At 45.6% G+C, this 143,196-nt stretch overlaps 3 protein-coding genes and 1 non-coding gene across 6 annotated transcripts; 1 reads left to right on the top strand and 3 right to left on the bottom strand.

The window, feature by feature from the left end:
* Window positions 1–17,412: 17,412 nt before the first annotated feature.
* On the bottom strand, window positions 17,413–17,485 carry TRNAW-CCA (transfer RNA tryptophan (anticodon CCA)). Its single transcript has one exon. It is a non-coding gene; the product is annotated as a tRNA-Trp (tRNA).
* Window positions 17,486–40,754: 23,269 nt separating this feature from the next.
* On the bottom strand, window positions 40,755–45,497 carry LOC128059229 (cytochrome b-c1 complex subunit 7). The gene is made up of 4 exons (XM_052651601.1): window positions 45,421–45,497; window positions 42,587–42,658; window positions 41,590–41,756; window positions 40,755–40,941 (listed from the first exon to the last, which is right to left on the bottom strand). The coding sequence occupies exons 1-4, from the start codon at window positions 45,437–45,439 to the stop codon at window positions 40,864–40,866; spliced, it is 336 nt and encodes a 111-aa protein (XP_052507561.1). The 5' UTR covers window positions 45,440–45,497; the 3' UTR covers window positions 40,755–40,863.
* A 6,091-nt stretch (window positions 45,498–51,588) lies between these two features.
* MTERF3 (mitochondrial transcription termination factor 3) lies at window positions 51,589–72,315 on the bottom strand. Of its 2 annotated transcripts, XM_052651960.1 has the most exons (8): window positions 72,114–72,315; window positions 68,613–68,961; window positions 66,962–67,114; window positions 62,444–62,633; window positions 57,866–58,013; window positions 57,413–57,484; window positions 55,876–56,037; window positions 51,589–51,815 (listed from the first exon to the last, which is right to left on the bottom strand). In XM_052651960.1, exons 2-8 carry the CDS (start codon window positions 68,944–68,946, stop codon window positions 51,621–51,623), a joined length of 1,254 nt encoding a protein of 417 aa, XP_052507920.1. In that variant the 5' UTR covers window positions 68,947–68,961; window positions 72,114–72,315; the 3' UTR covers window positions 51,589–51,620. The 2 variants fall into 2 exon arrangements, with proteins under 2 accessions (XP_052507920.1, XP_052507921.1); XM_052651961.1 differs by lacking the exon at window positions 66,962–67,114.
* A 567-nt stretch (window positions 72,316–72,882) lies between these two features.
* PTDSS1 (phosphatidylserine synthase 1) lies at window positions 72,883–142,216 on the top strand. Of its 2 annotated transcripts, XM_052651956.1 has the most exons (13): window positions 72,884–73,147; window positions 87,451–87,542; window positions 101,090–101,134; window positions 101,575–101,699; window positions 109,243–109,401; window positions 113,119–113,270; window positions 115,307–115,448; window positions 118,155–118,267; window positions 120,965–121,030; window positions 129,727–129,826; window positions 138,027–138,095; window positions 139,101–139,170; window positions 141,127–142,216. In XM_052651956.1, the coding sequence occupies exons 1-13, from the start codon at window positions 72,969–72,971 to the stop codon at window positions 141,234–141,236; spliced, it is 1,422 nt and encodes a 473-aa protein (XP_052507916.1). In that variant the 5' UTR covers window positions 72,884–72,968; the 3' UTR covers window positions 141,237–142,216. The 2 variants fall into 2 exon arrangements, with proteins under 2 accessions (XP_052507917.1, XP_052507916.1); XM_052651957.1 differs by lacking the exon at window positions 101,090–101,134 and having other exon boundaries at window positions 72,883–73,147.
* Window positions 142,217–143,196: the final 980 nt, after the last annotated feature.

The following is a 143,196-nucleotide window of genomic DNA, read 5'->3' as shown; positions in this document are numbered from 1 at the left end:
TTTTGATTCCATCATTAATTAGCTGTGTAACCTTAACCAACACCGCAGTTACTACTGGTATGGATGCTGCTGATGATAACAGCTTACCTGGATTGAGTCCTTACTGTGTGCTAGAAACTGTGCTAAGAACTTTATATACTTTAGTTTACTTAACTCTCACCCAGGAAAGTAAGTATTAATTTATAGGAGAAAAAACTGAGGCTCAGAGAGGTAAAATCAATTGCCCAAGGTCATAGAATGCTGGAGACGTGGGTTTGATCCTTGGGTCGGGAGGATCCCTTGGAGAAGGAAATGGCAGCCCACTCCAGTATTCTTGCCTAGGAAACCCCATGGAGCGAGGGGCCTGTACAGCCAATGGGGTTGCAAGATTTGGACACGACTTAGTGACTAAACCACAACATAGAATAAGTAGCAGAACCAAGATTCAAATTCAAGTTGCCATACGCAGAAGCTTGCATTCTTAACTGCTTTTCAATGCCTCCCTCAGTAACTTGCCCTGATTACAGAACCGGTGAAGCTGAGAATACAAGCTTCGCTCGCACGTCTGCCCAACTTCAAAGCTCAGCCTTTTACTAGGACAGCGCACTACTCGTGTCATTGACACAAAAGTTAAGTCAGGTTGGTGTCTCTCCTCCTGACCTACTCTCTTTCCTGAAAGAAATATGGATGAAAAGAAAAAAACATGTTCATGGCTAGAGAGAGTTAAATGACCTAATCCAATGAAAAGGGTTTCTGCATTGAACTACAATTCAGGGGACAAGCAAGTGAATCTCCATCTAAAAGTTCAGGGATTTCCATATATAAGAAGAAAAACACACGTCATAGGTAAGATTTAAGACCAGAAATTGTAGGTTTGCAGGCTGGTAAATTTTACTCACACTATATTCCATATGGCAATAGCAAACCAAGTGTCTGATTTCTTTCATTTCTTTAGAGGCTGTAAAAAGGGTATATACATTTGCAAAAATTTCATGTGATAGACAAACACAGGCCCTGTCCCACAGTAGAAATTAGGTTGTGTTTTCAGATCTCCCCAGAAATAGGTACATAGGAATGTCTAAACTCATCAGGCAGTTTCATTTCAAGATGTTTTGGTATCCTGGGTCAGAATCTCACAGGAATGTACATTCAGATAGCTCCTGGGAAGCTTCGAGGACCTCTAAGGCAAGGTCTGAAATTGATTAGAGAAATATATTCCAGGGACATGTTTTGTATGGCCTTCCTGGAGGAGACTGTCATCACTCTTGGGTGAGACCCAGGAGGTCACAGTAATTCACACTTGACAACAGGACCTGGTAGGTAGGACTGGGCCAGAGGCCCACGGTCATCCCAGTGGTATGTGACCGAGGGATGGGTGTCTCTCCCCTTGCAACCAGGTGAAGAAAGCGCTTGCAAAACCCGCTCGCCCAGGACATTTCCTTACGGACTTATTCTAAGCAGGGCAGAGCGCGGAGGAGGAGGTAGGAGAGAGTCCACTGGTCTCAGACCACATCAGCCGCCTGTAATGTGAAAAGTGATGGAGGGAGATTTTTTTAAAAAAGGAGGGATGTACAAGAGAGAAAAAGATGTCTGTTTCATCCAGGAGTTTCGCTACCACAATCAGAAGGAGAGGTTGCCAAAACTAGGGGTCACCAACCCCAAGAGCGTGGGCCATGCAGCAGGAGGTAAGCAGCGGGCAAGAGAGCAAAGCTTCATCTGTGTTTATAGCCACTCCCCACTGCTCGCAATACTGCCTGGGCTCTGCTTCCAGCTCCGTGAACTCAATAAATGTAACATGCTTGAATCATCCTGAAACCCCCATCTTCCATGAAATCGGTCCCTGGTGCCAAAAAGGTGGGGGACCCGTGGCCTAAAGTAATGAAAAAGAAACGTTCAAGCTGTTCTCCATTTAAGCCAAAAATCAGATTGGTCTCTCTTGTTCATTCATGGGTTCATTGACACATTCAACCAATACCGAGCCCCCACGTTGGAGGTACAGTGGCAAACAAAAGCCCCATCGTAGGACTCATTTGAAAAGACCCTGATGCTGGGAAAGATTGAGGGCAGGAGGAGAAGAGGACGACAGAGGATGAGATGGTTGGATGGCATCACCGACTCAATGGACGTGAGTTTGAGTAGACTCCGGAAGTTGGTGATGGACAGGGAGGCCTAGCATGCTGCAGTTCATGGGGTGGCAAAGAGTCGGACACGACTGAGCGACTAAACTGACTGACTGATGATGATTACAGTCTAACAGGGGAGATGGACAATAAACAAAATAACCAAATGAACACATGCTATGATGTCAGGTGACGACAGGAATCATAAGTTCAGTTCAGCCTCTCAGTCGTGTCCGACTCTTTCGACCCCATGAACTGTAGCATGCCAGGCCTCCCTGTCCATCACCAACTCCAGGAGTTTACCCAAATTCATGTCCATTGAGTCAGTGATGCCATCCAACCATCTCATCCTCTGTCATCCCCTTCTTCTCCTGCCTTCAATCCTTCCCAGCATGAGGGTCTTTTCCAATGAGTCAATTTACACCAGGTATCATAAGTTTATCATAAGTTTATGATAGGTATCATAAGTTTAAGAAAACAGAACAAGAATAAAGCGTTGGGAGGGGGTGCCAGCAGGGCAATCTGAGGACATGAATTTTGATCAGAGCCATGAGCTGGTGAGTATCCCTGCTCTGCCAGAGACAGCTCTTCAGGCAGAAGGAACAATGAGGGCAAAGGCTGGGAGGCGTGAAAGCCTTGGCTCATTGGAAGCAAGTCATCACAGTCAGGACCTTCTGGACCAGCTCAGGGAAGCGGGCCACCTGTATCTGAAACTCAGGCTTCTCTGAGTTCTTCCTACACTGTCCCTATCTAGAGCCCATCCGTGCATATAATGATGACTTGATGTCCCGAAGACACGATTGACTGGCAGCTAGGTAGTGCTGACCGACCTGTGGACGGGCCCCATCATCACGTGATCGATTAACACCACAGATTAACATGTATTTATAAGCTGCGCATGTATTTGTACATGTGCCTTATTTTTGTGGTATATTTTCCAAGAAATATGCCATAGATTTTTAACATACTGGGAAATGGTCACTTTATTTTACTCCAGACATCTCAGTATAGTACAAATGATGACAGAAAGATTCATTTGTTCAGGCTTGTTTTTTGTCTTGATACTAGGGGTTAACCAAAAAAACATAGTTTTTAGCATTTGTATCTCTCCTTCATTTCACTGGAGGGGAACCCCCAGGGCCTTGTAATAATCTGGTGGACCTGCCTATCTCCTGCTGAGCTTAGCTCAGAATAATGCCTGGTAAACCCAACACAAAAGTGAAAGTGTTTGTTACTCAGTCATGTCCAATTCTTTGGGACCCCATGGACTGCAGCCCACCAGGCTCCTCTGTCCACGGGATTCTCCAGGCAAGAATACTGGAGTGGGTTGCTGCGTCCTCCTCTAGGGGATCTTCCTGACCCAGGAATGGAACCCTCATCTCTTGTGTCTCCTGCACTGGCAGGCGAGTTCTTTACCACTAGCGCCACCTGGGAAGCAACATGATTCCTGGGAAACAGCCCCACAATGCCATTCAGAGCTCCCTCATAACATCTTCATTCCTCTTGATAACATGTTGGCTTTTTCCTGAAAGGACAGCTCGTCTTCCTTTTCTTTTGCATAATTATGAACTGCCACAACCTTTTCCAAGAGCCCAAGGCAGGTCCTCTTCAGCATAAGGATCTCTATGCTCATCCATCGCCGCTGTTTCTTGTTGTAACATTCTGGGAGAGGAAGTGGAGGGGGCGTTTCAGATATGCTGTACGTACGTTTGTACACAGCAGATATTTGTACATGTTTGTGCTATGTGTGTGTGGCGGGGGGGGGGGGGGGGGCTTCCCAGTTGGTAGTAGTGGTAAAGAACTCACCTACCAATGCAGGAGACCTGGGTTCAATCCCTGGGTCAAGAAGACCCCCATGGAGGAGGGCATGGCAAGTCATTCCAGTATTCTTGCCTGGAGAATCCCATGGACAGCGGAGCCTGACGGGCTATAGTCCATGGGGTTGCAAAGAGTTGGACACAACTAAAGCGACTTACCATCCATGCAGGTGCTATGTAGAAAAATACATAAAGTATATAGAATGTCTAATGCTGTGTGTACATTTTAAAAGTATGAGGCTCACTTTTTATTCAATGCAATATTAAGATTAAATCAAATGTTGAATTTTTTAAATTAAAAATTTAAAGATATTAATATCTTTATAATTTATAATATCTGTAACTCCTCTTGCTGAGTGACTCTTAATGACTTTTACATAAATTGTAATATATTAAATTACCAATGAAAATCAACTGATATAAATATTGAATAATAATATCAACGTGATCAAATTTTTCAAAACATCATTCTCAGTCATTTTTCCAACAAAAATATAACAGTTGGAAAGTAAAGTAATTTCTTAAAATTATTTGTAGTGAATTTAACTTTTTATTTTAACTCAATATGAGAAAGTAGCTTTAGCTGCTAGATTTTCATTTGATATTGCATTAATAGACTTTTTTTCCAGCACTTGACCTAATTACTGGTGGAATAATTTTTGTAAAAGAGATTTATAAACAATAAACAGATTTTTATTCAGTTAACTCTTTGCATTTAATTCTCAAAGACAAAGGCTCTAAGGGGCAAACACAAACAATATTCACAAGGCAGCTAATCTCAGCCAACAAGCACATATAGGCCACCTCTCCAAGTGCAATTCCAAGATGGTGCAGTCAGTTGAGAGGAAGACCTCCAATCACAGCCATCTCATCACCATAGTTTTGTAGCACTAATCTTCCATACGTGTTGTGCATTTTCCATGAAGTCAATGTCAAAGGTGCTGGTATCCAAGAAAACCCATGGAGAGAAATTAAATAGGATTAAGAGTTTGTCAAATAGAGTTGACCTTTGGAGGGCCACAAAGGACTGCACTGTGTGTGTGTGTTTTTTTTTTTTCTTTTTGACACCCAAGAACCAGTGTTCACCCTCTGAGGTGCCCCACTGCCCTGCTAAGAAGCATGTGCCCTAAATTGTGAGCTCCTCAGTCGTAAGGTCTGGGTCCTTTTCATCCCTGTATTCCATCCTCAGCAGAGAGAATTTCATAGAGTTGATACTCTTTAAGTATTTGATGAGTGAGGGAAGGAGAGAGGAAGGTAATGACTGAGTTAGTGAAACAACCTGTGCTCAGACGCTCAGGCATATCCAGCTCTTTGCAACCCCACTAACTGTAGCCCATCAGGCTCCTCTGTTCATGGATTCTCCAGGTAAGATACTGGAGAGAGCTGCCATTTCCTTCTCCAGGGGATCTTCCCAACCCAAGGGTCAAACCCCCGTCTCCTGCATTGGCAAGTGGACTCTCCACCACTGGTGCCACCTGGGAAGCCTACTGAAACAATAAATATTGTTAATCTGAGACTGTTGTACACTGGAGTCCTCAGTGGAAGAATGATGAAGGAAAAGAAAGAAATAGAGGACATTCTTGGAAGGAGAAGCAGGGAAGGAGGGGCATGGAGTGGTTTTCAAGCAAGTAAGAAGAGATCTGGGCCTGAGAGTGATAAAGTTCTGTGTTGGAGAGGCAGCGTGGACTGGCAAGAAAAGCAAGCATCTCAAAATGAAAGCTCTTTGCTTCACTTCCAAATCTAACATTGATTGGCTAAGATTTTAAGCAATTTAGTAGCCTCTATCTCAGTTTTCCAACTCTCAAAATGGCGAAGATAAACGTGTTTCTTATAGAAATGATCAGAAGTAAATAAGATGTTAAAAGCTCTGCAAAGGGAAAGTAAGTATAAAATATTGAGCCTGAGGCATGGAGAGAGGTGGAGGGGCCAGGCTATGACAAGCCTCAAATGCCACATGGAGATGCAGAATGGACCAAGGGGAGCACCGCTGCTACAGGTTATTGGAAAGAGCAAGAAGACTGACGTTTACTGAGTGGCTGTTCTATGTTAAGCATGTATCCCTTACCTTACGTAATCTCCTGAGCCAATCTGTAAAGTAGATCCTGATATTGTCATTTTGCAGCTGAGAACACGAAGGCTCAGGAATAATAAAGCTGTTAGACTATTAAAGCTGATAGAATTGTTGACGGATTGGGTAACGGCTGCCAGGGGAAAAGAAGGTACGATGAATGATTCCTAGGTTTTTGCTTTATCACCAGAAGAATAATATTGCTACTTACTGAAACTGGGAACACTTGGCAGGAAGAGGTAGGGGCAAGTTTAAAACTTGGTGTGGACATGTTGAGTTAGACATGGCTCGGAGACATTTAGATGGAGGAAAGTGGGATGTTGGAATCTTCCATGTGAAGCTCGAAAGAGAGGTTAGAGTTGGAGCTGTAATGTGGGGACTCATCAGTATAAATGTGTTTCTTTCTTTAAAACCATGTCACTGAGACTACCGAAGGAGTTATGGGTAGAGAGAGAAAGAAGAATGATGTTAGGAGAATGCCGCATGTAGAGGCTGGGAAGAAAGAACAAGCGGAAGCACATGGTGCCCTGGTAACCACGTGAGTCGAGTGTTTTGAGAAGGAAGGGGTCACCAACTGGGACAGATGCTGTGGGGAGGGAGAAGATGAAGACTGAAGGTGGACCTCGGTGGCAACACGGAGGTGACTGGCAACTTTGTCGGGAGGGATCTCAGGGGAGTGATGGTAATACTGTGCTGTGCGCAGTCGCGCAGTCATGTCCGATTATTTTTGACCCCATGGACTGCAGCCCACCAGGCTCCTCTGTCCTTGGGGACTCTCCAGGAAAGAATACTGGAGTGAGTTGCCATGCCCTCCTCCAGGGGAACCTTCGCAGCCCAGGAATTGAACCGGAGTCTCCTGCTTTGCAGGTGGATTCTTTACCAGCTGAGCTACCAGGGAAGCCCAGTGATGGTAATAGACTCCCTAAAATTAGAGAGAATTGAGGAAAGTGTGAGATGAGCAAGAAGCAGTGAGTGTAAACATTCCTTTGCAAATTTTTGCCAGGGAAGGAAAAGGGGCTGTATGCAGAAGGGGAGGTTGGGTGAACAGAGAGTTTTTTAAAACATGGAAGATGTTACAGAATGTTGATATGCAGAAGGGAATGATGAACCGGAGAAAGGTTGATGAACCAGGAAACGGAGGGGAGACGTAGCATGAGTGGAGGGGCTCCGCATGAGATTAGAAACAAAAAACCAACAAAATTGATCTTTCATAACGAGAGGGAAGGTGGGACATGTGGGTCAATGTACAGACAGGTTGTTCCTGTGGCAGACAGAGGAAGCAGTTCTCTTCTGACTGCTTCTATTTTCACTTCTCGGTGTTGTGGGAGTAGAGACCCTCATGAAGAGTGAGGAAGGGGAAGGGGGACAATTGTTTAAGGAAAGAAGGGAAGTATGAAACAGTTGTCTTGGGGAAAAAAGAATGAATTGACGAGAGAAAGAAGGGAGGCTCACCAGCTGGTGCAGAGGGCCTACTTGAGATTTGTGTGTCATGAGTTTAAAGAAGGAAAGGTCAGCTTGTGCCTCTTCCCCCAGGTGAGTTAACTTCTGGGGTGCAGGCACGGCAGAGTTGTCAGAGAGTTGTACTCGATTAGAGCTGAGATGTTTCCAGTGTCATGGAGTAACTGCACGAACAAGAATTTGAGGGCACATGTAAGAGAGTGGGGCTTCCCTGGTGGTGCTAGAGGTAAAGAACCCGCCTGCCAAGGCAGTAGACAGAGGAGACTTGGGTTTGATCCCTGGGCCGGGAAGACTCCCCTGGAGGAGAGCATGGCAACCCACTCCAGTACTCTTGCCTAGCAAATCCCATGGACAGAGGAGCCTGGCGCACTATAGTCCATGGGGTCGCAAAGAGTCGGACACAGCTGAAGTGACTTAGCATGCAGATAAGAGAGTAACTACCATCACAGACTACAGAATCCATGCTGGGTAAAGAGGGAAACAAGCAGGTTGGGAGGGAAGACAGGCAGTGGTGAGGGACAGTGAAAATGCGGTAAAGTCAGTGGGTTTGAGATGCGGATAAGAATAAAGAAATGTTGGTGTGGGAGTACTAATGAAAGGGATGAATGTGGGATGCTGGAAATCACAATCTTGAAGGCGGTGCAGTTACTGAGAATGGCAAGGTTTAGGATAAGACCACGGGAGTAGGTGGTTAACAGGGGCTGCAAGAAAAAGGTATGGGAAGTGACGAGGTCACGGGACTGAGGCCAGAGTGTGGAGTGGATTATCTCTATGGATGCTGAGGCCACCAAATGTGATGACAGTGGGGAAGACTCAGAAATGCAGCTTCAGGGATCCTGGCACAGTGTTTCGTGATCCTCATGATGTTCAGTCTTTATGTAGGAATCCCCATCTCTGCAGCTGTGCTGAGTTTCCATTCCTCGCAACCATTAAGCCATAACGAGTTCACCAGGAGCTCCTCCTATTTTCCACTAAAAAAATAAAATAAAATTGACTTTCTAGTTTATCTCCCCTGAATTATGCTGACTAGAGCTAGCAGGAGAGATAAGATGAGGTTGGGTCCTAAGGTAGACAAGCAGAGAAGACCGAACACATTCCTATTTATTTATTTTTGATAGTAGACTGGACCAGGTTGCTCTAGAATTACCCTGAACTTTGAGAGTTACAAAATACCCTGAACTTTGAGAATTTTAAGATACTTGAAATCTCCTTTATTACATACTCTAGCCATGGTGGATATAGGCTGTGCTTGATACATGCAGGTCAATCAACCACATTTTGCTTTTTAAATTCTACTTTTAAACTTTAATCTTTGTCTTCAGTTCAGTTCAATTCAGTCGCTCAGTCGTGCCCGACTCTTTGTGACCCCATGAATCACAGCACACCAGGCCTCCCTGTCCATTACCAACTCCCGGAGTTCACTCAGACTCATGTCCATCGAGTCGGTGATGCCATCCAGCCATCTCATCCTTTGTCGTCCCCTTCTCCTCCTGCCCACAATCCCTCCCAGCATCAGAGTCTTTTCCAATGAGTCAGCTCTTCACATGAGGTGGCCGAAGTACTGGAGCTTCAGCTTTAGCCTCATTCCTTTCAAAGAAATCCCAGGGCTGATTTTTTAGATCCCTAAATATCATCCTTTTTTGCAAAGGAACCACAAAAAGTTTCCAGTCAGCTCATACTGGGTTCTATTGATTCTGGGACAAGATTTATGGTGAGTTATAACTCAACTGAATCACTTAGAAAAAAAATCATTTTCAAAAAAAAAAAAAGAAACGAAGGAATAAATGAGAAAATATACACAATGATGTCATTTGACAGATTTTGTTTCACCGAGACTCACTGGCACATCATTGAGTGGGCCTGAAATTTCCAACAGCCCCTGTGTTTGGGCTGCCTTTGATAGAGTAGAACCTGCAGGGAGACATAGCTGTAGCTGTCCTTCCAAGATGCAAAGAGATCATGCTCAGAAACGAATCCCTACAATGGTTGCTTAATGTGTGGCAGATGTGCCTCACGAGCTGGAATAACATCCAAATGCTGGTCTTTTCCCTGTTTCTCTGCAGAAAAACCATGTAACAGAAACGGATCTATCTGGTGAATTATCACTAATGTTCTCTAGATGCTTCGGTGTCCCTGTGGGTTGGCCCAGATAACTTGGAAACAGCTGCTGCCCGACAGAACACATGGAAGAGACAAACAAGTGCAGCACATCCCAAGACAGAAACAAAATCCTCAAGGACGTCCCCAAGCCTGTCATGTCATCCAGAGGCACTTGGCATATGGAATTCTTGCTTTCCTACCCAGTGATAGCACCAGCAGTTTGGGAGAGGTATTAGAACCCAAGGCTCCTGTGACTGTCTGCCTTTTCCTCACCAAGGAGTCATAAAGGGATTCTGGACATAAGCCAGAAAACTTGCCTACACATTCCCATGTCCTAGAACTAACCACACTAAAACCTACAGCTCTGTGAACCAAAGCACTAGCAGCCCCAGCCCAAAACAAATCCTGGCATGAAGAAGCTCTGTTTGGTGAGTTATTTTCAGAATGGGTGCTTACTGCCACACTGTGCATGTATGTGTGTGCATGTTTAAGCTCTTTTAGGTCCTGAGGCTTTCTATGAAAGAGGGGAGGGAGGCAGGAAGACTAACCTCAATTCCTGGGTGAGAAACTGAGATGTGAAAAATAGAAGTAAAAATCTGTATTAATTAGAAAAAAACTAACACCTGATGGAGAGTTCCTTAAAGGTGCAGACTGTATCTTACTTATCTTTGAGGTGTTTTGAGGATTAAGAACTAGTATATGACTTGAATGCAAATTGCATGTTGGAGGAGTTTTGGTTGAAATTAAATGTGTTATACCTACAATGCTGCAGGTACATATAGTGTCTCATATGATCCTGGAAGCTATCCTATCAGATAGATGTAGTCCCTCCCATTTTATAGATAGGAAAGCAAACTCAGAGAGGTTCAATAACTTTTTTGAGGTCACGCACAACTGGTAGAGTACAGTCTGTAAATATCAAGTCTTGACTTCTCCTCTCCTGATCATTCTTGTAAATCAGCAATTTTACTAGACCCTGCTCAAGGCAAGCCTTGACCACAGCACTTAAACTGTGTTTGTCTGTCTGTCTTTGCAGCCAGAACATGAATTTCATGAAGGCAGGAACCTTTCTTAGGTGGTACGTTTAAAGGAGAACAGTGTACCCTGGGGCTGGTGTCTTATTTGCCTTTGTATCCTTATTGTCTGGCTCAAGTCTTGGCCTGTTGTAGATAATTATATAAGTAAGTGGGAGGTGGGAAGGAAGATTCAAGAGGGAGGGGACATATGTATACCTATGGCTGATTCATGTTGGTGTTTGGCAGAAACCAACAGAATTCTGTAAAGTAATTATCCTTCAATTAAAAAACAAATTTAAAATTAAAAATAAATAGACACATAAAAATAAATGAAATTAAAACATAATGTAAGTAATAAAAACTTGAGTAAATCAATAAGCAAATTGACTGTGAGTCTAAACTAATCTGCTGCTGCTGCTTCTGCTAAGTCGCTTCAGTCGTGTCCGACTCTGTGCGACCCCAGAGACTGCAGCCCACCAGGTGCTCCTGCCCCTGGGATTCTCCAGGCAAGAACACTGGAGTGGATTGCCATTTCCTTCTCCAATGCATGAAAGTGAAAAGTGAAAGTGAAGTAGCTCAGTCGTGTCCGGCTCTTTGCAACCCCATGGACTGCAGCCCACCAGGCTCCTCCATCCATAGGATTTTCCAGGCAAGAGTACTGGAGTGGGGTGCCATTGCCTTCTCCACCAAACTAACCTACACAGTAACAAAACTCTGGACATGATCTGCATTCAGGAATTTCATGCATATTATTTAGTGACTGTGAGTCTCACCGTGAAAACGATTTCTCAGTGATTACTTCTTCCATCCCTTTGACCATGTATTGTGGAGACATGACTGGAAAGAAGCAGGCTCTTTTGGGAACAGAACTCTCAAAGCTTTAGCACAAAAGAGCTCTTGAAGGAGACCTCCAAGTATGACTAGGTCTGGTGATGGGGTCTTGTCATCCTCTCCAGTTTTCTCTCTCCAACCATCTGCCACCTACTTTGCCATTGCGGGTGTCCCAGAGGACCTGTGGCCCTCCACCCCTGATCCCACATCAGTATTATCCAATCTCTGGCCTTTTTGTCTTTGTTCACATGGACCCCTTTGCGCTGGATTCTTTTTTTCCTGCTCCATCCTCTGCCTACCTACCCCCAACTCCTATTTAACGCTCATGACTCAGTTTAGATGCTACCTGTTTTCAGAGGCTTTCCTGGATTTCTTTCCAGGCTGGCAAATACAGCTTTACTTGGCATTCTCATGTGTTCTCCTGATCACATTTCTGCCTTCTACTAGGCTATGAGTTTCTCAGGGGCACAAAACTGTGACTTACTCATCTTTGTCTCACCATATCAGTGGGAGCTTAGAAAAGAAAAAAAAAAAGAGAGGGAGAGAGAGGTTTTCCATAGATGATGAATTTGGGACAGTGAAACATAAGGAAAGAGGGTAGCAGTTTCCAAAAGTGGAAGACTACTTAAAGAAAGACTAAACTGGCTGGAACATTTCAAAATATCAGAGAAAAGAATGCAGTTACAATAGGACCAAGAGAGGGACAGAGACAGGAGGGAATAGAACGAACTTTCTTGGTGTTTGCTGCCTGTAGCAAGGGAACAGGCAATAGCAGAAGCAATCTGATTCTCCAGGTATAGACATTGCTGGGGTTTTTGTTTTCATTACTTAAGTGATTCTTACGGCGTGTGCTGGACTTTTTATAAGTTTAAATGGCTGAGCCAGCTTTGCATAGTGCACATATTCTGTAGAAATGAATATTTATGCTGAGTTAGTTGGACAAATACACAACTCATTGGAGTTTCTTTCCCCAAAGCTATCAAAGTGAAAGAAATGTCAAATCCATGTATAATGGGATTTGCTGAGCCTTCATCCCAGGCCTCTGCCAACGTGGGACTAGGAGAAAAGCGATTCCATGTCTGTTAGGTGGTTAAAAAGTAGTTGCATAAAATCATCACTGAGTATCATTTTCATAGGGCCCCAATTCGCTCACACCAAGTAATTCTAGAGTTAGGAACCTTTCCAGAGAATTCCTGAGGAGCTATACTGGGATAAAATCTGGCCCATTGTGAATATAAAATGGCAATTTTATTTAAACAGTTGTAGCTCCTTGGGTCTCTTCTGGCTGACTCTAATACTGCTCCTTGTCTATATACTTTGGACACATTTTCACTTTCCTCTAGAAAGAGTTTTACTGCTTAATCATCTTCCTCTTGCCGCCTCTCCCTTCTAGCTGAGTTCTGTATTGGAACAATGGAATAATATTGGCTTGGGGGCCTGTTGATGAATTTCATAGCAAAGCTATCACTAATAATCCCTAATGTATGTTCCTACCTTTGGCTCAATGACCAAGCCTCTTAACCTTCCTACGCCATCATATTTCCAGCTGTAAAGTTCAGTTGATAAGCCTTCATGCCTCAAGTTTCTCAAATGCTACATAGCCTCCCTACCATTTCCTTGTTCAGAGTGAGTAATGCCTTTCAACAGCCAAATCTAAAAGGCTGACTTCAGTTACTGTCCCACCTGTGACACTTCTCTGGCAAACATGGGCTAATAAAATGCACATGACCTGGAAAATCTGTGTACTTTTTTTGCAAAGTATTTCTAGTTTATGACCATGAATTGAACGGATTACTCATTGGCCAAATAATCTCATCATCAGATTTAGCCATCAGGATGAATGTGAACCTCATCCAATAATAGGTTATAATTTAGTTTTTTATTAGAGAGAAAAATAGATTGATTTATGCAGCCAGGAAACAGGTGTTGGGGATGTGTGATGTGCCAGGCATGGTGAAGGGTGGTAAAGGTATTGGTTGGTTATGTTTTCCCTAATTGGTGAGAATGAGCTAACCAAAAAGGAAAAGTCTTTTAGAGTTATGGGTAAAGCGGTTTCCATGACAGTGGGTGTTGACAAGGATGCTTACTGGAGCCCAGTGAGTAGTGTCTGAGCAAGGACTCCATCCTGGTTCCACTCATCTGGTACCAGCTCCAGATGGCCACGACCTTATCCTTTTTCTCTACTAATCCTTTGGCCAGAGTAAGGGACAAAACCCACCTCTTTGGACACAAGTGGTGTCCATGGTAGGGATGGCACAGCTGCTGAGCCTAGATGTGGAAACTTCCTTTACAGTCTGTCCTAAGAATTCCCCTCAAGTAATCATTTTGTCTTTGCAACCAAGTGTCTTGAAACAGAAGCCAGTGTTTACTGCCTTGGTAGTTATCCCATTCTGTCCCTTCTTCAGCTCATCTTCAATGCCACTCACCATGAGATCTGATCATATTACTTTATGGCTCAGAGAGCTTTTTTTTTTTTTTTTTGGCTCCTATGTATCCGCCATGTCAAGTGAAAACAATTCAAACTGTTTATGTGAACTGAGGTCATTTCTACCTCTTTAATGAAATATATTACAGTGAGAAACCATAGCTAACCTTTACTGACAGCCTCATATGCACCTGCTACTGCTGCTAAGTCACTTCAGTCGTGTCCGACTCTGTGCGACCCCATAGACGGCAGCCCACGAGGCTCCCCCGTCCCTGGGATTCTCCAGGCAAGAACACTGGAGTGGGTGTTCTTCCCACTTTCATTTCCTTCTCCACTGCATGAAAGTGAAAAGTGAAAGTGAAAGTGAAGTCGTGTCCGACTCTTTACTACCCCATGGACTGCAGCCTTCCAGGCTCCTCCGCCCATGGGATTTCCCAGGCAAGAGTACTGGAGTGGGCTGCCATTGCCAGTGTGCTAAATGCTTAACTCATTTTGTCTCCGTAACAAGAGTATGAAATTTGTATAGCTATTAGCCCAGTTTACAGATGAGCAAAATAAAGCCCAAAGAAGGGTAGTCACTGGCCCACAGTCAGCTGTCTCAGGGCAGAATTGGAAGTCAGACCTAGACCTGCCTGCTTGACTTCAAGCCTTCTCTGCCTGCCGCCTCTTGGCAGACCGACTAACAGTGACCCCCTTCCTCCTCACCCCCATCTTAACAGGGTGGGCCAGGGCAAGAGGACAGATGGGCATCCCCTGAAACCGTGTCCCTTTCCTCACAGTTCTTGATGTAGGCAGAGACCTGCAGACCAGCTTGCCAGCTGAAGGCCAGAGTCCTGAGGGACACGACTGCAGTGTGAAAGAGCAGGCCCCTTGGTTCTGAGAGACACCAACAGCTCCCTCGCCCACCACCCCGAGACAGGATAGGGCGTCATAGACGTGTGGAGTCATGCTGGCAGACACCTCCTTTGGACAAAGTAGAGGAGGCGTCCTGTGTGTCTTCGAGTTCATTTCCGCAGAGATCTCAATTTTCCTCCCCCACTGTGCCCACTTCTTCAGTGCCGCTCACTGTGGGATCTGGTCACATCACCCCTCAAAGGGCTTCTCTGGCCACTATAGGTGCCCATACGTGGCAACCCCACGCCACATGGCGTGACCTCTGCCTCTGTGGGGTCCACGGCACCCCACCCAGGTTCTGTCAGCTCGAGGATTTTGTTTCGTGATCCAGACGGCCGCTAAACCCCTTGAGGACCCATGCAGCGGCCTGTTTATTTTTGGCCCCGGGAGCCCGACCATGCGGTGAAGGGTTGAGCTCCATCCTCAGCTCTCTGAGCGGCCTTCCTTTGCACCAACCCACCGGCCACACCTCAGCCCAAAGCAGAGTGAACAAAGCCCCCCGTCTGTGTGGCCAAAGCCCCGGGTTTGCGCCACCAGCAGAGCATTCGGGTTACAGACGACGGAGTGCCTCTCTGGCCCCTGCTCTCTGACCCCTGGCCATCCTCCCAGCCACGCCTCCTGGTTTGATCCGCTCCAGCCTCACCAGCCTCCCGCCGCTTTTCCAAACCAAGCCCGTTCCCGCCTCAGCACTTGGTACACTCTGGATAGTCTCTTCCCCCGCTTTCTTCAGGCCGTCTCAAGGGTCCCCTCCTCAGACAGGCTGCCCCCAGGCACCCTACCATAATCGCAACCCCGACCCCCTTCTCCGGTCCCAGTTCCTCCACAGCACTGACCCCTGCCTACCAAATCATCACTCCCCTCTTCGTCTGTGTGACTGCTGTCACCTCCAGTAAAACATAAGTTCCTTGAGGACGGGAATTTTGTCTCTCGCCTCTCAGAACAGTGCCTGACACACAATAAGCGCCTAATGCATGTCTGTTGGATGAATGAATGACTTCCCTAAGGGACTGTGAGGGCCGCCAGAGCCAGCAGTGTGTCCCGCTCACTCTAACCTCCAGCGCCTAGACGGTGGGCCCAGGACAGACCACGAGCCCGTTACTGATTTATGATGCAGATTAGAGGTACGTGGTGCAGAAAAGCACCGGGCCTTTCCTGAGTGCCCCGTGACAGACCCCTGCCATGTGCCTTGGGTGCAGGGCTTTGTTTCCTGCTCACAACATCCTGAGGCAGTGGCTGCGCCTCCACTCGATGGGGCAGGAGACGCAGTGTCAGAGCAGAGGCCGTGTGTCCCCCAGTCACGGCTAGTGAGGAGCAGAGCTGGGATTCGAACCCAGCTCTCATACCAAGCCTCTATTTCTTCCCTCGTCTTGCCTCTCCTGAGACCCTGGCTACATTCAAACAAATGGATATTTGATTCATATATAGTCCTGTAATTAATGAAGTAAATCAAAGTGGAAAATTCAGAAAACTTTTTTCTAAGGAAGTTATTTTACCATCTCTGACTTTGAAATTTATTTTTCCCATAGGTCAGTGATATTTTCAGCTTTCAAGAGGAAACAGAATGTAAGTGATTATGATAACAAACACAACAGTCATTGAAACCGATTGTGAATATAAAGTGCTGGATAAAGCATAGCAATTGTGAGGCATAAGTCGTTGTTATTGCCTTCAAATTAGCCACATCTTTCTCAGAAAAATTAATTAACTTGCTCTTGTGGCTCTTCTGCCTCAAATTCAACATAAATTTATTGCTCAAAAAAAAAAAACCCAAGGGGTTTTCAAATACACTCCACTCCCCAGGTCTCAGTGGAAGACTTCCTTTTCTTATAGGTGAGCTTGGGGTGTTTGGGCTGTGCCTTCCTGGGGTGTGAGCAAGAATGCAATACCAGACAGAACTCTTGCTCGAACTGTGCAGAGAGGACCGTTTGGAGACTGGGGGCATATTTTGCAAGAGGAGTGAGGCTTGGAATGATTTTATAAAATTACTGATTTTTAAATGTTTTGCATTTTCCTAAGTCTGAAGTCAGTACCATTGCCAAATGACGCCGTTATCCCGGCAGTTGTCGTCCGTGTGCTCAGAGTCAGTTAAGGACATGTCAGGAGCCAACCAATCTGCCTGCAGACATCTAGAGGCACTCGCTTGCACTGCTTTGACTCAATAAAGGTTTTGCAGCGTGATCATCCTGTCAATTAAAATGAAACAGCACAAAATGTAACAAAGGTTGCCCCTTTTGCTTGAGAGCTAACTTGTTTTGGCGTTAAATACAACCTGTGTACTGTTGACTTGTCAGTTACATTGCCAGCCCCAAACCCTCATGTGGACTCCAGATCCATGGGTCAGTATCTCCATTTAGATGTCTAATAGGCATCTGAGAAATCACACATCTCTGCACTTAACTGACCCTTCATCTCACCCATCAAAACCAGCTTCTACCGCTGTCTGCCTCATCTCAGCGGGGGCAACTCTATGTTCCCAATGGCTCAAAACAAAAATCCTAGAGTCACCCTTGACCCCTCCCTTCTCTCACACAAGGCATCTGGTCTACCAGAGACCCTACTGACTTTGAAGTGAAGTGAAGTGAAGTCGCTCAGTCGTGTCCGACTCTTTGCGACCCCGTGGACTGTAGCCTACCAGGCTTCTCCGTCCATGGGATTCTCCAGGCAAGAATACTGGAGTGGGTTACCATTTCCTTCTCCAGGGGATATTCCCGACCCAGGGATTGAACCTGGGTCTCCTGCATTGGAGGCAGATGCTTTAACCTCTGAGCCAGCAGGAAAGCCCACCTTTGAAATATACCCCGTCTAGCCCCTTCTCCCCACTTTCACTCTACCACTGGTGCTACCCATCATCATGGTTCACGTAAACCTCAGCAGTTGTCTCCTAACTGATGCTCCTGTTTCTGCCCCTTGTACCCCACACCCCAGCATAGTCTCCAAAGTGATTTTTTTAAACAAATGTCAGATCATGTTGTTCTACTACTCAAAACTCTCCAGCGGTCCCCCCATCACTCAGAAGATAAGTCAAATTCCTAATACGACTCTGGCGCCTTTATTACTTTCCTAGGTCTTCTGTAACAAATTGCCACAAACTGATCACTTAAAAAACAACAGAAACTAGTCCTTACCGTTCTAGAGGCCGTATGCTGAAGTCAAGGTGTCGGCAGGGTCGTGCTGCCTCTGGAAGCTCTAGGAGATAATACACTCCTTGCCTCATCCAGCTTTCAGTGCCTGCCAGTGGTCCCTGGCTTGTGACTCGTCTGTCACTCCTATGTCTTTCCATCACCTTGTCCTTGGTATATCTGTCTTATAAGGATACGTGTGATTGCATACAAAGCCCACGTGGATAGTCCAAGATAACACTGCGGCTCCAAAATCACTGTGGATGGTGACTGCAGCCATGAAATTAAAAGATGCTCACTCCTTGGAAGAAAAGCTATGACAAACCTAGACAGCATATTAAAAAGCAGAGGTATTACTTTGCTGACAGAAGGTCCATATAGTCAAAGCTATGGTTTTTCCAGTAGTCATGTGTGGATATGAGGGTTGAACCATAAAGACGCTGAGCACCAAAACTGATGCATTCGAACTGTGATGCTGGAGAAGTCTCTTGAGATTCCCTTGGACAGCAAGGAGATCAAACCAGTCAATCCTAAAGGAAATCAACCCTGAATATTCATTAGAAGGACTGATGCTGAAGCTGACGCTCCAATACTTTGGCCACCTGATGCGAAGAGTCAACTCACTGGAAAAGACCCTGATGCTGGGAAAGGTTGAAGGTAAAAGGAGAAACGGATGGCAGAGGATGAGATGGTTAGATAGCATCACTGACTCAAAGGACATGAATCTGAGCAAACTCCGGGAGATAGTGGAGGACAGAGGAGGCGGACACGCTCCAGTCCCTGGGGCCACAGAGAGTCGGACACAACTGAGCGACTGAACAAGTCAAGATCCCTAATCATATTTTTGTCATAGAAAGCACTATTCACGCTTTTGACAATAAGAGAATATTCACAGGACCCAGGGGTGAGGACACAGACATATATTCTGGGGGCCATCATTCAATCACTGTGGGTCCTGCGTAACCTGCCCTTGACTCCTCCCTGGCCTCATCTCCCGCTTCTACATACTCACTGGGCTCCTTGCTGCGCCTTATGCGTTGCTGTTGTTGTTTAGTCACTAAGTTGTGTCTGATTCTTTTGCAGCCCCATGGGCTGTAGCCCGCCAGGCTCCTCTGTCCATGGGATTTCCCAGGCAAGAATACTGGAGTAGGTTGGCATTTCCTTCTCCAGGGGAATCTTCCTGACTCAGGGATAGACCCCACATCTCCTATACTGGCAGGCGAATTCTTTCCCACTGAGTCACCAGGGAAGCTCAAGTTCATTTCTGCCACGGCCCCTTTGCATTTGCCGTTCCCTCTGCGGGAATGCTGGCTCTCCCACCTCAGGTTTTAACTCAACATTCGTCTTCTCAGTAAGGTCTTCCCTGGACACCTATGTAAAATTCAAATACCTCCTAGCATTTCATTTACCTCGTCCCTGCTTTACTTTTTCTCCTTAGCACTTCTATTGCAGATTTTCCCATTTCATCTAACTTATTATCAGTTTCACAGAACTGTCTATTGTCTGTCTTCCCCCATCAGGATGGAAACGACCCAAGGGCAGGGGCTTCCGTCTGCCTCATTCACTGACACGTCCCGAGCACCTAGAACAGTGCCTCGCCTGGAGTCTTGCAGTGAATATTTGTTGAAGGAATAAACGACTGAGCACTTGCTACTTGCTACACACTGTGCAAAGGGTCATCACCTCATTCTAATCCTCACAACAATACAAGATACAAACTGTTATCCCCCCCTGCAGAGGGAGAAACGGAAGCTTCCAAATTTAGTAAGGCACCCAAGACCACACAGCCATTTGAAACCTAGCCTGGATTCAAACCTGCCTGTCTGACCCTAAGCCTGTGCACACAGTGGCTACAAATACCACTGAACTAGCTTGCTAGGGCTGCCATAACAAAGCACCACAGACCGTGTGGCTTAAAACACAGAAACATATTCTCACAGTTCTGGAGGCTACAAGTCTGAAAGCAAGATATCGGCGGTGTTGGCTTCTTCTGAGATCACTCTCCTTGGCATGTAGATGGCTCTCCCCTTGCTGTATCTCTGTATAATCTTCCTGGTATGCATGTCTGTCCTGATTTCCTTTTCTTATAGGGACACTCAGTCAAACGATAGATGACATCACTCTAGTGGCAGAAAGTGAAGAGGAACTAAAGATCCTCTTGATGAGGGTGAAGGAGGAGAGTGAAAAGGCTGGCTTAAAATTCGACTTTCAAAAAACTACGATCATGGCATCTGGTCCATCACTTCATGGGGAACAGATGGGGAAAAAGTGGAAACAGTGACAGATTTTATTGTCTTGGGCTCCAAAATAACTGCAGATTGTGACGGCAGCCATGAAATTAAAAAATACTTGCTCCTTGGAAGAAAAGCTATGACCAACCTAGACAGCATATTAAAAAGCAGAGATGTCATTTTGCCGACAGATGTCAAAGCTATGGTTTTTCCAGTATTTATGTACGCATGTAAGAACTGGACCATAAAGAAGGCTGAACGCTGAAGAATTGATGCTTTCAAATTGGGGTGCTGAAGAAAACTCTTGAGAGTCCCTTGGACAGCAAGGAGATCAAACCAGTTAATTTTAAAGAAAATCAACCCTGAATATTCATTAGAAAGACTGATGCTGAAGATGAAGCTCCAATACTTTGGCCACCTGATGCAAAGAGCCGACTCACTGGAAAAGACCCTGATGCTGGGAAAGATTGAAGGCCAAAGGAGAAAGGGGTGACAGAGGATGAGATGGTTAGATAGCATCACTGATGCAATGGACATGGATCTGAGCAAACTCTGGGAGATAGTGGAAGACAGAGGAGGCTGGCATGCTGCAGTCCATGGGGTTGCAAGGAGAGCTGGACACGATTCAGTGACTGAACAACAGTCAAATTGGACTAGGGCGCTTTCTTAGGACCTCATTTTGGAGACCCTGTCTTCAAATAAAGTTTCATGCTGAGGTGCTGGGGATGAAGACTGCAATGTGTGAATTTGGGGCACACAATTCAGCCCATAGCACCACTTCTCCATCAGACAGTCATAAAAGAAAGGGCTCCCCTATTCTTAAATCTTTGATCCATATTTCATTTCTCTCTGACATCTTTAATCTTCTGATCTTTAGTGGCTCCTTCTGTTTCACCCACAAAAACATATAAATCCATTTAATTTTTAAAAATCCTGAGGTTTTCCATCCCCTTCAAGTTCGTATCCGCTCTCCACTGCCAAACTTCAAAAAAATCCTCTTTTTTCATCACTTAAAATCATTCTCCTCTCAACACCATTGGTATTGCTTTTGCTGAAGTCACAAAGCCCAGGCCAGTGGCTTCTTTCAAGCTTCCTACCCCTTCACCCACCTTTCTGCAGGGCCCAGTGGCCACTGGCTCTCACCTCACGCCATGTGTTCATCTCTGACAAGAGGATGCTCCTTGGCTGCAAAAGGGAAAAGCAACTCGGGGGTAATTTCCAATTGTTGGAATAAGAGGTGATGTTTTCAGGGTTTGGTATTCAGGGTTACTACTCAGAACTAGGCCTTCCCTGATAGCTCAGATGGTAAAGAAACCGTCTGCAATGCAGGAGACCTGGGTTCTATTCCTGGGTCAGGAAGACCCCCTGGAGAAGAGAATGGCAACCCACTCCAGTATTCTTGCCTGGAGAATCCCATGGACAGAGGAGCCTGGTGGGCTACAGTCCACGGGGCCGAGTGGGACAGGACTGAGTGACTAACACTATCATTTAGGACTAACCCTAAATATAGGTTGCCATGGCATAGTGCGGACACATTGATACTACTTGCTCACTGTTTATCTGAAACTCAAATTTGTTTGTTATATGGCAGTTCCATAAATATTGGATTTAGGTGAATGGCCTCTCCTGACTTTGCACCTTCAGCAACATCTACTAGTCACAGTGGTGATCTGGGGAGTGAGGATAGCAAGGTGGTGCCCAAAATGGGCAAGGATTCGAGGAAGGGAGAACACACATAAGAGACTGTAAGCTCAGCTGACTAGGAGAGAGGTAAGCCCACCCAGCAAATTCCCAGAGATCTGGAAAAAAAGATGCACCAAGGTACCTACCTTATGAAAAAGAGGTTCAAGCCAGTTGATTTCAATATGAAAGGAAGCAACCATTCATATCATCTGTAACATAACTGAGAATACTTCAGCCAAGACAGAGTGATATATATGTACCCAACATGACTTCAGCGACTGGCTAACAAGAAAGCACTCTGGGAATATGCCACGAGGAATACAGTTAGCCTTTGGAAGATCCTGTGAAAGATCTGGCAGGTGTTCACACGCTGTAGAACTGTCTCTAAACAGTGCTACGTCCACATTAGTGGAGAGATACTGCAGAAGTTTCAACACTACCATCAGGTTTGCAAACTAGCATTACGAACGTGATAAAATATGGAGAGAGAAACATGGAAACTGACATTCCCATAGGTAAAATAGATAGCCAATGGGAATCTGCTGTATGGCTCAGGGAACTCAAACAGGGGCTCTGTGACCGTCTAGAGGGGTGGGGTGGGGAGGGAGATAGGAGGGAGGTTCAAGAGGGAGGGGACATACGTATACCTATGGCTGATTCATGATGATGTTTGACAGAAAACAAAAAATTCTGTAAAGCAATTGTCCTTCAATTAAAAAAGAAATTTTAAAAAATGTATGGGAAAAAAATATCTCACTACAGACGTGAGTGGTGCTAAAGATATGGGAATTGGCTTGAAAGGCTGTACAGGCACCTTGTATTGAGTGGGACGTCAGATCCGGGATCCAGGAGATCCTTGGAAGGGCCTGTTTCACTCACCCCCTACTGACCCCACTGGCTATAGAGATGGCCAAACAGGTGACACTTGGCACTGGCCAGGTAAGATGAACAGCAGTTTATTAATCATGTATACTCACAGCCTGGGAGGAGGACCCTGAATGCCACATGAAGTCATGAGGGCACTGTACTCAGGAACTGAGTGAATAACCAGGGACTGTGGGAGGCAAGCTTTGCAGTATCAAGGTGTGCGTGTGTGGGGTGGTCCCTGACTCCCTCTGGAGATGCAGCTGGCCTGTTTGAATAATTCTGTGGGCTTGCAGGGAACTGGAGCCTTCTGTTCAGGGATGAGCAAGGACTGTGCTGGCTCCTGTGATGAGGTTTGTTTGGCCGGTGGATCTTACCTCCAGGAGCCATGTGGGAAGGGGAACCTGCAGTTAGGCCATTCAAAGCCCTCCTGATTTTACAAGAGCTGTCAAAGCAGCACAAAATATGGGGCCTTGATTTTAGACAGCAGGGCTCCCCCGGGCCCCGGCTCCCCTTGGTCCCACATGTTCCTTCTTCAAGGAGGATTCATCCCTGTAGCCTAAAGCTGGTCCCACCACCATGTCATATCTCCCCGAGACGAACATGACATGCAAAGTATTGCTGGACATCTAGGATGCCACCAAACTTGAAAGAAAAGGTTGAATGTATGACTTTTGCTTCACTGGCTAATAAACGCATGTGGCATCTTCTGAGGATTGCTGTTTCCATTGTACCGTACTTCCTGAGGAAGACAGCTTGTGGGAGAAACTATAATACTTCTCATGTACCTCTCGTCTTCAGACTTCTATTCAAATCGTGAAAGGTCAACTGTGGCCCTAGTGGTCTAGAGGCTTGGAAATGCCCGGGGGCTGACCCTAGGGAAGCACAAGCAACCCCTTCACATCTATTCTCAGCACCCTTCTCCCCTCACTCACACTCACTCTCCCATGTGTCTGTCCCTAGGGCTCTCTGTGGATTTTCTCAGGAGCACTAGCGCCTGGTCTACTCTGGAGCATCAGATTTACTTTCCTACCTGTGTGGTGAACATTTCCACATGACATCATTAATTAATCAATCCAACCATTTATCAGACATTTACTGGGTAATAAGTGTTCTAGATACAAACATACCTCCATCTTGCTGTCTCCATGGAGTCTACGTTTGGGTGGGGGGTGTCATCCAGGCACATAAACTCAACAGTTCCAATATATTATTACCATCTTCTATCCTCAGATTGATTCTTCCTTTTCCAACTAAAGACATCACCATCCCACTGCCTGCTAAACCTTACAGCTCCAAAGTCATATCTGTTTCCTCTCTTCACCATCCTCACACGTCCCACTGAGCCAACAGCATAGCAATATAATCGCAATAAATAAACGACTTTGTTACAGCCCCTTAACCTCCATCTCCAAGCTTACTACTCTAATATTTTAAGTTATCGCTCTTAAGGTGCCTTTTAAGCATAGATTATTGTCTACAAAGGGTTGTACTTTCTGCTTTATGCATATTGGCTATCTGTCTTTAAAAGATCTTTTTAATCAAGGTTCTCCTGATGTTTAAGGTGAAATATCTAAAACTTCAAAGAGTCTGAAAACTCTTTTGTCTAAAAGACCAAAACAAGCCATCAAATACGGTCTGGTTTTTTAAGGCCAGATCTGAAGTGGGGAAAGAAACATCTCCGCTGCTGAGAAAGATGCTGATAGTGCTATTCAGAAAGGGACCCAGAGGACTCCAGTTTTAAACAAACTGTAATAACAAGACACTGTCAGCCAAAAGAGAAAGCTGATCCCCCGACGTGAAGGGTGCCAGCGATATACCACCTTCCTCCGCTCAGCGAGGCTGCTGACGCCCGATGACGCACCTCCCACCCGCTTTGTGGCAGAGCCGATCAGTTCCCTTTGAATGAAATCTTTATTCAGTTCAACCGCTTCAACACTCCTGGGGGAAGGGAGAGAGGACAAGAGAACGATTCCAGAAACAATGGAGCCCCAAACGCCAAGTTTCTGTTCTTGTTACTGTTCAGGTTTTGGCCCCGGGAAGACGGTCTCAATTCCATGTTTTTCGTTAAGCTGGTTTGTTTGGCAAAATCCACTGATAAATACAAAACTCTGAGGTCAGTCTCACCTTACTCGGAAAAGGGGGGAGCTGGGAAGAAGGTCAGCTTTCTGTGGTCGAGGAGACTCTGGAAGCCACTGAGCTGCTGTTGAGAATGGGAGGCAAAGATATGGGCCAGATAATTTTTTCTTTACAAATGTGTGAATCTAGGACTTTTTTTTACCCCCTCTTTACAAACCCAACATACAAACGATCCTTTGTTGAAGGCTTCATACCAGTGCCCGGGTCGGGGAGGGGAAGACAGGGCGGATGTGTGGGTAGAGTGAACAGGGTGGAATCCATAGATATAGGTCAAGATGTGGCTTTTTTAGGGAATAAACGCCCAAACTGATCCCTGCCTCTTCTCCCTTATTTTCTTATCCTCAGCTACTCATAGGCAGTCATGTCTTGCCCCGTATAAAGGCAAGACGGTGAGGGAAGTGGCAGAGGGCAAGGGCCTGCGTACCCGCAGAGCAGGTGGTCAGTCTGGGAGAGTCAATAGCGGCTTCCTGGGATCCAGACTTGTTTCCCTGGTGTTGTGCCCCCCTCCGCCCCTCCCCTGGGCCCCTGCAGCCACTTTGCTGCTGCTGCTAAGTCGCTTCAGTTGTGTCCGACTCTGTGCGACCCCATAGATGGCAGCCCACCAGGCTCCACTGTCCCTGGGATTCTCCAGGCAAGAACACTGGAGTGCAGCCACTTTACTCCAGGTCAATAACATTAGCCATTTTTCTCTTCCCGGTATTGTCAGCTGCTCTCGCATAAAAACAGAGTCTAAATGGGAAGAGGAGTCCGTTTCAATGCTGGAAATTGAAAGGCCAAGGTAAATAATTTTGTGTCAACACTTGTGAAATCATAATAAGTGCCATGCTGTAAGTGCTTCCTAAGTGCTAAGCACAACTCATTGGAAAAGACCCTGATGCTGGGAAAGATTGAAGGCAGGAGAAGGGGATGACAGAGGATGAGATGATTGGACGGCATCACTGACGTGATGGACATGAGTTTGAGTAAGCTCTGGGAGTTGGTGATGGACAGGGAAGCCTGGCGTGCTGTAGTCCATGGGGTCGCCAAGATTCGGACACGACTGAGCAACTGAACTGAAGTGCCAAGCACCATTCTGCATGCTTACCTACTTATCACACAGTCTTATGAGATGGGTAATATTATCATCATCTCATATTATATAGGTGGGGAGACAGGCTCAGAGAGGCTTAGCAGCTGGTCTGAGGTCACACAGCTGGAATCTGAACCCAGGCAGTCTGACTTCAGAGCCTGTGCTCTTTAACCGCCCCCCACACAGACCTGGCCTGTCTCCAGTATGTGACTAGTGGCAAGTGACCTAGACAACACTCCCCGCTGTCCCCTACCACACACACACACACCCACCCACTTATTTCCATGGATAAAGGACAGCAAAGTAGGGTTGTCCAGAAGGACAAAGATAATCACAGTAGGAGAGGGTAGCAGCCGCACAGATTCCTTGAATCGGCCGAGATTACAGGTCTCACTGTGCTGGGCCAGGCGCACGCCCCTCCATGCCAGGATGCCAGCCAAGCACTCAGAGAGGTCTGAGCAGGGCCTCACCACTGTGTTGCTAGTGATGGGTGCTTATCCTGGTGGGAGGGAAGGCAAAGCTAGTAAACTGCCCTCCACTGTGAAGGAGACTGATGTGCTAATACTGGCATTTATGTATATATGAAGTAGACATGTTGCATGCCATCCAGTGACCCACCAAAGACATGTAGCTTGGATTCAGTCTGTGGACTAGAAAATAAACATCATGATGGGCATAATACAGCCAAAGTTCTCCGGGTTGGTGTCTTCGTCAGTTCGGGCTGCTCTGTACAGACAGAGAGGCCTAGGCAACAAGCATTTAGCTCTCACAGACAGGATGTCCAAGATCAAGGTACCAGCAGGACAGCGTCTGGTGAGAAATCGCTTCCTGGTTTGTAGACAGCTGTTTTCTCATATCCTCACGTGGCAGAGAGCCGAAAAAAGAGGAAGCGCTCTTGTATGTTTTCTATGAAAGGCACTGATTGCATCTTGGTGGTTCCACCCTCATGACCTAATTACCTTCCAAAGGCTCCATCCAAATACCATCACATTGCGGATTAGTGTTTCAACATATGGATTTGGGGGGAGGGGGGACACGAACATATGGTCCCTAACAGATGCCATTCTATAAGTCTGCATCAGCATCGTTAAAAATTACGCACACGCACACAAGGCACAGTCCTGAATTGATTCAGAGAGAGCTCTGGCTCACTGATGAGCACCTCTACCCAGGCCTCATGCAGCCAGAAACTGTCTCATTGTATTCAGCGTGTCACCCTTGTCTCCCCACTATTCCTCTGCCTGGAATATAGAAGTACTCAACTTGTTGCTGTTGTTCAGTCACCCGGTCGTATCCGACTCTTTGTGACCCCATGGTCTGCAGCACCAGGCCTCCCTGTCCCCCATCTTCTCCCGGCGTTTGCCCAAATTCAGGTCCATTGCATCAGTGATACCATCTAGCCATCTCATTCTCTGATGTCCTCTTCTCCCCTCAGTCTTTCCCAGCATCAGGGTCTTTTCCGATGAGTCAGCTCTTGGCATCAGATGACCAAAATGCTGGAGCTTTAGCTTCTGCATCAGTCTTTCCAATGAGTATTCAGGGTTGATGTCCTTTAAGATTGACTGGTTCGATCTCCTCACTGTCCAAGGGACTCTCAGGAGTCTTCTCCAGCACCACAGTTTGGAAGCATCAATTCTTTGGTGCTCTGCCTTCTGTATGGTCCAGATCTCACAACCGTTCATGACCACCAGGAAGATCACAGCCTTGACTATATGGACCTTTGTCAGCAGAGTAATGTCTCTGCTTTGCAACACACTGTCTAGGTTTGCCGTGGCTTTCCTGCCAAGAAGCACTCGTCTTCTTATTTCATGGCTGCAGTCACCATCTGCAGTGATTTTAGAGCCCAAGAAGAGGAAATCTGTCACTACTTCCACCTTTTCCCCTTCTGTTTGCCATGAAGTAATGGGGCCAGATATCATGATCTTAGTTTTTTCATATTTAGTTTTAAACCAGTTTTTTTTCACTCAGCTGCTGCTGCTGCTGCTGCTGCTAAGTCACTTCAGTTGTGTCCGACTCCGTGTGACCCCATAGATGGCAGCCCACCAGGCTCCACCGTCCCTGGGATTCTCCAGGCAAGAACACTGGAGTGGGTTGCCATTTCCTTCTCCAATGCATGAAAGTGAAAAGTGAAAGTGAAGTTGCTCAGTCGTGTCCAACTCTTAGCGACCCCGTGGACTGCAGCCTACCAGGCTCCTCTGTCCATGGGATTTTCCAGGCAAGAGTACTGGAGTGGGGTGCCATTCACTCAGCTAGAACTGTTAAATTCAGTTACACAGACTGTCCTGTTTCTCCATGTAATTAAGGTCCATCTATACTTTCTCCCCAAAACTTCCAGTGCGTTCATACCTCACGTAGTGGCCTCTAGATTCTGACCACAATAAACCACCTCTATTGACTCACAGCAGAGATGGCTACAACTTGCAGTTATTGCCAGTATTTTCATAATTGAAAGGAAGCAAAAGTTCCAGAGTAAAGATCATACTGGGTCAAGAAGAATGTAAAGATTTTCCAGACTATCAGAGAGAAATCTAAAAATACTAATATCTCTATATTTTGTTTAACTCAGTCACAACTCCTCCATTTAAAAAACAAATGTGTCCAGTGAAAGAATCTCTTCAAATATTTAAACAGCTGCCTTCATCCATCTCTGTACTCTCAAGCCCCTATCTTAAATCTCTGGACCAAAGTCCATAGATCCTTTCCTCCTAGGAATGATGAAGCTATGGAATTAAGGTTATAAATTCAGTCAAGCTCCAGGACCAAGTTCCAAGTTGAGGTGTTAAGGTCTAATGTTGATATTTTGCTTTTTAAGTCAACCAAGTCATAATTTGAAACAGTTGTTCATTGGCAAATCAATTTTCTTACTTTTTTCCTGATATTCAGATAACAGTCTCAACAATTAGAAGTTTAAAATGGGGGTCAGTGAGCTAAGCTATGTTTTTAGGTCTCAATACTCAAGTTCGTTAACTCACAAAATCTTATACCAAAATTTCAATGTGAATTGGAAAGAAAAGCAACTGGGAGGAAAAAAAAAAAGAACAATGAACCATTGCCCAAAAATGTCTGTTCCTTCTTTTGGCTCACGCATTTGTGCTGTGAATGTTTGAGTAAGGTAAAGACATAAGGTCCTCCCTCTAACCCCGGAGGCCAGTTCCAGCCATGAGTCAGCATGTTCTCTGTCTACTCAATCAATTTCCAGTAGGAAGCTCTCCCTCTGAGAAAAGGCATCTGATTGTGTTGCTTTTATGCCAAGTTCTGCTGACCAAGTTAAGTCACTGAGTCTTGCAGTTTCCCAGTTAAGGGCGTTAAGGTTTGACCCTTGCTTTGGAAGGCAATTTAGGACTTATTCTTTCTGTCATTGGCAAACTTCCAGGGAAGTACCACAAAAGCAACTTTTTCCTAGTTGGGTATTGAACATCATTCGAATGGTGGCAAAAAAAAAAAAAAAAAAACACCAACAATGGCTTATATTCTGAGAGCTCTGCCAGCAAGTGAGATCCAAAATACTTTATAGATGATAACAGTGACACAAGACATATTGAAGGGTGAGAGAGTTCCAAGATTTAAATTAGAATAGTGCTTTCTGGTGAGATGCATGCTATTAAGAACTAAAAGAGAGATGAAGAAATGAAGTTAAGGATTGGAGAATCATAAATATCTTACTTATGAAGAAATGAAGAGAGGGAAGGCATTACTGTCAGGGAGGTTTGGAATTTTGCTTTTTTGTATGGGAAATACATACATGTTTGAAATTGGTGATCCTTAAGCAGAGGTGCCCAGATGATTCTGAGGATTTTTTTTTTGACATACTAAATCAGAATCTCTGCAGCAGTGATGGGTGAGGGTTAGATATGGATTGTGGAAAAAGCACTTCAGGTAGTTCTGACATATACTTCTGGTTAAGAAAACTTGTGCCGCATACATGTTTTTCTTCCTTTATTCCTAAACTACAGCTTAATTTTTCCAGTGCCGTTATATTAAAAAAAAAAAAAAAGCTCAGATTATAAAAGAAATTCATTGAAAATTTGGAAAACATGGAAAAGTACATATAGAACGTCTAAAATCTCCTCTAAACCTTTTTGGGCTTCACTTCACTGCTCGGGCTTCTCATTGCAGTAGCCTCTCTTGTTTCAGAGCACAGGCTCTAGGCATGTGGGCTCAGTAATTGTGGCTCACAGACTTAGTTGCTCCATGGGGTGTGGAATCTTCCGGGACCAGGGTTCAAATCTGTGTCCCTTGCATTGGCAGGTGGATTCTTATCCACTGCACCACCAGGGAAGTCTTGGCATATTCTCAATATCCCATGTACTTAGGTTACCTTTGAGAATATCACTGAGTCAATAAAATTTCAACAGCCATTCCCTACATTGTTGGACAGTGATGCTATCCATATTTGCTACTATAAGTAAGCTTGGAATTAACATCCATGTATATAAATCTCTTCCCCCCGCCCATTCTGAGATGTACCTGAGATTACCCAGAATCACTGCGGCAAATGGTATGTCCTTTGAAAGACTCTTGGAATCTACTGACTTTGGGAAAGATCTTGTCTAACCTGCACACCCACCAGGAGTATATTTAAGTGAGAATGACTCTGGTTTTTTGTTTGTACACTTTTAAAACAGATTGTGTGACTTTGATTTCAAGTTTTTTATTATAATAATAAAGTTCTTTTGGAGAATGGCAGCCTGATAAAGGACCCCAGTGTACTTAAATGAGCTGCCTGAAGAAGAAAGACCAAAGAACTCATTGAGTTCGTGTTACGCCCCCCTCAGGCCCAGGCTCCTCTTCCTCCATGATGATGCTCCTGGTGACTGGTTCATTCCTGCAGCGTACACATGGTGGCGTGTCCACATCAGGGCCCCCAGCATCCGAGCATGCTCTTGGCGAGTCTCAGGAGGTAATCCTCAAGTGTGAGTCCGGGTGGAAGGCAAAGCCCTTCCTCTTGTCACCAGAGCTTTAGGAGAAATGCACCCTCTTCTAGCAGTTGGCATGGGGTGTCTGATCCGGGCTCCACCAACTGGATGTTCCACCTCAAGCAACATTTTGTCTTTTGGGGACAACACAGGCACAGAGCTAGAAACTAACCAGGCCAGCAGTGGGGTCCAGCAGCTGCAGTGGCCAGTGCAGGGCTTCAGCTTCACCCTAGGGCAGGACGGGGCACTGTGTGTCCTTGAGTTCATCCGTCCTTTTCTGGAGGCTTCTCTCTTGCCTTCTGTGATAGGCTGAATAACAGCCTGCATCCCCAGAAATATCCTGTAAATCCTTGACAGCTGTGAATATGTTACTTTTCATGACAAAAGGGGCTTTGCAGATGTGACTCAGTTAAGAATCTTGAGATGGTGAGATTGTCCTGGACTATCTGGGTGGGCCCAGTGTAATCAACAAAGATTCTTTATAAGAAAAGGTGAGGGAGAGGGCATTCGTGATGGGAGAAGGCCATTAGCTGATGGCAGCAGGGATTGGAGGGATGTAGCCACAAGCCAGGCAATGCTGGCAGCCTTGACAAGCTGCAAGAATAAATGAACAGATTCTCCCACAGAATCTGCAGAAGGAATCAGCCTTGCTGACCCCTTGATTTTAGCTCCCTCAGACTTATGGGCTTCTGACCTCCAGAATGGTAAAACACTAGATTTGGCTTGTTTCAAGCTAAGTTTGCCCTGATTTGTTACAGCAGCAGTAGGAAACTCATACACCTTCCATTGATTTCATGATATTCATGAGATGTCTTTTTAATTCAGCCACAATCCATTCCAGTTGCTTATCACCCACCCTCAGCATGGGGTTGGATCCATGCTCCATGCTTCCACGTCATCCCCTGCTTTCCTTGATGAAGCCCTGCTCACTCCGAGTGGTGACACTCTACCAGCTGGGCCACCTCCCTCTCCTGACTGCAAACTCAACAAGCAGGGAAGTTGAGTGTGCTCCATCTTTGGACCCCAGCATCTGGGACAACCTGTGAATAAATGTTAGTAAAATGAACAGATCAGACCTTATTTGTATGTAAACATGTGCCAAAAAGGTGAAAGCACCTTGTTGTCGTTTAGTCACTTAGTTGTGTCCAACTCTTTTGTGACCCCATGGACTGCAGCCTGCCAGGCTCCTCTGTCCATGGGATTATCCCAGGCAAGAACGCTGCAGTGGGCTGCCATTTCCTTCTCCGGGGGATTGTCCCCACCCAGTGATGGAAACTGTGTCTCCTGCATTGGCAGGAGGATTCTTTACCACTGAGCCACCAGGGAAGCCCTGAGAAGTTAAAAAAAAAAAAATCATTTGAATAGATGGAGAAACATTTCATATTAAGTTCCTTTTCTATGTGTGTGTGATCCCCTGGTCTGCAGCCTTCCAGGCTCCTCTGTCCATGGGATTCTTCAGGCAGGAATACTGGAGCAGGTTGTCATTTCCTCCTCCAGGGGATCTTCCCGACCCAGGGATCGAACCCATGTATCTCATGTCTCCTGCATTGGTAGGCAGATTCTTTACCACTGTGCTACCAGGAAAGCCCTCCTTTTCTGTAGACAATGGAAATTATTTAAAAATCGTATACTTACCTGAAAGTGAAATTCTGCTCTGATTTATGACAAGAGTTTTAAAAAGCTGACTTTCATGTGAACGTGAAATACTAAACATACAATACGTTAGCGAAATCTCTTGGACAGAACTGAAAGCAGAGCAAATGTAATCAATTTATGATATTACTAAAGCCTAAGGGGAAATGAAATGTCCGTTTCAGGAACACTGGGCGTGTCCATGTTTCTCACACTTCAGTATTATTGTAGGACACTCCAGCGGCTCTTTGCAAAATCTTGATGGTCTGCTAAACCTGGCTTTATCCAGGCTGGTGTGGAACACACATTTAAGACACTTGGGCTTAAGAGAGCTCTCTCCCTCGCATGACAGGGAGTTTTAAAGGATTTTCTCCCCTCCCCACCCCCACTGTGTTCCCTAAATTTTTTAAGCCCTTGGACTCTATCCTACAAAAATGTAAAAGCACAAGTGCACACAGATATTCGCTGCAGCTCTATTTGTAACAGCATTCCCTTGGAAGCAACCCAAATGTCAATCACCTGGAAAGTGGTTGAATAAATTATGGGACATCCATAATCTGGAGGGCTCTGCATTCCTTAAAAAGAATGAGGTAGTTTTATACACAAAGTACCTGCTTTAAAATCATAGTTCACTGCTCTGCTCAAAACCCTGCGGGCCTTCCAATTGTATTTACGTAAAATCCAAACTTCTACCCCGGGAAGGCGCTAGTCGTAACAAACCTGCCTCCCAGTGCAGGAGACGTGAGATGTGGGTTTGATGCCTGGGTCAGGGAGAGCTCCTGGAGAAGGGTATGGTGATCTGTTCCAGAATTCTTGCCTGGAGAATCCCACAGACAGAGGAGCCTGGAGGGTGATAGTCCATGGGGTCACACGGAGTCAGACATGACTGAAGCGACTTAGCGCACCCAGGGATAAAGCACCCCACGTAGGCACTGTGCCTGCCTCTCTGACCTCGGGGTTTTCTCTCCCTTCTCCACTGGGATTCAGTGTGATGGCCTTCTCCAGCAGCGTCCCCTTACTGGCTCCCTGTCAACACAGGTCCTTTGCATTTGATGTTTTCTCAGCTGGGAACGCTTTGCACTTGATCTATGTCTCTCAGCTTTAGTTACACAGTAAAACCATCTGCATTCCAGGCCACATCCCAAACCGATCAATTCAGATTTTCGGGAGTGGTACCCAGGCAACACAGTGGTTTTGGTTTGGGTTGCTTATTTGTTTTTAAGCTTCCCAGGTGGTCTCCTGCACAGAGACTCAGGGTGGCTTCCCCTGGTGGCTTCTCTCCAACATTCAGGACACAGTTTAAATGTCACTTCCTCAGAGAAAAGATGATTGCACTACTTTTTCTAGATAACTGGTAGAGTTTGAAAAGAAAAATAAAAGCAAAAGACAAGTACAAAACGACATCGAATTTGTAAACACAAAGACGGTAAGTATGAGATGGCATACCCTGAAAAGACAGCAGAGCAATATAAAAGCAGATGGAATTTAAATTTCAGTTTGCCCACTGGCTAACTGTGATCCTATAGCCATTACTGGCTCTCTATGAGCCTGTATGAAAAGCAGATAATCATACCCACCTTGAAGAGTTTTTTTAAAGAATAACAAGACCACATCTGGCACATACTGAACACTAGGTAAATAGTATTAGCCATGATTAAGTAACAAATGGTTTGTTGGAGCAGTAATGTCTCAGAATTTAAAAAATATAGAAAATATCAAATGTCTGGGGATCAGAGAGGGCTTCTCCAAGTAAGTGGAATTTTACTTTTGTCTTAAAATAAAGCTAGAATTTGGCAAGCAGAGAGAATGGTGAGGGTTTCACGCGGCAGCCCCAGGAGCGACAAAGGTTAGAAGCAGAATTTTGCAGAGTGCGTTTGGCGAGAGGGAGTTAAACAAAAAGAAAGAGCTTGCCCAGAAAGACAGTGCAGCCCCATGTCAGGGTGGGTGAACCTTCTGTTTTCTGTCATACAGCATCTTTTTAGCACTGGCATTTCCCTGAATTAAATTGTGTGGAAGAGTACATCTCTGATTGGAAGCAGATCCATCAGGCATAGGGGCAGAGAGGGGGCGGCAGGAGACACTGCCTTCGACAGGAGCTTGTGTGATCTCTTGGATGCTGACTCTGGGCTATGAATTGGCCAACCTCAAGGAAGCAGGCTTGTAAGTTTTCCCAGGGACAGACCACAGACTAGTTCTGCTGCCCGTGGTGCTCCCAAGGGAAACCTCGACTACCCTCAGGGGGTGGGAGACCAGCTCTGCCTGAGTCAAGGTTCTCAGCTGCAGGTCAGGCTCCAGCAACCAAGGGATATTCAACGAAGGATCTACTAAAAAAGGACAGGCAAGGTTAAGGGACAAACAAGAGATGGATGTGGGGAGGAAGAGAGCTGCAGGAGTCCTCCGAGGGACGGCCGACCGGCAGCCCAGCAGGAGTGAGCTGGGGGAACAGACACCCCAGTCCCTCTGCTTGTCTGTCCTCTTCTGCAGGTAACTTCCCATTGGCTGATCCCAAGTGAGAAGCCAGAGCACAAGGCGTCCATAGATGCAGGCCATACACGTCAGTCTCCGGGGCGCAGAGTGGGATGGAGATGTGCAGAGAGTGGATCTGGAATATCCAGCAGGGGAAACAATCTTACAGAAAACAAGCGCACAGAAGGGGCTGATGACCGGCTCGCATCTGATGCTGGGAAAGGTTGAAGGCACAGGAAGGGAGCGGCAGAGGATGAAATGGTTACAGCATCTTTGACTCATGGGTATGAATTTGAGCAAACTCCGAGAGATGCTGAAGGACAGGGAAGCCTGGCGTGCTGCAGTCCATGGGGGTCGCAGAGAGTGGACACGACTTAATGACTGAACAAGAACAATCCTCCAGGGATCCCCCTTAGTGGGTCTCCTCCTCCTGTGTCTCTACCTCCCACCTCCACCCCTGCACATGGGCTTGATCATCCAGCCTTACCAACTGGACCTCCTGCTGCTGCTGCCAAGTCGCTTCAGTCGTGTCTGACTCTGTGCGACCCCATAGACGGCAGCCCGGCAGGCTCCCCCGCCCCTGGGATTCTCCAGGCAAGAACACTGGACCTCCTAGTATCTCTCAAAAATATACTCAGCTCACACCATACACCTAATTCCACAAGGATTAAAGATTTATGGTTTTACTTCTCACAGCTAATAGTACTAGATGAAAAACCTCACTGGATATTTATATAGGAGTAAAGCAAGGACTTCTCAAACATGACCTTAAAGGCAAAACCACAGAGAAGACTGATAGACTGTACCACATAAAAATTAGAAGCTTCCAGTCGACAAACCCCACTATAAACGAAGTTGAAAAGGCATCCAAAAAATAACCAGAACAACATTCAAACAACAGAATAAGAAAGTATCTTTTTAGCAAATTTGAATAAAAGGAGTACTGTCTAAATATATAAAGGTCTCATGCAAACCGACCCAAATTGGGCAGGGATGGGGGGAAGCAGGGGAACCAAGAAGAAAACTAAACAAATAAAGAAAATGGTGTGAAAATAAAAATAGATGCATAAGCAAAGGACATGAACATGATAAAGGAGGAAAAACAACTTGGTAATAGCATATGGAAACATGTTTAACTACTCAATCCAAGAAACACATTTAAACAAGAAACCCTTTCTCCACCCAAATTCACCCAGATTGTTCTTAATGAAATACTTGGTACAGGCAGGTGTGCACTGAAAAGAACCCTCATGATTGCTTACTTGTTGTTGTTGTTTAGTCGATAAGTTGTGTCAGACTTTTGTGACCCCATGGACTGTAGCCTCTGTCCTTGGGATTTCCCAGGCAAGAATACCGGGGTGGGTTGCCATTTCCTTCTTCAGGGGATCTTCCCAACCCAGGGATTGAACCCACAACTCCTGCGTTGCCAGGCTGATACTTTGCCACTGAGCCACCAGAGAAAGTACAAATTATTACAGTCTTATAAAAGCAAATTGGCAGTTCAGTATTGAGAAACTTTTAACATTCATCCCCCTTAACCTCACTTGAAAAATTTTGGGGATTTTTACTTGCTGGAATCTACTCAAACACTCTCCTGCTCACAAAGTGCAAGCACCTCAATACGGCGTGCAGCTTCCAGGCTCCACCACCCTCACCTCCCAGACGCTTGCCACTCCATCAGTGTGAAGTTTCTTTCCTTGGCATACACCCTGCTTTGCACTTTCCCGTTTGCCTTCCTCTGCTTAGCTTGGCTGGCTCGGCTCACTCTTTCGGATTCCGCTAAGTTGTCAGTGGGTGTTCTCTGATCACCTGCCAAATTGACTTAGTTTTCCCTTTTCCACGTATCCGTAACACCCAATGTAATATTACAAGTAATTTACACACTTGTTTACATATATTACATATTTATACATCTATTTACATGTCAATCTCCACCATCTTGGTTTCTCCCTTTGTATCCCCTGTACTGGTGATTTTCAAGTAGAGGCAATTCTGTCACCCAGAGGAACATTTAACAAATGCCTAGAGACATTTTGGGTGGCCAGAACTGGAGGAAAATGATGATGCTACTGAACACTCTACAATGTACAGGAAAGCCCCACAACAAACAATTCTCCAGCCCAAAATGTCAACAGTGCCAATGTTCAAAAAGTCCATCCTACACCTAGCTTCTGCCTAGCGTGAGGCACAGGAAGCACACACCAAATATATATATATATGTGTTGTTGTTTAGTTGCCCAGTTGTGTCCGACTCTTTGCAATCCCATGGACTGCAGCACGCCAGCCCTCTCTGTCCCTCACCATCTTCCAAAGTTTGCCCAAGTTCATGTCCACTGCATCAGTGATGCCTTCCAGCCATCTCATCCTCTGATGCCCTTTTCTCCTTCTGCCCTCAATCTTTCCCAGCATCAGGGACTTTTCAAATGGGTCAGCTGTTTGCATCATGTGACCAAAATATTGGAGCTTCAGCTTCTCTGTCAGTCCTACCAGTGAATATTCAGGGTTGATTTCCCTTAGGACTGACTGGTTTGATCTCCTTGCTGTCCAAGGGACTCTCAGGAGTCTTCTCCAGCACCACAGTTTGGAAGCATCAATTCTCTCGCGCTCTGCCTTCTTTATGGTCCAGCTCTCACAACTAGACGAGACCACCAGGAAGACCACAGCCTTACCATACAGACCTTGGTTGGCAGGGTAACATCTGCTTTCCAGCACACAGTTTGTTTCTCATCGCTTTCCTGCCAAGAAGTAATCGTCTTCTGATCTCATGGCTGCAGTCTCCATCTGCAGTGACTTTAGAGCCCAAGAGGAAAGCTGTCACTGCTTCCACTGTTTCCCCTTCTATTTGCCATGAAGTAATGGGGCCAGATGCCATGATCTCAGTTTTTTTTTTAATATTTAGTCTTATGCTGGCTCTTTCACTCTCTTCCTTCACCCTCATCAAGAGGCTCTTTAGTTCCTCTTCACTTTCTGCCATTAGAATGGTATCATCTGCATATCTGAGGTTGCTGATGTTTCTCCCACCTGTCTTGATTCCAGCTTGTAACTCATCCAGCCCGGCATTTCTCATCATGTGCTCAGCGTATAGGTTAAACAAACAGGGTGACAGCAGACAGCCGGGTGGTACTCAATTCCAATCAGTTGTTTCGTACAGGGTTCTAATTGTTGCTTCTTTATTTTATATATATATATACATTTTAATGTATATATGTGTATAATGAACAAGCCCAATTTCTTCTTCCATACAATGGTTGTAATTATATCCACGTCAGAAGGTTGCAGGGAGGATTAAAAGACAACATATGAACAGTGTCTGCTACAAGACTGATACTCCATCAATCAATATTAGTTCATCCTAACAATAAGTGCATAAATTAAAAATACAGACGAGGATGTTTTGTTCCTAAAATAATGACTCATTTCATAAACTGCTTCATTTTATAGCTGAGATGTCCATCTTTAAAGGATAATGATTGCCTAAATAGTTGGCATCTAGTTTCTAGTTTATTGGCACACCATGTTTTAAATGTATGTATAAGGAATTAGAAGCTGAGTCTTGTAAAACAAATAATTATCTTTTCTGACTTATAGATACAATTTCATAGGCATGTATAAAAATTTTCTTCAAAATAGAATACTAATAGAACAATGATTCAATTGAATGTTAGCAGAAATTTCACAGGGATTTATTTTGAAATTACATTTTTGGCATTTATGCCAAAATAGGCAAATGTATTAAAATACAAAGTTAAGCAAATAATACTTTTTTTCAACTGTAGGTGAGATATAGTCAGAATCCAGAATAACACTTTAAATAGTTTGTCATAATACATAACCAACTCAAATACTAATAAGCTTTCTGTAATCTATGCTAAAAATTAACAACCTTTTAACAATTCAGTTCTTCCTCCTTGCTCAATTGTTAACACATACAAAGAAATTTCTTAGCAAAATACAGTTCAGAGGCACCATCTGACCTGAGATCTCAACTTATAACATGTTGTGGCTTTTAATATGAACACCAGTATAACCAGAATTTAAACAAATTATGGCAAATAAAATATGTGTATTTTAACATCTTTAGACTTTATTAAGTGTTCCTTATACAGTCATCTGGTATATTTAAAGAATGAGCAATCATATAAAAGGAAATATGGTCAAAACTGATTGAAGTAATAAAATCCTGAAACTAAATAACATCTCATAATTCATTACTCTCATATATTAGATTTCATTACATCAGTATATAGCTTAGTAGTAAATTCTCCTGATGGCCATAAACCTCATAAGGTGTTGTCATCCTGAAAAATGAAGGGGAAGGAGTTGGGGTACACAGTGGATAAACCTTCAGCAGTGGTGGTGCTGGGTCCCTTTAAGTCAAGTTGTAGCACATCGCCACCTAGTGGCTGAATCTAGTACCTCACTCTAATAAAGGAATCTTTTGCCCTTTAAAGTGAAACGTTTGTCAAAATTTTCTTTCTGTAACAAAAATATATGTTGAATGTACACACTCACTTCTGATTGTTTCAGGAATTTTAACTACAAGCATACTTCCTTTATTAGGTTTCACATATATATATTTTTTACAAATGGGAGGTTTGTGGCAACCCTGCGTGCTGCACGTTTATTGGTGCCAATTTCCAAGAGCGTTTGGAACTCATGTCTTTGTGACATTTTGGCAATTCTTGAAACATTTCAAACTCATTGTATTTGTTATGGTGATCAGTAATTTCTGATGTTATTAGTATAACTTGCTGAAGGCTTAGATGATAGGATTTTTTCGCAAGAAAGTACCTTTTAGTTAAAGTACATATATTGGTTTTTTAAAGCACAGTGTTACTACACACTTAATTGTACAGTTGTAATTTTTACATGCACTGGGAAACCAAAAACTGTGGCTCACTTTATTATAGTATTTGCTTTATTGTGGTGGTCTGGACTTGAACTCCCTGTATCTCTGGGGCATGCCTCTAAATACAAAAATTGTTTTTCACACTTGTTCAAGGTAAAATCCCAATTAGAGATGCTCTACCATACAGAGCACTGGCTTGTGGAACACTGTAGACTGCAGGTTCCACAATTCCTTTCCCTACTTGCTGTGGTTCTGTGTTCTCACTTTCAGCAAAGCAAGCACTTTAGAATTTAGGGGTGGGAATGATGACATTATAGAATGGTTCTAAAATGTAACTGGACGATAGCTTTACTTTGAAATACCATTACTATCCAACGCTTACAACAGATCTTTTTTTTTTGGCTGCACCCCTAAGCATGTAGAATCTTAGGTTCCCTGACAAAGCACTGAACCTGTGCCCCCTGCAATCAATGGAAGCACGGCATCTTAACCACTGGATTGCCAGCGGAGTCCCACAATAGACTTTAATGGTCGTTTCCTAAGTGGAAAAGCCACTGGGAGCTGGAAAGTGTCTCGCCTTTGTCCACTTTTTATCTTCTGATATCACATTCCTGGCAAACTAGGAGGTGCATCCTCTCTCCTTTTGTTCAGTAACTTTCGAAGTCTGTGAGCCAGTCTGCTGTGCTGTTTATATATGTTATGCTAAGTCGCTTCCGTCGTGTCTGACTCTGTGATCTTATGGACTGTAGCCCGCCAGGATTCTGTCCACGGGGATTCTCCAGGCAAGAATACTGGATGGCGTGGGTTGCCATTTCCTTCTCCAGGGGACCTTCCCAACCCAGGGATTGAACCCACATTGCTTATGTCTCCTGCACTGGTAAGAGGATTCTTTACGACCAGCCCCACGTGGGAAGCCCCGTGCTATTTACTTCAGATAAAACAAAGTCCCTGGTGTTTGTTTCTTGCTCCAGCCCATCCTTGCAAGGAAGGCCCTGCTGGGACTTCGAGATATCTTGCTAATCTACAGTAGCAACATAAATTGAGTAGTTATTCAGAATAAGGTTTAGAACTCCAAAACTCCAACAATAATTATATTTATTTAAAGTAATACAATTACAGCCCAAATAGTTCTACATTGTACATTTCAGGTTTAACCAACTTCATAAAAATACTTGAGAACAGCTAAATTATTTCTTTGCCCATTCTTCTCTCTCTTTTCTTTCCCGAATAACCTCTTTCAGATACGGTTCAAGGTAGAATTTATCCTAAAGAATGAACAGAAGAAAAATATTATATGCCATCATCACATATTGATATATCCCAAATATTCAACAGGTATTAAACAACAAAAGAAATCTACAAAACTTCTTTCCAACTTAAGAAAATATATTCTCAAGCAGACTAAAAACTGTCTGCTTTTCATTTATGTAAAATGCCACAAAAATATTGATATAAGCCGTTCTGATAGGTTATCAGAGGGTCTGTCAAAGAGAAAGGAATGAGAGTCCACAAGTCTGGCCTAGTTTCAACGCAGTCCAAGGGGTGAGGGATTGCTTCAGAGTCCTTTCCAGGAGCCAGAAAGCCACTAAATGGGCCGATCACATAAACACCCTTTCTTCATGCGAGCAGAGTGCAGAAGGAGAGCATGGCCTGGGAGAGAGAAGACTCGGATTCTACTCCTGTATCTCTGTCTCAGGGATGGGTTTAGTGATCTGGAAAGTCACTTCATCGCTAGATCTCAATGCGTTTATCTCGAAAACAGAGCTAACATTTGCTCTAAGCCCATGAGACTGTCGTAAGGATGGAGATCTGACACGACTTTAAGAACTCTGAAGCACTATACAATCAACGTGTCGTTTCTAATATTCAGCCCTTAAGGGCCAGCATTATCAAACACACAAAAACTGTCCTACCTCCTCATATTTTGTCCACTGCTCTTTAGGCAGGATCTGCTGCCTCATGCTGAGGTCCAGCGCTCTCTTAATGCGAAACACTCTGTCATTATACAGGTTCTCAGGAAGCCTTCTTATGGCTTCTTTTACATCGTCATTCTCATGTATTGTGTCATCCCGCATTAAGCCTATGGTAAAAAACAAAGTTAGAATGAATATGCATCTTGAAAATAACTTTTTAAAAAATAAGTAAAATTCTGACTTATAACTTAAGTCATTAACTTGGGTGATATATCCAGAAATAATTATGATGGAAACTCAATGCCATTTCACATACAATAATGGGTTATTTAATGGATTATTTCTTAAATGGTACTGTGGAAACAATGAGTCTTTAAAATATATTTCCACAAAGTTCACATTTTATCTACAGTAATTTTAAAAACATTTAAAATGTCTACTGTGTTTTTAAACACTTATCAATAAACCACATCTCTACCTTATTATAGTTTGTAATTCTGAGCTCAAGGAATTAAAGAACCTTAAAATGACAGTGTACTAAGGAACCACTAGCATTTAATGGTGCTTCCATCAGGCTTCAGTTACAAAAGATGAAGTTCACCACAAAGTATCAAGTTCTAAAAAAAGTTCAGAAATCAACTAACTGTAAAGACAGCAGACAATTTTAATATTTGAAAAATCTCTACTTTCAAAGTTCACATAACTTAAATTTTAAAATGCTAAGGAGAGGAGCTGAGAGAGGGAACATATAATAAGGAAAATGTTCTGCTCTCATATTTCAAGAACATAAATCATGTCTACCTCATACATTTGGGACAATTCCATCCCTCTCTTTTCAATAATAAAAAAGGAAATGGATTTAACAATAAAATGACTTAATTTTAAAATTTAAGGTACACAGGTACGAATAGTTCATATATTCTGAGGATCCATAACTCCTACAAAAGCACTATACTCAGAAAAAGAAGAAAACAAAATAAGAAGCACAAATACTCACCCAGTTTATTGAACCCGGCAGCGTTGTAATACCATTTTCGAATACCCTCCAGCCACTTGCTTGATGCTGAAACTGATAGTCAGACTATTAATTGCTAATAATCCTACTTCCTATGCAAACACAGGAAGGAATTTCTTTTAAAAGCATATACTCTATATATTGTAGGTAAAAACTGCTTACTTTGTCTATCAACAAAAGTGACTGCAGGTAAAAACTGGACAGTAAGGAAAAAGGATAAACTCAAACACCTGAAAGACCTATAGGTATGATTATAGTCCCTCACTATCTGCAAGGGGCTGATTTCAGGATCCCCCTCAGATACCAAACACCAAGAGGCTCAGGTCTCCCATATAAAGTGGTACAATGTTTGCATATAATCCAAGCACGTTTTCCTATTTTAAATTCTCTCTGGGCTGTGCTTAGTCGCTCAGTTGGGTATGACTCTTTGCAACCCTATATGGATTATAGCCCGCCAGGCTCCTCTGTCCCTCAGATTTTCCAGGAAAGAATACTGGAGGGGTTTGCCATTTCCTCCTCCAGGCAATCTTCCCAACCCAGGGATCAAACCCACATCTCTTGAGTCTCCAGAGGGATTCTTTACTACCACTGCCACCTTAATACAATGTAAGAGCGATGTAAATAGGTGTAAATACAAAATAAATGCTATGTAAATAGACGGCTGAGAGCAGCAAGTTCAAGTTTTGTTTTTTTTGAAGTTTGTGAAATTTTTTCTTCAAAATATTTTCCATCAGGAGGTTGGCTGAATTCTCCAGTGTGGAACCAGTGGATACAGAGGGCCAACTGTACTGCCACTCCAGCTTTTCAAAGTCCAGCATCCCATTCCATTATGTCCCCTTGCTGCCGTTAGAATTAAAGGAGTGGGGGACGGAAAAGAAACTGCGAACTTCTCCATCATTTGCAATTTCAGAAACAGGTTACAGGCAATAACTCTTTTAATAACTTTTCAAGGGAGTTGGAGTTGTATGAAAAGATGAGATTTCAGGATACACTGGTAGATCTAAATGACCCCCATCTTCCAAAACTTTTATTTTACATTACTTTTATTTCACTTGGCTACTCTCTTTAAAAATAAATGTATTTCTGGGAGGGTTTTGATCCCATATGGACTAGTAAAAGAAGCACATTTCCCTCTTCCCCAGCAGCTAACTTTCCATGGAGGGAATGAATATTTCAAAGCGTATGAGGAGAAACAGGTAATGTTAAAACTCTTTCCGAAACAGAACTGAGCTTGATGGGTTACTCAGTAGGAGCTAAAGGCAACATGACAGTGTCTGATGTTTACAGGAGAGATGTGGTACAGAGAGGGAGGTACGGAAAGTTTAAATTTTCTTTTAAAATTTTGTCTTAGGGATAGTCCCTAACCAAGGAAGGAAAACAAATTCTCTTTTGATTCAACCTCTTAGACATCACAGCTTTGGTAACTCTCTTTGGAAATTAAGCACCAGGTGTATAATGTTGCTTCTAAAATAACAACAAATCATCAACAATCTACAAACACATTTGTAGGAGAGAATTACTTGAAAACATATTTACCAGTGATGGTAATAATGTTTAATATCCACTGAACACTTACTGTGTGCCAGGCACTATTCTATTTGTTTTACTCCCATGCCTGAGTTACTTACAACCCGCCCGTCCTTGCAAAAGAGCAATAAGCATTACATAAATTATCCCATCCAAGATCACAGGCAGCCAGTGATGGGAGCTGAGGCCAGGTCTATGTAGTGTGCAAACACAGCACTGAAGCACAATGTCTTCAGTAGTTGTCTAGTTAAGGAAATAATGAATTTTTAAATGTCTCCGCCACTCCCCAAAAGCTCAATGTCATTTAGGTTAACGAATTGTTCTGGCAATCTGGTGTTTCCTAATAGCTTCACAACTGCTGGGGGTACAGAAATAGGGAACACTTTTTTAAAAAGCTAGGAGGTATGTGTGTGTTCAGTCGCCTGCGACTCTTTGCGACCCCATGGACTGTAGCCCACCAGCCTCCACTGTCTATGGAATTTTTCAGGCAATACTGAAGAGGGTTGCCATTTCCTACTCCACAGGATCTTTCCCCACCCGGGGTTCCAACCCTCGTCTCCTGCACTGGCAGGCGGGTTAGGGACTGACAAAAAAGGGGGAGTGGGGAAGGAGCGGGGAGAGGACTGTATTTTTTCACGTTGTTTAAATATTCCAGTAATATCTGCGTTCTATTCCATAATAAACACATCTGTTCCAATACCTAGAATAGATGCAAATGTCTCCAAATCCAAAGACCAAGTGGATGTTCCAGATAAGCCAAGGTTATTAAACTGAAGCTTCGCCGTAACCCTCACTCACTCAGCTGCCTCTAAATTCCGTTTGAGAAGCGCGAGAGAGGTTCAGCGAGGCTTCCAATCCTGTTTCCTCCGGTCACTTCGCCTCAGTTATTTTACCGCCTACAAAGAAAACTGACACTGTCCTCCTCGCGCTGACAGAACGGACCTAGCTAACGCACACCGACAGCGCCTGGCTCACAGTAAACGCTCGGTTCACTTGGGTTGAGAGCCACTATCTCCTGGTGCCCTTGAACTTCTTCTAAGGTCGAGAGGAGAAGGGCTCAGAGCTCGAGCATCCGGAGCGCCAGGGCTATGGGGGCCACCGCGGACAACTTCACCAACAGCCGGCCCTGGAGACGGAATGGGGGTGGGCCCAAGGTGGGCTGGAGCCGCCTCCTTCCCTCCCGCCATAAACCTGCCCTTTTAGACCGAGCACAGGGAGAGGAGCAAGTTGCTGCAAGTATAAAAGGTTCAGCGCAGCGATGCCCGCCAGGCAGGCCGCCCGTCACTTACCAGCCGGCCGGCCCGCCATGTTGACCTGACACAGAAGCGTTGCCTCCTGGGTAAGTCCTAGAGGTCGAGCAGGGCCCAGGGCGCAGGCGCGTTACGTCACGTCGTGCGGCGCGTAGGGCGGGGAGACGCTCGCGCAGGCGCAGTTCTGGCGGCCAGCCTTTGGCCTCTGAGGTCCTACGCCTGTCGGTCACGATTATGCTAATCTCGTAGGCGTGGAACCGCGACAAGTTCCCTGCGACAAGGTGGGAAAAAACACTAGGCGAGGAATTAGAACTGGAGAAGGAAATAGCAACCCGCTCCAGTATTCTCGCTTGAAGAATCCCATGGACAGAGGAGCCGATGGTCCATAGGGTCGCAAAGAGTCGGACAAGACTGAAGCGACTTAGCACGCACGCAGGCAAGGAATTAGAACACCAGATCTTTAGCCTGGCTTGTGTTGCTGACGAGCTCTGAGAGGCTGGGCAGTAATAACTGCGCCCTTTGTGTCAAGCAACACGCTAAACGTTTTATGGACTTATTTTAATTTCATTCTAAACCTATAAGATAAATACGGTGATTGTACCCATTTTAGAGAAGAGGAAACTGAAGCTCTGAAAGGTTGCATAAATTGTCCAAGGGCGCTTAAACTAGGAGGAATCCAGATTCACCTTCCAGAATCTGAGACTCTAGATAAAATGTCGTTGTTCAGTTGCTAAATCCTGACTCTTTTGCAACCCCATGGGCTTAAAGCCCAGTCAGGCTCCTCTGTGCCTGGAAGTTCCCAGGCAAGAATACTGGAATGGGTTGCCATTTCCTTCTCCACAGGATTTTCTTGACCCAGGGATCGAACCTGTGTCTCCTGCATTGGCAGCCAGATTCTCTACCACTGAGCCACCAGGGAAGCCCCAAAGATACAACTTCGGCACTCCGCGATCCTAGGGCCATATGCTACACCACCGACCCAGGGGAAACTAACCCTCTCTCACCTTCAGTTTCTCCAGGTGAAGTTCTGCATCAAGCCATTTCAGTGATAGTCTTGTTGAGAAGAACAGTTTAATACTAAATTTGAACTGTAGCAGAATTTTAATGCAATTTTAAGGTAAAAGTACATTTTAAAGGTTTCAGTCCAACTTAAGTCTAAAGTGTAAAAAACTAGGGACAGCAGGATCACAAATTGTTGAGGTAGAAGAATTTTACTAAAGGCTGCAGAACAGAATAATTGGTTAATTTGTGGGTGAGGCAGGACGAGGGGACAAGTCAGACCATCTCTTTACACCTTTTATCAAAATAAACTCCAGGTGTATTAAAGAGATTTAAAAGTATTAAAAACAACAACAACAACAAGATACCCTAGAGACAAAACAGTCGGGTTTGGTTATGATGTTTGATGCTTACTGAGTTACTGATGAACTTCTGCACCAATACTGTCTTGGGCTGCTCAGTGTATGGTAACAAACTACCATAGACTGGGTAGCTTAAAAAACAAATTTACTTTCTCACAGTTCTCTCCAGTTAGAAGCATAGGATGAAGGCACCAGAATGGTCAGTTTCAGTTGAGAGCTCTTTTCCTGGGGCTTGTATAGGGTGCCCTTCTTACTGTGTCCTCACGTGGCAGAGACAGCAAGTTCTTTTGTATCCCTTACAAGGACATTGATACCTTCATCTAAACATAATATCTCCCAAAGTTTTGCAGTTTGGGCGGGGGGATGGGGGGGTGGGTGGTGGTGGGAGGACACAATTTGGTTCATTGCAACTACCCACCAGAAACTACTTGTTTTCTTCTGTCCTAAGCTGAGATTTGGGGCAGTATAGAATGCCATCTACTTGTAAATTTGAAAGGTTTAGTGGTCTTAGTCACAATCCAGATCTAAAATCTTGTTGGCTTCTACCTTTTTTTTTTTTCCTCTGTGACACCACAATTTCTCCTATTACTCAGCACTATATGCCATACTAAAAAGCTAATGAATGCCTGTTCCCAGACTAGATTAGCCAAAGTGAAGATGGAAGATAGGAAGAAATGCAGTACATTTGTAGCTGGTAAATTGCCTTACAAGAACTCAGTAAATTGTTCTCCCTTCTTCCCTACCCTTCAAGTTTGTTTGCTGGTTAGAGGGTGAAGGTGGCAAGAGAAGGAAAACCTTTTCAAGGGATTATACCCAGGACTGTCACAAAATCCAGCCCCTAAAGAGAAGGCAATGGCACCCTACTCCAGTACTCTTGCCTGGAATATCCCATGGACAGAGGAGCCTGGTAGGCTGCAGTCCATGGGGTCGCTAAGAGTCGGATACGACTGAGTGACTTCACTTTCACTTTTCACTTTCATGCGTTGGAGAAGGAAATGGCAACCCACTCCAGTGTTCTTGCCTGGAGAATCCCAGGGGCGGGGGAGCCTGATGCGCTGCCGTCTATGAGGTTGCACAGAGTCGGACACGACTGAAGTGACTTAGCATCAAAGGTATTAGGATGATCACAAGCTGGAATCAAGATTTCCTGGAGAAATGTCAACAACCTCAGATATGCAGATGATACTATAATGACAGAAAGTGAAGAGGAACTAAAGAATCTCTTGATGGGGGTCAAAGAGGAGAGTGAAAAAGTTGGCTTAAAACTCAAGATTCAGAAAACTGAGATCATGGCATCTGGTCCCATTACTTTATGGCGAATAGAAGAGGAAAAAGTGGAAGCAGTGGCAGATTTTATTTTCTTGGGCTTCAAAATCACTGCGGATGGTGATTGCAGCCATGAAATTAAAAGATGCCTGCTCCTTGTCAGGAAAAGTTATGACAAACTTAGACAGCATATTTAAAAGCATCCCTTTACTAATAAAGGTCCATATAGTCAAAGTTTTCGTTTTTCCAGTAGTCATGTGTTGACAGAAGAGCTGGACCATAAAGAAGGCTGAGTGCTGAAAACCTGATGCTTTCAAACTGTGGTGCTGGAGAAGACTCGAGAGTCCCTTGGGCAGCAAGATCAAATTTCCTAAAGGAAATCAATCCTGAATATTCATTGGAAGGATTGTTGCTGAAGCTCCAATACTCTGACCACCTGATGGGAAGAGCCGACTCACTGGAAAAGGCTCTGATGCTGGGAAAGATTGAGGGCAAAAGGAAAAGGGGGCAACAGAGGACTCTGCTTAGATAGTGTCCAACTCTGGTTAGATAGCATCAGCAACTCAATGGACATGAATTTGAGCAAACTCTGGGAGACATTGGAGGACAGAGGAGCCTGGTGCACTGCCGTCCGTGGGGTTGCCAGGTCAGACACGACTTGTGGCAAAACAGTCGGTATTAAGCCTAGAGAGCCTGGACATTTGCTGATAGCCATTAGAATTGATTAAAACATTTTTTATTTTCCTTCTGGCATATGGCAGGATTGCACTTCTCCGTCCCTAAAGATAGGCATGCCTGTGTGATCCTTTGACAAAGAAAAATGTGAGAAAATTTTAACAGCAATTTTTCACATTCCTTTCCCCTTCCATAGATGGGCTACATTCCAGACATGATTGAAGCTCCAACCTCCGTCACTCAGATAGTGTGGAACAGAAACTATTTGGCCCCAAGTTGGACGTGTGAGATTAAAAACGTCTCTGCTTCTAAATCATACGTGGCTTTAGGGTTGTTCATTACAGCAGCATAGCTAGCGTGTTCTGAGTGGGTAGTTAACTAAGGCAAAATGAAGTTCTGAGCCTTAGAAAGACCAGGCAGTTTGGTTCCATGCTGTGCCTCCTGGCTGAACCTTCTTCCATGTTCCCTGTTTACTTTTTATAATTTATTGTTGGTTGCACTGGGTCTTCATTTCTGCGAGTGGGCAGCAATGCTCTAGTTATGGAGAGCATGGGCTTCTCGTTGTGTGGGCTTCTTTTGCTGCAGAGCACAGGTTCTACAGCTCCTGGGCTATAGACCGTGGGCTTAGTAGTTGTGGCGCATGGGCTTAATTGCTCCACCACATATATCTTCCCAGACCAGGGACTGAACCTGTGTTCCCTGCATTAGCTTTAGCAGGCAGACTCATCCACTGTACCACCAGGGAAATCCCTGTGTTCCGTTTATTGAGCTCATCTGTTAGAGAACTCCATGAAGACATGTATCTATGCCACACTCACCACTGTATTCTAATCTGTTGAGGGAATGAGTAAAATACATTAATAGGAAGACCCCGACCAATTACGAGATAGTTTAGTTTCTCAGTTTCAGGACATCTAGCACACAGAACCCCAGTGTACAACTATCCCTAAGGTTAGTTGCTTTAAAACACCAGTGCTCCTAGTTCTGCTCCACGTGGACCTGCTGGGCCTCTTCACTCCCTTCTGTGGTGCTCAGGGGTTAGAGCTGGGTCATCCCAGTGCACCTTCCACCTCGTTTTTCCACTAGAATCATCAGACTTTTTCCATCCTGGCTCAGGGTTCCAGGTGGACAAGCACAGATGTACTCGTGTTCCATGAACCAGAGTGACCAGAACGCACTGCCTGAGTCAGCGTGGGAGCAGACTACAACGGGAGTGCAAATACGAGTGTGGCTTCCTGGGGGCCACCAGCGTCAACAGTCTCGTGATCCTAAGGCAGATACCTGAAGCCATGATGCCTCATCTCACAAATAATCAGACCCTGTGCCCAGGATCACGTGTCTAGATGGGAAACAGGAAAAAATAATATCATTTCATGCTAAATCTTTATACCCCGGCCATAAGACAAAGGTTTGTTATGTGGCCTTTTACTACATCTCATTGCTGTCTTTCAAACGATTTTCCTATCCCTTTCTCTTTCCAGATTCTCAGTAGCCAACTGTGGGCAACTTTGAATATCTTTCTTTGCTCAGGAACATAACGGTGCAGATAAACCAAAATCGAATCTGTTCTCTGGCAAAATGTAAGAGAGCAGTAGTTACTAGATGGATAATATGGCATGCTCTGAACTCCTAACAGGTAAACAACCCAATCAAAAAAATGGGCCAAAGAACTAAATAGACATTTCTCCAAAGACATACAGATGGCTAACAAACACATGAAAAGATGCTCAACATCACTCATTATCAGAGAAATGTAAATCAAGACCACAATGAGGTACCATTTCACACCAGTCAGAATGGCTGCAATCCAAAAGTGTACAAGCAATAAATGCTGGAGAGGGTGTGGAGAAAAGGGAACCCTCTTACACTGTTGGTGGGAATGCAAACTAGAATAGCCACTATGGAGAACAGTGTGGAGATTCCTTAAAAAACTGGAAATAGAACTGCCTTAGGACCCAGCAATCCCACTGCTGGGCACACACACCGAGGAAACCAGAATTGAAAGAGACATGTGTACCTCAATGTTCATTGCAGCACTGCTTATAATAGCCAGGACATGGAAGCAACCTAGATGTCCATCAGCAGATGAATGGATAAGAAAGCTGTGGTACATATACACAAGGGAGTATTACTCAGCCATTAAAAATACACTTGAATCAGTTCTAATGGGGTGGATGAAACGAGCTGATTATACAGAGTGAAGTAAGCCAGAAAGAAAAACACCAATACAGCATACTAACACATATATATGGAATTTAGAAAGATGGTAACGATAACCCTGTATGCGAGACAGCAAAAGAGACACAGATGTATAGAACAGACTTTTAGACTCTGTGGGAGAGGGAGAGGGTGGGATGATTTGGGAGAATGGCATTGAAATGTGTATATCACATAAGAAACAAATCGCCATTCTAGGTTTGATGCAGGATAACAGGATGCTTGGGGCTAGTGCACTGGGATGACCCAGAGAGATGGTATGGGGAGGGAGGTGGAAGGGGGGTTCAGGATTGGGAACTCATGTACACCCGTGGTGGATTCATGTTGATGTATGGCAAAACCAATACAGTATTGTAAAGTAAAGTAAAATTAAAAAACAACAACAACAACAAAGAAAATAGAGCTATCTTGTGATGAAATTATTTTAAAAGACCTTGAAAACAAGAAGGAAAATTCTCCACTGTTCCCACCTTTCCCAGGACAGCACACCAGCCTGGTAAACAGCCTCCCTTTCTCTAAGCTTGCTGTATTTTAGGTCTCTTTCCCAAGAAGGAAGGAAATGGTTGAGTCAAATGTGAGTTAAGTCACCAGAAACTTGGAAGAAGCATCTATCAGAAGTGTCCTCAAATTTATAATAGAGGTCTGAAGCTTTTATTTGAAAATATATTTATTCATATATACACTCACTTTACATTATTACATTTTAACATTCATCAAAAACTAAAGAGTTTTTAAGAATTTCTCGAAGTCTTTTACTGATGCCTTGGCCATCCCTTCACAAAATATTCCATCAGGCACAGATACCAATTTGTCTAAAGAGATGTAGTTAGGTTTTGTCGGGTCATACTGTGCTCTTCCTAAATAGGCAAGAAACAAATGTCTTTCTTTGACTTTAAACAACCTTGTATTAAATACCTAGAAAAGAAAAAAAGAATTAAAAAATATAGAATTAACCACATGTTCAATAAATATGGTAAAAGCTAGAGTGTTTAAACCCTTTGGCTTCTACTAAGAAATTATGATTAAAAATTAGGAACTCAAAACTAAATTCAGAACAATTCTAAAATAATGAAGTGCTGCACTGTAGGCAAAGGCCAGACTTATTTGGAGAGACCAGAGGAGCTGCTTAAAAAGCAAACCCGAAGGTCCCACCCCAAATCTACTACATCAGAAACTTTGAGAGTGGGGCCTACAAGTCCTCCAAGTGATTCTGATGCTTGCCAAGCTGGAGAACCCAAGTAAGAGATGGTGCTTTATGGCATGAAAAATTGTGTAAGATTTCACAATCTGTGAAGCTTCCCTATTTCCCTTTCTTTCTTTTTAAATTCCTGTTGCTCCCTCTGACTGGTATTAAAATGAAATGAACCTGGACTTCAGGGGAGCAACTTAACTGCTTTGGAGTTAAAACTCCTGAGGAATGGGGTAAAAGTATAGTGTGCTAACTCAACACGAGATTGGCTTGCTTCTGGAACATCTTTTTCTCTCTCGGCAGAAACAAATCATGCGCTACTCTGCCTTCACTGTGGTAACTGCGTTCTGATTATCGTATTATTATTGCTCAAAAGACATAAGAAGTGTTTAGGTGTTTCTTATATATGACTCTTCCAGTCACTCTCAGCTTACACAACATACAGACAAGACCACACATGACTCTGAAGCTCCCAAACTATTATTCATTTCCTAAATATAATAACGCTTTGAGGCAATTATACAGCTTATGACCAGATAACTATATTAGTTTCCCAGTGGTTCAGAGTGAATTCATTATCATCGATTTAGATTTGTATGATTTTTCAAGTCCAAAAGTCACTGCTGAAGTTTCTTTCTCTCTCTTGATCCCCTTCTGCCTTAACATGGACTTCAGCTCTGCCTTCACAGAAAACCCATAAGGAAAGAGGAGAAACAAGGGATAAGCCTCGTTCCTGAAAGTGATTTCTTCCTTGTTATTACTCTCACTGCTTTTGTTACCTTTTACCTTCCATGGTCACTGCTCTGAAATGACTAAATTAACCCTAGTTTTAAAGTTAGAAGTGCTTCTCCATTTTTAATTAATCATAAAATTATGTACCAACCAGAACTTATTTGCATGAGAAAATTGTTTCATACTACTAAGATTTTAAAGCACCAGCCAAAAATTTTAAGTCTACATCAGTTCCCTCACAGTCCTGGCTGTCAGTTTAGCCTATGTTTCCATTAATGAAGCTTTTTTTAAGGAAAAAAAAAAACAACAACCCTACATATGAGTCTGAGAATCCTCCCAATGTGAAGCCACACATCTATAACCGGGCTTCTCAGAAGCTAGGATCTGGGGTACCTAACAACAACAACAAAAAATCTGTGTTTTTAAACAACTGATTTTGATATATCTGCTACTGCTAAGTTGCTTCAGTCATGTCCGACTCTGTGCGACCCCATAGACGGCAGCCCATCAGGCTCCCCCGTCCCTGGGATTCTCCAGACAAGAACACTGGAGTGGGTTGCCATTTCCTTCTCCAATGCATTAAAGTGAAAAGTGAACGTAAAGTTGCTCAGTCATGCCCGACTCTTAGTGACCCCATGGACTGCAGCCTACCAGGCTCCTTCGCCCATGGGATTTTCCAGGCAAGAGTACTAGAGTGGGTTGCTATTGCCTTCTCCGTTGATGTATCTAGTCAAGCTAATATTTTTCTCTACTTGCAAAATTTCTGTCCATTGTTAAACCCAACTCATTCTACTGACAACTCAAATGTCACTCCTTAGAGTAGCAGTAGATCTCAGGTGAGCATGGGTTTTCAAACTGACTGCCAGAGTTCTAATCCGAGCTCTGGCCCCTGTTACCTGAGTAACTTCAGACAAGCTACTGAATCTCTGTATGCTTCATTTCTTCATTTGGGAAGTAGGGACAATACTACTACTTACCTCATAGGGGCTGCTGTGAAGATTAAATGAATTAATACGAGTAAAGCAGTAGAGCCAGGGCTGGCACATAGTAAATAACAAACAATAGCTGTTGTTATTTCTAAGATCTTCCTGCCTCTCCTAAATTAAATCAATAGCTGTATATGGTATCTGGCTAAGACTCTAACATAATGTAAAGCAATTTACATTCTAAAAACCTGTCTTCCACACTAGATTACAAGCTCCATGAGAATACAGACCATGACTCACTGATTTTTACATCCTCAAATCACCTTCTCTTATCATGCTCTAGTCTCACAGAATTATCTATCAACCAAGTGGAAAACTGTTATTGCTTTTTAGTTGAAGATTACTTACTTTATGATGGTTCCATAAAGCTAAATTTGCACCCCTGCAGGCTTCTAACGCTTCTTATAATGAATACTCATGTATTTGATGAAACAAAAATTTTCTATTAAGGGCCCATTCACAGTGAAATACGATAGGTAAATAAATGTTTGTGAGGAAACTGTACCTAATGCAGGCTAGTTCTGAGAGTTGTATTAAACTCATGTTTCATTGCCCACCCTTTCATTGAGAACACATGTAGCAAATGGAGGAATCACTTTAATGCAATTCAATCTTTCATTTATCCACTGAATACTTACTGAGTGTCTATTCACATGCCGAATAGGAAAGAAGGATGACTTTCATGAGATTCATTCATTTGTTCAACAGATATCTATCCAGTACCTACTAATTGGTCCCTTCTAATTCCAGGTGCAGGGAATTTAGCAGTGTATAAATCAGACAAGACCTGCTTTCAAAGAAACATTCTTCTGAACAAGCAGATAATGTCACTCACTAGCTAAAGAACAGGAAAGTCTGATCAGCTTAGAAAACATAATTATGGCTTTGGCATGACGACTAACTGGAGCTAAGAACTACATGCTTTGATAAGAGATCATTACAACATGGCTTGTTAACTAATGGATTTAGGCAGACTGTGAATAAAATACATTTAGAATGGAAAAAAATCTTTAAGTGATCTATTTCCATGTGAATAGAGAAGCACACAGGAGAGAACAAGTTAGATTCCAAAAGGCTGAATGAAGACAAGGTACAAACCACAGAGAAACAGATTCATCGCTTATTTTTCCTCCAGAGATGTATATAGGTGTCCTTCTCTCTCACAAGTAATCCCACTATTCCATTTGCTAGATTGTGGTCTTGATACAAAGATGGGCAAAAAGAAATATGGCCTTATATGACCCAGCAATCCCACTGCTGGGCATACACACTGAGGAAACCAGAATTGAAAGAGACACGTGTACCCCAATGTTCACTGCAGCACTGTTTACAATAGCTTGGACATGGAAGCAACCTAGATGCCCATCGGCAGACGAATGGATAAGAAAGCTGTGGTACATATACACAATTGAATATTACTCAGCTATTAAAGAGAATGCATTTGCATCAGTTCTAATGAGGTGGATGAAACTGGAGCCTATTATATAGAGAGAAGTAAATCAGAAAGAAAAACACCAATACAGTATATTAACGCATATATATGGAATTTAGAAAGATGGTAATGATGACCCTATATGCAAGACAGTAAGAGAGACACAGATATATAGAACAGACTTTTGGACTCTGTGGGAGAAGGCGAGGGTGGGATGATTTGAGAGAATACCATTGAAACATGTGTATTACCATATGTGAAATAGGTTACCAGTCCAGGTTCTATGCATGAGACAGGGTGCTCAGGGCTGGTGCACTGGGATGCCCCTGAAGGATGGGATGGGGAGGGAGGTGGGAGGGAGGTTCAGGATGGTGAACACATGTACACCCGTGGCTGATTCATGTCAATATATGGCAAAAACCACTACAATACTGTAAAGTAATTAGCCTCCAATTAAAATAAATTAAAAAAAAAGAAATATGGTCTTAATACAGCTTTCAGAACTGGACTGTGTTTGGTCTGATTCTTTCACAAACAGCACGGGCTTTTCACAAGCCGAGAGCACGGTGTGCTTGCGGGAGTTCTGGACGAGGGGTGACGGCAGCTCTCCAGGACAGAGAGCTGGGAGCGCCTCACCTGCGGGAACCTGACCATGAGGTGGTGGGGCACGCGCATCACGTTGTGCACGTAGTCGAAAGTCTCGGTCAGTTTCCTTTTATTTGCAGTTAGCATCTTCGGGATCTTGGTGATCATGTGTTGAATTTCATTCTGCTGAAAACCTAGTTCCAGCTGAAAAACCTAAAAGAAAGCAGAGTTGTGATGGAGCACGAAAGTCACTGCTTGCTGTTGTTCAGTGCCTAAGTTGAGTCCAGCTCTTTGGAGACTCCATGGACTGCGGCCCGCCAGGCTCCTCTGTCCATACGATTTCCCAGGCAAGAATACCGGAGATCTTCCCGACCCAGCGATCAAACCTGTGTCTCCTGCATTGGCAGGTGGATTCTTTACCACTGAGCTACCAGGGAAGCCCATGAATCGCCAACACAAATAGTTATTTTGGTAACATGTCAGAGGACACATTAATTCTTTCAAAATTTAAGGACATTAAAATCCGGAGATGGCTATGCCAGTGCCGGTAAGGGTTTGTGACTGCTTGCTTCTGGGGTAGCCTGAATTTTAAAACTCTCTCTTGAGGGTGAGCTACTCACAGCCTGATGACCATTATGAAGCTCACCAAAGCAGCCATCATAATTACAAGATAGAGGAACAGTGGCCACAGGAGGCCTGGTCAGGTTATCTGTATGGACCCTACACCACAGAGACTGGCAGGAAGATTATCAAAGTGCTTTCTGAGCCTCTGCTCCCAAGCACACTCCTAATCATGTCACCTGGAAATGCTACATGTTAAAATTCCAAACAGAGATGATTGAAAAAAAAAAAACAACTCCAATGTGGGATAGGTCGGTCCTCTGTGTGCATTCATAGTATCCTATGGTTCCCCACCATCCATCGCTCTCATCACTTTGCAGGCGATCTCTTCCACTGGACTGTAAACTCCACAACGGCAGGAACTGTCTCCCCAGAAAAGAACATGGGCAGATGCTCAATACAAGTTTCTTCAACAGCTGAGTATCGAACACCTTAGGCACCTCAGCAAATAGGCCTTATATAATAATTTCAAATCCCGTGACCGCTGTGGGACACTAACAAGTCAGCTGCCCCTGGTTCTACACAGCAGTAGAGTGTCTGGTGTGTTCTCTGATGGAACTAGAGCTGGGTCCTGGCGCAGCAACGTGCTGGCACTACCCTCTGCAAAGAAGCTCCCAGACGCTGCCGCTCGTCTCCCACCCAGGGGACAACGACACAGACCCTCATCCTGGGCAAAGGAAGTGGCTTCCAGGTCCCACCCAGATACCTAACCTGCTCCTCTAGGATTACGGTACCAATGTCTGTAAGGCAACTTACTCATGTAACACCTGCTCAATATGTGAAAAAATTATAAACTAAAATAAACCACCTGCAGTATATTTATCATACTATTTCCTAGGTCCACCTTCTTAGAAATCCATTCTTTTACAATCTGGTTTTCTTTAAGATGATGAGAGCAAAACCCATCACCTTCAGAGGACTTAAACACTTCAGAAGCAGGTTTCTCCAAAACTTACTGCTGTCCTACCTTCAGGTTTTCCTTCACAGGCTCCAGACTTCCAGTTAGTAGCCGTGGGAGACGAATTACCAGATCTCTAGTCTACAGTTATAAAACAATCTATTATTAATATACATGCATATTCAACTAGTTTGGAAAAAACAAGGCATAACTAGGATATAAAAGTAAAATTTTAAATATGACCCAGGAGAGAAATGCTAAGGAGCCCAGAAATACAAATACTTATTACTGTTTGAGGAAAAAAATAAATGCCCAAAATAATAGTTAAGGAAGCCACTTGATGGAATTATCATAAAATGATATAGCAATATCATTAACCTAGTAAGGTAATCCATTCTTGTACAGAAAATACCAGGCATCGATAGAATTCATACAGGCCAGGCATCAGTTAGAAACATGAGCTTCAACAGTTACTAAATGTAGCTGACATGGAAACATACGAATTCTCCAGTTCTCTTTTACCTTCTTCACACTAAGTTCAAGTTCTTTCTGAAAAAATCCCAGTCTGTTATCCAGTCTCTCCACTGAAAAACTCAGAAGGAATGGTGCATTTCTGACCATCTGTGCAATATCCGCCTTACTGAAATTTTTTGACTGTAGATAAGCCACCCTAGAGAAACAAAATACATGCACATATCGTAAATATTTACTAGTGTCTTGCTACCTTCGAAAGTAACTGTTTTTAAAGCATTCACAAACCAAAAAAAAAAAAAGTTTAAGCAAAAACATTCTATATAATGACCCAAATATGGTCAAACTAAATGGCTTTCCAGGCGGCACACTGGCAAACAATCTGCCTGCCAATGCAGGTGATCTTAGAAACGCGGGTTCAATCCCTGGGTCGGAAAGATCCTCCGGAGAAGGAAATGGCAACCCAGTCCAATATTCTTGTCTGGAGAATTCCATGGCCAGAGGAGTCTGGTGGACTATGGTCCATGGGGTTGCAAAGAGTTGGATATGACTGAGCAAGCACGCACACGTGGTTAAAACAAAACAAGTACCCATCCAGCTTTTCCATTTATAATTAGAAACAGAAAACATTTCCGAAATCCACTAACAAACAGATTTGCTTTTCAGTTAATCTGACTTGTTTTATTGGTTGGTTAAAAAGAGAAAAGGGCTTCTGTTTTAGAATTTTTTTGCTAAGAATAGAAAACAGAAATTAAGAGATTCAGAACTCTTTTTACAAAGAAAAATCAAAGCATGCAGCTAAGACTGGAAAGAAGAATTTTTTTTTGGCTGTCTCATTGTCTCATGGCTTTAGGGTCTTAGTTCCCTGAAGGGAGCTAAGCAGTGGACGTACAGAGTCCTAAACTGTCAGAGAATTCTTAGAATGTATTTTCATAAGTAATTTTCACTATAGTCTTTCAGTATGTATTTTGTTAACAACTGAGAAATTTCCTGCTGTTTCTGGGAACCAAAATAAGGCAGTAAAGTCCAGAAAGTATGACTATAAAGTAACATTATTGATTTTAAAATCTATAAACATTAGTGAAAGCCATTTTAAATGCCTAAAATATTCTAGGACATTATTTTGTTAGATTCTCATCAGAAAAACAAACAAACCCCTGTAAGCTAGGTAAATTTCTCACATTGCATTTGAAGAAACACAGATTAAGAGAAGTTAAATAACTTGTTTTAGGCTACTAGCTAATTAATGACAGAGCTGAAATTTGAACTTAGGCATGCCTAACCCTAATGACTATGATATCTTTATACCATGTATCAGAACTTATATTTTACACTAAATGACTATTACTCCTTTAAACCAGGCCCTTAGAGGAGATGAGAGAAAAAAATTGATAAAACTACACAAAAATTTAAATGCAAGGCAAAAAAAAAAAAAAATCACCAACCAAGTCAGACAAGTGACAGTTTGGGAAAAATATTTACAACATGTCATAGAGAAAGAACTAATTTTGTTAATACATTAAAAAATGCTTACCAAAAAAAAAGAAAAAGGCCCAATTAAAAATGGTAAAGGACACATTATAATTTATAGAAAAGGAAATGTAAACAGACATTCAACATATGAAAAGATCCTTCAAACATCTGATGGTCTAAACATCATTTCCAAAACTACAAGATAATGTTTTTATCAATACAATGAACTGAAATTATAAAGCTCAATGACACTGTATTATAAGGATAATAAGGAAGCTGGCACACATGCACACTGTTGGTGGGAGTGTAAATTGGAACGCCTAAATGAGGGGCATAGCAACCCACTCTAGTACTCTTGCCTGGAGAATCCCATGGAGGGAGGAGCCTGGTAGGCTACAGTCCGTGGGGTTGCAAAGAGTCGGACACGACTGAGCGACTTCCCGAAGACGACGACATGAAGGGCAATCTATCTATTAAAATTATAAATGCATATACCCTTTGACCTAGCAATTCTACTTCTAGAAATGTGTTCTACAGATATATACCAATATGTGTGAAATGATTTCTATAAAAGGGGAGTCACTGCAGCTTCTCTGTGACAGTAAAGACTAGAAAATAACCACTGTGTTTACCAAAAGGGGACTAGACAGATCTGTAGCATGAACCGAAAAAGGGTTAAAAAGAATAGGAAGAGCCAATTAAAAACTATCTCCGAAATAGAGTTAAGAATGTGAGGTGCAGCATAGTTGTATAAATGCTACCAACTGTGTGTGTGTGCTCTTGTATATGAGTGCATATAGACATACATGCTGGTGTTATGATAAAATATTCTTAGCTAGTTGATCAAAAAAATTGGTAATAGTACCTGCCTATGTAGACAGGTCTTGCAAGGCTGATGAGGAATAGGAATAAGTAGGCAGGAAAGGACAATTACGATTTTTCTTCTTTTTTTTGGTCACAGGAGAGACCAATATCTGATTAAAAAACACTACTGAAACTGTTATCTACTGTGATAACTTTTCCCATAAAAAATTAAGATACAAGGCCCATCCAAAAAAAAAAATTCTAATAAATGCACACCATTCATTTGATTCTTAAAAATAATCAACCAACTCTTTAATATGTTTCAAATTCTCTTCATTGAAAAGCAAACAAGTGTATGCAGTCAGTGCAATCACAGAAATTCTAGAAAATAAATCTGTACATACCAGAGCCAGAAGCTAAGTTCAAAAAAAGATTATACCTTCGCCTATTCCAGGAGAAGCTTACTTTTTTTTTGTATCACATTTTAAGTTTATGTGGTAAATTACCTATTAAAAAATTCCAAGTAATTCTTTTAAAAAATGTTCCAATTTAATTTTGACAGCCAGGTTTAGGACCCATTAGACTATACTCTGTATATGAAAATAATCTTTGTTATTCTCATATGTGTATGTATGATCTTGAGCAAGTTAACTTAACCTCCTTTTAAATGTATGCCTCCTTAATGGAATTAAAAGTAGGGAGGCAGTACAGAATAGTAGCAAGCACTCTGAAGTTAGTTAGACTAAGTGGCTCTGAATCTCAGCTTTGCCACTTAGACTGGCTGGAGTATCTAGGGCAAATTATTTAACCTCTCTCTGCCTCTCCCAAGGATATAAATAATAGTGCATTGGGCAGCCTCTGAAATGGTTCCCAGTGATCTCTACCTCTTGGTATGTACTCTGCCTTGGACAGCATCCTGAGCGAAAGGGCAAGCTGGTTTTTACAGGGGGAGAGGAGGAGTGTTCCAATCAGGGGCAGAGCTGGCCACATCAGACTGAGTCCCCTAGAACCATTTCCCTTCCTTCCGACCTCTGAACTGTAACAGCCTGTCTGTGTTACACCAGACTATAAGTCACATGAAAGGAGAGAGGACATCTAAGTGCCTTGCTTATATAATGAGGGCTCAAATTATTAAAGAATAATTATGTAAGAAATACGTTTGTTTGTTGTTGTTCTGTTTTTTCCTAACTCAGAGACCTTCAAGGAACTACGGAGCTCTCCGAAACCGGTGTGAGAACAGTCTGGGTGAGAAGATGAGAGGCAGGTTAGTTAGGAGAAGGTTGCCGCATTCTTCATGTGAGACGACGGGGACCTGAGGTCAAGTATTCAAAGGGAAGATTAAGATTTGAGAGCGATACAAATAGAACCAACAGACCTTGGTTATTTCTTAGATGTGGATGACAAAAGACGAGAAGTCCAAGTCAGTATCAGTACTTCCGATTTGGGCAGCAGGGTGAATAGTGCTCTCATGCAGTGAGTCTGGGAAAACCTGATTTAGGTGAGAGGTCAGAGTGATGATAACTCCAAGATGTGAACTTAAAAGACCCAGACTCTGTCTTACTCTCTGTGATGTTGCCAATGCCCAGCAGGATTCTCACCTCACAGGTCAATAGTACCTGACTGTATCAATTCTCACAAATTCAATAAATTCCTTGAATACTGAGTAAAGTATACAGATATTAATGAGTGCTATTTTTTTTAAAAAAAGGAAAAACCAACATAGCCAACTGACAGAAGCAACTAAGCAAATTATACAGTATTTGCCAAAAGAAGGTTAAATATCTACCATCCAACACTGGCCAGAAACAACAATAGAAAACATCAGGCTTTCATACCTTCCATTCATACCTTAAGGTGTGCTCTCAGATAATTCAGCCATTTGTTAATGGATTAAAAAAAAACTTATCCCAGTTTCCAAAGAGAAGCAGCAAAGTAGTGGCTTAGCAATAAATTGAAAGCAAAAAATAATAATAGGTAGCTGAACAAAAGAAGTAATTTAGATACTTAATTTTTTATTTATTTGGCTGCGCCAGGTCTTACTTGAGGCTCATGGGATCTCTGACCTTCACTGCAGCATGTGGGATCTTTAGTGGCATCACTTGGGGTCCAGTTCCCTGACCAGGGATCAAATCCAGGTCCCCTGCACTGGGAGCATGGAGTCTTGGCCTCTGGACCACAGGGAAGTCCCTAGATACTTAATTCTGATCAAAGAAGGTCCATAACAAAAAGTCTCATTCACATTCATTACGTTAGCAGATCCTTGTGCTGCTGAGACTTAAAAAAATAACTTACGCATGTTATTTCTTCACAGCCCCTTCTTGGGTTATATGAAAATCAATCTAACAGCCCTACCTGGTCTTCAGATTTTCAAGGTCTTCAGAGAAAATGGCATAGTTTTTTGTCAGGAATGGTCCCAGTTGGGTGTCCTCTATGCCCAAATCTTTAAGAAACAGGAGCATTTGCTTAATGTCTTTTTCAAAATCCAGTCGCAGGAGGAGGTTGGCTGCAGCGGGATGTTTTTCTATCTTGGATAAATCCACTCCTGGAATAAATGACAAACCCTGTGTGAAGATACCTGTCTGGCTGAGTCATTAAACGTCATGTATAGAAACAGAAAAATTATTGATGAAGGCAAATGACCTGTCCAAAGGAGACCTGAATCAGGCCAACAGAAACTTCTAATTTGGTTGCAGAAATAAAAATACATTAAAAGCTAGTATTTCTTTCAAAGTCATGTATAAAGGAAAACAGTGCATTTCGGGCTAAAAGTCCATCCATCGTCATCGTCATCTTTATCTAAGGGTTCTTGGATACTATTGCAGGGTGCTTATGAGCCCTTACTGATCTCCATGGTAACTGCTTCACTGATCATTCTGCAGGGTAACAAGCCCCATGAACTGCTACTTTCTTTGAAGTTTATCATTTTAGTTATAAACATTATTTTAAAAATTGGCTTATGAATCCCTACATAGGAGGAACAAAAGCGAACCCTATATCTTACTCACTTTACTCATATTTCTTTATTTATATTGTCTTTAGCATAAAGACAAGAGACTTGAAGGAACTCATTTAACAGCTCATGAAATATACAGCTCTCAAGTAACAACGAAGCAGAAAGGACACCACCTTCCACCTTCACAAGGTCTCAGAATCTGAGGTAGTCTAAGCAAATGAGACAAGAGACAGGAGAGAAAGTCAGAAGGGCGAGAAAGCAAGTTATTGGACTTTGGTTATGGATATAATTAGATGTCCACCTCAATTAAGCAGGGAATCAAAGTAACTTTTGATTCAAAATTCTCATTAAAACTGAGCATTTTATTCTGATTTTCTTTTTTATCTGATTAAAAAAAAAAAATCAAACGTGAATAGGAAAGGCCTATTCCTTATCGTAAACATGAGATAATAAGGTATAATTTTGTTAAGATATTCTTCTTTTTCTTTTTTAAATTTTATATTCTTAAAAATATTTCTTCAGGTTAAAAAGTAACTCTCAAACTGTTTTTTAGATGTAACTTTACAGTCTTAATAGATCCAAATATAATTCTAAACCCAAACTTCTTGAGATTAAACAGGCATTGATATGATGATAAGTAACAGAAAAATAGATTATACAAACACACATACACACAGAATGAAGACTAAAAACAGATCCGAGATGAACTAAAAATCTAGTGTTCAAATAATAACATTTAAAATCAGTGGGGGAAAAGATGGACTGTTCATTAAAACACAATGTGACATCTAGCTATATATTTGAAAAATAATTACTAATTCCTTCTCCAGCTGATACAAAAATTAATTTCAGATAGATTAAGACTCTAAATATACACTAACTCTAAAATTACTAGAAGAAAGAAAACACAGACTTAAAAAAAATAATAGTAAGTTTGACTACACTAAGACATAAGACAGACCCATTGCATGGCTTTCTGTAATATATGCATTTGCTTAGAAAAAGGTGAAGAAGCTCCTCAACAAACTGGTGATGGTGGTTACCTTCGTAAAGCACAACTGGAGGTGGAGAGGAAGTTAGGTTCTTTCTCCTTAATAGCTACAGTTTTAACAACTAGATGTAATTGTTCTATAGTATAATTTTAAAAATCGTACTAACAGAAAAAGATTTTAAATTACTGGGTGGGTGGATAAATAGGATAGAAGCTATCTTATTTATTTACTTGCTAAACTATCTTATTTAAACAAAGTTCCAAAAATTTGTGATAAATGTGGGAAGGTATGCTTTAAAAATCACATCAAGGGTTTGGACTTCAGTTTAACTCAGTATTGCAGCTGACGTGTGCTCAAGTGCCTCGCTCAGCATGAGCTGTCACGCCCTGACTGTGCTGAAACCAAATTCCTCAAAAGCTGCTTCTTAACAGCAAAAGGAGGGCAGAGTCTCACCAGGAGGGCACATTGCTGTCAGCACAAATCACGTGGGCTGACTCAACGATTTCATTAACTTGAAAAAAAATAGTCACTGATGCCTCTTAGGGACCAGGCAACTTCTGCGGATATAAAGAATGAATAATACATGATGCTAACTTCTAGGTGACCACAGCCCTAAGTTGGCTTTCACCCATCAGTTCAGTTTGGTTACACACACTCGGTGTATCAGCCAGCATCTGGCAGGTAACAGAGGTTGCCCAAGCAAGTTCAAACGAAAAAACTTTAATGAAGGGACTCTGTACAGTGGTGTGAGTGGTTATAGGAATAAACAAGGGCACCCCTAGTGCTAAAGAGACAGGGAGGAAGGAGTCTCCTGTGAACCCAGAGGGAGCTGCAAGCTATTAAGCAAGGGCTGCTCTCGGTAGGAGCTGTCGCCATGGAGCAAGGCAGTTACATGACCCAAGACAGGGAGGGGACACAGAAAAAATGCTCCCACCTGCCGTCCCCCTCCTCCTGCATGTGCCTCCCACAGCTAAAGCTGCTCAGAAGCCAGCTGGCAAAGGAGCCCGAGCACAGAGGTGAGCCTCCTGGGACACAGAACAAGCAGAGAAAGGCAGGAAACAGATCTGAGAAGCAGAGAAGAACCAGGATACTTGGGTCCTCAAAAACACTGTACAGCGGTTTCCTGGGTGGCTCAGTGGTAAAGAATCCGTCTGCCAAGGCAGGAGACGTGGGCTGGATCCCTGAGTCAGGAAGATCCCCTGGAAAATGAAATGGCAACCCACTTCAATTAAAAAAAAAACAAAAAACTATTTAACAATGGGATTGTGGTTCCTTCTAGGGCACTGTCTTTTAAGTTACTGCCAGGACGTGCTGTTGAAGGATCAGCATATAGATGAAGGAATGGGTGAAACATATTTCAGAACTCTAAGTATACTGAAGATTATTCAAAGGTAGGGGCCACATGCCCTTCCCGTGGGACCTCTCCCAAGGCTGAGGACGTCCTGGGCTTCCCTGCTTGCAACGGATGTCATCTTTCTCTCTCATTTGAACCCACAGAAGACTTTTATTTTTATCTCTTATGTGGAATTTATCACGGTACCTTTCGTTTTTGGATTTCCATTATTGTTTAGATGCTTCTTAAGACCTGAAGCTTCTTGAGAACGAAGGCCATTCCCTATACATCTGAGTAATTGTACAGGGACATACGTGTAAACAATTATAAAGGTGTTCTTAGTGTCCAGACTGAGGTAAGCAGAGGGGATGCCTAGAGGAGAGTCACTCTGTCTGAAGGGTCAGAGAAGACATTTGGGAAGTCACTTGAACTTGAGTTAAGTTTTCCAGTTGTCAGACCTGGCCAAACAAAAAGGAGGGGAGTGGCAGGCAAGTGGAGCTGAAGGGGTAAGCAAGGGCCAGGCCAGGAAGAGCTCAGAAGGATTTCAAGTAGGTCACTGACACAGTCAGATCCGCATTTTAGAAAGAGCACTAATATTAGAGAGATTACCAGGGAACACTGCTCAAAGGAGGACTATCAAGTTAGGAAGCTCCTAACTTTTTCCGGAAAACGAAGGCAGTGACCAAGACATGAGAGAAACAGATGGGTCTGTGATAATCCCAAGCCTATCCTGTTCCTCTCAATCCCTCAATTCATTATCTGGGAATGTAGAATAAGAGAAACACCAGATGCAGAGATAACGGGAAAAGCAGAAAGTCGCAATAAGGTGCTAGATTGAAAAATAAAAGAGGACTCATCAAAGTTTGCAGGGAGATCTCTTGGCTGCCTTCAATGCTAGGTGCATCCTACTAGTCAACAAGCTAAGATAGTTACAGAGCACGCCTAGAGATGCCATCCAAAGCAGAACAGTGGGCTCCAGAGAAAGGTCAGGGGAGTAGGAAAATGGAAGGAAAATCATCTGAGAGGGTTAGGAAAAACTGTCCTGAGCAGCCACTGGAAGATGTCTGAAAGTTCAAAGAAAACTAAAGAATTCAAAGAAGGGAATCAAACAAAAAACAAAGCAATTACTAACTCCAAGAAAATGAAAGGTTGTACAGGAAGAAAAACAATCATAGCACACTTCCTAGAGAGCAGTGAGCAATATTTAGAACTATAATGGGATCAGTGACTAATGATTTATTTTTAAAATTGTTAATATAGCCTATTGGGAGAATTGAAGAGAATGAAGGGGAAAAGTCCGTGTGTGCAAGAGATTAACTGATATCCAAAACTGATTAAACAAGCAACAGCACTACGAGCGATTACATGGGCATTTAGAGATTAAACACCGACAGAAAGAGCTGTAAAAGCAGATAGTCCAGGATGCAGGTCAGGAGGGATGAAGCTGGGAGTACGGTTTTTCACTGGAAGCCTTTTCACACTATTTGACTTTTAGGCATGTGCATGTACTTTGATAAAGATAGAAATGCTAATTTTAAAAGGCAAAAAAAAACCCACAAAAAAAAAAAACTGTGTGGGTTACTTAGACTTACCTAGAAGCACTAATTTCCTCAGAGTCTCGGAATGATCCACATAATCTCGAAGTGTGACTGAAGATGGGGGCAATGGAGGGCCTGCGATAATCTGAACAGCCTCCTCGTCAGAAATCGGCTGCAATGGGGACAACGGAGGCACATCGTCCAGTCCTTTGCGGCCAGGATGTAGGAGAGAAGCAAGTTAGCTTTCTAATCTGTATACTTAAATGTTCTTTCTACAAAGGCAGTCTCTTGGCTAGTTTGCTTCTTTTTAAATCTTGGCGTCATTTCTGAGTTAAACATCTAAAAATTCCATATATTTTCTCCCTTCTAAGAGGTAAGGTTAAGACTATTTAGATAACAACTACTATTCCTCCAAAGTAAGGAATGTGTTGGTGAAGTCCAGTACATAATTCCTTTCCTTCACTGTAATCAACAGGTATGAATGCTTAATGACCTATAGTACATTCTGAGAAAGATCGAGTCTACTACCATAGCTTGTCAACTCGGCCAAAAGTACAACATACTCTACCAGCCTGAATTGTATGGGTTAAAGTCATCATATCCTGAAATGTCATTTTGATCTGATCTTTCCTCCTTCAAGTTATTCTCAAATATGTTTGTAAGAGGATTTCTACGATTCTGTTTTCATCAACCGCAATCCTTTGCCACAAAGTGACCCTCTCTAGTACACCCTTGAGTCTGAGGTTTTGTTACGGCCCTAGCGGTAAAGAACCCGCCTGCCAAGGCAGAAGACACAAGAGACATGGGTTCGATCCCTGGATTGGGAAGATCCCCTGGAGGAGGGCATGGCAGCCCACGCCAGTATTCTTGCCTGGAGAAGCCTATGGACAGAGGAGCCTGGCGGGCTACAGTCCATGGGGTCGCCAAGAGCTGGACATGCTGAAGTGACTTAGCATGCAGGCACCCAAGTCAAACACAGTATCAAAGACCCTGGGAACTGTAACCCACCTGGGGCTAAGGAATCAGAGCCTTGACTTTATGTTCTATTTTTCTGTCTCCAATCTCTACCCTTTCTCATTTCTCACAGCCAGTCTCCCCTCGCAGCCCTCATCCCCCAGCTCACTTGTGTTTATAATCTACTTCACATTATCTCACCTGTAGTGAAGTATTTATTCCTTGCATAGGAATATTCCTAGAATGGGAAGCACAGGCAGAAGAGTGACTAAAGAAATTTACACGAGGGAGTTTTTGGGGTGTTCTAGTTGATCTTTTTGTTCTATTTGTTGACTGTGGTGGCTGCTACAGAGCTAAAAGCATGATGTCAAGATGCATAAAACTGTATACTCAAAAAGGATGACTTTCACTTGAGCAAAATTATACCCTGATTAGGTATATAGAATAGGGTGAACTAGATCCTAATAAACCTTTTAGAAATATCTAAATAAAGAACATAGAAAGCAAGGGCTATTGGCATAGCTATAAAACAATCTTAAACATATTAATCTAAAAACTTTTTTCTTAGTAAGTCAGAGGCCTGATAAAAGCAGATTATTGCATAATAGAAGCAAATGAATAGAAGTGGATTGTCCTTTTTCTTTCCTGACACAAAGTATGACTTGGAATTGGCTAACAAAATATAAACAGGTAGCTTGTTCAAACTACCAAGGTGAGGCAAAGGGGAGTCTTCTGAAAGTTGAAAAAGTACCTTCTAGGGACAGCTCAGGATCAAGGCCAGGCATCTTTTGCGTCTTCTGTGGCGGCTCATTCACGGAAGGAAGCAAAGTGCTTTGGGCACAATTAATCTCTCGCCTACTTGGGTTGGCGGACTGGGAACTATTCCATGTAGAGGAAGTCCTGTAAGTCCTAAAACCCCACTGGAGAAAGCAATCCTCAGAGGACACACGGGGCTGAGCAAAAATGCCACACGACAATGCTTTTCCTGGTCTCTGAAAACCTTTTCTGAGTTGCAGAGCAGTCATGAAGCTACTCAACTTAACTGAGTTGAGCCATCTGTGTATCTGTTGGGCTGACAGCGCCATTTTTCTCAAAGTTGCCTACAAAAGAAATATATAACCATCAAAAAAGAGAAATTTATTTCACTTAAACATTTAAAGCAGTATTCAAACCACAAAAAGATAAAACTGGAAATTATTTTTGCTGCTTAAAAGGTGTTTATTACTTTAGATGACTAAAGCGGTCAGATGTTTTTAAGCATGGGAAAAGCAAAAAACAAGGCAGTTTCAGTTACAAGCCAAAACACAGAAACTTCTGAAATGAAAAGATAAAGATATGCTTTACAATTTAAAAGCAGAAAGCAAAATCAGTGGCATGAGAAAAACATTTAAAACAAACATCTGTAAATATTAAAATTACAGCTGAATCTGTTAACTTAATATTTAAAGAAAACAAGGTTATGCAATTAAGTGCTCTTGAAATTTGATTTGAAGGACGTTTGAGAAGCAGATTGATGATCAAAATAACACTGAATTATTCAGATGCATTTTATGTATGTACATTAGTCACAAAAACAAGAAGAATTCTACTTAGTCTTCAATGAATCATCAAAATATTATCATTGTAGAAGGTCATTTCTTGCTTTATTCTCAGGGTGGAGCACTATTGATTATTTCATAGGTAAAGCTGCTCCTCAAAAGAGAATTAAACAAAACCAAGTTCTGTTTGACTGCAGGAACAAAGAAAAAGACTTTCAAAATGGAGGTGGGGGGTGGGGTTCAAACTAATAAGCAAAATGAACAGACAGAAATGTATTACAAGCAATCAGCACTGGATATATGTATATTTTGACTGAAAAAGTGGTTGTTTATAAAGAGATTTTTTTTATCAGGAAATGACTTTTATATTTAGCCAGCTTAATTAAAGGGTAAATGATGCATTTTTTATATAATAAGACAATCCATTAAAATATAGCATAGAGTCCAGGATGTGGAGAATGCCCAACATGTTAGCCATATAATAATCATTATATTCACTGATTACACAACCAAACATAAATGAGTTCGGACTTAATTGTTGCATACAACTTTTTGATTTGTTTCTCTCCATACTGAATTTCAGCTTGTTTTATGTTTGGAATTAGACCAAATAAATGCTTCAGCGTCTAAGCTCTTCTTGGAGATCTGCAGTTTAGGAAAGTCTCCTGGAAGTAATATATAAAAGTGAAATGTCTCTCTGTCATTCTGAAATGATTTTAGAGAGGAAAAATGTAATTACAGCAGCCTTATGAGTGATTTTTGTTAAACTCTGGTGGGAAATGAGCCTCCAAATCTGTCGTGTTTTTCCTCAAAGCTGCAACATTCATTCTCTGCACAGCAGTCTCATGAGGGCATTCAGTTGGAAGCCAGAAGACCGCAATTCTGCTACTTGAAGAGAAGTTTCTCAAGGTGGTTCAGCACGACTGGCCCATGATGGGGGATTCAATAACCATTCTTTAAAAGGCAAGTTTTTAAAAGGTTATGGGTACAATAAGATGATTCTTGAGCTCTAAAATGTTCTGACTTCTCAGTTTGTCCAAGCATTCTGTCCTCCTTCAAACTTCTGAAATCTCCGATTCACTTCAAAGTCTCTAGAGCCAGGCTCAAATCAAAACTCTACCCAAAAGAGGGGAGAGGGTGAGATGTATGGAAAGAGCAACATGGCAACTTACATTACCATTTGTAAAATAGATAGCCAATTGGGAATTTGCTGTATGGCTCAGGAAACTCAAACAGGGGGTCTGTATCAACCTGGAGAGGTGGGATGGGGCGGGAGATAGGAGGGAAGTTCAGGAGGGAGGAAATGTATGTATACTTATGGCTGATTCATGTTGAGGTTTGAAAGAAAACAAAATTCTGTAAAGCAATTATCCTTCCAAAAAAAAAAACTTCCCCCACATCAGAACGATCAGCTTTTGCATTCTATCAATATTCATTAAACGATCTTTGTACAAACAATGGCACCCCACTCCAGTACTCTTGCCTGGAAAATCCCATGGATGGAGGAGCCTGGTGGGCTGCAGTTCATGGGGTCGCTAAGAGTCGGACACGACTGAAGCGACTTAGCAGCAGCAGCAGCGTACTAACAACTAACGTTTATCCTTCTGTTTTTCTTTACAAGTGCACTGTCTTTGCTACATCATCATTTCATTGCCGTGTATACTTGTAACAATTGACTACTGTTCGTTCACGAGAGCAGGGTTCTCTATCTTTATCCCTGCATGCACCGTCCCAATCTCTGTATCCCCCCGGCCCAGAGTCTCGCACTGCTCCCACGTTTTCTGGGCAGAAATGAATCGGTCGCAACTACGGTGAACTCATTTGCTTACAAAATACTTAAAATCTGGTAAAGGCGTCTGCGTCAAAAGCCAAAAGCCTTAAGTAAAATTTGAAGTCCACTCTCGTTATGTATGTGGTTATGTATGGATGTGAGAGTTGGACTGTGAAGAAGGCTGAGCGCCGAAGAATTGATGCTTTTGAACTGTGGTGTTGGAGAAGACTCTTGAGTCCCTTGGACAGCAAGGAGATCCAGCGAGTCCATTCTGAAGGAGATCAGCCCTGGGATTTCTTTGGAAGGAGTGATGCTAAAGCTGAAACTCCAGTACTTTGGCCACCTCATGTGAAGAGTTGACTCACTGGAAAAGACTCTGATGCTGGGAGTAATTGGGGGCAGGAGGAGAAGGGGACGACAGAGGATGAGATGGCTGGATGGCATCACTGACTCGATGGACGTGAGTCTGAGTGAACTCCGGGAGTTGGTGATGGACAGGGAGGCCTGGCGCGCTGCGATTCATGGGGTCGCAAAGAGTCGGACACGACTGAGCGACTGAATTGAACACATATAGACTAGTTCTCCACTGTACACCTTAGTAGTTTCATTGGCGCTTAAATACATTCGACGAGAGTGCAAGATTTCGACCTCTGGGAGGCTTAGATCAGGAGACTGAAAGATGGGGAGGAGGACGGTTTGGGAATCAGGGGCCTCGGGAACACGGCCTGACCCCCCAACCCCCCCGGCCATTCTACCAGGTCCGTTTTAGGTTCCCCCAAACCCAACTTCCGGAGGAAGCCCCCCTCACCACGTAGACCTCCTTCCGCGTGTCCCCCCCCGCCCCATCATCCAGCGCCCCCACCGACTGGGCAAAGCGCGCTAAACACACCAGCGTCGCGGCGCGCCCTTCTCACCCGCCAAGAGAAAAAAAAACATCGCTTACCCTCCGCGGGGCCGCGAAGGCCTACGGGGCCACGCGGTTCAGGGGCGCGGCCTAGAGCCGAGGAGGAGTAGGGTGGTGGGGGCCGGACCTGGAGCCCCCGGGCAGGGAGTGCGCCCCCTTTAGCTGTGGCAAGGCCTTCGCCGCCCGCCCAGCCGGACCCCGCGGGGCGCCCCTCGGCGCCGCTCTGCCAGCCGGCGCTAGCTCGCCCGTCGGCCCACGTGGGCTGCGGCCGGAGTGGGCCAGACCATCCGCGCGGCTGCGCGGGTGGGGAGCGGGCGGCGCGCGGCGGAGTGGACAGAGCCGGCCGCTGAGGGCACACGGTCTCCCGCCCCTGTGGGCGCCGCAGACCCTTGCGATGGGCTTGGGAAGGCGCCGCACGTCTCTACGGACGCCCCTTCCCGGGGTCCAGGGCCGGGCGAGCCGCCTCCACCCGCAGCCCGAGGCCGCGTGGACCACGCCGGCCCCGCCCTCCCGCGCCGGCCCCGCCCTCCCGCGCCGGCCCCGCCCTCCCGCGCCGGCCCCGCCCTCCCGCGCCGGCCCCGCCCTCCCGCGCCGGCCCCGCCCTCCCGCGCCGGCCCCGCCCTCCCGCGCCGGCCCCGCCCTCCCGCGCCGGCCCCGCCTCCCCCGCGCCGGCCCCGCCTCCCCCGCGCCGGCCCCGCCTCCCCCGCGCCGGCCCCGCCTCCCCCGCGCCGGCCCCGCCCGCGGCTCGCCCCGCCGGAGCTGCTCACCCAACCCGGCCCCGGCGTCGGCCCGGCAGCCCGCCCGCCCGCTGCGGCTCGTCCGGCCCCCGCTCCCCGACCCCAGGCTCCCAGCCTCCGCGGGCCGGGGCCGCGCCGCGGGACCGGGAGGCGGGCCATGGCGTCCTGCGTGGGGAGCCGGACCCTGAGTAAAGATGATGTGAACTACAAGATGCATTTCCGGATGATCAACGAGCAGCAAGTGGAGGACATCACCATCGACTTCTTCTACCGGCCGCACACCATCACTCTGCTCAGCTTCACCATCGTCAGCCTCATGTACTTCGCCTTCACCAGGTGCGGGGCGGCCCAGGCGCGCCCGAGGGCGAAGGGGAAGGGGCTGGCTGGGGGACGCGGCGGGGCGGGGGGCGGGGAGAGCCATGGCCGAGAGAGGAAGCGGGCTCGTTCTGCTCCGCGCGCGGGCTCGCCCGCCGGCGGCTCTGTCCCCGAACACACCCAGCTTCGCTCCCCTACTGCTCCTCGGGGACCGGCGCTCGTCCCTTCCCTGCGACCCACGCCCATCCTCCACCCACCCTCACGCCTGTCCTCATACCGCCTCTCCCCATGCAGCGCCTCGGGCCACCCCGGGAACACGCGTGGCCCGGCTGGCGCGATCACCCTCCCTCCCTCCTCCCTGGCTCCTAGCATCGCTCCCCTCTCCACGCATCACGACACCGGCCCCCTCCTCTCGGGCCTCCGTCCCCGCCTAGCACATCGCATGAATCATCTGGTAGGCACCACTTGCAGCACACATGTCCCCGCTGCAAACACCCCAGTCTACGGGCGTCTTTCACGCGCCATGCGCAGGCCCAGGACGTAACCCAGACCTTCCCCGCCGAACTCCTCCAGGGTTCAGCACTACCTGCCCACAAAAATGCACTCCACTGTGCGTTGTACGCCAGTCGTCTCACATAACCCTTCCTGCAGCCCCAAACACGACCGCTTGTACCACAACACAAACTGCCAGCCATGCGCACACACATCACAGCCAACATTCCAGTACTGCCACACAGACACCAGCCCATTACACAACACACGGTGCCCGCTCTGTTCTGTTCTTATCCCGGCATACATGCTGAAATGAGACATTGTCAGGCCACTGTAGCAATGCCCGGTGCGTTGTAGATGCTATGGAAAGGGTTAAATAAAACACGCACACCACACACACTATAGCACAACTCTCTTACCTCCTGAAAACATACATGCACACTTACTCAAAGCACTTCTAATGTACACTTGTGCCTAGGAGCTACCCCGTCCAACTCTTGTTGGCCCAGGGCTTATAGCTACCTCACTGAACATGAGGTCCCTCAGCCCCAAGCCAAGGAACTGATTCATGCCTAAAGGACAGGTATACCTTGGGTCCTGCTTATATGGGTTCATATTTTCTGAATGAGCCTCTTTAACGAAAAAAATGTGTCTTTATACCAACCATGTTTAAGCACTAACCTAGAGATGTGGAGTTTTGGAGCCAGACTACTGGTCGCAAGACTATTTGTGTGACCTTGGTTAAGTTGTTTAGCCTTTCTCTGAGCCTCAGGATTCTCCTCAGTATAGTGGGGATAAAATAAGTCCTTACCTAATATGAAGTTACTAAGGATTAAATGAACATGTGTGAATGTATTTAACAGAGTACCTGGCACATGATGCATAATTAATGTCAGTGCAGTTCAGTTCAGTTGTGTCTGACTCTTTGCGACCCCATGGACTGCAGCACACCAGGCCTCCCTGTCCATCACCAGCTCCTGGAATTTACTCAAACTCAGGCCCATTGTGTCAGTGATGCCATCCAACCATCTCATCTTCTGTCATCCCCTTCTCCTCCTGCCCCCAATCCCTCCCAGCATCAGAGTCTTTTCCAATGAGTCAACTCTTCGCATGAGGTGCCCAAAGTACTGGAGTTTCAACTTTAGCATCATTCCTTCCAAAGAAATCCCAGGGCTGATCTCCTTCAGAATGGACTGGTTGGATCTTCTTGCAGTCCAAGGGACTCTCAAGAGTCTTCTCCAACACCACAGTTCAAAAGCATCAATTCTTCGGTGCTCAGCTTTCTTTACAGTTCAACTCTCACATCCATACATGACTACTGGATAAACCAAAGCCTTGACTAGACAGACCTTTCTTCTCTCCTAATATATTTATCCAACAATCAGTGGTTTTCAGCCCATCCACAGAAACTGTATGGGAGTATATTTGGTGACCTCAGCATTGGGGGAACTTCTGATATTTAGCAGGTGGGGGTTAAGGATGCTAAATGTGTAAACGCCAGGGATAGCATTTAAGACAAAGAATTGTCCCTGACTCACAGGCACACGTGTGCACCTACACACTTGTATACATGCGAGTGCCAGTGGTATCTCCCTTGAGAATCAATGCAACTTTTTCAGATTTTCATAAAACTGATAATGTCCTGATACATCACACTTGTTCCTTTCCTCCACAATCCATTTAACTCTCGGTTCTTATTTTGTAAGTGTTTATCTATTTGTGTGAATCTATCTAAAGGCACAAAGCATATGAAACAATTAATGATTGAGGGAAACAGCTACTTTTATGGTAAAATATTCTGTGAATTCTCTGCTGTGGAGTAAGGACAGATATTTTCAGAGTATCCAACTAAGAATAAGCTTTGGAGAGAAGTCTTGTCCCTAATTATGGTTATCCTCAAATACTTATCATGTCATTTGATTTTACCACCTAGTATCTGTGTCTGTGTGGCCACTTAATATTGCTTAGCCCCTGCTTGCTTATCAGTACATAGGGTGAAAATATTTAGTAATACCTGATAGGATTTCATTTTAAATGTTCATCTTTTTAGATAATCTGTATTTAGCTTGTGGGTGCTAAGTCTTGGTGACTCTATGGACTGTAGCCCACCAGTCTTCTCTGTCCATGGGATTCTCCAGGTAAGAATACTGTAGTGGATTGCTATTGCCTGCTCCGGGGGATCTTCCCGACTCAGAGACTGAACCCATGACTCAGGTCTCCTGCTTTGTCGTTGGGTTCTTGACTCAACGCATAATGAATAGCAATTGCTCAGTAAACGTTAACTATTATTATTACATCATTTCATTGTGTGCTGCTGCCTCGTAAATTAGATTTTTCAGTGAGTGAGGGTGTGGTGTGCTCTATAATTAAGAAAAAGAATAAAGACTTTGGAAGAATGGACAGTGCTTTGCCTGGAGAACATATATGCCTGATTCATATTTACTTCAGTTTTACTTTGTCTCATGTGGGTTGGCAAGGATGGAGTTAGTACAGGAGTTTCTTTGGAAATTAGAAAAGTACGCTATTTTACTTTAAATAATAAGAAGCAAGAATGAGCAGTGTGTTTCAACCTTTTACCTTATTATTCTAGGCCCTTTCAGAACAGATTTCTCTTCCTCTTTTCTAATATAGAAAGTCACATTCTTCTGGAAGTTCCCTTTTGCAGCATGTCCTGCCAAAGCATTCAATAAATCACAGCAGTGAAAGTATAAGAAATGAGTGTGAATTTTAACAGCTTGTCAAAAGTAATAGAAAAGGCATAATCTGAACTGTAGGCTATGGTCTTTTCCAAAATTGATTATGATTTTTCTTCTCCCACTAATTTCGCAGAGACAGAAATCATACATTAAAGAACTACTTCAGAACAAGTTTCATGTTATATAAAATCATAAGCACCGTTAGTACAATTAGTACTTATTGTCTTACTCATTTTTTGTAGTGTTTTGTGACCCTTTAAACTGAGACATTACAGTGATCACTCTGTCTTCTTCATAAAGATTGAAAGTAATGACTTCTTAAATGAAGATTAATCATTTTGTGCTCTTTTGCAGTAGGAACCTTATTTTACAACAGGGTTTGAGTTGGTGACTGTTCAGTGCAGTTCTTTCCGTAAAACTTTAAAAATATGTCTTAAAGTTTGTTTTTCAAAAACCAGTAGTTGAAGAGAGCCAGGGGTAGAATACTTTCCCGGTGTCAGATTACCAGTATGCATGAAACACTACCTGGGTCATGACACATGGTGCAGAGACACAGCAAGAATTTGGGATTGCAAGGGTTAGGTGCCTTACACAGAAGTCCAAGACAAGTTTGTATTCGTCCAGTAGTGCTTTTGTTAAATGGCAACTAGGCCAACTCACTGTTGAATCATGGCGTTTCAGTCTCTAGTCCCTATCGCTGTCATTCACAGTAAAGCCAGATGCTATTGAATCCTGCTGCCTAAGATCAGAAAAAGCTCACTTTGCCACATTTTAAGGTAACCAGTTTTAGAAATCAAATGCCTCGGCATATGTCTTATCAAAGTGTATTCAGCCAACGTGGGGCGAGGAGAACCTTTGTCTTAAGCTCTGAGCTCGCCTTTCATAGGTTGGTAAACTTGGACATGTTGAATAGCCTTAGTTTCAGACACTTGGGCTTTAGATTTGAAAATGCCAAAATTTACTAGATCTCATTGGTAACAGGTTGCTCTCTCCTCACGAGGCGCCTGGCAGTAAAATAGTGAAATCATTCTCTCCAGTGACACTTGTCCAGCAAAAGTCATCACTTGCCCAGAAGAGATTGCCTTCCTGCAGCTTCCTGTTCAGAAGGGGTCATCCACTCACCTGGGCTAGTGTTTCTCCTTAATGTGGGACTGAGGAGGTGGATGAGGGCAGGCACATGGCCAGACTTTTGATTGATTGATTTCTACTTGTTCGTGATAGTGGTTTTCACTTCATTTCCCTTAGCGGCTCTGGAGCTCCAGCTTTTCTTGATCTTACTGGAAGGCATAGTTCCACCTTCTGTGTCTCTTCCCTCCTGGAGACCTGCCAGCCTTCCCTGTTTTTTCCCTTTAGACCATATCAATTCCCATTAGAAACTGTCTCCTGATACTGCTGATTCAGTTGTCTCGAGCCTATTTCCTTTAGGTACAGCGTGTTCTGTCTTCCCCAATAACAGAAGGCCTTGGCTGTCCTTGTTCCCGGACACCAGCAATGTTAAGTGATTGTCCACAGCAGCTGTGTGCTGGGTGACACCAGCCTTGGAGGCAGAGGTGTGTCCTGTGTTAGGCCCCCTCTAAAGAGGTCCAGTTAACCCTCTTAACATTGCTCTTCCTCACTTCCTATGTAAATCACGGGTTTTTTATTGGATTAAAATAAGCGCCTTTTACATCCTTTCTTGTCCTTATTTCTGGTGTTTTATGTCCTTAATTGGAGAAGGAAATGGCAACCCACTCCAGTGTTCTTGCCTAGAGAATCCTGTGGACAGAGGAGCCTGGTGGGCTGCTGTCCATAGGGTCGTGCAGAGTCGGACACGGCTGAAGCGACTTAGCATGCATGCATGCGTGCATGTCCTTGATAAGATTATTTATTTCTCGAAAGGGAAAATGTGTCATATTTCTTTGGGGTCTTTGTGTATACCCCAAAGATATACACATATATATATTTCTTTGTGTCATATTTCTTTGGGGTAATGTATATCATGGGGTAATGTATGTAATACCTATTTCTCTGGGGGTAAATAAGCACCTGGGTGACACACAGAGCTACTTGGTTTAGCTGACGCTTACCTTGGAGACTTGCACGCCTAGTACTGCTGCCTAGCGTCTGGCACTTTATATATAGTTCTATTACCAATGACAATGCAGTTTGTCTTGTGATAGAATCCCTCTCGCCCCAGATTTCTGTAGGGATGTTCACAAGCTTTTTAGGGTCAACAAATGTGAAAGCTGAAGACTCGTTCAGGCAGCAAGGACTGCTTCCTGAGCCCTCGGTTGCACTCAGTGTAGTCAGCAGCCCGTGTTCTGCCCAGCCCAGGTCTCCGGCATCCTGGAGTTCATCTAGCTTATCTTCACCAGGTCCAGCCAGGCCTCAGTAGCGTTCAGAGCTGTCCTCCTCTGCCATGCCCAGGCTTTAGCTCACAGACCCCAGCTCTTTGGCATAAGACACGCCCAGGCCTTGACTGCCCTTCCCTTCAGACCATCCTCCACACTGCTTTCCTCACGACCTTTTAAAGTCAAGATCTTGATCCCGGCCGTCTACTTGCAGCCTTTCCCTAGATCTCTATCAGCTGTCAGGAGTGCCTGCTGGCCCCTGAGGGCCTTCATTATAGGGCCTTACACCTGCCTCCACTGTACACAGCACACGCTGCCGGCCCAGGCAGCCCCACACCTGGTGCCAGGCTGGTACCTCCCTCTGACTTGAGAGTGCCTTCTGCCTGCCCACGAGCCCATGGCATCCCTGGCAACCTTCCCGATGGTCCCCTCCCAGACCCCTTTCTTGGTGGTTCCTGGAAGCTCAGAGGAAGAAGTGTTTATGTACAGTTAAGTCTCCTACATATGAATGGGTTCCTCCAAGGATGCATTCATAAGTCCAGTTTGTTCAGAAGTCCAGAATTCGCCAAGATACCCAGCTAATGCAATTGGACGGCAGGGTGCAGTTTCACTCAGGCCTGATGTTGATGGAATGCACATTTCACATCTCTGGACGTTCAAAACTTGAAGGTTCGTAGGTATGGGACTTCCAAATGTCTTTTATTAGTATTTCTCTCTCCTATTGTAATATTTGGTTTTATATTAATTTATTGAGGGCAGGTATCTTAATCATTGCAGAATACACACCCAGTAAAATGCTAAATGAGTCAAATATAAAAAATCATTTATACAATATGAATTTTCAAAAAATATCACTCTTCTCTGTCAGTTGCTATTTCAGCTCTAATTCTCAAAAAGAATCTTTAACATTTTACAAAATGAAATGAATGTGGTCTTCAAAGCTAATGTCAAAGTTAGTTAACATTGGTTCACTTTGTAACTCGAAACTGAGTTTTCCACTGGGAGAGAAGCTCCTTAACAGTGCGTAGCCTCCTGAACATGACCCTATCTTTGTGTCTCAGTTTCAGAGATTCCTATTAAAGAGATGGAAAGGAGAAGATGGCAGGGGGAGAGGGGACAACCAACTCCACATTTAGGAGTCAGGGTTAAGGATTCCTTACCTTCTTGGCCCCAGGGAGACAGCCATGGTTAAAGATTGGCTAGAGTGGTAAGTTTGCTTGTTGTCCCTGGTCTTTTTCTCACTGCCTGCAACCTGTTCAAGTTTAAAAATCCGAGGCCAAAGCTTTTTGTGTTCAAACCTTTGTTAAAAAAATGTTAGGGCTTTCCTTTCACTTGTCCTGCTTTTCGGGTTCTGTCTTGGGTAGTTGTTGTTTAATCACTAAGTCATGCCCGACTCTTCTGCAACCCCATGGACCGTAGCCCACCAGGCTCCCCTGTCCATGGGATTTCCCAGGCAAGAATGCTGGAGTGGGTTGCCATTTCTTCCTCCAGGGAATCTTCCCGACCCAGGGATCGAATCCATGTCTCTTGCATTGCAGACAGATTTTTACCACTGAGTCACTGGGGAAGCCTCTCTCTTGGGTAGTTACCTGCACTAAAACAGGGTGGCATGAGGTATTTCAGCCCCTGGCTGGTCAGCACCGAGGCAGGAGAATCACCTGCAGGGGGCCTCTGGGCCTGGGCCGTGGTACCTCCTCGCGTTCCCTGGGTCACGCATCTGCTCCACTCTGGCCTCTTCCCCTCTCTGGCACCCACCACGTTGAGAAGGCCTGCTCTGTGCCAGGCCTTGTGCTGGGCGCTGGAGCTGCTGCAGGTGAATGAGAAGGGATCTTAAATGACAATTTTCCTGTAGTCTGTCCATTTGGTGTTTTTGCTGTGTATGGTCAGGGCTACCCCAGCTTGCTGCTGGAACACCTCCAAAATTTAGCAGAGCAAGGGGAAAAGAACTTTGCCTTCCTGAGCTCTATGGGTCAGTGTAGCAATCTTGACCTCCAGCCAGCATTCCAGAAGCCCGGGCACCTACTTCATTCTGCCTCTGTTTGTTGTAACTGTGGGCAAGATAAAGCAAGAGCTTTATTTTCCTCATCCTCTAAGTAATGGAGAACTGTGGAGTGGTTCAACCAAATGGCAGCTGGGAAAGGTCTTTGGAAAGTTCAGTGCCTCCAAGACCGAGGTACCTGTTGTTAGGAGTCTCAGAGGACCTAGCAAAGAGGTCAGGGCGCTGCTACAGCCTTGGAGTTCTAAGTCTGAAGTCCTCTTATTTTTTGTTGCCGTAAAGCAAAATGTCTTAGTTGAGCAAGAATCCTGAGACCAGCAAAAGTCAAGATGGGGCTCTGGCAGCCCTGACTGCAGATTACAAGCTTCCCTGGGAAGTGGGACCCATATTGCCCCCTGGCAAAGCCTGAGGAGATTGGTACCAACTCCACAAACAGGGGTCAATCTTGTGTGAACGATTGGGGTGGTTTTTTTAGGTTTAGGGGGTTTTGTTGTGTTAATCAGAGGCTGTTCCAGCAAATTAAAAACTTTTCTCTCAGCGAAAGTTATATTAAGATAATTATTTAATTTTTGTGTCTTACTGTGTTTTTCATCACGATTCTCTCAAAGAATCAGGACTATGTCTGTTCATCTTTGTCCACAACGATAGGTGTTGGTTAGCTGAGGGAATGAGTGGGCAGAAATTATAAATTAATAACTGACAGGCCATCTGTGCCAGGCACTGTTCTAAGTCCCTCACATGTGTTAAGTTATTTTATCCTCACAGCAACCCATTGAGATGGAACTGTTACTCTCCTGTGATATACTGAGGAGGAAACCAAGGCACAGAGAGGCTGGATAATTTGCCCGAGGTCACACAGGCTGATAGTGTGAATTCAGAATTCAGGCCCAGGCTGTTTGGCCACAAACCTGTCTTCCTTGTCACTGCACCGAACAGCCTCCTAAAGGGGAAAACACTTAGCCTTTGGGGTCAGTAAAATGCAGATTGTGATCATTTCCCCCTTCAAGGGTGTTAGGAAGATTAAGAGAACTAACATGCAGAAGGCATCTATAGCTAGCCTTCTGAGAGGCACAGACCCAGTGGATGTCAGGAGATAGATGCTTCTCGTCCTCTGACGGAAGGTCTCTGGAATCCGTAGTGTGGTCTTTGTAGCCTTTGCTGCCAAGTTGCTTTTCATGATTAACTATGGAAAATGTCCGTATTCCTTGGCGTGTGGTTAGGTCTCTGGATGACGGGGAGCTGAGGGTCTCACAAAGTGGCCCCGATCGGCTAGTGGGGAGGCCGGTGGGCGGGGAGCAGCCTCCTCAGTCACCCATTCCGTTCTTTCTATGCACCCACCTTTTGTAGGCACTGTATGGGTGCCCTCTCTGCTCTCAGGAAACTCAGAAGGCCTAGTGGGGACCCCTGGTCTGATCTGACTCAGATTTCTTCTTTCGCTCACCGGCCTACCCTTTGGTCTGTGATCACAGGAGTGTGATCTTCCTGTACACGTTTTCAGTTTTACCAAACAGCTTGCTGTCCGTCTTTGATACTTTTTTTTTTCTAATTAGGCAAATATAAAATGGCCAACTTTTCAGACTCGCTGCTATTTTATTCAGAGTTAATCGGCCTTTTTTTCTTTTCTTTTTTTAACTCCCCAAACTAGGCCATTCTTTGATCCCATCTTTCTAGTAAGATTGCTCAGAATTTACACATTTGCAGCTTCATTGTTGATCGCCGATCTCAAGTTCTTACAAATTTAATGTTGATGTATAATCCACTTTTTGGAAAGTAATATATTACATTGCTTAAAATCCAAGATATTCCACTGGGTTTATGGTGAGAAGTCTCCCCCAACTCTTCATTTATTCTCCTTGGATAAAACAGAGTGACCGTTTCTTGGGTGGATTTCCAGACACCCTGTGGAGCTCGGAGCACAAGTTAGAAGTTACGTATACCTACGCGTGCTCTTTGTTTTGCACAAAAAGTTGGTTACTCCTGTTCTGCAAATTGCTTTGTTTACTTCATGATCTCTTAAATTACTCTGTACCAGTTAATTAAAAGCATCTTCATTGTTTTTATGGCTGCCTACTTTGCTGACAAAGGTCTGTCTAGTCAGAGCTATGGTTTTTCCAATAGTCATGTATGGATATGAGAGTTGGACTATAAAGAAAGCTGAGCACCAGAGAATTGATGCTTTTGAACTGTGGTGTTGGAGAACACTCTTGAGAGTTCCTTGGACTGCAAGGAGATCCAACTGGTCCATCCTAAAGCAGATCAGTCCTGAATATTCATTGGAAGGACTAATACTGAAGCTCCAATGCTTTGGCTACCGGATACGAAGAGCAGCCTCATTGGAAAAGACCCTGATGCTGGGAAAGATTGAAGGCAGGAGAAGGGGAGGACAGAGGGTGAGATGGTTGTATGGCATCACCAACTCTATGGACATGAGTTTGAGCAAGCTCTGGGAGTTGGTGATGGACAGGGAAACCTGATGTGCTGCTGTCCACGGGCTCGCAAAGAGTCAGACACGACTGAGGGACTGAACAGCAACAAGTACTTGCTTGTGAGCCAGAGCTGTAATTTTTTAACATCTCTTTTAGTTGTCTCCTTGTTTTGCTAAAACATACAATGCTATGGTGAGCAGCCTTGTACATATGTCATTTTTGCATAAATGAGGGTATATCTGTGAGATATATTCTCGTACATGGAGTTGCTGAGTCACAGAGTATATGCATTTATAAATTAATGTGTTGTCAAAGGCCCCCCATAAAGGTAGTGTGTGAGCATACCTGTTTATCAATTTCTTGCCTTTTTCCATAAGGTAAGGAAGAATCATGTTAGTCACTCAGTCGTATTCGACTCTCTGCACCCTTGTGGACTGAAAGCCCACCAGGCTCTTCTGTCCATGGGATTCTCCAGGCAAGAATACTGGAATGGGTTGCCCTTCCCTTCTCCAGGGGATCTCCCTGACTCAGAGATTGAACCTGGGTCTCCTGCATTGCAGGCAGATTCTTTACCATCTGAGCCATCAGGGATAAAGTAGATAAAAGTGGTCTCTGTATTGTTCCAGTGTGTCCATATCTTACCATGAACATGATTGAGCATCTTTTTTTTTTTTACTTGCCTGAGAGCTACTGGATTTTTTTGCTCAGTGAACTGTCTCTTCATATCCTTTGTCCACTTTTCTATTTGTTTTTCTCTGTCCATTTGTTGTTCTTTCTGTTAATTGATTTGGTAGGGAGAGCTTTGTAATTAGGCGAGTTAACCCTTTGCCTTCATATGAGTTGCAAATATTTTTTCCAAGTTTACCTATCACTTTTCCTTGGACTTTGTTACTGATTTCTTTGTCATGCAAATTTGTCAGCTTTCTCCTTTGTGACCTCGGGGGTTTGTATCATGCTTTAGAAAGGCCTTCCCCACCGTGAGGTTGTGGTGTCTTTCACTTTTCACTGTCATGCATTGGAGAAGGAAATAGCAACCCACTCCAGTGTTCTTGCCTGGAGAATCCCCAGGACAGGAGAGCCTGGTGGGCTGCTGTCCATGGGGTCGCACAGAGTCGGACACGACTGAAGCGACTTAGCCGCAGCAGCATAGGTTTTTTTTTTAGTTCTACCATCATTTTTTTTCCTAGAATTTTGTTTTGTTTTTACTTTTAGTTGTTTGAGTCATCTAGAATGTATTTTGGTACGAGGCATGAGTTATGAGGCTCTATCTTCTTTTCCTCGGCCACAGTTGCTCATTTTAGCCTCGTTTTTATTTTGTGACTTACCAATTGCATGCCCAGTCCACCTCTCGTATACCATCCCTGTGCATCTCCGATGAGTCAATCTGATGAGTGGAATTTAGGGGACAGGTAAGTTTTCATAAGGCAGTTTGGCAAAGGGGAAAGATCACTATCTTCAGAGTCTAGCAGGCCTGGTTTTGAAGCTGGCTCTGCAACTTCTTAGCTCCACAATCTTGAGAAAGTTACTGAACCTATGTGACCTTTGTTACCTCATCTGTAAGATGTGGTTGATAACAGCCCATATTGCAGATGGATTGTGACAATTAGAGATAATGTGTAGAAACTGCCTGTTCAGTGCCTGACGCACAGCAGAGCCTTGATAGACAGGACCTGTTACCCTGGCTGTCATCGTTAGCAGTATCAGTAGTGTGACTTGGTCTGAATGAGGACGTTGTGTCCCCACCCCCGCTGTGTGTAGCCATTCTTCAGTAAAAGCTAATGTTCCTGGGAGTTGGATACAGGGCTCCCCTACATAAGACAAAGGGCATGGCAAGTGCCCTAGGATGATCAGCCTGGCATTTTAAAGTTGTGTGTATAACCTCTGGGCAAATGTGGAATTGTTAGGATGACTATTAAAATAAGATTGCACTTTGCTACAAGAAGTCTGTCCTACTGTAAAGAATGGTTTTGTAATCAGATTTCTGAATCTAACCACCAAGTGTTGTTTGTCTAGGATGAGTTCAGTGCTGTTTGGCTATGTGATGGTCTAGGAAACATTTAAGACCTGTATGACATCTTATTTCAGAACCTTATGTTCGGTCTTGTCATAACTCTGGAAATAACTTCATTGGGTGCAGAAACTTCGCGGTCTAAACAGGAGTTGGTACTTAAGTTAACACTTTTAAACCACCACCCAGGACTCAGTCCTTACTGAGGTAATAATTGCTTCATCCCATACCTTTTCATGTGCGTATTCTGATACTCAAGGTCTTTTTTTTATGCAAACTTGATTTTCTTCTAAGATTCTTTTTTGACCTTTTTCCTTTAGTAACATTCAATCTTCATTTAACATTTGTCTTTTGAAAACTTTTACTGTAGACAGTCCTCCTTCAGATAAACCCAGTTTCTTTGATCATTTTTAAATGTATTGCAACCAGTTTCATCATCTCGAAACTATGTCATTCCATTGTGTTTCTTCTCATATTTTCTCTTACTTATCCTACTTCTTTCTAAACTGAAACACTGAACTTCCCTCTCCCAAGCTTCTCGAAAATTATCAATACTTCAGAAAATCTTCCAGTTGTTTTTCTGTTTTCCTACTTTTGTTTGCTTCTCTGAGCCCCAGATATGTTACTAGAATCTTCTTTATTAACGTAAACTGTTAAAACCTAACATTTTCACCATCAATGGTAAGAAAATTTCCATTTTGGGGATTTTTGTTGTTTAGTCGCTAAATCATGTCAGACTCTTTTGCAACCCTGTACTGTAGCCCACCAGGCTCCTCTATCCATGGGATTTCCCAGGCAGGAATACTGGAGTGGCTTGTCATTTCCTTCTCCAGGGATCTTTCCAACCCAGGAATTGGACCTGTATCGCCTATGTTGGCAGGTGGATTCTTTACAACTGAGCCACCAGGGAAGCCTTTGGGGAATTTTACTTCATTGTAAAACAGTAAGTTTTCTTCCATAATAATCAGTCCAGAAATATATTGAGGGCCTACTGTGTCCCCAGGCTCTGTGGATACAGGTGTGAATAATTCCCTGCCTTTAGGAGTTTACTTTCTGCAGAGAAGACAGATAACATATAAACCAACAGATGTAATCATTTCAGTTTACTGGGGTTATGGAGGAGTTCTACACAGTAACACATGAGGAATGACCAGGCTGGAGCAGGGCGGAGCAGCTTGTCTCCTTCTTTACAATTCTTATGTTTAGAATTTAAATACAAGTTTGAATCTGGCCTTTTGTTTCCTCTTCATTTTTCCTGTAACATTTTTTACTAGTGCTTTCTGGTGGCGTGGCACTGCCCTGTTTTGTTCATCCCTTGGATAGCCAACCGCCCATATTTGACAAGTGACTGCGTAATCTCATTGCCTCATGTCCTTCCTCCTTGTTTTTTGAGATAATTTTTATTTAATTTATTTTTGGCTGTGCTGGGTCTTCGTGTGGGCTTTTCTCTAGTTGCGACAAACGAGGGCAACTCTCTAGTTGTGGTGCTTGGCTTTCCCTGTTGCAGTGGCTTCTATTGTGGAGCATGGGCTCTGGGGCGTGCAGGTTTCATAATCTTATGCTTCCTTTCTGATTCCTGAACAGTTTTCCGCCACAGCTTCTGTAGTGAAGGTCATCTTTGTGTGTGTGTGTGCTCAATCAAGTCTGAGTCTCTCAGACCCCATGGACTGTGTAGCCCACCAGGCTCCTCTGTCCATGGGATTTCCCAGGCAAGAATGGTGCAAGTTGCCATTTCCTTCTCTAGAGGATCTTCCTGATCCAAGGATTGAACACGTGTCTCCTGCGTCTCCTGCATTGACAGGTGGATTCGTTACCACTGAGCCACTTGGGAAGCCCCTTTGTAAAAGAATGATGATTCTCAAATGCTTGTCTGAGTAGAACGTGTGTTGGGGTGTAAGGTTGACAATGCTTTTATCATAAGAACTGGACTTTACTATGAGAGCTGTACTATTTTAGGAAATACCATGCTGCTGCTGCTGCTGAGTCGCTTCAGTCGTGTCTGACTCTGTGCGACCCCATAGACAGCAGCCCACCAGGCTCCCCTGTCCCTGGACTGGGTTGCCATTTCCTTCTCCAGTGCATGGAAGTGAAAAGTGAAAGTGAAGTTGTTCAGTCATGTCTGACTCTGTGTGACCTCATGGACTGCAGCCTACCAGGCTCCTCCATCCATGGGATTTTCCAGGCAAAAGTACTGGAGTGGGGTGCCATTGCCTTCTCCGAGGAAATACCATAGTAAATAGTAAATAGTGAATGTAATGGCTTAGCTCAGCAAAATAAAGTTAGCAATCCCCAGGTTTTTAGAACATGGAGCTCGTACTCCTTCTAGACTGACTGTAGATTCAAAAATAACACTCAGTGTTCCTTTTCTGTTTTCAGGGATGACTCTGTCCCAGAAGACAACATCTGGAGGGGCATCCTCTCTGTAATTTTCTTCTTTCTTATCATCAGTGTATTAGCTTTCCCCAATGGTAAGTGATGTAATGCTTTATCACATTTCTCCCATCCATTGTGTCCTTGTTGGTATTTTTGAGATGCATGTCATCTAGAAGATGAAACTAGAGGGTGGAGTAAAAAAAAGAATCTGAACGTTGCGTGGTGACTCGGGGAGCAGGCTCTGGAGGCAGACTGCCCATTCCTAGCTCTGTCTCCTCGGTCCTCCTTTAAGACATTTCTGTCTGAAATGGAGAGAAGTACAGCGGTAACAGTAAACTGAATTAATACCATAAAATACTCTGAACAGTGGCTGACGAATCATAAGCGCTCAGTGAATGTCAACTGTTGTTGTTCTTACTGGTTTTGGTATTATTAGCCAAGTTGTAAAATACGCAGTTACTGCTCATTTACTCCTTTTTGCTAAGGATGGGGTCAGTGCTTTAATGAATATTACTTAAATAACTTGCTGTCTTTAACTGGAAACTTTTCTGGGATATGAATTTCCATTATCAGGTTAAAAAAAAATGATTATTGTGACATTTTCCTCTTTCAGTGTTATGGAGTGAGGCAAAAGCCTTGGTTTAAAAACTGATTTCGTATTCTGCCACACTTAAGATTCACCCCTTTCCTCTGAATGGTCCCTAACAAGTTATATTATTATTTTTTTTATTCTGCTTCAGTACTTGCTCCCTGGAATATTCTTTACTTATTCTCTGCAGGTGATTTTCTAAATATTCACTTTTTGTATCCTGTTTCTTTAACATTTAGGGTATTTTGTAACTGTTGCAGTCTTTTTTTGCCAGTTGTGCTCCATGAGCCCTGCTCAGGTTTTAAATATCATGATTTAAGATGTGCTTCTTCTCCATCCTCCTATCTATTCAGTAGAGTACAATCTGTAATATACAGAGCTCCTTATGAATGTTACCGATGCTACCTGGAGCTGCACCCTGGTGATAGGATTCCAATACCAATTCCATTGTGTTTGTGGGTGTGGAGGGGTGGTGTCCATTGCTGAACATCAGCTGGGTGTCCTGCAGTTCTACTCAATTTGACACTGTCTGCCTGGGGATAGATTGGATTCCGCAGGTTAAGTTCCAACCAGTTGCTCCTGCCTCCACTGAGATGCCAGTCACAAGTCCAGGGTGTCCCCTGTGCTTCTGACCCAATGGCTGAAGATCAGAGGTTCCCGTGACCTCCTCTTCAGGTTTGATTAATTTGCCAGAACAGCTCCGGAGACCAGTTTACTCTCAGATAACTGAGAATATGAACCGACAGCCAGATGCAGAGATGCTTGGTGGAAAGGGGGGAGCCCCTTCCATGCTTTCTCAGGGCGCCATTTGCACCAGATTTCCACGTGCTCACCAACCCAGAAGCTTTCTGAGCTCTATCCTTTTAAGTTTCTATGGAAGTTTCATCACGTTGGTAATGACTGATGAAATCTTTCAGTTCAGTTCAGTTCAGTCGCTCAGTCGTGTGCGACTCTTTGCGACCCCATGAATCGCAGCATGCCAGGCCTCCCTGTCCATCACCAACTCCTGGAGTTCACTCAGATTCATGTCCATCGACTCGGTGATGCCATCCAGGCATCTCATCCTCTGTCGTCCCCTTCTCCTCCTGCCCCCAATCCCTCCCAGCATCAGAGTCTTTTCCAATGAGTCAACTCTTCACATGAGGTGGCCAAAGTACTGGAGTTTCAACTTTAGCATCATTCCTTCCAAAGAAATCCCAGGGCTGATCTCCTTCAGAATGGACTGGTTGGATCTCCTTGCAGTCCAAGGGACTCTCAAGAGTCTTCTCCAACACCACAGTTCAAAAGCATCAATTCTTCGGTGCTCAGCCTTCTTCACAGTCCAACTCTCACATCCATACATCAGTTCAGTTCAGTTCAGTTCAGTTCAGTCGCTCAGTCGTGTCCAACTCTTTGCGACCCCATGAATCGCAGCACGCCAGGCCTCCCTGTCCATCACCATCTCCCGGAGTTCACTCAGACTCACGTCCATCGAGTCCGTGTTGCCATCCAGCCATCTCATCCTCGGTCGTCCCCTTCTCCTCCTGCCCCCAATCTCTCCCAGCATCAAAGTCTTTTCCAATGAGTCAACTCTTCGCATGAGGTGGCCAAAGTACTGGAGCTTCAGCTTTAGCATCATTCCTTCCAAAGAAATCCCAGGGTTGATCTCCTTTAGAATGGGCTGGTTGGATCTCCTTGCAGTCTCCTCAAGAGTCTTCTCCAACACCACAGTTCAAAAGCATCAATTCTTCTGCGCTCAGCCTTCTTCACAGTCCAACTCTCACATCCATACATGACCACTGGAAAAACCATAGCCTTGACTAGGCGGACCTTAGTCGGCAAAGTAATGTCTCTGCTCTTGAATATGCTATCTAGGTTGGTCATAACTTTTCTTCCAGGGAGTAAGCGTCTTTTAATTTCATGGCTGCAGTCACCATCTGCAGTGATTTTGGAGCCCCCAAAAATAAAGTCTGACACTGTTTCTACTGTTTCCCCGTCTGTTGCCCATGAAGTGATGGGACCAGATGCCATGATCTTCGTTTTCTGAATGTTGAGCTTTAAGCCAACTTTTTCACTCTCCTCTTTCACTTTCATCAAGAGGCTTTTTAGCTCCTTTTCACTTTCTGCCATAAGGGTGGTGTCATCTGCATACATGACTACTAGAAAAACCATAGCCTCCACTAGACCGTAGGCCATTGGTAATTGATTTGCCCGCCAGCCCCTCCCCCATCGCCAGAGGTCAGGGCGGGACTGAAGGGTTCCTATCTCTAATCACCTTGTTGGCTCCATTGGCCTCCTTCCTGATCCGCTTCATTAAGGTAACAAAAGACTCTTATCACTTAGGAAATTCCAGGAGTTTAGAACTCAGTTCCAGAAATCGGACAAAGATCAAATACTTGCTTCTTATAGATCACAGTACTCAAGAAAGTCCCCTGCATACGAGTTCTGTTCCATAATGCATTCGTATGTCCAGTTTGTTCATAAATTCAACAACGTTAGGTATCCAGCTAATACATTCGGCCACATAGTACATTGCTACAATAGATTTATTATTTGTCATTTGTGTTATTCACACAAATAACATATTTTAAAAAACAAACCCAAAAGATAAAGCATTGTTAGTCTCAGAGTACAGTACTTTGAAAAGTACGGTTTGTTAGTCGCTCAGTCGTGTCCGACCCTTTGCGATCCCATGGACTATAGCTCTCCAGGCTCCCCTGTCCATGGAATTCTCTAGGCTGGAATTCTGGAGTGGGCTGCCACGCGCTTCTCCAGGGGATCTTCCTGACCCAGGGATTGAACCTGGTCAAATTCTTTACCATCTGAGCAAATTCTTTACCATCTGAGCCCCGAAGGGAGCCTGAGAAGTACAGTCACATCAGCTATACCGGGGCTGCTTTCCCACTTGCTTCTGGATACCTTGGGCTTGAAATAAAGACACTGGACCGCTGTACTCTATACCATGACAGTGAAAGGAAAGTGAAAGTGGAAGTTGCTCAGTCCTGTCTGACTCTTCGTGACCCCATGGACTGCGTAGTCCATGGCATTGTCCAGGCCAGAAGACTGGAGTGGGTAGCCTTTCCCTTCTCCAGGGTGTCTTCCCAACCCAGGGATTGAACCGGGGTCTCCCAGCGTTGCAGGCGATTCTTTACCACCCGAGCCACAAGGGAAGCCCAAGGAGACTGGAGTGGGTAGCCTATCCCTTCTCCAGCGGATCTTCCCCACTCAGGAATCGAACCAGGGTCTCCTGCATTGCAGGTGGATTCTTGGCCAACTGAGCTCTGAGGGAAGCCCGCTCTATACAGCAAAGTACACTAAAGCACAAGCACTTGTAGAGGATGCACGCACGTGAGAGTGCACACCAGACGCGCGAACTAACTTATGTGATTGGACACACACATGCACGTTCGCACTGTTGAATGTTTACAACTTGAAGGTCCATATGTAGGGGTCTTACTGTGTAATAGATGGCAAGTCTTCCAGGTTTTGCAAAATGCTGCCAGTGGAATTTTGTTCTGTATTATTATTTCTTTTCATGAGCATTTTCTTTTTCCATATTTTTTATATTTATTTGTGTGTGCTGAGTCTTAGCTGGGGCATGCAGAATTTTTAGTTGTACCTTTCAAACTCTTAGTTTCGACATGTGGGAATCTAGTTCCCCGAACGGAGATTGAACCTGGGCCCTCAGCATTGGAACCGTGGAATCTTAGCCCCTGGACCACCAAGGAACTCCCTGTTCTGTAATTTTGTGGGTTCTGCTGGTATCGTAATAATCCAACCAGTAAAACCATGATTCTGAATCCTTCGGGGAGTGGATCATTCTAGATGACCAAGTTATTTGGCAGCTGAGTTTAGTTCTCCAACCCCTCAAGCTTTTAGATTTTTACTTTTATTTTTGTGTTTTTGGTGAAAACCTTTCAAGATATGAAAACCTGTGTCTTAGTGTAGGCTGCTGTGGTAGAATACCGTGGACTCAGCGGCTTACACAGAAGATTTCATTCTGTAGCAGCTGTGAATCTGTCAAGCCAAGCAAGCTCCGTGCTTACAGAATACGAGAGCCGGCCAGGCGCAGAGCAGACACTGCCAGCCCCAAAAGAAGAGACTGGGAGGAAGGAAGGGGCGACAAATTCTAGGCCAAAACTTAGGAAGGCAAACTGAGATTTCAGGGTTTGAGAATAATCCTCCTGGACTTGACGCTCTGCTGTCCAGACCCCCTGGGGCAGTGGTCTGCCCCCGCAGCTTGCCCAGTCGGGGTTGAATCCCCGAGACTCCAGCAGACTCTTCTCCCCGGCCCTACTGGGCATCGGTCTTGCCCTTTGAAACCAAGGTGGAGGCCATCCTGCTCCTGTCCCCGCCATGGCCCTGATGGATGATCTCTGAGCCACCTTGGGGTCCTTCCTATGTCTAAAGGATAGCAAATGTTCACAGTCAAGTAGCTCTGTGGTTTGGCCCTGAAGGATCCAGAAAGGCCAACCGTCTTCACCTTCAGAGTTAGAATTTCAACATGTGAATTTGGGGGGATGCAAACCTTCTGTCCACAACACCTGCATGCCTTAGGCCGATAATGACCAAACATGATTTGGCCTTTCCTTGGTGATTGCAGCATGGAGAGAATATGTTCAGGATACAGAGAGGTCATGGAATGAAGGGGAATTGGCCCAGCTGTGACATTTACATCCTAGGAAACATCCCCAGTGTTGAACAGCTTCTCAAATTATTTGTCTTACTTTCTTTTTCCTCCCGCTTTCAACACACAAGGGCTTCGCAGGTGGCATTAGTGGCAAAGAACCTGCCTGCCAATGCAGGAGACATAAGAGACTCTAATTTGATCCCTGGGTCGGGAAGATCCCCGGGAAGAAGTCATGGCAACCCACATCAGTATTCTTGCCCGGAGAATCCCCATGGAGAGAGGAGCCTGGTGGGCTGCAGTCCAAAGGGCCACAAAGAGTCAGATATGACTGAAGCGACTTAGCACGCATGCAGGCCCCAGCACACAACATCTCAAGAGTTTAGGTTTAGGGACAGCTTGGACTTCACGGAGCCCATCCTCTTCTTTCAAGGGCGCTGTGCCGTCGTGCAGCTTAAGTGGCCACTTGGGGCATCGAGCGTTTTCTACACAGTGGTGGTCCCCCTAAGCTCTGGAACCTGGTCTTAACAAAGGTGGCCTAAGAATATAGCCCAGAGTAGATGGTAAACTGCATCTCGGGTTTGCTGCCAACACAAGGCCTGCGGGTGCCTGAGCCCCAAGGGAAGATGAACAGGTGACAGTTCAGCTGGTGGCTCCTGACACTCCCTCAGCGCCTGCCTGCTGTGTCGTGTGTAGACCAGTGGCTTACTTCCCAGCCATCGTTTGATGCCAGGACCACTGTTGGTCTATACCCTCTCTTGCTGTTTCTTATCTCCTTTGTCCCCCACCATCTTTTTTTTTTTTCCTTCTTCTAATTTTTATTTTAAATCAGTCAGTGAGCACACAGTATGTGCTCAGGAAACTAATCAATCCAGAGATGTGTCTGTTCTCCCAGCCTCCTGTTCTCCTTGGCTGGGTGTTAATTCCTGCGTGTTTTTTCGCAGCTTCGCAGGTTTCTTTTCTGCTTTTTTAGAAACATTTAGGCTTGCTGATTCTGAGAGCTGTGCTGGAAGTTTAGGGATTCCCAGACTCAGCCCTCCATAGCTGCGATTTTACAGCCTTCCCTGCTGGGGGACTCCGGCAGGCACTCGGGCTGTGGTGCTTTCCTTAAGGTCCCCAAAGCCCTGGACGGTGGGGACTGCATCTGTCGGATGTGACATTTCGCATGCTTTCTGCTCTTTTCCCTCGTGAAGACCTGTCGTCTTCAATGTCCGCGTCACCGGTTCAGTCTCTCATGGTGGGCCTGGGCTTCTGTTTTCCCTTTTGGAAAGATAAAGGCTGTTTGTTTTCATGCTTTCCCTGGCTCCCCTGACCGTGTGATAACACGCAAAGCAGGGAGGACCCGCAGGGTCCTGCTTGATTTACGGCTGATCCCAAGGCCGGCCAGTCACTCCTGGACCACCCTTAGCCGCTGCCGCCAGCCTGGGGTTAGGGCCCAGCCCTGCACGGTCCTGTGCTCAGCAGAGCCCTGGTCTTGTCTCACACACGGCCCATCATGGGGTGCCTCGTCTCTGTCTCCTGTGTGTGTCTCTCTCTCTGTTTCTCCTTCTCTCTGCCAGTCACTGGCTCTTCTTTCTCCCAGGAGCACTGTCTCAGGGCCTCGGTTGGCCTGTGTCTGGGATGCTTGGACTCCACGTCCGCAGTGGGGAGGCTGTGCCTTTCCTTCTCTGGTGATCAGACCCTTCGCCCACAAAAAGGACAGAGACCTTCAGAATTCTGCGCAGGAAGGGTTAGGATGTCAGGGAAGCCGTGCTTGGAGGGACTGTCTCACAGCCACGTGTACTGAGCGAGGCCACTATTGTCTGCCTTGTTCTCTAAGGAGCCAGTTACTCTACGTCAGATCAGTAAAACCGTAAGTTTCCACATTAAAGAATGCTGTCCTTGAATATTTTTTTGAATCAGGAGGTGGCATGGAGTTGATGGGGCTGGGGACCTGGTTGGCCCCCCTGGGAAAGGGTCCCCCCTGGCATGTGACTGGCCCCCTCCCCCAGCTGGCATACAGACGCCAGCCTTTGTGGGAGCTGTTCCGCTGGATGGATGAAACTCCGTTTCTCTGAGTGGTGTGGACCTGCCTCTTCCCATTCCAGTCTTGCCACCTCGTCTTCCACTCTCCCCACCCTTGGCGCAAATTCTCGAATTAAGTATTGGAATGAATGGGAGGAACGAAGCCCAGCGTCTGCCTTCTCCTTGAAAGGCAGTTTTGGGGAAGTGCCCACAGTGGATGGCATTCCCAGAATGGCTCTGTTTTGGCAGAGTCACATGCATTTCTCCTTGACCTAGTAAAGGTTGCCCTAAATGTTTACGCGTCAGCCTGAATTTGGTTATCTCCCTATGTCTTGTGTGTGTGATCACGTTCACGTATGCTCTCTGTGTGCCAGGACTGGTCTGCTCCTACAGGAGCGGGCCCTGTGGTTCTTCTGGAACAGAGTCCAGATGACAAAGACCCTTGACTTTCTCCATAAGGTCTATAACAGCTGGTATGCTTTTGGCCTCAAATAATAGGAGATGTCTTTCAAAGTGGCTTAAAGAATAAATAAAACGTTTGCTTTCTTGCATCCACGAGAGGTTCTGCGAGAGAGTGGTTTAGGGTTGGCTAATTGAGCAGCTCGGTGACACGTGAAGACCCGGGCTCTCTACCTGTCTCGTGGCCTTGGGACAGCTGCGGCCCTGCTGGTGTGCGGCTGTGGGCGGTGTCCAGCCACAGAGGGGCCCCTGTCTTCCCCTGAATCTTAGAGTGAAGAGGGCTTTTCTAGAAAGCCTGCAGCGCGCGTGCCCCCCGTCTACTTCGGTTAGGCTTAGGCCCCACCCCACTCTGCCCCAGGCTGACCTGAGGACAGGCATTTGGTGGTTGGAGGACCTCCCAGGCACATTCATAGATCTCCCGTAGCTCTCCGCTGGCTGGAAGAGTGGAAGAGAACCAGGATTGCCTCCATCAGCTTAGAATTTACTGCTGGGGTTCATGGAGGAGGAGTGGAGGAGACTCAGGCAAACTTTTTCATTTGACAGTCGACAGAGTGAGTGACGGGGTGGGCTCCAGAGTTCCTTCCTTGCATTCGATAAACGCACAAGGAGAGACACCCCAGGGGGGAGACCCGGGAGGGAGAGGGTGTGTTACCTATACCCACTTCTTTCCTGTCACCTTTTCTCTCATTCTCTCTCTTCTGGTTCCCTTGAAGAAAACATTTTAAATACCGCCTCCACCTCCTTAGAGCAACTGGCCCTCCCATGGAAGTGTAATTTTAACTATGCCACTGTAGCATTGGAGTGTAATTATAACCGCGTCACGGTCACCGGAGTGAAATTTAGAAACCCGCTGCATCTCCAGCTGGCTGTGAGATTTCTTTCAACAGGTGACTTCTGTGTGCCTTTCCAACTTCGGAGGGCCTCCTTTGCACTCCTCCCCTTCCACCCCACCCGACCCCAGCCACCCCAGCCTTATCCTGGGCCCCCGTTGCCCAGCCCACGGTGGTCTTCTCAACAGATACGTGGTGAATTAAGTAATGAATCTGTCAGGAAAGAAGTTCACAGAATTAGCCTTCTCTTGTCCTCTTCTCTTATGCAAGAGGAGCACCGTTGAGCTCTTCTTCAGGGTATTTTGAAGAGGGTGAGAGCTCTAGGATGTCTTGATTTTTCCGAGTTTACCCTTCTATTTGTCCTTATCTGATTTCTCTGAGCTTAGATAGTGCGAATCACATCTCCTTGAGGCATGAAGGCCATCCAGAAGATTCATTGTCTCCTAAATTAAAAGAAGGAAAAAATGGTATAATCTCCCCCCATTCGCTCTCTTCTGCCCCACGCCTTTTTTTGTTTTTTTTTTTTGATAGAAAAATTATTTCTTAGGTTTGAAATTTGCTGAGAGATCGTTTTTTCCCCCACCTTTTCTGGGTTTTTCCTAGAGGAATTTAAACTTTAAACTAGTATTAATCAAATATCTTGCAATTTCCTTTGTCAATTACACCCGATAAAGCTGAAAACGAGATAATAAAGAGAGAAGGCAGATTGTGAGGCTCCCAGGCACAGTCCTTCCGCTGCTGGAAAGGCAGCTTCTGACTTGGGTTAAAAGGATTCTCGCTCCCTTGGGTTGGTTCGTGGAGCTCAGATGTTCGTGGATGTGACCATAGGTTGCTGGCAATTCAAGCTGTGATCTTATGTTTTGATTTCCAAGGAAGTGTTTTAAATGCGTGCTCTCCGGTGGCAAAGACGTTTGGTTTCTGTTTTCTTTTGAAATCAAACTGGCTCTTAATATCTGATTGAAAATGAGGTATTCCAGTCATAGGGACTGATAAGAAACTAAAACATGTAGATTTCATAATGTGTCTTGTGCGAAAACCACCTTCGTAAATCAAACCAGCACTGGTTTCTCCATCACCACCCCGAGACGCCTGCCCCGTCTCTCCTGCATAATTGAACTGAGGACCCAGACTTTTCCGGGCAGCTTTTACGAAATCAGAAATAAAGTATAGACAAGAAGTCCTGCCACCTCCCCCCGCCCCCGGCCATGAGATGGGCCACCCCTCCTGGGTGTCCTGGCTATAACACTGGGCAGAGGAAGACCACCGAGAAAATAGTTTGCGGGGAGTGAGATCTGTGGGCAGGCATTGGGATGAGGTGAAGGATCCAGGATGGCTCTGCCCACCTGGGCAGGTGGATGCTGGAGGAGGTGTGGTTTTAGAGGTGGCTTGATTGGCGTAGCCAAGTGTGCGTGAACACCAATGAGTGTAAGTATCAAGGCTCATCCATCCTATAGGAAACCGCCAGCCTCATCCTCCATCTTTTAAAAGGCAAAATAGTATTTTTAGCAATATTACTGTCTCTGATAGTGAAGAGTCTACTGTTTGTGAGTCATACTGCTGGCATCTACTTCTGAAAATACTACACGAAAGCATTCAGAGTTTCTTCTTAGGAAGAAGAGGGGTTATTGGACAACTGAAATAAGGCCTGGATTGGGTTTAAAGTTAGCTCCTGAAAGGTCACCTAACATTCCAGGCTGGCCTTATATCTCACCTTTTGTAGGTAAAAGGCCCTGGTGTTCTATTCCCGCCCACCTAGTTCAGGACAGAGCTCCTTCGGGCTCCTCTGTTTCTCTTCTGAGACCCCCCCCCCCCCCCCGCATCAGATTTCTGAAGTTTTCCTCAGATCAAATGCAAGGCAGAAAGGGCAGTTTTTAAAATCGTATTTTATGAGAAACATTTATGATGTAATATTATGGTATATAGGTGGGATATTGGAGAACAGAGGGAAAAATTCCATAGCCGTAAATCAAGATAAGGCTTTAAAAAACCGAACTGCAGTGCAGTAAGATGGACATTCTCTTTCCAGGCCCTGGGACATGTCTGTATCAGGAATGACAGCCAGACAGAAAAACATAAGTCTTGTGCTGAAGCAGTTGCACGTTGGGTTGCAGAGAGCTTAAGGCCCCATCAACCCCACATTCCTCAACCACACTATCCTCTTATTTACTCTGAAATTGTCCTCCTTCGGGTTAGCTAGAAGAAGGGGCTGAGTTCTGCTTTCAGAAGGCCACTCGTAGAGTAACCACAGGCTGACGATGACTTTGGAGGCCTTTCTGCTGGTCAGTGTGCGGGGTCTTGTATCAGTTCCCTGCCCTCTCATCCTTCCCATCTTTCCAGACCTTATCAGTTCCACATCGCAGCAGCGCTAAGCTCCATTCACTAGCTTGTTTCTCTCTGCCCCTCTCCTGGCCCCGAGACAGTCCTGGCTCAGACCCTCCACTCTGTGCCCCCTCCCCAGTCCCGGTCTCCCGAGCTGGCCCTGTTCTGACAGTTGATGGAACAGTACCATGAGTTCTGCAAACCTGAAGTGAAGTCCTGGAGAGGTGTGGCCGTGAGTGAGTTCCTTATGCCCCGATGCTTTTATCTGTAGAAAGGGAACGATGGTGATCCTTGCATCTCCTGTCAGGAGGACTAAGGGGTGGTGTGTCTCATCCCCCGGCCTGCTGCCCAGTAAGGGTTAAGGAAAGCACTGCTGACTGTTAAGAGTCAGGAGTGCTCTTGAGAATAACACTCTGGTTTCAAAGTGTCGATCCGGCATGGAATTCTGTTGCAAGCCAAATAACAGATTCAGAGTTTCACCTTGTAAAAGGAAATCATAGAGAAAGCTGGAGTCTGTCAGCCTGAAAGGTTAATTCAGTAGTTTGGATGGAGTAACGCTTGCAAGCCAGACTGCTGCTGAAAGACAAGTCATTCCTGGTGACAAGTGAAGCTATTACCTAGCATCCGTGAAGAAGAGCATTTGAAGGAGAAACTTAACTTAAAAGATGACAACTGTAACTATCAATTTTCCGATAATTTGCAAATAAAGTTAACCAGGTTGTGTTACCTGGAAAAGGGTTTCTATGCTTCACTTTGCCTTTTTTGAGGAAAAAAAGCAGCTGATTAAAAAGAATACACGCATCCCTTGCAATCCGAATCTTTGTTGTCAGAACTCAGAAATCAGAGTTATTAACCTGTTATTAAATTCCTCAGTATCTGAGCTCTCACTGCTTGCCATCTAAAACTCAGACACCATATTCACTTGGATGAATCAGAGTCCCTCACAATCTTAACTTCAAAACTCTCAACATGTAAACCCAGAATCTGAGCCAGTATTCCTCATGTGAATTTGGTTCATCCAAAGAAAGCAGTTAGAATATGTTTCAGTGTAGCCTTTTTAAGAAGAAATAGGCCATTTGGAATGAGTTACAGAATAAAAATTACAATGTAATGTTTGCTTCAGAGAGGATTCCAGGTCACAAGCAACAGAAGCTGACTCTGCTGATGGAAGAGCCTGTTCTCCGATGTTAACTGGCTGGAGGAATCCTGGGAGGGCTAGGAAGCCAGGCCCCGCCCCTCCCAGCTAACCTCTGAGCTGGCCCGTCACCCAGACCTGGTCCATGAGTGAGCCTTGACCATAGTCTGTGCCACTGTTGCGTCTGCAGTGCATACTAGATGGAGCCGCCTCTGCTGTGGCGGGTCTTCGCCAGCGTGAGGGGTGCCGCCTCCCACCACTGCCCCTGGCGCCAGGACCACAGGGATGGAGCGGGGAGAGCAGCGCTCAGCATACTTCCCTCTACTGTCCCCAGCCCCTGACGTTCCCTGGCACAGGTGCAGCTATAGGATCGGGACCCAGTTATAAAGAAGGCTGGGCTGCAAGTTCTGGCCTCTCTCCTGGAGATAAGGGATCACACCGCTGGAAATCCTCCAAGTGCAGGAACGCCTGGGCAGCCCCAAACTAGGTCGGGGCCCTCTAGAACAGTGGTCAGTATTTGCCAGCTGTAACCCTTCAGTTAGTGGTAAATCAGTTTAGTGGATCAAGGCCCAGATTACTTGCATTCATCTTCTGTTACTTTTTTTTTTCTTTTTAATGAGATAAAATAGAAGGCAATGTATTGTTGTTTCACGTGTAGTAAGTTTCATCCTGTGAAATTTTGGCTTCCGTTTTGTGAAATCTGTATCTGTGTATCTGAACTGGTGAGAGGTGTTTTGTTACCAGAGGTCAGGATCAAAGGCCCCCGCACCAGCATGTTCCCGGGCTCCAAGGGTTTGCTCTCAGGGTCACTCCCCATCGCACTTGTTTTCCAAGCATGGTGTTTCTCTCTTTTATTGTTGGTCCGTCACAGTCTTGTCTGTGTATGTGTGTGTCTCTCATACACACACACACACCCTCCAAGCACGATGTTTCTCTCTTTTATTGGTGGTCCATCACAGTCTTGTTGGTCTGTCTCTCTCTCACACACACACACACACTCCAAGCATGGTGTTTCTCTCTTTTATTGTTGATCCATCACAGTCCTGTCTGTCTGTCACACACACACACACACACACATACACACTCCAAGCATGGTGTTTCTCTCTTTTATTGTTGATCCATCACAGTCCTGTCTGTCACACACACACACACACACATACACACTCCAAGCATGGTGTTTCTCTTATTGTTGATCCATCACAGTCCTGTCTGTCACACACACACACACACACACACACTCCAAGTACAGTGTTTCTCTCTTTTATTGTTGGTCTATCACGGTCTTGTCTGACTGTCTGTCTCTCTCTGTCAAACACACACAGGATGTCCAGAATGGAGCTGTGAAATTTCTTGTTAAGATCCAGTAAGTATTACATGCAGTGAAAGGCTGGTCTGGTGACCTACTCACTGTCATTGTGTCTATGGGAAATTATCATCTGATTCTGAAGACAAAGCTTTAAGGGAAAAAAAACAGCCTCTGTTGTAATTCATGCCTGTTACAATTGTGGGGACAGTTCTTACAATGTAGATGAAACCTTTCAACCTAGACTTTGACCTCCCAGAGTTTTCCTAGAAAAAAGTTTTGACAGTAGAGAGGTTTTTTTTTAACTCCTTAACTCTGTGGGAATCAGCCGCACTATCTTTATTTTGGTCTTGGTTTGAAAGCTGTCTGATCTGACCTTGTAATGTTATCTCCGCAGGTCCCTTTACCCGGCCTCATCCGGCCTTGTGGCGAATGGTCTTCGGTGAGTTACACATTAGTCAGTTTCAAAATCCATTCTACTCTCAACAGATCTTTTTTTCCTGTATGTTAGAGCAGTTTTTCTTACCACTCTACTGTTAAAGCTTAGTGTTCCTGGTACCAGTTTGTTATTAAAATGCTTTGCCACGAAATGATGTGCTGGTGATAGCAGAAATTCTCGTACACAGGAATTGTTTCAATCCCTCCGCCCCCACCCCGCCCCCACCCCCACCCCGCTACCCCTTTCTCAGAGGGGGTTACTCCACCCTTCGGTCTAGATGAGGGCCGAGTGTCAAATTCTCATCGAAGGAGAGGCCAGCGTGTTGCGTGAGGAGTCTCCACAGCCCACATTTCAGCACCAGTGTCTGCTTGGGGCCGTCGAGCATCTTGCCATCTGACACGAGCTCCCTTCCCGGAGCTGAGGGTGTTTCCTGTTTCCTGCAGGGCTCAGCGTGCTCTACTTCCTGTTCCTGGTGTTTCTCCTCTTCCTGAACTTCGAGCAGGTTAAATCCCTGATGTACTGGCTAGACCCGAACCTTCGCTATGCCACGAGGGAAGCGGATGTCATGGTACGTACTTATCCGCTGTGTGTTGGAGAAGCTGGTTGACCCCTTGGGTGTAGGAGGTAATGTTGGCTTCACATCTTAAATTGGTCCTACGTAGACATTTTCCCCTTATTTCCTACATAGGTAACCTCGGCACCATGTCTCTGGGTGGGCTGGTGTAGTGCCTGGTTCCACGACGAGTGATCCAGGCCGGGGATGTGAATCCTCTCTCGGCCCAAAGAGGGTGGTAGGAAGAGATGAACGTTACCATCAGCCATAGGTGGGAACTCTGCCCCTGACACTTGTAAGCTGTGGGGCCTTGGGCTGTGGAGCTGTAGGCTGTTCCCTCTTTTGTAAAGTGACAAAATACTTACCTTGGATGTTTACTGTGACCTAAACAAAGGCCTAACATGGTGCTTCACACCATGGTGCCGTCCTCCAGTGGTGGCAGCTCAGCTCCGTCAGTGTCTCTCGCAGACCCTCTGCCCCCCGACTCCATCCCTGATGCCCCGATCCTTCCCCCCTGCTTGCCACGAAGGGGCCAGGTTGTAATGAGGGAAGCCATTTCATTCATTACTTTTATGAAGCCACAATAAATAATTTTGTCCTTGGCTAAAATGACTAATGTGCTTTGGCTTTTAGTGAAGAGATTATTTTACACTGTAATACTGTTCCTTTTTCAATTTTTAGAAGGCCTGATGTTTAGTACAGGTTGAAGAACTACCTAGCGACAGTCAGAAAAGAAGAACAGACATTTAGGCCATAGGTGGGTCCTTTTTTAACAAGCAGGAATCGGGTACAGAGGGAGTTAGCTCAGAGTCTAAAAAGTGATCATTCTAGCATCGTCGAGATTGGTCAGACCCTTCTTGGAATGGTATTTCTAGATTGTATCTTTAACTTTTATGAAAGGACGTGTTAAAAGACAAAAATAAGAAGGCCGAAAATTATTTGAAAGTCTCAAGGAGCAACGTCTGCCTTATTCTTCCTCTAAGGGAAGAGAAAGGCACAGGGTGACTGCCAGTTTCTAACGATGCTGATCATAATAGTTAGGGTGAGGTTGACACCAGTTGTTTTGATTGTGGATTATCTGCTCGGCCAGGCCGAGCTGGGTGCTTTATATATAGTGCTTTACATATAGTGTGTATGTTCATATCCCCATTTTACCAAGGAGGAAATAGAAGCTTAAAATAAGATCCAGCTGGGTCCAAAACCTATACTTCTCCTTAGGACAGTGCCTCAAACATATAGTTACAATAACGCGTGTTTGATGCTCCCAGGTGTCTTATGAAACGGAGACTAGGAGAAGAATATCCCAGGTTATAGTTATTACCCGCCACGAGTTTCTTGAGTCAGAATGGTCATATGATGAACTAACTTCCAGGTAGATTTGCTGGTGTGTCAGGCTTCTTCTCACAGTGGGCGGGGCAGAGGAAATCTCATAACACTGACATCCACCTTCCTTAGGAACTTAACATCACAGGGACATCCAGTTGTCATGTCAATAATTACAATCCCCCAAAGAGCTGACACTGGCATTTAAAATCTAGTTTCCAAGGACCGGCTAATTCTTTCTCAGCAAACAAAGCAAAGCCAGAGGCAGTTTTCAGCTTCTAGAATTCCAGCTGGTGCTAGCCTGCCCTTAGTCTTCTCCATCTCTAACTCCTCATCACTTTTTTCTTCCTTAAAGTAAGCTTTTACAGTTCTGAGGACTTGTTCCTTGCTGGCTCTAGAGACACGTGTTCCTTTTTTAGGCTTATGGTGAGGAGAAGTGTCTTTATGTAAGACAGAAGCCTCTAGTCCCTGGTTCCCTGGGCCTTCTGCCCTCCCCATTCCTTCAGCCACCACTGGTTCCTAATCCTGATACCTGGCTCATCCATGGCAGGCGCCACATGTTGGAATGCAGACATCCCTTCCCCCTGAAAATTAATATTATAACTTGGGGTTGGGAGGGTAGTCATTGAAATCCTATGAGAGACAGTCTTTTTTTATGTAATTTTCTGAAAAGCTTACTATGTTTCTAAATATTTATTCTGTTCAAAAGTATGTGATCTAAGGTTCAGACAGGCTTTCAAGCGCATCTGATTTATAGACTGGATCGTCTGGAGCAGCAGTCTGTTGTTTAGTAAATACTCGCTGGGTCTTTTCTATGTGCTGGACGCCATGCTGGTGGTAGTGGGGGAAAGACACCGCCCCCGCCCCAACTCCGTGTCCTCTCAGGGCCTAGAATCTACAAGAAGGCAAATTAAACAAATTAATTGCTGGCTCTTTTTCTTAGAGAATTGTTTAAGATAACTTCGATAAGTTTTAAACATTTTATCAGCACATGGCTAATCTTGTTTCATCCCACCCTCTGACTTCCCTTAACACACACACATCTTATTATCAGACATCAATATTTAAATATATGGATTTTTAAAAACGTAACCACAATGCCATTTTTAGTTGCTTAAAGTTAACAGTATGCAGTGTTCACATCTCTTCCCCAGATGTCTCATAAAGGTTTCTTTCTTCTTTTCTTTAATGGTTGCCTTGTTCGAATTAGGATCCAGACAAGGTCTCCATGTTGCCTTTGTTGCAGCTCTTGTGTCTCTTAATCTGCAGTCCCTCCATGCTTTGGTTTAACATCAGTGTTTATTTGTCAAAGAAACTATATTGTTTATTCCACAGAGCCTCTCACTTCTGGATTTTGCAGCTTGCATTCCCAGGGTATCATTAATGCATCCCTCTGTCTCCCTGTCTTTCCTCTAAACTGGAAGTTAGATGTAGAGGCTGGATGGGATCCAGATTCCAGGCAGGTTTCCATGGCAGGGCTGCTCGTAGGCGGTGCCATGTACCACACTGGGCCTCACAGTGTCCAGGGGTCTCTCTTTTATGATGTTCAGCTTGATCATAGGGTCAGCATCAATTGTATGATGCCCTATCAATCACCTGTATGATTTGGGAGGAGAAAAGTGGAATATGAGCCAAACATTGTAATACATTGAAAGTGAAAGTCTCTCAGTCACGTCCAACTCTTTGTGACCCCATGGACTATATAGTCCATGGAATTCTCCAGGTCAGAATACTGGAGTGGGTAGCTGTTCCCTTCTCCAGGAGATCTTCCCAACTCAGGAATTGAATCCAGGTCTCCTGCATTGCAGGCAGATTCCTCACCAGCTGAGCCACCAGGGAAGCCCAAGAATACTGGAGTGAGTAGCCTATCCCTTCTCCAGGGCATCTTCCTGACCCAGGAATTGAACCAGGGTCTCCTGCATTGCAGGTGGATTCTTCACCAGCTGAGCTACCAGGGAAGCCCAGTACATTGAAATATTCACCCAATTCTCAAAATGCTAAATGTGAAAAAGGTGTGTCATAGAATCAAGAAAGTGTAATGATTTCAGTACACAGTGCAGTGGGATAAATAAAAAGATCTGGGTGCTGTTAGAACTTGTTTGCTCTGAGAGGTCAAGGAACGCCTCTGTAAGAGCTGATGTTTATTCTTGTTGTTCAGTCATTAAGTTGTGTCCTACTCTTGCGACCCCCTGGAATGCAGCACACCAGGCTCCTCTGTCCTCCACTATCTCCCGGAGTTTGCTCAAATTCTTGTCCATTGAGTTGGTGATGCTGTCTAAGCTTACAACCTGAAAGTGAGTGGGAATTAGCAAGCAAAGTGGGAAAAGAGGGGGCCGAGGCCCTTATTGAGGAGAAGGATCAGTCTGTATGGAGTCCCCAACTGGGGACCTGGGATGAGTCAAGAGTAAAGGAGGGAAGGAATGAGAGGCAGAGGAGGGCCGTTCGGAGGCTGGGAGGTGTGGACAGGAGGTAGGGTTACTTTGTGAATGTAGTTAAGAGACCCTGAAGGTTTATAAACAGAGGAAGTGCCTGATCTCCACTGATAAGTGGGTCAGTAAACATCATGCCCCATCTCCAGTCTGGTTTTGAAAATGGCGGAAAGAAGAGTGTACAATATCAGCTGACTTCTTCCTGGTTAAAGCTCAGCGGAGCAGATGGCTTTAGACCCAGGCCGCGTGGCAGTACTAATCCCTTGCCCCAAATTAGGTTTCTGCTCCGCTGTCCCATTGGACATCCACGGGCTTCCTCCCACAGGGCAGAACCCGACTCACAAACATTTCTCCAATGGTGAGGGGCCTGACGGGACCCTGTGCTGTCTGTGTGCGAGTAATTTCCCAAGAGGGGGCCCTAAAGAGGGTGGGTATATGTGTTCTTTCTGCTTCCGTGGTTACCAGCTTCCCCAGGGAGGAGTGAGCGACAGAGCAGGGCAGGAGGCCCAAGATCCTTCCACACTGGAAAGGCTGCCCTTCCAAACACACACACACATACACACACACACACCCAATCACGCACACACCCCCAAACACACCCCCTCAAATATCCCCAAGCACACACTCCCATACACTCACACACCTCCAAACATACTCAACCCCCAAACACAGACATACCTCCAAACATACACATACATCCAAACATGCACACACACCCACACACCCCCAACATGCTCACACCTCCAAACACACACATAAACCCAAACATGCACACACACACACATACACACACACACCCCCAACATGCACACACCTCCAAACACACACCCTCAAACACCCCCAAGCACACATTCCCATACACTCACACACCTCCAAACATGCTCAACCCCCAAACATGGACACACCTCCAAACACACACACACATCCAAACATGCACACACATACACCCCCCCACACCCCAAACATGGACACACATCCAAACATACACATACACCCAAACATCACACATCTCCAAACACACACACCCAAACATGCACACCTCCAAACGCACACATACACCCAAACATGCACACACACACACACCCAATCATGCACACACCTCCAAACACACACCCTCAAATATCCCCAAGCACACACACCCATACACTCACACACCTCCAAACATGCTCAACCCCCAAACATGGACACACCTCCAAACACACACATACATCCAAACATGCACACACACCCACACACACACCCACACACCCAACATGCTCACACCTCCAAACACACACACCCAAACATGCACACACACACACACACACACACCCTCAACATGCTCACACCTCCAAACATACATATCCCCAAACATCACACATCTCCAAACACACACACCCACAAACATGCACACCTCGAAACATACACACACATACACCAAAACATGCACACACTTCCAAACACACACACCCAAAGAAACATGCACACACCTCCAAACACACCCCCAGACACACACATCGCATCCCCAAATATGGACACACTCCCAAACACACACACCCAAAGCCACACACACCCAAACACACACACATTCCCAAACACGCACACGCCCCCAAACACACACATGCTCCCAAGAGCACACAAACCCAAAACTGTCTGATTTATGATCTGCAAAATCGTTCATTTATAGAGAACTGATTTCAGAGAGACCCGTTAAAAGCTTTGCAGTCTTAAACTGGAGGTGGGTAGTCAGAGTGTCAGCTATACACTTTATAGTTTTAGAAAGCTATTGCAAGCAAGAAATAACAATGGCATTGAGTTGGAAGAAAAAACACATTGGGAGGTAAAGTGTTTGGTCTAGTGTTGGGCAAACAGCGGAGAGGTGGAGCTGTCCAGACCAGTGGCGGGTCGGCTGGCAGGGCGGGCTCCATGCTCCCCCTGCTCCCTCCTTCCTGCAGGGCCCTCGGAGTCCTCACTGCATGCCTCTTCCTGCCGCTTCCAGGGCTGTGCCTGTGTGTGCTCCCCACCTGCCTTAAACCGCAGCGCCCGGTGTCCCTCCCACGACCAGGACCTCGACCTCAGGATCTTCCAGATGTGACCGCTGGCACATTTGTTCCTAATGATTATTTGATAATATAATAGTTATACACCAGCAGACACACTTAGCTCTTTGTGGTGCCTTCAGAGTACCTTCCCGTTTGTTGAAGCACAGAAATATTCTCCTAGAGAGTGGAAAGGCCTCCAAAGTGGTCTTCAACCCATGATTGCCCTCAGAGCAGCCTTCTGAAGATGGAACTCAGCCCTCTCTTATCTAACCCTCCACCGCGCGCTGCAGCATAAATAAGAGGATAGGGCGGCTGCGGAAACGGGAGTTGACCGGGCCTTGAACCCTCCTTAACCTAATGAGTAACTGCTTTAGGCCGAGGGTGTCTCTGTCCTTCTGTGATTCCTGTGACAGGCACGTGCTCCAGGGCCTGGAAAGAGAATTGTCATCTCATGGCAGTGCTGTTTGGCTTTTTAAAAGCCTTATCTTGACTTGAAATGAAGTCGCTCAGTCCTGTCCGACTCTTTGTTACCCCATGGACTGTAGCCTATCAGGCTCCTCGTCCATGGGATTTTCCAGGCAAGAGTGCTGGAGTGGATTGCCATTTCCTTCTCCAGGGGACTTTCCCGACCCAGGAATCGAACCCCGGTCTCCCGCATTGCGGGCAGACACTTTACCTGTCTTGACTTACCCTTGTTGATTTTTTTTTCCTAGATTTTCCACTTACACATCATCATCCCATATCAGAAAAAAATAGTTTTTAAAAATGTCCTTTCAGCTTTGCAAATTAGAGTGCATTTGTTTTGAGAAAGCTTCAGAAATCTGAGGCAGTGCGTTTCAGAAGAGAGAGAGGGGCACCCCAGTACTGTTTTTGCTCCATCAGAGAGTATTGTTTCTAGGATTTGGAAATATTATACTTTACAGGAACTCCGCCAGCTGACTGAAATCTTACTCCTTCCTATCTGATTAATTTGGGAAAAGCAAATGGGAAATGTAGAACTCTCTGAGAAGTGTTGTCATATGATAACTGCTTTCATAATAAATACAGAAATAAAAGGGAATTTATTTGAAAGTTTTTCAAAACATATTAAAAAGGAAAAGATATTAGAGATGGAACCTAAATTCTTGAAAGCTTTATAGTGTTTAAATATTTCGATTATGCAATATTATACATTGTTGGGTAGAGGAGTAATTCTGCTTTCTTCTAATTTCTGAAGTTGGATATTTCAGCTTTTCTTCTTTCCTAATAAAAACATTTAAGAGTGTGTATTTTCCTCTAACTTCTGCGTACTTGTATCTCATCATTTTGATGTGTAATATTTTCATTATCATTTAATACTGAGTGTATTTTAAATTTCTATTATGACTTCTTTTTAACTCCATGATATTTAGAGGTGTGTTTTTAAATTTCCAAACCTATTGGGTTTCTGTTTATTCTTTATTTATTAGGATTCTGTGTTTTTGTTACTGATTTTAACACAGTTGCCCTATGGGCAAGTGACATGGGCTCTGTGATGCCACTCCTTTAAGATGGGTTAAGCCTTTGTAAAATGATTTTGTTTCCCACTTTATTTAAGCTTTTGCAATTCAGAACAAAGCCATTCTAGTGTATAAACTCTCATTCTTGTCCATTTTTCCTCAAACATCTTCAGTTACTAAACTTTTTATTGGGCAGGACACATATTAGTTGTCAAGATCACATCAGTTGTTTTCATTTTATTGTCCAGACCCTGAAGCAAGTTGATTTCTAGAGCATTACTAATTATTTCCATTTTATCTTAAACAGGAGTATGCTGTGAACTGCCATGTCATCACCTGGGAGAGGATTATCAGCCACTTTGATATATTTGCCTTCGGACATTTTTGGGGCTGGGCCATGAAGGCCCTGCTGATCCGAAGTTATGGTCTCTGCTGGACAATCAGTATCACCTGGGAGCTGACCGAGGTAAGAAGGGGGCGTGGGCTGCTGTCTAGATGCTATAGTATAGACAGTTTGTAAGTAGGAGGGAGACAGTCCGTCAGTTAGCAGTCACGTAATCTATTCTCCAGCTCCTGTGGCATGAAACTATTTAAATCCCAAGGGATATTTTAAGCCTTTCTCAAACACACAGAGAAGCTCCTTGTCAGCTTCAGGCCTGCTCTATCTCACAAGTCTTAAAGAGAAACAACTGGGATCAAGCTAAAGAACGTAGTTAAAACCCCAAACAACACAATTCAGTGGTAATGAGGACTTCCGCTGAGAAGTTAACAGGCGCTCCACCCACTAACTAGTTTCCAGTTTGAGATAAACAGAATTGTGGTGTTTGGGTCTTTATGAGTGCATCCAGGACGCTTTGTAGCCGAAAATGAATTCCCAGTAGAGCTCAGCTATCTCAGTAATCAAAAGTTTATCTCATTTACTGAACTGAAGAGATATATTCTTGAAAAACTATTAGTGAAGTGACATTCGGGGAACTGGTTCATTTATTGTTCAGTTATTATATTCTTCTTAATCATTCCTAGGGAACAGAATTTGGCTGTGTGCACAGTTATTTCTTGATTATGATTATTTATCAGTGATTGTGCACAGGCCCGTCATTGCCCTGATGGTAACTTAGCGAGGGTGCCGGTTAGACAGTCACTTCTATTAACATGCCTTTCGCAGCCCCGGAGGCTGGAAGCCTGAGTTCGGGGTGTCCTCCTGGCTCACCGCTCCCTAGCCTGTCCCGGCTTCTCCTCGCTGCTGCTGGTTTGCTGGCTGCCTCTGGTGTTCCCTGGCTTGTAGATCACCTCAGTCTCCACCTTCGTCCCCACGTGGCCTTCTCCCCGTGTGGCTTCACGCGGCGTTCTTTCTATGACACTAGTCACACTGGATTAGGGGCCCGCCCTCCTCCAGGATGACCCCAGCTTGCTAATTACAGCTGCAGTGACTGCATTTACAAATAAGCTCACTTTATGAGGCCCTGGAGGTCAGGACCTCCACCGTATGGGCCTTAAGGGGGCCACGATTCAGTGCGTAACGGCGCCTGCCACTGTTTGTACGTCATCCAGAATCTTCCCCGTGGCCTGGAAGGGCGGCGTGTACCCCAGTGTAACAGTGGAAATGAGCTCCAAGCCGAGAGTGGATCCAGGGATTGCTTGTCCGTGAGCATGCCCGTGTCTCTGCCCCTGTACCTCACACTCGCTCTCCGACTTGCAGGCGTCCTCAGGACCTCACCGCAGTGTGACCTGTGCGAGGCACTCGGCCTTCCTCACCTCCCTGGCCTCCTGCCCGTCCCTTTCTTTGTTCTCCGGCATCCTGTCATCCCCAAGTCCTGACGCCTCTTCTCTAGACACCTCTCCAGGTCATCCCTCTGCTCCCACTTGTATCTAATCTACTCTCTTCTTAGGTGAATTTCCTGTCTGCTCCTGCAGCACTGTCTATTTCAAAGTGATCCTTATAGACTGCAACCCCATCACATGCTTGTACTACAAACTCTTCCCTGTTTGTCCATTGCTCTTAAAGCAAAATCAGGATGGGGGGCCAGGGCTCTGAACAGCCTGCGAAGGCCGGTGTTAGGGTGTTAGCTGGCCCAGCGTCCCCGAGACCTCTCGCCTGCTCTCTGCTTCCTGCCCTGCCCAGTTGCTGTGTCCTTACCTCCCAGGAAGCCCTCCTTTGAGTTCTTCCCTCTCTGCCCTGCATCCTCTGCTGGCCGGGCTCACCTTGGTGCCCCTGCAAGTAGAGCACAGCCCTTCTCCAGCCCTTCTCCTCTGAAACACTCGGCCCATGTTAGATACATGACAGGTATCTCTTTTCTGCTAAACCTCATGCCTCCAGAGGGCAGGGCCCACGTCTGCCCAGTCCCAGACCCCAGGGCTCTGCCTCACACGGGCAGACGCCCCCAGATCCATAGTGAGTGAGTGAAGGTGACTCTTTCCAGCTCCCCTGACTCCTCTCTTTCTGGACCGTCTCACCCCTGAACCTGGCACTCTCAGGAAAGGCTCCTCAGGTGGATGCCAGTGCTCCACATCCACTCCCCGGCAGAGTCCTGTTTCAGCAGGTCTGTGTCACGGGCTTCTGCAGAAGTTTCTCTCTGCCTCACGTGAGTTAATGCTCCATTTCATGGCTCTGACCCCAGAGTCAGTCCCAGGCGGTGTGCCGCCTGCCAGGGCTCAGCCCACAGCCCCTCACCCTCACACACGGTAGCTGTTCTGTAACTTCTCAGCAGCAGGCATATCAGGAAGACAGAATCCCTGTATTTGCGTGGTTTTGCAGTCTGTGCCAAGGGCTTTCTACATGGCACTAGTGAAAAGATCCCATCTGCCAGTGCAGGAGATGTAAGAGATGTGGGTTCGATCCCTGGGTTGGGAAGATCCCCTGGAGGCGAACAGGACAACCCACTCCAGTGTTCTTGCCTAGAGTCCCACGGACAGAAGAGCCTGGTGGGCTACAGTCCTCAGGGTCGCCCAGAGTTGGATAAGACTGAAGTGACTTAGCACACCTGGGTGCAGTTTATGAAATGCTTTTGTGAATAGTTCTAATTTGTAGCATTTATTTTATTACTTCAGAGGTTTACAGTTATGGGGTTGCCTCTTTCCAGGCATTGTCTTTATAATTTCAGACCCTCTTAAAAGCGAGTCTTCATGCAGTACATTGCACTGCTCTGGACACAGCAAACAGGTCCTTTGTTTTGGACAGAACTATTTCTGTAAAAGACTTCCATTCCACCCTTGATCTCACTGTGCCTCTTTTCTGGAATATCTTCACTTTCATCTCCATCTCTTGAAACCAGTCACTCCTGTCCTTAACCACCCCACTCCAGCCTGTCTCCCTTGCAGAAATCTGCCACAGTTGCCATCTCTCAGAATGAATCTCTTCAGTGTCTCTGTGGTTCCCATTTATGTCCCCATTGTAACACTTGCCACAGCTTACCTGATTCTGGGGTTCCGAATACCTGTGTGGTTCTGAATAAATCTGGCTTGAGATCAAGGACCTTGGTCCATTTTGTCTCACCACCTTGTATCGCTACATTGTGCTGCTGCTGCTGCTGCTGCTGCTGCTGCTGCTGCTGCTGCTGCTGCTGCTGCTGCTAAGTCGCTTCAGTTGTGTCCGACTCTGTGCAACCCCATAGATGGCAGCCCACCAGGCTCCGCTATCCCTGGGATATTGCTACATTGTAGGCACTTAATAAAAGGTCATCACTGCAAATCGGTTAGTGTGATATTTCCTGTTAAGCTAATTTACAGCTTACTGTTTTATTCAAATATCTGTAGACTGTTTCTGAAATAGACAGCTTAAATTCTCAAGCTGCTAGTTTCGAGGATTCTGCCAGTGCTCTGTAGGCAGTTGAGAAAACTTTGCTCCCTTCCTTCTCCAGGGTCCAAGTTACATTGTCATGAGCCAAGGTGATTTATTGGAAGTATTTTTCAAGATGGGTCATCATTTCTTTAAAACCCCGTGTTAAAAATAAGTTTAAAAAGGCGCTGTTTGGATTAGCAGTATTTGCAAACTGTCATGAAATAAAGAATAAGAGCCTGGTTACAGAACTTGGTTTTATTTGTTTTTTTTTTTTTTAATACATCAGTGAAACCTAAAATGTCAAGTTTGAACGAAAGAGCATACTGTTAAAAAGAATGTTATCTTTCAGGATGGTGCCCCAGGTTTGTTTTATTTTTCACAACCGTCATCTCTCGTGTTTCCCAGCTTTTCTTCATGCATCTTCTCCCCAATTTTGCCGAGTGCTGGTGGGACCAAGTCATCCTGGACATCCTGCTGTGCAACGGGGGTGGCATCTGGCTGGGCATGGTCGTCTGCCGGTTTTTAGAGATGCGGACTTACCACTGGGCAAGTTTCAAGTGAGTCGTCCTCCTCCGGGCCCTGTGTCACCGTTTCTCATGATGTGAACTTAACTGCTCAGTATCCCACAGCATGAGTGCGTTCTCTGATGACGAGGAGTAAATTATACATTGGTCACTGGAGCTCAAAAATGGTTCTAAACCCAGTTTCGGGCACTGATCCAGAAAACGCTGAATCATTTACGAGTTTCTCAAATCCACCCCCTCTTTTTATATCCTTATTCCCCAGCCTGCATTCCTACTCCCACGGCTGGATTGATGACTGCCCTGTCCCCAGGTTAACCCCTCTAAGCCTTCCGCCACCATTGCCTGAGAGATGGTCTCAGGACCATCAGAGCCATCACGTCATTCCCCTGTGATGGTCTCTCATGGGCCTGAGGACAAAGTCCACGGGCTTGGCGATTATAAGTAACCTATTTATTACGTGTCAAATTAATTTGGGCAAATGGTATAAGGGGAAGATTTCACAGTGTACTGGATCTGATTAACCAGTTTACTCCATCCCCTTCACGAGTAGTCCTTTCTTTGGCCACTGCCCTGAAAGGACTTTTTAATATATTTTGAGCAGTATATAATGTAACAAAATCTGTAGCAGTGCTGGATTTTGCTCTCAGCAGCCTTCATACACAGTATCTCATTTGAGCCTTACATCAACCCTAGGGGTAGAGACACCACCATTCTCTTCATTTTAGGGATGACAGTACTGTGGTTTCAGTTTGGTAATTTGCCCGAGGACATTCACCTAGCAAGCTGAGTCTGAATTTGCATCAGGCTGCCTGGTTCCTTAAACACTCTATTATGCTTCCCTAATTTCGTACATTTACACTCAAATTCAGCTTGACAATCATTCTGTCAAGTTCCCAAGACATAAGCACAACAAATGAACAAAAAAGGCCCCCTGGTTTCAAGTTACATTAAACAGGAAGGAATACAGATCAGGTTGGATTAACCTCTTCACCCCATTAAGTGTCCAGGTCTCTATCACATCGTATCTTTATCCCCGTCTTTCTCTACCTCTTTCCGTGAAGTTTCACCATTTTCTAGTACAGGCCCTTCCTCGTTCTTGTTGATTTTTGGAATATTTCTTTGGAATGTTTCTTTGTTGGCCTTGAGCCGCAAGCCTTCTTGAAGGAGGTTTTCTCACTGCAGGCTTGTTGATGGGCAGGTGAGTGGGTAAAGAAACAAACCTGGGTTCCCTTACTACCCCTTCTATCCCCCTTCCCACTCCAAGAATGAAAGGCCTGGTCTGTTTGTCCTTGCGCCTTCAGCATCTGAAACAGTGTCCAAGACCTGAAGGTCCTCGACATAATGTTCTTGTCGAATTAAAAACTCTTTACCATTAATTAAATGCTGCGACCTTGGATTTCGGCTCCCCTGGTCTCCCACGAGGGGACCAGAATCTGCCCCCAGCTCTGAGGCTTAGGAGGTGAGCCGGCATCAGCCAGTCCGTGTCTTGGAGCCTCAGTAGTCTCGTTTGTTGGACTGCTTGTTTCTATCACTGGAATATAAAATTTTTAATTGAGTGATTTCTAGGATGAAACCCAAGAAAGGTTAAAAAAGTCACGGTTCATCACCTGAAACTTAACCGACGCAGCTATAGGGCCAGGAGCCGCTACGGGTCACCTCCCGTACAGAGCATGTTCTGTGTTTTACCTTGCGCCCCCAGGCTGGGGTGGGGGCGGTGAGCCATGGTGGGAGTTGCCTCATTGCACCGTCCTCACCCTTCCTGGCCTGGCTCCAAGTCGCTGTCTTCAGTGTCCCTCGGCATCTCTTGTCACCAGCTCACAGACTGTGGCCTGTGATGGCCCTGCAGTGGCCTGGCCTTTGCGTCGTACCTGTCCCTGCCGAGGCTCCCCGCCAGGTGTGACACTCTCGGCGCCTCACCTGTGAACAGAGGCCGCTTGTTGGACAGATGCTCAAACAGGAAGGGGTCTTTTGTTCTGGGTACTGGTTGTAAAATAGTCAGTGCCGTTTTTTTTCTTTTTGTCCTTTCTTATCTCTTTGAATTTTTAGCAGAACTGTTTCTCTCCTTTCAGGGACATCCACACCACCACCGGGAAGATCAAAAGAGCCGTGCTACAGTTCACTCCTGCCAGCTGGACCTATGTGCGGTGGTTTGACCCCAAGTCTTCATTTCAGAGAGTGGCTGGAATATACCTTTTCATGATCATCTGGCAGGTAATTTTTTTTTCAGATGCTCAGAAGTAGGAAAAAAACAAAACCAAAATAAAAACCATCCATTGATTTAGGGTTCATGCTAGTTGACATTGCTTATCAGCTCCATGCGTTAAAAGATGTACTGTTCTACAGCTGACATACAGAATAATTCAACAGTGATGCTGTTACATTTAAGGTCTTGTTTCATTGTGAAGATGTTTTAAAATACGGATCATTGAATTGCAAATTGGAAACAGATTAAAATTCCCTGTAAAAACCTTGTGCTCAGCATCTATCACCCAGTGAGTTAGGCATTGGATTGCTTTCTATCCATAGAACGGTCTTTTCAGGACCAAAGTAACAAATGTAAGGCTTTTTTTTTTAATAGTCCAGACTCTGTTTGAGTGTTAAGATGGTGCCTCAGCTGTTACCACTTTAGGTAATTGGTAAAGCGATAAATAAAGAAGCTCGCTGAGGGGACTGGAGCCCCTTGGGGACCTGGGTCCTCTGGCGTGGTATCAGCAGTGGGGAGAGGCCCTCCTTCCAAGCAGACTGACATGATGCAGATAGCCTGGAGTCCCGGAAAGAGATTACCAAACAACTCTTTCCTGGAGGCAGCCTTTTTTATTGACCCTCCTGTTCACAGGTTAATTGTTCCACAGCTTTGGGAGAGTAGCTAAGGAAAACTCGTTTTGAATTGTCTTCCAGAATCTTCAGACATTATATTTTGAACATATGAACAACATACTCCCAACACAAGGAGAAAATTGGCTTGTGTCACTTGAAAGATAGTTTTTGTCCACAGAAGGATGTGGATGAGTAGGTATATAGTCACCATGGTTTGGGGAAGTCAGTGGATAAAATGGGCATAGGGACTTCCCTGGCAGTCCACTAGTCGGGACTTCACCTTCCAGTGGAGGGGGTTGCAGGTTCAATCCCCAGCCAGGGAGCTAAGATCCCTTATACCTCGAGGCCAAAAAACTAAAACATAAAAAACAGTAGCAATATTGTAACGAATTTAATAAAGACTTTAGAAATGGTTTCCATCAAAAAAACTTTTTAAAAAGGAGGGGCTTATATAAGTGGATGACGGTCAAATTTTCCCTCCTGGGGCAGTGCCAGGGCAGGGAGAGGTTCCCTTTGATTGTGAGGACCTCGGAAGGATTTGGATTTTCCTAGGATGGCAGAATTCCATGGCCCACTGTTCCCTGGACCGTGAGCACTATGCAGGGGTCAGTTTCCTATACGTGGTGATGATGAGTAAACCGTTCTTATTTTATATCCTTAAAATCAGCACTGCTACTGCTAAGTCACTTCAGTCGTGTCCGACTCTGTGTGGCCCCATAGACGGAAGCCCACCAGGCTCCCCCGTCCCTGGGATTCTCCAGGCAAGAACACTGGAGTGGGTTGCCATTTCCTTCTCCAGTGCATGAAAAGTGAAAGTGAAGTCACTCAGTCGTGTCCAACTCTTCGCAACCCCATGGACTGCAGCCTACTAGGCTCCTCCGCCCATGGGATTTTCCAGGCAAGAGTACTGGAGTGGGGTGCCGTTGCCTTCTCTGAAAATCAGCACTATGATCCTCCAATTAAAAATAAATTTTAAAAAACCCCAGCACTGTGGGGAAAGATGCACATTTTAGGTCACTGAAGTGAACCTGCTGGTCCATGTGATGTACGTTTTTCTTTTTCTTAAAAACTGTGTTAATCTTGGCTGTCCTGGGTCTCTGCTGCTGCACGGGCTCTCTAGGTGCGGTGAGGGGGTCTGCTCTCCATTGTGGTGCTTGGGCTTCTCGTTGCGGGGCCTTTTCTAGTTGCGGAGAACAGGCTCTAGGTGCAGCGACTTCAGTAGCTGCAACACGTGGGCTGAATGGTTGTGGTGCCCAGGCTCAGTTGCCCCGTGGCATGCCGGACCTTCCCAGACTAGGGGTTGAACCCGTGTCTCCAGCATTGGCAGGCGGATTCTTATCCACTACCACCAGGGAAGTACTCCTGTGCTCTTAAAGCAGTGACCTTTCCTAATCTCTGCTGCTCACTTCATCTGGAGGGGACAGGAGGGGCCTCTGGCCATGGAGCATGGATTTCCTGATAGACACATTTTGTGCCGCCAGGATGGGTCACGTGTTGGCACTGGGTGCTGCCCTCAAGGGAGCAGTCTCACTGCCAGGTGAAGCCTGGACCAGCCCCCACACCCACTTTTAAGAGCTTTTCAGCCTTTCGTCAAAGATCTGCTTGGTCCCCGGCACGAGCTGAATGAGCCCATAGTCATCTCTCAGTCACGCACAGCATCTCAAGCTTTTTTTGGCTATTAAAGAGCCTGCTTCCTGCTGTCAGATATCTTTTCGACCTGGCCTGATTTCTGTCCAGCTGCGAAGGTGTTCCTCAGCACAGATTTGTTTTCCTGATTTTGCTCTGGAAGCATCTCCCTCCTGACTGTCCCAGCAGCTCATGCCTGTGAGCCAGGTCACAGTCACATGAACCTGGAAACACGCTGAATGGCCGATGCCCCTCTCAGCACCCAGCACCTCCCCTGGACCCCTGCTTGGTTGGTGCCCATGTTGTCCTGGCTGTACCTGGGCTTAAATAGCAAACCCTTAAGAGACCCGATATATTTTCTGGAGATGCTTTGAACATTCCAGTTATTTTTAGCTATAGAGTGTCCATTGAAGGACTAGATGCTCATGACTTAGCTCGAAGCACCAGGTTGACTCACGCCTCCTTCTTTTGCAGCTGACCGAGTTGAATACCTTCTTCCTGAAACATATCTTTGTGTTCCAAGCCAGTCATCCATTAAGCTGGTGTCGAATTCTCTTTATTGGTGGCATCACGGCTCCCACAGTAAGGTAATTCTGTGTTAGCCTGACAGTCATTTGAACATGTTGACCTGCTTTGCAGGTCATTTTGCCCATCATTTCTCCTGTGTAGCATTAAGGAGGTCATATAAACTAGCAGATTTTCCATGAGACTGTCATTCTAGACAATTATACTTCCAAGGGAACAAAAAGACTTATATATCCAGAACATGAGGAAAACATTCTGCTTCTCCAACCTCAGTAACATGAAGACCGACACCACCCCATTACATTCAGACCCCTTATGATCTTCCCAGCTGTTCTTTTCCCCTGTGCTTGGTCACCAAGCTGTGTCTTTATGACTCCACGGACTGTCGCCCGCCCGGCTCCTCTGTCCATGGGGCTTCTCCAGGCAAGAGTACTGGAGTGGGTTGCTGTTTCCTTCTCCAGGGGATCTTCGTGACCCAGGGATCCAACCTGTATCTCCTGCATTGGCAGGCAGATTCTTTACCACTGAGCCACCTGGGAAGCCCTTTTTGCCCCTGTAGCATCCTATTTAAAACAAAATGAGGAAGAGACATACTGAGGTATTTTTCATGAGATTATCAAAGAATGCAAACATTTTTACGGTGGATTGAAGTCATAAATGTTATTTTTAGAATGAAACTTTATTAGTTCCATTAGAGCCAGTTAAGTTAATTTCCTTTTTCAAATGTCTTTCCAGTGGTCCTCCAGGATAGCAGGGACAAGCTTGGGTGTTCATCCTCCAGGGAAGCTGTCCTTGCCCTGGAGTCACAATTCATGAAGGACCCTAGAGATGAGGTGCTGTTCACAGACTGGAGTCCCCCACGCGGACCCATCCCAGTGAACTGCAGAGTGGAACACTTCCATCTGTTTTGTTGTTCCTGTTTGGAAAGAGCGATTAGGGTTTTATAACTAGTATGGCGTCTCCCCATTATCAGTAGAAGAATTGTTCTACATTGTTTCAGTAGAAACACCCAAAGTCTGTGCACCACTGATTCAAAGTAAACTTCTTTGGGAACTGTGGGATAATTTAATTAATTATTTTTAATGTGTGAGTGAACTACACAAGTAGAGGGTCTTGTTTGCCAAGGAGAGTGGGTGTTTTCCTTGGTCAGACATAGCCCTCACCCCCAGCTAGCACTTCTTATTGTCCTCATGCATTATTACAAATATATATTAATGTATACAGGAAGGTAACAGTTGGTACACCACAGCCCTTAGGCACTTTATGGACTAGTGATCTGCTGAAATAGTTATCTCATGAATGCAGTTTTCCTTTTTGTGGGTTGGCACTTCCTTATCATAGTTAAAATTTGATTTAATCTGAGGCTTACTGTTATTTTCAGGAATGATTAGCAGCAGTTCCTTCATAAAATTAGGAGCAATCAACAAATAAGTGGGGAAAGAAATCTCTTAGAAAACAGAACAGCAAATCACATGTGATTTATCATGAAATTTCCTTATTGTTAAATATTTCACAGCAAAAACTAGAGACTCAAGCAGAAACTAAAAATCCAGTGTTTGGGCTTTTTGAGAGCTCCTTAAAATTTTTGCCAAACTCTACGGGTTTTCAAACAATTGTTTCTTTTGTTTAAAAATTAGCCACTTCCTCTGTTCCTGCATCACTTGAGGCTAAGGAGATGGTTGACAGGCATCTTGGAAAGATGGAAATGCTAGTGGATTTTAGGTTCCAATGAGTCAATGGCAGGTCCAGAAAGAAGCGAAAACTCAGGCTTCAGTATCAGTCATATACACTTACCAGATCTCTCTTTTCCTCTTTTTTGGTTAGGCTTTCATATGACTCTGCTTTGAGAAGATATTTGAGTGAATATTCTTTTAGTCTAATATAATGTGCAGTATAAGAGCATGGATGCAGTTAGTAAAGTAGCTGAACTGGTAAAAGCAAATTAGGTAATGAAAATGTGAAGTTAGAGGAAAACCTGAATTCTTTACAGCTAGAATTCTTCACTTTGGGGTACAGAGCCGATAGTTCATGGATGAGCTTTGGGCATTCGTGAACCCTCTGAAGTTTAATGCAGAATTTTGTGTGCATGTTTCATGTGCGAAAAGATTAGCATTGAAATTATTTCAATTTTATGTGCCTTTATCATAGCTTTCCTCAGACCCTCAAAGGGGAGTCTGTAACCCCAGCCCTTACCCCGCTGGTTCAGATGTCACCTCCCCAGGGATGGGTCGAGTTTCAGGGGCAGTTCTAAGACTCCCAGCCTGTGTTGTCCTATAGGCAGCCTCTCCCACATGTGGTTACTGAGCACTGGGCATGTAGCCAGTCACCTTGAAATATTTCTGAGAGCCAAAATGTGTAGCTTTCCTGCCTGGTTACAGTCAGCAGCCTTTGTCCTGGAGAGAGCCGGAGGAGACAGTGTAGCTGAGCTGGAACTGCCTCCATGGAGAGAGACTGAAGCACCCACCTGGGGTGACTTGGCTCGGGAGTGTGGGAGTCTGCCTCTGAATCAAGACCGCCTCTGCCAATAATCTGGCTCTTTAAACCACCTCCCTCCATCCCAGTCCAAATTCTTAGCCTCTTACAGGAAGGTTTCAGCAGGCACTGGCTTCCTATTCCTTTGAATAGAACTAGACCAGGCAGCTTGAGTATGTGGAACAAGGCAGACAATTTTTATATTCACACTGTCAGAGTGAGTGAGTTCTGTATTGGCTTGCTGGTCTTCCAGAGGCTGTCAGTGAATTCTACCTTTGTTCTTTTAGACAGTACTACGCTTACCTCACCGACACGCAGTGCAAACGCGTGGGAACACAGTGCTGGGTGTTTGGGTGAGTAATCTGTTATCATTTGAAACCACTTATGTCTGTAGATTTCTTGAGTTCTTTCTTGACCCTACATTAAGTGACTTTCAGTGCAGTTTTATTTTTGTGTGTCTTTCGCTTTTAACATTCCTTTTTCTGATTTAAATTTAGACTAGTTAACTGGCAAGTTATAGAAAGAGGATGTAGAAATTATTTTTTTTAAAGACAGTAGGAAATCAAAAGATATTTTCCACATAGAATTGGAGGCCTTGTTTCCTGAAATAAATAAGGAAATGAATTGTTTGAATTCCCTCTGAAATCGATAGTAAGTTTGGGACAACGTCTTGTGATGGGCTTGACCACGCTTCATGTTACTTTCACACCAGAAAGGGTCTGGTTTTATTGTCCCAAAGAAAACTAATACTTAGCCACATGGTCACAATTTATCGTCTTATTATAGATACAAATGCTGTATCTGAATTTATAATTACTTAAATGACTTGAAAGAAAGCATAGATTATCCAGTTTCACCCCCAGTATTAAACGTGAAATGCTGTTCAGTAACTCAGGTAATTGCTTCCTCTGTGCAACACCATCCACATCTTGCCATGCTGTCCAGCAGTAGAAGTTCCAGAGACGTCCAGCACGTGTGTGTGTGAAGTTCAGTCACTCAAGGAGCCTAAATTCAGGACCTAATCTAGATTTTAAACTGAGCATAAAGACAGTCTGATGAAAACCACAACAAATTTTTAAACGGAATTTTTTTTCCATGTAATACATATTGATAATGTAGAAAAGAATAAAAGATCATCCAAAGACATCGACTTTTTTTTAGAGATACTTGCTGCTTACGTTACATTGTCATTTCTTCCAAACGTGTGTGTGTGTGTGTGTGTGTGTGTGTGTGTCCAGCTGTCGTGTGTGTGTGTGTGTCCATGTGTCCGTCCAGCTCTCACCCAGATTCTGGAAGGGTTACTCAAGTTTCCCACCGCCTTCTTTCAAAAGACAAAAGGCCTTTGTCACTGTTTCTGGCAAACTCTGTGATGTAAGCTGATTTTCCTACCCAAAGTAGCTTAAAGGGTAATAGGATGTATTCAGTTTCCATTGTTGACTGCTCTGGTGGGAGAGAGAATCTACATTTACCAGACTCCTTACATACTTTTGTCGCAGGAAGGCAGGTTGCTTTCTTACTGTCTTGTCTGAGGACTGGTTCTCTGCCTTTGAGCTTTTCCTCTGTCCCATGCATCTTCTTTCCATGTGCATTTTTCTTTACACATTTATAAGTCCTTGCCACAGTCTTATTCTGCTGTGACTAGAGAACTCTGTCTAGTCACCTGTTGAGGAAAAAGGAGATGGTGGATCAGAGAGACAGGCAGTTCTCCCTAATCTGGTATCTTGAAAGTTTAATCCCTGTGGTGGGAGAAATAGCCAAGAGCTAGGCCAAAGGGTGGGAGCAAATGCAGAAAAGCTGCCCCTTACTGGAAAATGGTGAAAGAGGGTCAAATGCAAATGATCTGAAATAAATGCGAGGTCATTTGGCTGATTTAGGATGCTCTGTTGAGAATCAAGGACTCCCAGAATGGTGATGTCAAGGTCAGTGGACCTTGAGATTAGTGGGCTGTGCTGAAAAACAGCAAGTCCCTCTTCATAAATCGTGCAGGGCGGACCCACCTGGAGTGTGAACGGGCAGGAGCAGCCTCTGTCTGGTCGGCATGGTGGGCCCGCGATGGTGCAGCAGGAGGCCTGGCCTCCAGTCTCTTCTCTGGTGTTTGCCTCTCGGGGGCCACCACCTCCCATCTTCTTTTCTTTCCTTCCTCCGGCTTCCCTGCCACCTTCGTTTTTTTGGTTTCTTTCATCTTCTAGCAAAACAGCAAACACCGAAATGTCTGACTTCCTTTAACAACTTTGTTTTCATCACTAAGTCGTGTCTGACTCTTTAGTGACCCATGGACTGTATAGCCCACCAGGCTCCTCTGTCCATGAGATTCTCCAGGAAAGAATACTGGAATGGGTCACCATGTCTTTCTCCAGGGGATCTTCTTGACCCAGGAACTGAACATGTGTCTCTTGCACTGGCAGGTGGGTTCTTTATCACTGAGCCACCAGAGAAACCCCTTCTTTAACAGCTGGTTGATGCTTTATAGTTTTCTTTTCACTAACTTTGGGATGACTTTCACTCTATCACAGTATGGACATGCAAGGGAACAGAGGTGAAGCCCATGTAGTGGGCACTTTTCTCCTTTGTAAGTGTTACACCCTCAAAAAGCTGGCATTAATTGTCACTATATGTAATGAAATACAGACCTTCAGTGTGGGCTCCACAGTTGTGCCATGGAGCTGAACTTACAGCCTTTGGTCCCTAAACATCCTAGGCCCAACTGAGACAGGACTCCATCCATCCGGAGAATGGGAACCCATGGGGAGAAGTCGAAGTGGGGGAACCTCTTCTGGTTACTACATCTTCGTGGGTGTCAGGGCCAGATCGAGGTGGACAGATGGCCCAGGTGTGCACGTGAAACTGTCTTCATCTTCACCTTTCTCCCCCTCCCCTCCCCATTATAATTGAGTTTCTGTGCCTCCAAAGGAGAGCATTGGGCTGGTTGATGAAGAAAAGAGGTTGGATCCCTTGGCCCTGGAAGGAAGGCTTCCAAGCTGTGGCTGTAACAGGAGTGAGCAGTCACCTTTCCTCCTCTGGCAAGTCCTTGGGTTGGGTCTCCAGGGGTTGGGTCAGAGCTGCTGGTCCCAGGGCCCAGGCCTGGAGCCTGGCTGCTTCCGAACTGCCTCTCACCACACTGGCTTCCTCTCCCGAGTTGTCCCAGCCCTGCTGTGACCTGAGACAGTAAGCGTCTGCCTCTGCTCCTCTGCACATCGAGCTGTGCAAGGGCAGCTCCACGTCGGCACGTCCTTCTCCACCCTCGCCTCTCCCGTCTTCTCTGTGGCATCTGCCATCTCTAGACTGTTTCCTTCCTCCTACAGCAGCTGCCCTGCAGGTTTTCTTCCTCCGTTTCTGCTGCGTCTCAGTCTCCTTGGCTGGCTTCCCTGCCACCCCTCTCCCCTCCACAACTTCTGGTAATTATGCTGCAGTTCTTCCAGGCTTCTTCTTAAGGGTAGACACAGCATGCAGCTCAGTGTCCTTACAGGAGGAGGGAGTGTTTGGAGGGAACGGACAACTGGAGGAGGCCTTTCCTGCCTCCTCCACCTTCCCCAGCACTCCCAGGCCACCATCATCTTCCTGCCGACCTTTGCTCACAGCCTCTCATACTGCCTTCCCTCTGGTCCACACGCATCTCTGTTTCCCACCCTCAGCCCTCACATTGCAAGGGCAGCATCCTTGCCAGGTTCCCATTTCCTGTTTCCAGTGTCTTCTCCTTCATCCCATCCTCCTCCAGACTGACCACCCTTTTTCCTGCTGCTCCCTGCTCCCTTGCTCAGAAACACCTACTGACAAGCCCCAGTCTTCTGCAATAGTCACAAATCTTTTTCAGCAACCGAATCCTTTTTCTCCAATGATATCTTCCTCCAAACCCTGATATACAGCAAAATAACTGAGCAGGATCGTTCTGGGCGTGCCCCCCAGGACCTTCCGCCCCCTTCTCCCCCTCTCCATCCTGCCCCGGGGCTTTTTAGGAAGTCCAGATGTTCCATGGAGCACAACTGAAAGAGTTCTCTACCTCCTTAAGGCCCAGCTCAGCGCTCACTTCCTCCCCAAACCGGAACCGGAACTCATCTGAACCGGAACTGGAACCGCCTCCTGAAGTTCTGCAGTGGCTCCTGGCTCTCTATGGGACTGTATCATAGTTGTGTCGCTTGTATACATGGCTTGTTTCCACTGGTAGAGAGTCAGCTCCTGGCCGCTGGAGAGTGACTTATCTGCGCCCCAAGCTCTCGCGGCAGAGTATTTTGTGCAGCTGCAGGGCTGCATCTGTAGGATGCACACAGGCTGTGGCATCTTGAGAATCCAGGAGCAACCTGTGCTTCAGATAGAAGAGTCTCTGCTCGAGGTTGACTTTATGCAGCTCACACACACCAGGCGGAGCGCTTTCGTGCCCCAGTTTCAGTAAGACCGTGACACATTCTTGTTCTATTCCTGATGCCGGGTTCTGCGTTTAGGTCATTTTTATTTATGAGTGGCCAGCCTCACTCCAGGCAGAGGCACCTCAGGCAGCCCAAAGTTGATTTGACTCCTGCCCGTTAGAACCCACTGGTCATAGCAAACACTCTCTACCAACAACCCAAGAGAAGACTACATGACCGTCACCAGATGGTAAACACTGAAATCAGATTGATTATGTTCTTTATAGCCAAAGATGGAGAAACTCTATACAGTCAGCAAAAACAAGACCGGGAGCTGATTGTGGCTCAGATCAGGAAGTCCTTATTGCCAAATTCAGACTTAAATTGAAGAAAGTAGGGAAAACCACTAGACCATTCAGACATGACCTAAATCAAATCCCTTATGATTATACAGTGGAAGTGACAAATGGATTCAAGGGATTAGATATGATATACAGAGTGCCTGAAGAACTGTGGATGGAGGTTTGTGATACTGTATAGGAGGCAGTGATCAAAACCATCCCAGAGAAAAAGAAATGCAAAAAGGCAAAATGGTTGTCTGAGGAGGCCTCACAAATAGCTGAGAAAAGAAGAGAGGCTAAAGGCAAAGGAGAAAAGGAAAGCTATATCCATTTGAATGCAGAGTTCCACAGAATAGCAAGGAGAGATAAGAAAGCCTTCCTCAGTGATCAATGCAAAGAAATAGAGGGAAACAAAAGAATGGGAAAGACTAGAGATCTCTTCAAGAAAATTAGAGATACCAAGGGAACATTTCATGCAAAGATGGGCACAATAAAGGAGAGAAACAGTATGGACCTAACAGAAGCAGAAAATATTAAGAAGAGGTGGCAAATAGATGGGGAAACAATGGAAACAGTGTGAGACTTTATTTTGGGGGGCTCCAAAATCACCGAAGATAGTGACTGCATGAAATAAAAGACATTTGCTCCTTGGAAGAAAAGCTATGACCAACCTAGACGGCATATTAAAAAGCACATTTGCCAACAAAAGTCTATCTAGTCAAAGCTATGGTTTTTCCAGTAGTTATGTATGTATGTGAGAGTTGGACTATAAAGAAAGCTGAGCACTGAAGAATTGATGCTTTTGAACTGTGTTGTTGGAGAAGACTCTTGAGGGTCCCTTGGACTGCAAGGAGATCCAACCAGTCCATCCTAAAGGAAAGTGAAGTTGCTCAGTCGTGTCCAACTCTTTGCGACCCTGTGGACTGTAGCCCAACAGGCTCCTCAGTCCATGGGATTCTCTAGGCAAAAATACTGGAGTTGGTTGCCATTTCCTTCTCCAGTCCTAAAGGAAATCAGTCCTGAATATTCATTGGAAGGACTAATGCTGAAGCTGAAACCCCAATATTTTGGCCTCCTGATGTGAAGAAGTGACTCATTGGAAAAGACCCTAATGCTGGGAAAGACTGAAGGCAGGAAAAGGGGATAGCAGAGAATGAGGTGATTGGATGACATGACCGACTTGATGGACATGAGTTTGAGCAAGCTCCGGTAGTTGGTGATGGACATGAGTTTGAGTGAGCTCCGGGAGTTGGTGATGGACAGGGAAGCCTGGTGTGCTGCAATCATGGAGTCACAGAGAGTCAGGTACGACTGAGTGACTGAGCTGAACTGAACATGCTCCTTCACGATAAGGACAGCAACAAGCATGAAGGGAAGGGAGAGTCCTGGGTTCTATCCAGCCACAGATTGGCCGCCTTGCTCAGCCTGGTCAAGATCCGAGATTGAAATTGGCTCTAAGTTGAGGGCAATACCATGGAGGGGCTGCCCAGGGCGAGGTGGTTGGTGTTGCCTCAGCTGCCAGGCTTCATAGAGGCTCCCACAGTACCCAGGCCTCTGGCCTCAAGCCCCAGGCCGACAGCAATTTGAGCCTGTAAGGAAGTGATGTTGACCTCCCATGAGGGTGTTACGTTTCAGGACTCCCTCTAAGGGCCAGCATTGCTGGGTATGGGGTCTGTGAATGGCTGGGGTGATGCATCCCTGTTCCCGCTGCTCCCCACATCCCACATCTCCTCCAGGTCCTCACCTCCACGGTCTCCTTACAGCAGTTCTCTTCCAGCCGCCAAAATGAGTCTCCACAAAATGAAACTAGTTCAGCCTTCTGCTGCAACGCCCCCAGGATTCTCAGGTCCCTCAGACTGAAAGCCGAGCTCTGGGGTGGCCTTCGAGACCCATGTCACCTCATGACCTCCCGCTGCCCCTCCGCCTCCGTCCTGACCTCCCTCCCCCACCCAGTCTTTACTCAAGGTCACCTCCGTGGACAACAGTTTAGCTAAGAATCCTCAGCATGTGGGACCAAGTCATCCTGAAGTTCCTGACTGCAAAGCACTGGTCTTGAGAGCAAATTTCAGGCCGTTATGAAGTCACCTGAGTGAGTCATGACCAGCATTTTTCTGACAATGAAATAGGGTAGGAAAATGTCAGCAAGGGGACAGTTGTTTTGTGTGTTTTGGGGCAGGTTGTTTGTGTGTGGGAGGGGGAACAAAATGAAAATTGTGTTTCCTGCCGTGGGACTCAGGTCACAGAAGTCTGAGAAACACAGCTCTAATCAGCTGGTCACCGAGCTCTCCAAGGGCGCCTCGGTCAGTTGACTATTTAGAAGCCTGTCACAGTAAAGCCCGCTGTTCTGGCCGCTCAGGGCGGGTGGGCAGACTTTCTTCCTGTTGCAGTCCCTCAGGCCGGTGCAGCCGGGGCTGCGTTGCTTTCTGTGTCCGCCCACAGGAGCCCTTCCCGAAGCTGCTTTGCTGCCCCCTAGTGTCGGCTGGTGGTCTCGATCTCAGGATGACAGCCGACCTCAGCCCTGCTCCCTCTGGCCTCCCACGATGCTGGGCTGAAATGCGGCTTTCTCACAAGGGCTGTGCTTTATTGGGCCGGGGTGTGTGTGTGAGTGTGTGTGAGGGTGGTCTTTAAAGATTCAGGCAACCACTCCTAAACCTTGTTCGGTTCGTCCCAGGGGACAAGAACACCCCAGACTCTCTAGAGATCCATACTGGAGACTTCCTGCTTTGGTGGTTCTGACTCCAGGTGTTCGGCTGTTTAGAGCTGTCCATCCATTTGACCGTGGCAGTGACCTCTGTGTCTGCACTGGGGAGGGGTCCTGGGGTCTTCCGGGCCCCTTCCTGCCTGATTTCAGAGATTATGCCTACAACAGGACCAGTCCCTGATTGTCTTGCTTCCCTCCTGAGCAAGGAATAGCTAGCGTAGCCTTGTGAGAAATCGCTGTTTCTGGGCAGTCACTGGGATGAAGGGATGAGCTGTGGTACCCCACCTCCTCAGTTCTTACCTTCAATTTCTGAACCGTAATAAAGGCCTGATTTTAATATTCATAAATGAAGTTCTATAATACAAGATTAGCTTTTTTCTTTAATGTTTTAATTCAAGAGTAAAACATGAAAGTTTTTTTTAAAACATTTTATTTAGCAAAATTCCTTATGGATGCAGAGAATAAAAGGTTTTTATTGTCAGCAGAACTGGACATATTAAATCTGGAAATTCCTAGATGGCTGGGAGGGAATGTGATCACTGCCTTCAAGTTACTGAAAGCCTCACCTGGAGGCTCACGCTCCCCTGTATGTCTGTAGAGGGCAGAGTTAGGACTGGGGTGGGAGGAGGCAGGTACCTGCTGGAGATAAGGAACAACTTACCCAAAGCTAAAGAGACTGAAAGAGCAGAAGAAGTTGCCCACAGAGGTGGTGGATTTCCTGTCTCTGCCAGGGTCTCAACCAAGGGGGTGTCTGTCCACCTGTCGTGATGGCTCTGACCGAGATGACATCAAGTGGCCTGTGGCTATGAAAATGTACACACTGAGATTGTGGTCTGTGAGGAAGGAAGATGTGAAAAATAACTTATTTCCAGGGAGGAATAAAGGGATCAATAAGCAGAGCACAGAGGGCTTTTAGGGCAGTAAAACTATTCCGTCTGACCCTCTAATGGTAGATGTGTGTACACTAAGTCGCTTCAGTTGTGCCCAACTCTTTGCAACTGTAGTCCATGGGATTCTCTACGCAAGAATACTGGAGTGGGTTGCCATGCCCTTCTCCAGGGGATCTTCCCAACCCAGGGACTGAACTTGCATCTCTTACGTCTCCTGCCTTGGCAAGCAGGTTCTTTACCACTAGCACCACCTGGGAAGCCCAGCGGTGGATACGTTACACTTTGAACATCTATCCAAACCCATAGAATGTACACCACCATTAGAGTGAACTCTGAGGTAACCTGTGGACTTTGGGTGACTGTGTTCATCATTTGTGACAGATGTGCTGCCCTGGTGGGGGATATTCATAGTGGGGAAAGCTGTGCGTGCGTGAGGGCAGAGAATGGTCAGAAATCTGTACCTTTCCCTCAAGTTTACTATGAGCCTGAAAAACTGCTCTAAAAAAATAATCTGAAAAAAAGAAGAGAGTAAAATAGCTTTTTTTTTATTAAATCTATCTATCTATATATTTATATAAAATACATATAATATGTATTGTCTCTAAAGAAAGCACAGTAGACTAGAACACTGTCATTTTGTAGGGGACTTCCTTCCAGTGTTTGGAGCAGAAATCTTTTGACCTGTTGAACTTTCTGATGGAATTATGCATGTTTCTGGTAATGCGTTACATTCTGATAAGATGAGTTTGTTATTTAACCTCTTGTTCTGTGTCACAGGGTCATTGGTTTCCTGGAAGCTATTGTCTGCATAAAATTTGGACAAGATCTCTTCTCTAAGACCCAAATACTCTATGTTGTGCTTTGGCTTCTTTGCGTGGTAAGTCATTACTTTTCTACCTTGAAGTGTTAAACTCCCCATGGTCTCTTCTAGAACAAAACAAGACCCTCTTGTGCACCAAGGTTTCTTAGACATTTATAGACAAGACATACTACTTGTAAGTAGCCCAAAATTGGCCATGGGATGAAGTTCAAGAACAAATACATAGGACCACGTGGCACCCCAAATTGGTCCCCTTTGTAGGTCTGATCACATGCCCCCAGCAGGTGCATTATACTCTTATTTGTTTCACTTGTGAGCATTCGCCTGCATTTGCTGAGAATGTCAGGTCTGCCTCGAAGGGACGATAGTTACTGTACCCTGTAATGTGTGTATTACCAAGTGTTTATATACAAAATGACAGACTGTGGTTTACAGGCCATGTAAGGGGAGGGGGTTTGGAGGTAATCAGGCCACGCAATTTCTTTTCCCCAGGCCAATGTTATATAGGCCATGCTTGTGTTGGGTGTGTTTTCCTCTCTGAAGGGAAGAGTCCTGGGGGCCTCCAGCTTTATTGTCCCGGGACTTTTCCCTCATCTCTCAAATGAAACAGGATCTTACCTAAAAATTTTTAAAATTTAAAATTCTGTGATTGCCCTTCTTAATTTGTTTTGTTACTCTAGAGAAAAGTCTTATTTTACATTTAAGATTCTTTGCGTTTACTTACTTAGTCTAGAAAATTAACTCGGGCTTTTAAAAATTTTTATTATTATCACATAAATTTCAAACATGTCAAGTAGATAAGGTCGCTCCCCCTTCACGTACGCATCACCCAGATTTAGCAGTTACCCACCAATGGCTGATCTCGTGTCCTTCTGTTCCACACGCACCATCCCTACCCCAGCTTACTAGAAGCAGGCCCACTTTTCCTATTTCAGGATGTCTCTCTAAAAAGACAGGAAGGCTTTTCTTTTTATGACATTATCACACTGGAAAAAGAATTCACGCCTTCATATTGTTAAGCAGCTGATCAGTGTTCACATTTCTCATGTTTCCTTCAAGTTTGTATTTTCTAACAGATTATTTGAATCAGCATCTACTCATTGCAATTGGTTTGCATGCCTCTTTTAATCTACATGTTTCTCTCCATCTCTAGCACTCTCTGCTTTGCAGTTTATTTGTTGAAGAAACAAAATCTTTTGTCCTGTAGGTTTTCCCCTTGTCTGGTTTTACTGATACCATCCTTACTGTCATTTATCAGATTTCTTTGTCTTCTGTATTTTCTATAAATTGGTAGCTGGATCTAGAGGCTTAATCAGATTCAAGTCTTTTTTTGTTCGTTTGTTTTTTCCTTTTGGCAGGACTGAACTTTGTATTTTTAAAGTGTTTTTATTGTCTTTCATGGTATCTATTTTTAGGATTACTTGTTAGAAATCCTAACTGTGCCAATGTACCTTGAGCCTGTGCATTGAACAGTGAAAGGGGAGAAGGATCTCTTTTGTCCTCAAACTCCAGAATTCATGCTCAGGTGTATTTTTTCTGTCACAGTGAGACAAGATGTAAGGATTGGTTCCTGGTCAGACGGGCCAGGAAATGTTACCCTTTGCTCCTCACGTTTCTCTCTGGCACGGGCACCCTGGCTTTGTGAATTGTAGCGGGTACTCATGGCGGGCAGGGGTGGGCACAGCCCTCACCTGGCGCCAACGGGACCACAGGCAAGTTAAGGCCAGCGGGACTCCTGAGATGTGGACAGAAGGTGCTTTTTATCATAGCCTATTGCAGGCCTCCTCCAGGGGCATCAGTCGCCAGAAGAGTCTCCCCACGGCCGGCTGTGTCCAATGAGCTGTCTCCGGGCCCCTCCAGTCTCTAACTTTTAGAGACTTTCACTGTGTTTTACTGATTAGACACTTAGCATCCCCCTCCTTAGGTTGGTGAATTTTGATGCACCTTGGTGTCTATGCGATGGTAACTGTATTGAGGACACGACCCGTTTCTCAGTCTCTCCATCCCTTAGCGTGGTCCCTTGTAAGTCCGTCACATGGCCGAGTGCTCATCAGAGCTGCCCTGATGTGGAGCCGCACAGGTAGGTGACTGCAAAGATGAGATTTATTCATGCTTACCATGCGCCAGGCACTGCTGGAAGCACTTTTCACACATTGTGTATTAGAGCTTTACACTTTGAGGGGAAGTACTTTGTTATCCTCTTTCCCAGATAAAGGCATAGAGAGGTCCCCTTAACTTACCTAAGGTCGTCCTGGCCGAGCCAGGGCTCAAACCCAGAAAGTCTGGCTAGAGATATCCCACTCCCTACTCCATGGGGGTCCCCCTCGGAGGCCCTCCAAGGGCATGTGGGAGTTACCTCTGCCCACTACTGATGCTCAGATATCATCTTGGTGTGTGTGCACAGAGCTGGAGGAGCTCTGGAGAGAGCAGCCGACAAGCTGGGGTGCAGCTCAGCCGATCAGGTACGCTGGGGGTCACCCGGGATCACAGGGTCCTCCCATTCCACGGGCGCCCAGCCGAAGCCCCGAGGCGAGGCGGCCGCCACCTCCCGACGTCACCTCTTGAGTCAGCCGTCAGGTTCCCTGCCATGTGACCCGGCTCCACCCCGTCCTCTCCCATCTTCTCCATCCTGCCCCATCTTCTCCATCCTGCCCTTCAGATCCGTTCTCCACTCTGCTGCCAAAGCGGTCTTCCAGAATTCAGGTCGGAATCCCTTCCTCCCCGCTTAGAATCCGTCCCGATTGCTGGGGCTTAAGAGGGCCCAAGAGAACAGTATTCCCCCCCTCCCCACCCCCCCAGGTTCAGAGCAGTTAGGAGACAGGCAGGAAGAACGAGGGCTGTGGAGTCAGAAGCAGCCGCTTTATGACTGAGAGCCCACGTTCTCAGTCTCCGCGTCCGATGCCAACGAGGGCCTTCCAGTCGCGAGCCCCAGGAGCAGACACACTTTCCTCTCCAGCCTCAGAAAAGCCGGCCTCCCCACACTGAGAAAGGAAATGGCCGGCTTGCGCATCCCTGTTCCCCAGTCAGTTAAGACACGCCGCCCCCCTGGGGAAGGGGTGAGGGAAAGCGCAGGGTTACCCCTGGAAGCTCCCCCTGGGGGACAGAAAGGGTGGGAAGGAGGACGGGTCCCCAGCGCACACCCAGCAGCGGAAATGCGAAGTCGTGCCCGCGTGTTCGGGCCGTCAGTGCCTGGATGGCTCTCACACCCAGCCCTGCAGTCCCCCGTCCTCAGGCTCCACCAGCCTGTTCGCGGTTACCGAACACCTCAGCGCATCGTCCTTCCACACCTGTCCTGCCTGCACCGGAAAGGTTTCCTTTGCCCACGCTGCGTGCTTTGCCCTGCTTTTTCGTCCACCTGGCGAGCCTTAATGCCAAGACCAACCTTCCATCTGCGCCCCGCGTGCAATACACTCCGGCCTGCAAGGCAGACAAGAGGACTCCCTCCTGGGGGGAACCGTCCCATTCGGTACATACCTCCTCAAGCTCTGGCCCCAGCGTGACATTTTCTGTGGTGTTTATGTCGGTCTCCTCAACCTGGCACTTCCTGCTGCTCACAGAGAATAAGTCTCCATCGTCCTTCGGTCCCACAGACGCTAGCGCAGCGCCTGAGGCACGGGAAACACTCCTCAAATGCGGGGAGACGAGGGGCGTGAGGTCCAGAGACGGAGACCAGGAGACCCAGACACGTATGACGAGACAGGCAGGTGGGAAGACGAAGCGCCCCCGCGCGAGGCACGGGAAGATGGCGGCCTGTTTGAGGAGCGAGGGCGAGAGCAAGGCGGAGGACGAGGGGGTGGGACGTGTCTGCCTGGGACCGGCTCTGTGTCGGTGGAAATTCAGGGATTTTTCGGTGGAAAGACTGCCTCACGGAGCAGCCGGAGGTCGGGAGAGCGTGGAAGGGAGGGGACGGAGGCGTGGAAGGGAGGGGACGGAGGAGGGCTGAGCCTGAGGGTGTCGCTGGGAGCCCAGGGAGGACCTGTCCCAGGCAGTGGCATTGAGGGTGCAGAGAAAGGGCGGCAGGAACCCGGCCGAGCAGGCGTCCCCTGTTCGGGGACGTTTCCTGTTTGGGCCACTCGTGGCTTCCGGTACTAGTGACAGGTTGAGGCGTATCCGAGAAGCTCGTTGAAAGGAGGTGTGTTAAGGTGTGAGGGGCCATTAGACTTTACAGGTGAAGGTGTCTTGTGTCATTGGAAGTTCTGGTCTGTCCAGGAGCTCTGGAAAGACTCAGTCAGCGATGGAGACGCAGGAGTCAGGAGGCGTCCATGCTTGGGGTAAATGGTAGGAGACATCAGCTTGGTAAGAGTCGGGGGCCATAGTGAGGGGAGGAGAGGCCACATTTTAGAGGCTGGGCCGGGGACGAGAAACCGCCACAGGAAAGAGGACTTTGCAGATAAGTAGAATCCCCCAGTTAGTGTTGTCAGTGACGAGTGCCCTGGAAGGGGAGCTGGCCTGAAGAGACACCTCTGGCTGGGATGATTAGGGGTCCCCACAGCCTTGCACATTCATCAGTTACAGAAAAAGAGTGGAAATAAAGTGTGGGTTTAATAAATATTAAAAAATGTGTGTCCCCGGCACATTTTATAATCATGGTTTTTTATTAAAGATCAAGATTGGTCTCAGTCTTAGGGGGCAAACATTTTTCGGTAAGAGAACACAGTTTACGCCATGTCTCCACGCTAAGAGAAACAAAGCCCCCAATTATTTGCCTTGATTGGGAAGAGAGTATACGCAGAATTTGTGATTAATGTAGAAATAAAGACCCCGTATGCTGGTTGATAAGCTGCCACAGCACCAGTTGTCTAATGAGTCTGGGTGGATTTGAATGCTGGTAACCATAATATGGAAGCCACACCTGGGTCTGTGTGCTGCCTTGGCTCTTAGCCCTCACGTTTTTTCTTTTTTCTTTTTTTCTTCTCTTTCTTTAAACAAAATCTGCACAATTGCTATTTAAATGCCAGGCCTTGACATTTTAAGTGGGTACTTGCCTAGATTTCCAGAGGTGTGATTGCAAACCCATAAATTACAAGCTTTTGTCTCCTGGGACACGTGTGACAAGGGCCTCTTGTACCCAGGTGAAGTGGTAAATGTGGCCACCACAGCAGGTCCTCTGCATGGCTCGTGATGATAAGCATCTGCCACGCAGCACCCGCCAGTGTTTGCTGCCCTCCTGCAAAGCAAGGTCTGCCCAGCTGTCTGCTCCTGGAGCAGCCCCAAGCTGCCAGTCTGCCCTCCAGGGCAGGAGAGAAAGCTTGGGGAAGACGAGCCCCGCACGCCTGCCCTCTGGTGGGCGAGATGCGCAATGACGACCCTCGCAGCACAGTCACCGACTGGTCCCTGGAGGTGGACCCCCACCTCCCTCCCCTCCTTGTGCAACCTAGGCTGTCCTGCTCTCTCCCTCAAGGAGCTGACATACTTAGTTTTACGTGCTACAGATCCCGTAGTCTTTCCGCTCTTGCCATGCCGTGAAAACGGTACATTTAATGATGCTGTATATTAGAAATCTGAACAAGTACTGGACTGTGTTAAAGATTAGAAGTCGTTTTTTCATTTTATGATTTTCGTATATTCATTCATGGCTTACTTTTTTGATGGGGAGATACGAGTTTTCTTAAATTAAAAAAACACCCTAATATACACCAGTTTCAGTAAGGATTTAATTTTTTAAAAAGGAACTAGTGGGTCTTCTTATATTTCATGTTATCTCTCTGCCATTCCACTATTCCCACTTCACTGGCATGGAAGGACCAGGGGAGCACTCAGCCTCCTTTTTTTTTTGACCCGTAAAGTGACTCCGTGCACCCAGCAGACACTCTGTGAATGTCACTGACCCGGAGGAACTGGACCCGGGCTATGCTACAGGCTGCCCGTGACGAGAAGGCGCAGCCCCTCGTCCCCTGCAGTCCGGCTCCACCCTCTGGACTGCGGGCTGGGCACACTGGCTCCTCCCATGATGCCTTACTTCCCCCAGGAACGGGTGAATGGACAGATAAATAATGGATAGCGCTCTAAAGACATGTAGACCTAAAATTTGCGTTTATTTTGATAGACACCCCTAAAGTTTGATCCAGGTATGTAAAGAAACCTGTGTTCTGGTTTCAGTCTTGCCACCCTCTAGCTGTGGGTCTTTAAGGTCATTCGCCTCTCTGAGCTTTATTCCTCTGCTGTGAGATGAGGATTAACACTTCTAGATTTAAAGTTATGACTCTTAGAAAGAACTGAAATTATTCAAGAAGTGAAGATTACAGCCTAATTTCACAACTATTCCCATGACTGAGTCAAGGGGACAGGTCCCCAGCAGGAAACGGAGTGGAAGAGATGGAGGTTAGACCTTGAGGAGGATGTTCTGTCAGTGGGTTCCCAAAGTAAGGAATTCTGAAGAAACAGAACAGCAGAAGCGCTGAGGAATTGATGCCTTCAAACTGTGGTGTTGGAGAAGACTTGGGAGTCCCCTGGACAGCAGGAGATCCAACCAGTCCATCCTAAAGGAAATCAGTCCTGAATGTTCATTGGAAGGACTGATGCTGAAGCTGAAACTCCAATACTTTGGTGACCTGATGCAAAGAGCTGACTTGTTGGAAAAGACCCTGATGCTGGAAATGATTGAAGGCAGGAGGAGAAGGGGATGACAGAGGATGAGATGGTTGGATGGCATCACTGACTCAATGGACATGATCCCACCTGGGCATGCTGCAGTCTGTGGGGTCACAAAGAGTTGGACACAACTGCGCAGCTGAGCACCACCACATAACAGCAGAACGGGCACTTGTTTGCTTGGTTTTGGCGACTCCCTCATGGTCACAAGGGGAAGCTGAGTCCCGGCTGGGGGTCCTTTCCTGTCCTGTCACATGGTGTAGTCCAGGCAGCCAGGAACTTCCCCCAACTTTCAGTTTTTTGACACATTTTTAAACTCTAGATTTTTAGGTGCTATTTTTTCCCTTAAATTAGAGCATAATTTAGGGTATGGGGGGCTGGTGGGGCACACCAGGGGGAGTGGAGGTGATGCCAGCCTCTGGGTAACCATGGACTATGCCTGTGTCTTTTCACACAGTCTCACAAGACAACTTGACCTTCTCTTTATTTTCCTATCTACCTAACAGAAAAACAGAAGCAGCCAGAACTGGGGTTGCAGTGGGGCCGCTGAGACTAAGCAGTGCCACGCCTAGGGCAGTGGTGTCCTGCTGGGCCCTGCCACCTCCACGTGGGCCTGTGTCCTCAGGGTCCCCCAGCACCACTGTGACCCTACACGGAAGGAAAACTGCTTTTTCATTCAGAAACCCTCTTCCTGGGCTTCCCTGGTGGTCCAGTGGTTACGAATCCACCTGGCAATGCAGGAGACGCTGGTTCGATCCTGGTCGGGGGAAGATCCCACCTGCAGTGGGGCAGTCAGCCCCTGCACCCCAACTCCGAGCCCACGTGCCCTAGAGCTCATGCTCTACAGCAAGAGAAGCCAGCATAATGAGAAGCCTGCACACCGCAATGGAGAGGGGCCCCCACTTGGCACAACTAGAAAAAGTCTGCATGCAGTAAGGAAGGCCCAGCGGAACCAAAAAATAAATATTAACCAAAAAAATCCTGTTTCCCTCAGAAGGTGACCGGCTGAGTCCTCCTAACTGACTCCAGTGATGGGGGGCAAGGTGCAGAGGATGGACTGTGAGAATCAGACCCCCAAAAGAGGTACAAGATAGAGGCCCATACGTGCTCTTAGCCAGAAGCCACAGAGCTGCTCAGAAAATGCACCTACCTGATCCCACACCTGGAAGAGATCTTCATTCTGACGGCAGAGTCACAGTGATAACCATGGAAAGTGAAGTGACGTGAAAGTCGCTAAGTCGTGTCCGACTCTGCGATCCCATGCACTATACAGTTCATGGAATTCTCCAGGCCAGAATACTGGAGTGGGTAGCCTTTCCCTTCTCCAGGGGATCTTCCCAACCCAGGGATCGAACCCAGGCCTCCCACACTGCAGGCTGATTCTTCACTTTACCAGCTGAGTTATCAGGGAAGCCCAGCCAACTACGGAGACACTGGTAACCGAGGTGTCCCAGCTCCTCTCTCAGAAAGTCCTAGCGGTCTTCCCCGCTGCCTCCCGGGGTCGTCGCTGCCGCACCCAGCCGTGCTGTAACCGGCGTCCTGGGGCAGGAGGCAGAAACTCCTCAAGACGCCATGTGTGAATTCCCATCGAAATCCTAAAGTTCAGGAAAACGGAATTTTGGGTTGCACCCTCTAAAACTGTTCTGTGCTTGTTTTTCTCTTCCAGGCTTTCACCACCTTCCTGTGCCTGTACGGCATGGTTTGGTATGCAGAGCACTATGGTCACCGAGAAAAGGTATAGAAGGGAAGGTAGAGATGGCTTTACCTTCACGCCCTGCTTGGCACTGTAGCCGGGAGCACAGTCACCGAAGATGGGGCGTGGCCGGCAGGTGGGGCGTGGCCGGCAGAGCGTGGACAGGGCATCAGCCCGCCGCCCCGCTCCCCCCGCCCCCCAAACACAGCCAGTTCAGAATTCACTTCCTATAATTTCCATTCTTGCTTGGGACTGCCCTGTTCAATAGCTCCCGTACTTTTATCCTTATTTCTTAAGAGGGTTAAAACTTTTAAAATTATTTGTTAATTCTTTTTGTTTGTTTTTAATTGCGGGGCAAGCCCTGGACTCGTTTTTGCAAAGCTGGGTCTTTCACCCTGTGCAGGCCTCCTCCTGCGTCCCAGCCTGGGGTTCCCTTGCTGAGACTCTCGCCCTGCTTACTTCGTTTGCGTGCATGGGTGCGGGCATGCTCAGCCACTCGGTCGTGTCCTACTCTCTGAGACCCCATGGACTTTAGCCCGCCAGGCTCCTCTGCCTGGGGGATTTTCCAGGCAAGACAGATGGAGGGGGTTGCCATTTTAGTCCTCCAGGGGATCTTCCTGAGCCAGGGATTGAACCCGAGTCTCCAGTGCTTCCCACGTTAGCAGGCGGATTCTTTACCACTGAGCCACCTGGGAATCCCTCCCTTTCTAGTAGAGGAGGATTAAGGTAGAGAATTGATATGAGTGGGTTTAAAACGCTATAGCAGTCTCGTCAACTGGGATTTTTTTTTTTTTTTAAGTGAAAATAGCAGCTTTCATCCTCTATTTATCCTTTTAGCCTAAGGAGCTAAAGGCACTTTCTGGAAGATCTGTTCTGCATCACTTGGGAGTAGCCTTGCTCTTAGGGCTGAGAGCCTGAGCACCAGGCGGTCCCGCCCTTGCTGGTGGGGGTCCCTAGCCCCAGAGAGGCCGGGGTGGAGCACCCTTCCTTGTTTGCTCTCCCCCTGGGAGCAATCCATCCCACTGCTAAGCCTGCCTCTCTCCCTAGACCTACTCAGAGTGTGAAGATGGCACCTACACTCCGGACGTCTCCTGGTCTCACGGGAAAGGTTCAAAAGGTATTTCTCACCCTCTTTCTCCTGCTTATTGCTCAAAGCTCCCAAAGCCCAGTAAAGGGATTTCTAATCAGAATTTATCCTCTGAATACTGATAAATATCTGGAGCCCTAAATGGTCTCCAACCTACTCACTTGCATGTCTCCTGTCACTTGTTAAAAAACAAGCAAAAAAAAAAAAAGAAGCAAAGTGCTCATAGGTTCTGCCCAAGAAACTTGGCTTTATAAGAAGAGGCGCCATGTGGTTCTGCCTCTTCTGAGATAGAAGGACAGAGCGAGACCTCACTGTCTCAGCCATCCTGATGGAGATGTTCCTTCTCTTGGCTTTCATTGTGAGTGAGAGGGGTTAGGAAGAGTTGTGTGCCAGGAGAGAAGCCTTTCAAAAAAGAGGCGGATCTGCTTGATCGCGTTTATTCAAGAGACGGACCATCGTCAGAGGGATTTCCGCAGTGTAGTCAGGGATCTCCCACTGGCCTTTCCCTAAAGAGCATTCTGGAAAGATCCGGGGCCACCTGGTTATTTTTAAAGAATTTGGCTTGTAGAAAAATGATCCCAAGGAGGCTCCACTAGACAGTACTTGCTCGTCAGTCATGAACTGATCATGGGACTTGACTAAAAGGAGAGAAGCGAACACCAGAGACCTTGAATGTCAGCCCTAAGACTGGCTCAGCAAAGCGGGGGTGAGGGAGGGACAGCTCTGCTGAGTCACTCTCCTGCGTTCTCCGGGGTGAGGCTCAGCACAGCTCTCCCTGGGAAAACGCCGCAGAGTGCTGGTCACCCTGCTGGAGGCGGTTTCTCCTGAATCCGCCAACTACTGTGGGATGCGGATGGAGGTGGGCACAGGGTTTCTCCCCCCGGGGCTCCCTTATTCAGAACCAACCCCCCCCTCCCCAGCCCAGAGATGAGTCCGTGGCACTTCCAGGTTCTGCAGTGACAAGACTACAAGATATAAGCAGTGGTAGAGATATATGTAAATGAAAGGTAGGCCGATGGTTTAGAAAACAAACAAAACCTGAGCCCTGGAGCAGAGAATCTTGGCTCCACTGCTAGGCCAGAGGTGGTCCACGTGCCCAACTCTGGGGCAGAGCCAGCCTCCTGCCAGGAAGTTCCGATGACCTTTCAGACCTTACACACCCCCTGCCCGGAATGCCCACCCCCACTCCACCTCCACTGCCCTGGCCCCACCGTCCAGCTGGCTGGGAACCTGCTGATTGCTCAGCACTCAGCCCATGTAGACGCCTTTCTCTGAGCTCCCACACAACGGAGCGTGACAAAGGATGCCGGCCCTGTAGACCCTGAGCCTCTCCAGGGCCTGCGGCGTCTTCCCGGGTGACTCCCGGCTGCCCGTCCTGAGTGGTGGGAGGCCTCCAGGTCAGACCCCAGAAGTCGTGTGATAGCTTTCACACCTGTCAAGTCAAGAATTCATTCCAGTTTAGGGATTTAGAAACTACGGTTTGCAGCCGACCAAGGTGGGGGAAACTTCACTGGTGCGCCCTTTGGTTGCGAAGGTAGACTCGACACCCACGTGGTGTAAGTTGTCATGGGCTCTCCTCTGTGCTCTGACGTGATCTGTGCTCTCACTTCTGGCCCCCATGGCCATGGACCACAATCCACCCTGCCGGGATGTAAAACATCCTCAGGACACCCAGGCCCTAGCTGTGCTGGTTAGCCGAGGCCCGGGGCTTCCATCAGTCAAGTCAGTCAGTTCAGTGGCTCAGTCGTGTCCAACTCTGTGCGACCGCATGGACTGCAGCACGCCAGGCCTCCCTGTTGATCCAAACTCGTGTCCACTGGGGCGTCTATGTGTTGGTTTATTAGCAAGGCCACTAGATGGCGCCCGAGGATCAGTGGAGGAGCAGCGGGCGGCCCGGGCAGGGAGAGCTGGGGCAGAGGGACAGAGCCTGGGCCCGCATCCCGCAACGATGCTGAGGGCTGACGTGTCCCGATTCCTCTTGACCAGGTTCTGAAGACGGCCCCCCCAAGCATCCAGGCAACAGCGAGAGCCATTCTTCCAGGAGAAGGAATCGACATTCCAAGTCAAAAGTCACCAACGGAGTGGGAAAGAAATGAAAAGACCCTGGTTCATAATAATCCAAGATGTGTCCAGGGAGTGCCTAGAACTGGGAGGGGACGGAATCGGCTGGACTTGCCGGGAGGAGGGAGGTCGAAAGGCACAGCGTCATTGGGAAGGAACGGGGGCTGGAGGGGGGGGGGTCGTTATTTGAGAGCGTGGGTCTTGTTTCCCACAGACCCGGCCCCGCGGGGCAGACGATTGCGGGAGGGGGTCGGGCCTTTGGGGGTCCCTGGTAACTTCAGCACTTGGCCACTGGTAGCAGGACGGTGCTCGGAGGAGGAGACGGTAGCTCTACTCAATTGCCGGAGCAGCTTTGTGCTTCCTGTGTTGTGGGTGCGGTTTAAACATCTTCACTGAGACAGGGCATCCCACCGGGACAGTTGATGAACAGGTCACCACCGTTTTCTTGCCCTTCCACTTGACTGACTGGTTTTAAGCCCACCCTACTTGTCTGTGTTTTATTTCCTTACTGCTTGTTTTTTAAGTCGGGATGCTTATATAAGCCTTCAGAAGCCACTGCTGAAGTTGAATTGGAGGAGGGCTCCCCTTCTCTCCTAGAGGAAAAAAAGTGGGGAGCTTTGGTGTTACATTTAGCAACCTCCTCCGCCTTTTAGGACCTGAAACCACATGTGGCAGGTAGAAACAAACCTGCGGAAAGGTTAGCTCCCCACATAGGATCCTGGGCGTTAGACCAGAACGTTCCCGTTCCCTCTCCAGCGTCACTGGTCCAGACTTAGCCACAGCGCACTGGCGGGAACCTGCCCGGAGGCAGTGCTCGCGCTACCCCTCCCCCAGCCAGGTGCCTTTTCCATTTTCTTTGTTTTCTTTCATGGTGTGTTGCTGACATTGTCTTTTAGTCCCATGTGAGGTGCTGGTGAGTATTCCCTTTCATCCGTGCCATGCTCTAGACCACTGACCCTGATAGTTCACCACCTCTGATGGATCCCTGTTTTAAATAAAATGGTTCGCGTTAAAGCCCATCAAATTTGGCCTCCGTTAAGTGCTCATTTCTTTGCATCTTATTGATACTTTTCACTGTTTGTAAGCAATCACTGTTTTTCAAGTGGCTTTAGGATTCTGTGAATATGTTTGTGTTTTATGTAGTGAGAAGAAAAGAGAAAATATATATATGTATTTTAGAGGGCTTACAGACACATGTTCCTTTTCCTAAACTTCCCAAGCGATCGACAGGAAATGAACAAGATAGTCATTGTTGTCTTTTGCGTGTGTGCGCTAGGGGAATGGTTACATCAGCCAAGTTGGATTGATTTTTCTAATAAGTGACCAGTACCCAGTTGATTTTCTCATAAACTCGCTGAATAGCTTTGTTCCCTCCTTTCACAGAGCACAAAAGTTTCGATGCCTTTTCCTCCTTTAAGGAAATCTTTAACTGTAGCCGTCATGTTTTTCTTTTTCTGCAAAGAATTCTGGGGTGGAAGGGTTAAATGAATCATTCAAAGCTCAGGTCACTTCCTGTGCCCTGGGCCTCTGGCAGCCACTCGGTTGAGAGCCCACGCAGGCTTGCTCCAGAGAAGTGTCGCTAGCGCTGGGCTGGCGCGGGGGGCTGCGGGGGTCGCCGTGCCGGCCGCAACTCTGAGCATGCACGTGCTCTTAGAACAGCAGCCACATCCTTCCGATTAAAGTCCCAAAGAGAAGCCAAGAGGCACCCGCTCTGTAGACCCGTTTGCGCTTCCATCACTGTCTTAAACAGGCACCGTGTAACACTTGTCTTACTTCGGAAGTTAGGTGTGTTTTGTTTGGCTTCTCAGAGCTTGAAGGTACAGAATGTGTATCCTGGACATAGTGTTCAATTCCACTTCCTTGTGCTGGACCACGTCCCTGAGCATCTCCAGGTTCATCTGACCAGTAGCTGGTCCAGCTAAGGAAGGGGTTGCTTCTCCAAGGCTGCTCTCAAGGAGGCCCTGCCCAGTGTGGGTGACCTGGAAGCGCAGAGCA

This window comes from Budorcas taxicolor, chromosome 14 (assembly GCF_023091745.1).
Source record: "Budorcas taxicolor isolate Tak-1 chromosome 14, Takin1.1, whole genome shotgun sequence".
Lineage (NCBI taxonomy): Eukaryota > Metazoa > Chordata > Mammalia > Artiodactyla > Bovidae > Budorcas > Budorcas taxicolor.
The sequence above is the reverse complement of the archived record's forward strand: the minus strand, read 5'-3'. Positions and strand labels throughout refer to the sequence as shown.

What these genes read in the sequence shown, in the direction of transcription:
- LOC128059229 (XM_052651601.1), bottom strand. An exon ending in TGCCGGGTTCAATAAACTGG is followed by an intron (nt 41,757 to 42,586) that starts GTGAGTATTTGT and finishes TTTTTACCATAG; the next exon opens with GCTTAATGCGGGATGACACA. An exon ending in AGTGGACAAAATATGAGGAG is followed by an intron (nt 40,942 to 41,589) that starts GTAGGACAGTTT and finishes TTCATTCTTTAG; the next exon opens with GATAAATTCTACCTTGAACC.
- MTERF3 (XM_052651960.1), bottom strand. Translation starts at nt 68,946, where the DNA reads ATGGCGCTGTCAGCCCAACAGATACACAGATGGCTCAACTCAGTTAAG. An exon ending in GAGGAAATTAGTGCTTCTAG is followed by an intron (nt 62,634 to 66,961) that starts GTAAGTCTAAGT and finishes CATTTATTCCAG; the next exon opens with GAGTGGATTTATCCAAGATA. An exon ending in CTGTGAAGGAAAACCTGAAG is followed by an intron (nt 56,038 to 57,412) that starts GTAGGACAGCAG and finishes GCTTTCTTTTAG; the next exon opens with GTTTTTCAGCTGGAACTAGG.
- PTDSS1 (XM_052651956.1), top strand. Translation starts at nt 72,969, where the DNA reads ATGGCGTCCTGCGTGGGGAGCCGGACCCTGAGTAAAGATGATGTGAAC. An exon ending in TACCACTGGGCAAGTTTCAA is followed by an intron (nt 113,271 to 115,306) that starts GTGAGTCGTCCT and finishes CTCTCCTTTCAG; the next exon opens with GGACATCCACACCACCACCG. An exon ending in ACTATGGTCACCGAGAAAAG is followed by an intron (nt 138,096 to 139,100) that starts GTATAGAAGGGA and finishes CTCTCTCCCTAG; the next exon opens with ACCTACTCAGAGTGTGAAGA.